Source organism: Phocoena phocoena, chromosome 5 (genome assembly GCF_963924675.1).
Source record: "Phocoena phocoena chromosome 5, mPhoPho1.1, whole genome shotgun sequence".
In the NCBI taxonomy this organism is placed as follows: domain Eukaryota; kingdom Metazoa; phylum Chordata; class Mammalia; order Artiodactyla; family Phocoenidae; genus Phocoena; species Phocoena phocoena.
In genome coordinates, this window is record NC_089223.1 from 65,052,468 (window position 1) to 65,196,646 (window position 144,179).

Consider the following 144,179-nt stretch of genomic DNA (forward strand, 5'->3'; position numbering starts at 1 on the left):
AATAGAGTATATGATCCAAATTTCACTACACAGTAGGAAGTAAATAGGAACTCTAGTGAAATTTTTCCAAATTCTTCACATCAAGGAAAACACTCCTGGTGCTTTTTTTTTTTTTTTTTTTAATTTTTTATTTATTTATTTATTTATTTTGCCGTACGCGGGCCTCTCACTGTTGTGGCCTCTCCCGTTGTGGAGCACAGGCTCCGGACGCGCAGGCCCAGCGGCCATGGCTCACGGGCCCAGCCGCTCCACGGCATGTGGGATCCTCCCGGACCGGGGCACGAACCCGTGTCCCCTGCATCGGCAGGCGGACTCTCAACTACTGCGCCACCAGGGAAACCCGGTGCTTTTTTTTTTAACGAAAGAAAACAATGTGAGCACATTTTAATAGTTTTATTTTCTATTTTTAATACTTTCCAGGTGACATAAGGGATTTCCCTTTTTTCTGGTTTTTAATTTTGACTTGATTCCCTGAGAAAAACATGCACATTGCAAAAAAATTCAACATGTAACAAATGTGATTAGGAAGGTAAAAGTAATTTTAATTCAACCTGTATTGATGACCATTGTTACACATTCTTCTAGACCTTCCTTGAAAATATGTACCCACAAAGACATATATAATCATATTTCATATATAATTTGGTGTACATTCTTTTAGACTTTTCCCTTAATATTATACAATATCTGTTTTATAGTATCAGAGATTATATCATATATATTATTTTGCAACTTGCATTTTTCATTTAAATAGCTTGAACAACTTTCCATGTCAGAACACACAGATCCTTTTGAATGGCTAAATGGTATCTCATTGTTTGTACCGTAATCCATCTATCAGGTCCTGTACATTGGGCCATATCTAGGTTTTGCTCTCTCTGTAATGCTGCGGTGAGCATGGACAGGGCCACCCCCTTGCAACACCCCTTGGTCCACGGTACAGGATGGAGTCCTTGTACTTTCTCTTGAATTTTCCATTCCCTTGCCATTACCCTGGCTCCCTGGAGCACCCTCTTGGTGGCTCTGGCACATGTCACTTGGCCTCCTGAACCTCAGTCCAGGGAGGATAAGTACTCTTGCCAACTTCTTCCCTTGGGGCTGTTGAGAGGACTCATGAGATCAGATCTGCTGAGCACTTTGTGTTCCCTCACTAACCTGCGATACATAATTATAAAATGTTTTCGGTTCCAACAGAGTTTTTGCATTCCTTTCAGGAAGAAGTGGGAGCCCATTTAAAATGTATGTGTTGGTATAAACGCATACAGCTTGTCCGTTGTATTCTAAGTGATGCCATGGAGAGCGGAGAGCTCACCCACACCGGGGTCAGACGCAGGTTACTTCCTGGGTCTGTTGGCTGAGAGGCAGGGGAAACAATTGGGCCCCTAGCAGAGGGGTTGCATATGGGCATGCTGTCCCTCACCCAAGATTGTAGAGGAAAACAAGTGCTTCCTGCTTTTCTGAGCTCTTTTCATGCTTTTCTACTCAATACTCAATTATCGAGCATCTACCCCAAGCCAGGAGAGAAGCAGGGAGAATCCAGCGATGAACGCAGAGTCCTTGCCTTCAGGAAGCTTGCAACCTAGTACCTAACTCAGATGGCAGCTGCAGCCTTTGAGATATAGAAGAGCTGGGTTCGAATTCCCAAATCCATGCCCCGCAGAAACCCATAGCCCTCCAGAGTGTGAGCAAACTACCAGCTGAGGGTCTACAGCCTTGACCCCCTCTCCCCGTGACCACTGCTTCCATGTGGACTACCTCTGTGCAGCAGGGACCTGGGGTGAATGTGAGACCCTCCTCTTGTCCCACAAGCCCCTCTTCTCCCTAAGCATTCGTAAGTTTAACAAACTTCACTAAACATTTCTGAGGTGTACGGTAGGAAAGACGCTTTTACATCACAGAGAGGCAAAGAACTTCAGATGAAAACAGCTAACACTTAAGGGGTGCTTACTCTATGCCAGGCTCTGATCGAAGCACTTTCCTCTGTTAACTTACGTAAACCTCCCAATAAGCCTAGGAGGTAGATACTATCATTGTCCCACTTTAAAGATGAGAAAAGTAAATGTAGCAGATACTGTGGGATCCTCCCTGTATCCCTTCAGCCTTCACCATTTCAGCCCTTGCCAGTCCAAGTTCCAGCTGCTACCATCGCTGTTCTGAGAGCTTTCTCTGTCCACATGTAGTATGTCAGGTGTGCTGGGAAATTATTGTCCCCTGAAAGCAGCCCTCAACCAATGACTGACAGGAGTCAGTATATAACTCCCCTGGCTCCCTGGCCCCTTGAGTGTGATAACTCAGAGGCATGTGTGCCACGGTGTCCCTGGAGGGCTTACACTCCAGCTCTTCACAGTGGAAACTTGCTAAGTAGCAAACATTTGTTGACCTTTTTCCCTTCCCCACCTCACTTTCCCGCTCCCCTATGCATATTTTCCAGAATCACCTCCAAATAAACTACTTGCACTCAAATGGCTATTTCAGGGTCTGCTCCTAGGGAAAGCTACACTAAGATGTTGAATTTGTATCCAAGGTCACACAAGTGCCTGGATTCGCACCCAGGGAGCCTGGCTTGGAGTCTCTGATCTTTCCCACTACATCACAAGGCCTCTCCACATCAGATGGAATGCAAGGCATATCCATTTAAGGGCATTTCTGACCAAAATGGTGGAGTAGGAGACCCCAGCCTCTGTTCCCCTACAAAGATCACCAGCTATACCAGGTATCCATGAACAAAAATAGCTTTGGGAGAGCTCAGGATTCCACTTAAGGAACTTCAGCAACATGGCAGAACAAAACACCTGAGAATAACTGCACAAAAAGGGAAAGAAGACCAGCTTCATCTTGCCTGCATCATCCCATCCCTCAGGCCCGCACTGTTCGGCTTCAGTAATGAAATTCCCAGCTAGAAAGAGTTCTCATCGCTGGGAAAGAGAGAGTGAGGTGAGCAACCAGCTTCCCTAGCCTTCCAGGAACCTGCACGAGGGCTCATTTCAGTTTCACCCCTTCCCCCAGAGGCGTAAAGCTCAGACGTATGGAAATAACCAGGAACAAGGAAGAAGAGCAGAGATTACGAGTATCAGCCACGCAGTGGAAGCAACCATGGCTCCAGTGGCCTGCGCCGCAAAGGACGCCAGCAGCTTTTGCCATGCACAGCCACTCTAGAACCCCTGCAGATCTGGCCGCTGAGGTCTTCCCACCACAGGATTTTGCACTCACAGATGTCAGCCCTTTGAGTCCCTCCCCACTTATCCCACTGTGGCTAGGCAAGTGTAAGACACCAGTCCAGACTCCTGCGGTTGCCTCCCACTGCTGTGTGCACACACAGAGCTAGTCCCTCCAGCACCTGCACACCCCCAGCCTGACCCCACCACTGACCTCCACCTCCAAGCACATGCCCCCGTGAGACCCTGAAGCCCCAGGCGTACACGCTGACAGCCAGCGCTCGCACAGCTGCTTGTGGGCCTGGATCAGGCCCTGACTTCTGTCACTGACCTGCACCCCTGGGTGCTCCTAAAACCAGCCCTGGTAGCTCTGCACCTGCCCAACTCCTGTCTATGGCCTCTGCTGCCATGCATGTGCCCAGGTAAGACCCTGCACCTACAGAAGGGCATGCTGATGGCCAGGGCCCCCAGAGCTACTAGTATGCCCACAGCTGGCCCTAGCTCTTACCACTATGTGTGTGTCTGCAACCAGCCCCTGCCATTACACAGGCTCCTGCAGCTGGCCTCCCCAGCTGAGTGTGTGCGCACCCAGCAGCTCTGCCCGCCACCACTGCCTGCCCTGGTCCCTAGCCACTGGACTTGGAAGCACCAGTGAGGATCCCAGCAACCTTCAGGTGGTGGAAAAGCCTGGAAGCACCCTCCAAGGGCCACACAAGGCAAACTTGTCCTTCAGAAATGAAAGAGAGGTAAAGATTCTCCCAGGCAAACACAAGCTGAGGGAACTCATCACAACTAGATCTGCTTTACAAGAAATGCTGAAAGAGTTCCTCAAGCTGAAGTGAAAGGGCACTAATTAGTAATATGAAAATATAAACCACACTGCTAGAAGTAAGTATATTGTCAAAAGCAGAATACTCTAATATGTAATATGTTGGTCGTCCTTCCGTAAAGAGGTGGGCTGAGTTTTACAAAGATGAAAAAAAGTAGAAGAGTAGACTGACTACCCATTGTAGAATAATGAAGACTCTTCCCTGATTTGTAGCCAATGCTAGACTGAACCAATTGCCAACACGAAGAAGCCCTGGTGGAAGATATTGAGGAGACCAGATGAAGAGCAATTCTAGGCCGAGACATCAATCTAAGACAGAGCGATCTGTGTGGAAATGCTTAGCCTCTAACCAGAAAGGAAGCTGAGTGAAGGCCCTTGTATCCTTACAATGCTTTTGCCTGCAAGTAACAGAATATCTGACCAACAAGTCAGGCTGAATTATAAAGGTGCTTCATTATCTCACATTTTAAGAAGTCTGGAGGTAGAGGTTCCAGGGCTGTTCAGTTGTTCAAAAAGATCATCAGGGACCCCAGCCTCTTTCCATCTGTAGCTCTGCCATCCTCCGTGTGTTAGGCTACATTTCTCCTCATGGTTACAAGATGGCTGCCTAAGTGCAAAGTATCACATCTTCATAATACACCAGCTTAAGCAGGAAGGAAGGAAGGTTGGTTGTGGGAAAGGGATTTTCTCTTTATGGATCTCTATCTTATCAGACAGGAAGACTTTCCAAGAAGTCCCCATAGATCTTCTTGTTCATCTCCTGTCTGGTCTGATGCCCACAGTTAATCACTGGTAAAGAGGAAGGAGATTGCCATGTCTAGCTTAGATCAGTGATGTTTATCCCCTGGGGCTATATGCATTGCCACTTGAACAAAACCGGAATCTGTTATCAAGGAGGAGGTAGTCATGACTTTCCATAACTTAGGAAACCAACAGGGCCTCCCATAGCCTAGGAAACATCACTGGAGGTCTATTCTAGTTAGGAGCACAGGAACACATTACCCCTCAGAGCTTTGCCTTCGCTCTGAGTCAAGAACTCCATTCAAGACAAACTCTTCAACATATTCAACAATCCACTTGTCACCTTCTTTTCTTCCTTCCCCTCATTGGAGATTTCTCATTTACAACCTGTGTTACTTTAGGCAAGTTACCTAACCTCTCTGAACCTTGATATTTTCATTGTAATAACTAGCTTCCAGGATTGTTCTAGGGATGAGGTGATATAACAAATGTGAAAGTACCTGTGCCTGGTACATGGCACATATGAAATGTGAAATTTAGTTGAATAGTCATGATAGCAGGGATTTGTATATGCTGAAGACCGGGCTGTAAATGCTCACGAGTAAGAACACAATGGAAAAGTTGTAGGAGGCTTTGTAGAGTCTGTACACTGAGCTGACAATCAGCCAACAGATATTTATTGTGTGAGTTCCCTTTGTCTACAATGCCGGTTAAAATCACCGGGCCTAGTACGAAGTATCTGCTTGTACTGGTTATTTGGAGCAGTTTGGTAAGGGAGATATAATTGTGGTCGCCTATAAAACAGGTTATCAGGGCTGGAAAGCAGCAGCAGGACCGAAGGGGCAGCGAAGGAGGAGGGGCTTTCTAGCCATCTGGGGTGGATACAGGTCCCTGACTCTTTCTCAGCAATAATTGGGACCTCGCCTTGAAGCTTATGCTCTTCAAATTCTCCATTCAGGGGACACTTCCCTGAGGGGACTTATGGGTGACCCTCACCTTATCCAGGTGAGCCCTGTCCATGAGACTGGCTGCATGCCTGGGGCCAGATGGCTCTCACCTGCTTTCCTATCTCAACCTCAGGCCTTACTGCTGAGAGGAGATTGGTGGCTAAATCCAACTGTGGGAAGGGGAAGGACAAGGGGATGTCTGCTGGTCCATATTTACTGCTGATCAAGGTCATATTTCAATTCTTACATACGCACCTCCATGTTCTGGCCCTTCCAAAACCAACAACCTCAAAACAACATACACCAGCACATAAACTAAACTCTCCAGTCTTGGTCATGTCGTCTAAGTAACCTGCAAAGGCTGCTGAGTCCTTGTCCAGCTCAGCGCCTTGTCTAGAAGCAGAACTGAATCGGCTTTGGAGGGTCTTGCTACCCGAAGTGAGGTCCCGGAGCCTCAGCATCCTCTGGGAGCTTGTTAGAGATGCAGAATCTCAGGTCCCTCCCCATCCACTGAATCTGAAGTTTAACAAGATCCTGGGTAATTGATGTGCACCTTAAAGTTGGAGAAGTTCCGGTCTCCCTAGCCAGCTACCTACTTTCCTTATCACTGATGCTAGATAGCTATAGGGCTTTGCAGCTGGGAATGTGACTCTACCGGTAAGCCAGGTTCTTCTAATGTTCTCTCACTCAGCCCCCTCCTTCACTCTGTTATCAGAATCCTATTGTCCATAAAGAACCACCAATACTATTTGAGTGTTTACCAGTTATAGACATGCATACACATGGTTTATTACATACTTAAGATCCCTCATTATATGTTATTTTGGAATCTGCCGTTTCCAGTCAGCAATAAAACACAGCTATCCGTGGCATTGTGCAGCCTTTTGTTATATCAGTTTTAACCCCTGCATGGAAGTCTACTTGTAGAGATGAACTGTGATGGATTGCATCAATTCTCAACTGTTGCACGTCAGGGTTGTTCGCATTTTTATTAAAAACAATGTTACAGTGAATATCACGGATACTAAATCTTTGCTACCAGCTCAGAGATAGACCTAGGGACACATGGGAACTTAATATGTGACAAAGTGGCACCACAAATGAAAAAGAAAAGGGAGGTTTGCTGGGTAGATGAGACGCTATTGGGAAAACTGAGAAGAAAAAATTACTAGTACCTCTCCTCTGACTGCACTCAAGGGTAAACTCCAGGTGATATCATGACCTAAACATGACATGTAAAATCACACAATAAGATAAAATCTTGTGTCCTGGGATTATAGATGGACCTTGTGTGTAAAACTGGAAAAAAGTATAAACCATGAGGTAAAAAATTAATATACTCAATTATATTCATTTTAAAACTTTCCGTTCAACAAAAGATACCATAAGCAAGGCACAGACAGACTGGGAGAAGATATCAGCAATGCCTGAAACTCACAAATGACTGATATCTAGATTCTAGAATGTTCCAGGGACTCCTGCAAATCGAGATGAAAGTAAGCGGTAGCATGGGGAAGGTAGATGAAGAGCAGCAACAGACAGTTAACAGCAAACAAACAAAAAAATCCGAAGACCAATAGGCATATGCAGAAATGCTCAAACTCAGGAGACACCAGAGAAGCACAAACTGAAGTGACAATGGGGTCTCCCTTCATAAGTATTAGACTAGAAAAATGAGAAGGCCGTTAATGGCAAGTGGTGGGAGAGATGAAGGGATAAGACCCTGCTCTACTGCCGGTGGGAGGATGGGCTGGTGCTGCTTTCCTCCAGAGTCATCCGCCGAGATAAAGTCAAATTAGGTATTCACATACCCGACAGCCCAGCGATTTCCCCCCTGGAGAGCAATCAAGCAGAATTTCTTACCCACGTCCGTAAAGAAAGATGCATAAGGTTTTCATCACAGTGCTGTGTGTGATGAGAAGAAATTGGAGGTAACGTGGGAGAGCGTCCCTGGAGAATCGAGTTTATGCAGATGTTAGAAGGAACAGATCCTGTTACATGTAGCTACAGGTTGGATCTTTCAAACACGGTGGTGCGTGAAAAAGCCAGAAACAGAAGAAGTTATGTACAAAGAGTGGTTAAGTAAGTGAAATATATATATATATGCCTACAAAACAATACACATTTTGCAAGGATCCGGGCAAACAAAAAGATGCACTTTACACACAACAGCCTATGTCAAAGGAAGGGGAATGAAAGAAAGGAGGGGGAATAGATCAAAGAAAACCAGAGAGAAGCCTTGAAGGACTGAGAGGCTATGAATTACTCCACCCTTTGCACCTGAGGAGGGGCAAAGTCTTTATTCATATTCATAATTATTTTAGAGAATGAATTCCTGGAAGTAAGATGACTTCACCTCATTTTGAAGTTCTCAGAAAGATGAAAAAGGAACAGGGTCCCCAGCGCCTGGAGAAGACTCTTGAGTAGGGGCTCCTCACTCACTACTTTGGAGCCTGGAGCTTGGGGCGATGTCCCCTTTCCTCCAGGGCAGCGGGGGAATTTCAGCCCCAGTCCCCTGGCTGGGCCAAGAGATAAGGGGTCATCGGGGTGAACTCAGCAGCTGCTCTGTGTCGTGGTTGCTGATAAACCCCAAGAGAATCAGACCATGTGTGTGCGGATTATCTCACTACAGCATCAGGCTAGCCTCGCACGTTGGCATCATAGGATCTTAGACTCCGAGTTGAAGGGCTTTATCCTTCCACCCATCGCTGGAGCCCCTTTGATAACCTTCTGCTCCTGCTTCGCCAGAGGTAAAGGGCTCAGCAGTGTGTGCGGCAATGCCCACCCCCTCTGTTCCCCGAGCCCGCAGACCCCTATGCTCCAGCCCTCTCTGCACACCCGGGAGTCCAGACCCCTCATCGTCCCGACAGATCCCTTCGGGTGTAGGTCAGCCTCCTTCCTCTCTGTCACCAAAAGTGGCCCCTGTGGAGGCAGCCTGTCTGGGATCTTACTGCCCCGACGGCCCTACCTAATCGAAGATCCGGACTGCAGCTCGTACCCACTGACCGGAGATGACGGGCTGTGGGCCTGGCCACTCTACCCGCTCTGCTCTAGGTCAGGGAACGGTGCACCGCTGCCCGGGCAGATGCAGCCCATGAGCCAAGAGCTGAGGAGCGTGTTCTTTTCTAAAGCTTGTACCAGATTAAAAAGAAAAAGAAGAATAGGCACCGGAGATTGTCCCTGGTCCACAAAGCCTCAACTACTTCCCGTCGGGCTCTTTACAGAAAACGTTTGTTGAGGGCATCCCTAGAATCCTCCCGTCCGGCGACAGCATCGGCATTGCCTGGAAGCTTTTTAGAAATGCAGAGTGTCTGGCGCATCCCAGGACTCCTGAATCAGAACACGCATTTTTGACAAGAGCCCCCTGTGATCTGTGAACACACAGAGGTTTGGGCAGCCTCAGCCCAAGCTTGGGTGCTTCCTGGGTTTGGTTGGTAAGAGGCAGGCTCTGGGGCTGGACTGCGCAGGTTCAAACCCTCCTTTACCACTCCCTTGCTGAGTGACTGGGGAAGTCCTTTCATCTTTATCAAATCCTGTTTCTGCCTCTCTGAAACGGGATCATCACAGTTACCACCCAAAAGGGGTTTTGTGAGGCTTGAATCAGAGAAACAAGCCCAGAGTAAGGTTTTAAGAAATATCAGATTTTATGTCTACTATGTTGTTCCTTTTTTTTTTGTTTTTTGGACGCGCAGGCTCAGCGGCCACGGCTCACGGGCCTAGCCGCTCTGCGGCATGTGGGATCCTCCCGGACCAGGGCATGAACCCGTATCCCCTGCATTGGCAGGCGGACTCTCAACCACTGCGCCACCAGGGAAGCCCCTACTATGTTGTTTCTAATGTCAGCCCGTTGGTGCTCTCTGCCTCAGAACAGGGAAACATACTTTGCCTAGATTACCCAGAGCCTGTGCTCTGACGGACTTTAGTGTTTCCTCAGAATCCCAGCTATGCAAATACTCTGAGTCAACTGGTGAGAAGGGCGAGGCAAGCCCGCACTCAGCCCCACCTTGTCAGGCTGTTTCTCTTCTGCCCAAGGAGAGGGAAATGATTGCTTTCTGCCTGTGGACAAATCCGTCCATGTGGGCCAGAGTTAGAGGCTCTTGTTCCCCTGAGAAACAGGCAGTGCCTGGGTCAAACTAAAACAAGGTTAAAATAAAAGAACACAACCTGCCCTCCCCGCAGAAGCTGCCACATGCAGGATGCCTGCCATGTGAGTTGGCCTCCCGCGGGCCTTCCTTAGGCCATAAAATGGTCGCATCGCTTTCTGATTTGTATGCAGTACAGGGCTTTTCCTGTACAGGGCTCGAGTGGAAACTACCTGCTGGCAGGTGGGAGCAGAAGAGAGAGGGGAAGGCGGGCAGCTCTTTAAACAACGAGGGGCTTGGAGAAGCTGTGCTTCCAAGATAGGGCACTGTTTCCGTTTAGATTTGCCAACTGTTGTTCTGAATGAAGCCCTCAGACAAAAGGAGAGCTCTGCGCTGGGGGGAGGGACGGAGTGTTTATTTTATACAACAGCAGGAGTCCCGCTTCCTGTTTGACTTTTTGAGGTCTGCTTCTTGGGATTAATGAAGCCCATCCAAATGGTTGCAAGGATACAGTCTCTAGAAAAGGCATTTGTCCCCAAGCACTGTTTACTTTAATAATACATACACAATTCACCCTGAGTCAACTTAGCACAGAGCAATTCCCTTGTGCCCTGTGGCCTTCTCAAGTGTCAATTAGGTGATTTTTAACTCCTTACCACTTTCCCCATGATGGAAATTTCACATAAATGTTATAGGAGATACATCCTTGACATACATATATAAATATATGTGTAGCAAATATACATAGAAATGATACAGTAAATATATATACATATCATGAAAAAATTTACCATGAAAAGCTAGCACAAAATTGGGAATATAGCCACTTAGTTTTAAGACCATTTGGCAAACTGGAAGGAGACTTGGCATGGTGGAGATACCACTATGAATTTCTAGCTTGGGCTCTTCCATTACCAAGTGGTTTGGCCTTACGTAATCCTGTTACCTCTCCATTGGCCTCAGTTCCCTCATCTTAAAATTAGAGTAGTGGGTTTCACAGGTGATGCATTGAGCTTCAAGACTCCCATTGGCTGAGGGGAGGGCTGCCACAGCAGGTGGGTGGGACAGTGATGGAGGGGGGGTGGTGTGTGTTGGGTAGATGGGGGTGGTTCAGCCTCCCTTCACCCACTCCCTTCAGCCAGAAAGGCTTCCCTTTTTTTCTGTTTTACACATTGGCATCGGGAGTAACTGAAGAAAAGGTCCTCCAGGCTAGGTGAAAGCTTAAAAATCACTTTAGATGATCACTGAAGTTGAGTGATCATATATAATTTATCACCCACACCAGGACATTCTGAGATTGGAAAAGATTAATAATTACAACAGAATTAAGTGGGAGCATCCCAGACAAACAGAGAGATGATCAGCTGACCACTGAGTCCTACGCCAGCAGAGGACCTTTGCTTCTCTATCCTAGAATTCTATGGCTTCACTGCTCTTCTCTTTCTCAGCACTGGGCAGAGTTCTGGAAGTGGCCCTAGGGACAGAGGCAATCAGGGACAGCCTCTGGGAATGAAGTCGTTAGGTGACAGCCTCAGGGACAGCAGCCATCAGGGACAGTTCCAGGGACAGCAGCCATCAGGAGAAAGCACCAGGATTACTTACTAGAGCATGCACTGGAAGAAATGCACGAGGCCACTTGCAAATAATAGATGACGCGTGTTCAGCCTGTTTCTTATTCAGAATCATGTGAGAATCACAAGTTTCGTGGCAAAAACATCAAGGAACCAACCAACAATTACCCAGTAAGTGCCCACAAAGAGCTCAGCCAGGGCAGGGGTGGGGTGAAGGCGGTGGGGTGTGTGAAAGGTTATGCAAACTGCCCAAATCACGCGTCTTCAGAGTGAAGGAAACAGTCCATGGAGGAGAAGGTCACAAGGCAGAAAGAAGGTTTCATTCTCTGGGCAGGTTGTCAGATGGAACACTGTGCCAAAGTGGAAGAACCTTGGTAGGATTTCTGCAGAGGAAGAAAATGCAGAGGGGTGGGCATCTCTGCCCCCATCTCCCGGACACGCACAGCACAGGGTCTGTAAGGACTCCCTGTCCCGTGGAGCTCAACTTGGGCATGGTTGGGGCACATTCTCCACTGGCTTCGCTACGACTCCCATCCCTTGCCCACGCCTCAGTGTTCGCTGCTGTGATGTTCGACCTAGCTGGTCTGCCCCAGTGACAGCTCTTGCATTGAACATGACCCTTCCCTTCCTTCTGCTCTAAGTGTCACTGATGGTAACGTTTAGAGCAGAATAACACAGTGAGGAGAAGGCTGATGATGTAATGAGTTATAACAAAGTATATAGAAGGTGCTCATTTACTTTTGATTATTTTTTTCTGGTTGCCTTTTAGTTGGCAAATAACGGTGAGGAATTTTTCAACTAGAAATAGCACATGGAGCATCGTAATCTGGACTTCCCCACTTGCTAGATGTGTGACATTGGGCAGATATTGTAACTTATCTGGATCTTGGTTTTCTCATCTGTCAAATGGGGATATACTGGGACTTCCCTGGTGGTGCAGTGGTTAAGAGTCCGCCTGCCAATGCAGGGGACACGGTCCGGGAAGATCCCACACGCCGTGGAGCAACTAAGCCCATGCGCCACAACTACCGAGCTTGCACACCACAACTACTGAAGCCCGCGAGCTCTAGGGCCCGTGCTCCGCAACAAGAGAAGCCACCGCAACGAGGAGTGGCCCCCGTTCCCCATGACTAGAGAAAGCCCGCGCGCAGCAACGGAGACCCAACACAGCCAAAAAAAAAAAAACAACAATGGGGATATACTACTTGCCACTTGCCCTGGCTTCTGTACAGGATTGGTGAATGTCCCCCAGGTATCACCATTACTCTGCTATCTCATGCTCCCCCATCCCATGCCCAGAAGGGTTCTGCAGTTCCTTGTGGATTATTTTCTCATGGAAAGAAACTTGGTTGCATTCAAACTCTGTCCTCCTTACACCTCACTCCTTGGTTCTCCTCTGCTTCCAGTCGTGAAACGCCTCTTTTTCCTTACTTTTTGCACAGAACAACTCACTTCCCTCATATGTGAATAACTCAGACCCTGCTGACTCTGGGGGTCAGAAGGACTTCACAGCACAGCCCTGAAAACTAAAAGTTAAGTGTTGGACTTCCGTTTCTGCGAACCACCTTGGCCATTTCTGCCAACTCAGCATCTGTTTCCCACTGTAATTCATGCCTCAAGCCCCTCACTCTTCTTGGCTTTCAGTAGCATGGAAAGATTTTCTGGGAATCGTCTTACGGAACAATTCATCTCCTCCAGCCCCTATCTCCAAACTTAAGTCTGGCTTCTCTTGCCGACTCCAAAGCTTGGAGCTCACTAATGTGCTTGGCTAAACAATATGTCACACTCTGTATGGTTTTAAATTAGAAAGTTTCTCTTCTTTCACGTAACTATGAAACAGTGTCCGATTTAGGAACTGGCTTGGAATCCGGGGGCTGGAAGGGTCCCATGTGCTGAGCGTGGGGAGACACTGTTGGCCAATGAAAAACATGTCCCCTAGAGCTACTGGCAAATGGAGAGGGGTCCAGCATTGGGAGGGGACAGGCAGGACCGAGAGGGCCAGGAGGCCCCTGCTCTGTGCCCTCTGACGCAGGCTGCTGGCTTCTCCAAAGAATAAACTTAAATCCTCAACCACCTTGAAGGTAGGGGACACCTCGGTGGAGACACCCAACTGAAGATGCCACGTCACCAGTGGCACTAAGCCCTTGGCCTTCTATTCTTTGATAAACTCTTTCCTAACATCAAAGGAGCTGGGGGTTGGGCACTCTCTCCTCGCTCCTAGCATCAGAGCCCCAAACCCAAACCTTTCCACATGCCCTGGTCTCCTGAGAAATGAGAGAAGCTCTTGGTGTGCTGCGGGCGGGGACACATTAGACTTTTCACTCATCTCCCATTGGCTAATGATGTCACTGCGAACTGTGTTTGAAAACTCTTTGCAAGCTGAAAAATGGGATATGAAGGACGAAAGGATTTAATTCGTCATTATTGCTCAGGTGGGATTGATCTTGGCTTGATGCTAGACCATAGGGCAGGAAGGGCCCAGGGAGCTCCTGGCGTTCTATCAGGTGTGAAGGGGAAAGAATGAAGCCAGTTATTATGGCTTCACTGTAACTAATCAAAATGAGAATACCCAGGGCAGTGGGGGACAGTCTATTGGTGCTACAGCTAGAGGCCTTATATAAATGCCAACAAGGCAAGGATGGGATTCGGCTGGCCTGGCCGAGGAGGCAGGGAGCAGGAACTGCAGCTCACATTTCCCCCTACAGCAGTGCCATCTCATTTCACTTTGCAGATATGTGAAGCGCTGGATGCCCACACCTGGAGCACAGAAGGGAAGCAGGTGCCACCTAATGGATGTAATACATTAAAGCTGGGATTCACGTGGGTGACTCCAGTTTCAGAGATGCCGCTGTCTGTTTTGTGCCCTCCTGCTTGTTTCATTCACTCCTTATTCCTATAGTATTTGCTGGGAGAGTTTTTATTTCCGGAATGACAAATGTAGTGTATTCAGGGGTAGGTAGTTACAAGAATGGCCTTCAGAGTCAGACGGATCAGGTTTGAGTCCCCAGTTGTGTTCATCTGAGCCAACGTATTTAGCTTCTTTGAGCCTCAGTTTCCTCATCTGTAAAATGGGGCTAATGAGAGTGCCCAGGGTATCTTTAGGGATTAATTGAATTACATATGTAAATGCTCAGCTCAGAGCTTGGCAAACAGAAGGTGCTCAATAAGTGCACCTTCATAATAGGTGCAATGCACCTATTATTATTATCATCATTATTATTTCTTGCTTACTTATGTATCTGGTCATGCTGAGTAATGAACTTGAACCAGGACTGACCTAGCAGGCCATGTAGGCTATAGTTGGCTGCACCATCGTATGTTTTCGTTTCTTCTCCTAGAAAACAAAGCACCCTTTGAAAAAAAGGAGGGCTTCCCTGGTGGCGCAGTGGTTGAGAGTCCGCCTGCCGATGCAGGGGACGCGGGTTCGTGCCCCGGTCCGGGAAGATCCCACATGCCGCGGAGCGGCTGGGCCCGTGAGCCATGGCTGCTGAGCCTGCGCGTCCGGAGCCTGCGCTCCGCAACGGGAGAGGCCACAGCAGTGAGAGGCCCGCGTACAGGAAAAAAAAAAAAAAAAGGAATTGCTTTTGTTTCCCATGGGAAGTAATTTCTACAACCCACGAGTAAATGCAGCCTAATGACTAGAATGTGACAGTAGCTATCAAGAATGAAATGTTCCATAAACAGCACTGCCTCCTAAAATTACTCAAATCTCAGGGTTCTGAATCTTCTCTTACCCACCCGTTCTCTGCTGCTGCTTCTCAACCTCCTTCCCACCCCCAAATCCCTGAGGTTCCAGATAAAACTCGAAGGACTAGCTGCGACTCTGCTTGTCCCAGGCGGCCTCGGGGATGGGGGAATCCAGTGGAGGGTCCTAGTGCCGGAAAAGGAGGTTTGCCAACGGGCAGAGCAGCAGACCACACCTCAGGCGTTTTCAGGGAAACATCTTTTCATCTCCAAACATCTGCACCTGTCTGCAACATATTTTCCCCAGGGTTTTACTCTAAGCTGACAAAAGATGCTGTGACATATCTTGCTATTATTGAACAAACATCAGTTAGGTTTCTACCTCGGAGCCATGTCAGTCTGAATAGGAAATACGCCAGCACTCTTATCGTCGCCGACAGACCCTGGAACTCACCTGCTGGTAGTGTCGGTAACACCACCCCCCACAGTGGAGGCTCTTCTCCCACTTCTTAGAAAGCATTGTTCTCAGGCAGGCAAAATAATTAAGGTGCTTTTGGAGTTTACGCTTACTTTTTCAGAGTAAGCAAGAATCCCATGATCAATGCAATGCACCCGTGCAGACACACAATAATGTCGATGAATTCAATACTTTTGGAAACACACCCAGGGCTTATTTTTCATTCTGCCCCCTCCATAATGGGAATTCCAACTCTAAAAGAGCATCAAATGTAATGCCTTCATTTCACGGATAAAGAAACTAAGGCTTGGAGTTTGTAAATTATTTTGTTGAGGCCACACAGACAATTAGTAGCAGAGCAGAGCCTGGAACCCTGAATTTAGGATTTCTGGGCCAGAGCTCCTTCTATCATGGCTCACTGACTAACACCATTCATTTAATTACTGGCCCCCAAAATTGATCTTGCCTCTGTATTTCTCTGTCTTCTAAATTAGAAACCATATACAGCTTAAGACATTATTTATTTGACCCCTGAAGTGTAAAAATATTTTCTGAATTAGTTAACTTTTTTTTAGTTGTGGTTTTTCTCAAGCACCTACATTTCTGGCTTTCCCTTAAAATGTGGACTATCTGACAGCACTGGCGTTGCTTTCTTGCAAGGCAACGCTTGGCTGGAGCTGGGTGGCCGTTGTCTGCTTCCAGTGGAACCTGCCCTCTCACCACAGTCTCCACCACTCCCTGCTGCCTCACACCCAGTCCGCTTCACCCCTTTACCCTCCTGGCTGGACGCATTTGAACATGACCCTGTGTTGACAACCTAGATAGATATCAGTTGCTCCTCAAGAGCTGCCTGAAATTGCCTTGAATCCCCAATTAGTGGCCTGAGAAATCGAAGTAATTGATTTCTGAGAAATTTCCCAGTAATTGTGTGAATGCTCATAGATTAATATTCTCATGGTCTTCTTTGCCTCTAGCAACTATGGTTTTGACTCATGACAACTTAAAAGGATCCAGAGTCCTCCTTGGTCTCCTCCTCTTACCCCAGGCAGTTCCATATTATGAGTGGACTGTAATGATGTGGTATTTATTTTTGAAGGGGAGGGTTATATAGTAAAGATTTTAATTGCATCCGCCACAGCAGATATAACTTGAAAATTTATCCTTCATGAATTTTTTCTGTTGGCCTCTCTTCCATGGAGAGTTCTGTCATTCTTTCTCCTCCCCTATTTCCCAGTGTCCTCAACCTGTTTAAAATCCCCCTCTCCCAAATAGCAGAGCAATTCAGCCTTCTCCCAGTCATGCTGTTGCAGACCCATCAAGGTGTTCACAGAGCAAAGGCTTCCTCTCTGTTAACACTGTCCACGTCTCTTAGAGAGAAGTCAGGATTCTAGACACCAAATGTTTTCAAGTTGTACTTCCAAGACCTCCCACCACTATGCATTGGTCTTGAGGAAATAAGTTCCTAGGCTTTTAGTCCTGGTATGAGTCAGCCTGATTCCCTGACTTTATTATTATTTTTAAAAATATTTATTTGGTTGCTCCAGGTCTTAGTTGCAGCACATGGGCTCCTTAGCTGTGGCTCGCAGGCTCCTTAGTTGTGGCATGCGAACTCTTAGTTGTGGCATGCATGCAGGATCTAGTTCCCTGACCAGGGATCGAACCCCAGCCCCCTGCATTGGGAGTGTGGAGTCTTAACCACTGTGCCACCAGGGAAGTCCCTGAGTCCCTTACTGTAGCCGCATATAAATTATTCAGTCCTAAATATCAAAATCCTAGCGATTTATCTGTTTACATGGCTGCCTCCCCTACTAGACTGCAAGCCTCCTGAAGTCAGGGACCGTATCTTATTTATCTTTAGATTTGCATTAGCTACACAGTGGGGAGGGTGGAGGGAAAAGCCTGCAAGCAGAGAACACAGAAGATGTATTCAATAAACAATAGATGAAAGAAAGAAGGAAGGAGGAAAGGAAGACTGGTCATCTGGTATGGTCATATGTGTCGTTCACTGAACAAGGGGCACCAACTGAATGGGGCAAATGGATGCTGAAAGCCAGGCCATGCTCTGCTCACCGAGCCAGAACTCCTGTGTCTGGCTGTGTCCTCTTCCACGTGCCTGTCTTGCTCCCATGTGTTGCGTTGCTCCAGGAGAGGTACTTCTAATTCTCACAAAGGTGCCACGTGGACTGGGGGCTAAATGGGAAAACACTTTGCCTAGAAATTATGTATTTTTGGACACCTCAATTTGTGTTGAATCCCAGGAAAATTCCCATAGCTTTATCAAGATTTGCCACAGTGGGCTCATAATGAGGCTGGGACCCCCAAGGAATAGGAGCTACCCACAGCGACAGGAACCCCCCAAATCTAAAAAAAGTGGAGCACTTGGGCTTGAAAATAAGTGAAATCCATGCCTTGCTCCCCCTCCCCGCCCCCTGCCCCGTGCAGCCGTGGCCCTGTACCGCGACTGTCATCGTCCAGAAGTGCAGGAACGCAGTTCCACGTCTTCACTGTCCGGGCCTTTCTGGGAGAAGCGCGCTCAGCTGGCAGCGGCTCAACCTCCCGCCCCAGGTTCCCGCGCTCAGCCCGTCACCTCCCATTACCCATGCTCTGGTTGGGGAAGAGCATCTGGCGAGGAAGTGTCTCCTGGCCCAAGGGGTGAATTTAGGTTGCACTTCCACGCTGAGCTAAGCAATATTTCAGCTGAGCTCGGGGAAGGCGGGCGCAGCGGCTGCGTGTGAACTGAGAGCGCAGCTGAGCCGGGAAGCTGCGGAGGTGGCGCCCCCAGGTTCTGGCGCTGCGCCCCCGCTGCTGACTCGGCTTGGCGGCCAGGAGCGGCGGGGTGGTTCCGCACGGTCCGTGCCTTCCGCTCCAGGATGCTGCTCGGTGCTCGAGGTACCAGGCGGAGCAGCTAAGCACCAGCGGCAGATCTGCGGAGATTAGCCGCTGGGTAAGTCAGCATCATCTCCCACTCTGGTTGAGACGCAAAGTCTTGATGCTTCTGTTAGAGGACTCATGTGCCTTTCCCTTCTCAGCAAGCCAGGGCCACGGCCGAGGACTTACAGAAAACATAACCACAGAAAAAGGTGCCTCAAAGCTATGCTCTTCTATGAAGTGGCTAGGAACTCGGGACCCGGGCTCTGACGGACCTGGGTTGGAAGGCTGGCTTCCCCACATGCTAGCTGGTTGTTTAATCACTCTGAGCCTCAGTTCTCCCTGCTGTAAAATGGGAATTATCTTCAATAATAGCCATTTAGAGGGCTCTTTGAAAACTGAGTGAGGAAGAGTGTTCAAAGCACTTAGCACAGTGCCCAGCAGGCTCGAAGTGCCACGTGGTGATGTATAATGTTGACTCTAAATCAGTGACAAATCTATAATCTCTTTCTCTAAAGCCTCAGCTACTCCAGGTATGGGCCGTGGACCAGTAACACGGGCATCATCACACAGAATCTTGGGCCTTACTCCAGACCTTCTGAATCAGAACCTGCATCTTAACAAGACAGTGAGATTATTTGTATGCACATTGAAATTTGAGAAGCACCGCTCTAGAACATTCCAAGGGCTTCAACCCATTCTAACCAATAATCAGTTGGGGTCTTATGAAACAATTACAGAACGTATTTCAAGGTGCTTTTAGGCACCCCAGCTCTCCCCTCTATGACTGTAATATTTTCTCCAGGGCCTCCCTCTAGCAGCAAATCATCTGTCTAGAGCTTTCTTTCCTCCCTCTCCATCTGGATGCCCTTAGAAGAAAGTGCAGAGAAGGGATCAGGTGGGGCAGATGGAAGGTAAGAGAAGGAGGAGAAACTCACAGCGTGGATGATCCACAGTCTGGGGTATCAGCCTCCCCGAAGCCTCCAGGTACCCCTTCTATCCCTTTGCAATTAATGGGAACCAACGGGGTGAAGTCCAGAGAGTCTGAGGCCCAGAATCAACCTGATTTGTTTCTGCATTGCATGGAGATTCAGCCTTAGGGGATCCTGGACCCTGAACCACTTTATAGGCCCCTTAGGATTCTAAAAACCTGGGCCAAGGCTGACACTGTTCATTCATTCAATATATTCACTGAGTGTCTACTAATGCTAGGTACTATTCTAGGTAAGACCCAGATTCCTGTCCCCCAGGTCAAGCTCTTGTTATGCTATTAGTTAAACCATGGTTCTAGGTAAAGTTAGGTGTGTGTTGCTAGTGGGATCCTTGTGAGGGGCCCCTCATTTCCCCAGTTGCTGGAAGTGTTGGTGGCTGAGAGATCTCAGCTCAATACCTCCCTGGGATGCCCTTCGCCACTGTCACGCTGCCACCCTGGGCAGCCCCAATGGGGAGGGGCCGGTGGATGTCTGGTAAGTGGAGAGGGAACACTTGGCCTTAATTCAGAATAATTCTGAAGGGCCTGAGTCACCAGTACGATTGATTAAGGCCAGCATTGTGACTGCGTGACAGAACCACACGCAACTGTACAATCTTGCTTCTGTCATCCCTCACGGGACTGAGCACAGTCCCTATCAAACAATTGCCAAGAAATCTCAGTGTCAGAATCTGTTTCCAGGGAATAGACCTAAGACAATGATTTTTCAAAGTACCCTTTATGCCTAAGGGCCTCTGGCTATGGCAGCAACCTACAGGTAACTAATTGGCTCAAGCTGATATATTTGCATTTTGGGAAAAACATTTTCTGGAAGCTTTTTCCAGAGCTCCTAGAGAGAAGAGGTTCTCAGATATGTTTACCCTTTTTAGAGTATAAAAACAATTTAAATCTATAATAAACATTCGAATACAATCTCACTGTAAAAGAGATGAACAGTGTAGAAAAATATACAGTGAAAGTTGAAAGACACTTTCCATCTGGGTCCTTTCTCCAATCCAGCTCTTTTCCTCAGAACTCGTCACTACTTTGATGTATCTTTCTAGATAGATTTTTTGCTATGCATTTGCACACATGTAAATGTATACAAACATTCTTCTTTTTTTTTAACATAAATGAGACCAAATTGTTTAAGGCGTTTGCTTTTTAAAGTCTTGAAGCTTGAAGATCTTCCCTTATTGCTAAATCTAGATCCACTTAATGCTTTTTAACGGCTGCATAATAGTCCCCAGCATGGATATCCCATTTAGCCACTCCCTGGTGTGGAGACTTTTAGTGCTCACCCCATCCAGTGTTTTTCTCCTCTGAATGTGTGAATGGATTATACTTGTTCCTCGTTATAGTTACCTGGAGCCACATGACTAACTCTGGTGGAGAGTGGAAGTGCCCTGTGTCACTGCTGAGCTGAAGTATTTAATTGCAGTTGTGCACCCTTTGGCACTCCATCCCCTGTGACAATGGAGAAGGCCTCCTGTTGAGATGGTGGAGTCACAAGAGCAAGGCAGCCTGGACTGCTGCATCTCAGCATGAAGGGAAGTGGCCCCAGGCACTGCCTGGATGCAGAGCAAACCTTGCAATGAGTAAGAACTTACCCTTGGCTACACTAACCCACTGATTTTTCTTTTTAACCACAGCATACGCTAACGTAGTCTGACTAACGTACTCCCCTACTGGGCATTTAGGTTGCCCCTAATTTTTCACTATTAAATAAAATGCTGCAATGAACATCCTTTCTATCCATCTCTGAGTACGAGGTGGGTATTTCTATAGAATAGGTGCCCAGAAGAGAAACTGCTGGTGTCTTAGTCTGTTTGGGTATGCTATAACAAAAATACCATAAACTGAGTGGTTGATAACAACAAACATTTATTTCTCATAGTTCTGGAGGCTGAAAGTCCAAGATCATGGTACCAGCAGATCTGGTCTCTGGTAAGGACTCACTGCCTCATAAAAATCTTTTTGTAATAACCTCACGTGGTGGAAGGGGCTATCTAGCTCTCTGGGGTCTCTTATTAAAAGGGTACTAATCCCATTCATGAGGATTTTGCCCTTATGACCTCCTAAAGGTCCCATCGCCTAATATTATCACCTTGGGGGTGAAGTTTCAACATATCAATTTTGGAGACAGAAACATCAGCCCATAGCAGATAGCCAAATGGTATTCACCTTTAATTTTGAGAAAAACATCAAACTGTCTTCCGTGGTCTTAACCAATTTACATATGCATCAACAGCATCTCCCCAATCAATGGACATTGTCGTTTCTTTTTCCTAATTTTACAGAGAAAAATGGTATTCTGCTATTGTTTTAATTTGTGGTTCCCTGATTACTGGAGGTTTAACAATGTTTCATATTCTCATTAGCCATTAGCATTCCTTCAGGATCTCGTCTATCCATATTTTTCCACTTACTTTCTAAGTTAAAAGATTTTTAAAAGATCTCTAGAATAGAATATCTTCAAGAAGGTCTTTGTAATTGAATTCTTTGTAATCAAAGATACCTCCCCCTCTTTTTTTCTTTTTTAAAGTGAATCAGTTACACATATACATATATCCACTTTATTTTTGTTTCTTTAGATTCTTTGCCCATGTAGGTCATTACAGAGTATTGAGTAGAGTTCCCTGTTCCCAGCAGGTTATTATTAGTTACCTATTTTATATATAGTGGTATGTACATGTCAGTCCCAATCTCCCAATTTATCCCTCCCCCTTATCTCTTGGTAACCATAAGTTTGTTTTCCACATCCGTGACTGTATTGACTTTTCATCCCGCCATTTCACTTGCATTATTGGGAATAAAAAATTCCAGTGTCCATCATGGAACTCCTTGCTGTATGAATTAGTCAGTCTTTCCTTGCAGAACCATTTCAACAGCTCTGGGAATGTTAGAGGGCAAAGCATATTGGGCCCATTAGCCATATTCCTTAAGCCTCAATCTTCTCAAAAGTAAATTGGGGATAATAATATGACCTCATAGGACTGTTGGGAGGCTTGAATATAAATCACATAAATAGTTATATCTGCCTCAGAGTAAGCGATGGATAAGTGTTGGCTGTTACCATTCTATTCAGAGCCATGCCCTGTTCCTTATTTATCAACAACCTGGGCGTCTGAGCAGCCATATCTGAGAAGGCAGAACCATAAACCACAGCCATCTGCCTTTGTTTTGAATATTTCAAAAACCGATGAAGCCTGAAACATAAATGAGGCATTAATCTTTGCGTGTGAGTCATGGACCACCATTCATTGTGTTTCACGCCCACCGTAGAGCACACACCTCTGCTCTCAGGTGTTACCTGAGATCCACAGAGATCTCAGCAATTCGAAGCTTTGAAGCCCATCCCACTGCACTCATCCACCTGCCCACCCTGTCTTCTCCTTGCTTCTCATTTATTTTAAATCCTGAATTCTCTTCTGTCTTTTATTTAGGCTGGCTCACCTGTTCTATTCTGCAAAGAAGCACAGATTCACAAAACTAACCTTTTTGTTAAGTCCTCATGGGTAGAAATAGAAAAAAACCCCCTTGTGCTCAGGCTATCAGGAAGGGATGAATGGGCAGCTGGTGGGCAGGGGTCAGGAAACTTGGGTTTTATTACTGGCTCTCTCACAGACTCAGATGGAGCTTAATTCTTCTGAGTCTCAGTTCTCTCCTCTAGAAACAAGGCAAGCAGGGTTGACAAAGGATACCCGCTCCCTCTCAGCCTCACCAGGCTGTTGGGAGAATGAATGAGATTATGTCTCACAGGCTACTGAAGTTTGCCGGAGAAGGACACTTTCTAAATACGGGGCAAGATTTTGTGTCACTCACAGGAAGAGGGAGGCTGAAGTTATCCGGGGCTGTCCCCATCACTGTCATTGCAGGGAAGCTTTAATAATGGAGGCAGATCTCGCTGGTCAGAAGGGCCAGGTCATGGGTGCGGGTTCTGTTTGAGGACATGTGCCAGCTTTAATAACCGCCTGGGGGCAGGGAGCAAAGCAGAAGCTAGAAATCCTTCCCTCAGCTTTAAGGATGCCCTCCTCCCATCACCCCCCACACACACCCCGGAGGTGGGACTCCTGAACAGGCTCGCTGGCAGGCACTCAGCAAATGCTCGTGCAATTGAATGGAAGTGAAAAGTGACAAAATTATGTTCCTCAGAAGAGCACTGGCCATGCTTTTGGCTGTGTCGCATGTCTGCTGACATCTGGAGTGATTATGGACTAAGGGGTGTCCCCTAATGTATTGGGCAGTGAGTTTGAGGGATGGTGGTGTGTGTGCTTTCTTGGCCCCTGCTTCATTGCTGTCCCTCCCGGGCAAGGCTGTGGAAGGAGAGGGGACTGTGGGCCCGGTGGTCTGGCATTTCTGGGAGACAGAATTGTGAAGAGTTGAAGGTGGTTAGGTTGGTGGCATCATTAGAATAATCTGTTTCACATAAGGAAGGAGTTGGTGGGAAGAGGGGCCCAAGTCCAGTAGTCAGAAGAGAGATGAAAATAGGATCCCTGGGGTAGAGAACCCAGGAAGATACACGCACTGCCTGCCTGCTCGCAGCCTCTTCATCCTTTTTTTCCCCGAAAGCTGGAGCCATTTGACCTTCACTGGCAGACCCAGCTTTACTCTAGAACTCCCACATCGAAACCTTCATGTCTTTGAAATTAAATAGAATTGGATTTAGATCCCATCTCTGTTTCTTGAATAAATATTTACATTCTCTAAGCCTCTATCCTCATCTGTCAAACGGGAGCAGTAATATCCACCCTCCAGCGTTGCAAGGTGGATGATGGCTATCACAAGTGAGATTCCACAAAGAAGGATTAACAGTGGCAGGGGGATAGGAGCTGGATTTTTTGAGATCTGGTCTTATATACAAGATCACTGTGTTATCTGAGGTGTCCGAGGACCCACCTGCCTTGGCACCCTGCCTGGTACTCCACAAAGACAGCAGTTCCATCTCCCATCCATCCTCCCTGCAGCCACCTCTGTTGAGCCCCATTTCTCTGTTTACTGAGCATCACCTGTCTGTCATTCATCCTCTAAAGAAATACAGGTGGTAGCTTACATTCCAGTGGGAGGAGAGAGGAAATAAATAAAATAAACACATAAAATACGTAGTATGTTAGATGGTAATAAGGTCTTTAAGGGTGGGGGAGGGGTGGAATAACACGAGGAATGCCGGGTGGGGTTGTAGATTTAGAGAAAATGTCCAGGAAAGGGAAGACCTCATGGAGAAAGGGGCATTTGAATAACGACTCTAACCTGAGAGTAACTCCTCTGATGCTACCTGCCTGCTCTAGGACTACCTACTTTCTGGGGCCACACGTCTGGACATGCCCTTCACTCTGCAGGAGAGCCTGGCCTTAAAGCCAGTATAAGACCAGGTGCCACATCAGAAAGGATCGTTTTGTTTGACAGGCCTTGGGCAGGAGGGGTAATGGAAGGGTAGAGGCACCCTGGTTCAAAGACCTGGACAACCGTGGAGACAAAGTAGAGCGAGGGCAGGCACCACTCAGTAACCAGGATCAGTGCTTTAGACCCTCACTTCTCAAAGTGTGGTTGGACCAGCAATGGCAGCATCACAGCTTGTTAGAAATGCTGAATTTCAGGCTCCAGCTCAGATCTACTGAAATAGACTATGTATTTTAACAAGATCTTCAGGTGATCCATATGCACGTGAAGGTTCATCTTTGCCAAATAGAGTGTCGTGTGTGTCTACCTGATTGGTATAGAGTTTATATGTTGAGGTTCCCTTGCTGCACTTCAGGAGAGTTGAACAGTTGATGGTGTAATGGTGGTATATGGGGCGAGAGAAGAAACCACTGGGGAAGGATAGAGTAGCTCCACAATCTTCAGAGAACAAAGTTCTTTCTAGAATTGTTCTGCATTTCCTTCCCTGGATTCCTTCCTCTGGGTAAGATGACTATCTCGGCTTTCAAGCCAGGTCCACACTCCAGGCACTGAGATGGTAGAATGAGATGAGAGGGGGGCACAGTCCACTCCTTTTTTTAAGGGCATGACTTTGGCTCACATCCCATTGGTGGTGATCTAGTCACATGGCCACACATAGCTGCAAAGAAGGCTGGGAAATGTAGTCCTTAGCTGGATGACTAGATTCCCAACTTCTATTACTTCTAAACCACAGAGGAAAGGAAGAATGGATTGTGTGATAACAAGCCATCTCTGTCACACCAAGGAAAGGAATCACTGGGGCAAGACATAGGCTAAAGAGTAGGCTAGAACAAGGACTGAAATATAGGTACTCAGGTAACTTGCATCAAGTTCCCATCAATCAGGGCGCTGTGAATGCCAACCAGAAGAGAGTTCCTACACCAGTTCTGAGTGCCTAAGAAGCTCTCGCCCAAACTATACTGTAGTATCACTGGCAAAGTTATATTGTGTAATGGCTAGCATACCTTCTGCATGATTCATGCCCTTGCCATACCAGTTGTTAAATAAATAATTATATATATATATATATATATATATATATTTTTTTTTTTTTTTTTTTTTTTTTTTTGCGGTACACTGGCCTCTCACTGTTGTGGCCTCTCCCGTTGCGGAGCACAGGCTCCGGACGCGCAGGCTCAGCGGCCATGGCTCACGGGCCCAGCCGCTCCGCGGCATGTGGGATTTTCCCGGATCGGGGCACGAACCCGCGTCCCCTGCATCGGCAGGCGGACTCTCAACCACTGCGCCACCAGGAAAGCCCCCCCAAGTTGTTAAATATTTTTAATATCACCTCTACTCTCATCTCTTGAGGTTCTGCAAGGCTGAAATGGGATTTTTGTCTCACTCTCACTACTTAACTCTCCTGAGACATTGAAGAGATGCAGTAGGTCAAAAATTATAATCCCTAGTATGCTTCGGGTCACTTTTTTCTTCTCCCCACATAGAATTTTGCTTTAACTTTTCATTTAACTTACAGGTCCAAAGATACAATTGTCACAGCCTATTTCCTCCCTTCCCTCCTCCAAGCTCCTGCTTTCTGCTCATTTGCTTTTAGAGAACTGCAGTATCTGAAGAGGGAGGAGCTGTATGGGTTGGGGAAGAAAACGATTGTCTGGCGGTCTCAAAAACCAGCATCCAAGTAAAAGGGAGATGGCTCTGGCATTTCTGGTGAGGATAGGATTTGTGTTTCTGAATTGAGTGTAACCGGGAGCTAAGGGGGAGGTAGGGATCGTTCGTATGTGTCTTCCACAACGTGGCTGCTACATTTAGCCACATGGCTCAGTGGCCTGGTCTTGTAGACTATGACGTGAATGTGCCCCCTGTGGTTGTACGAGATGCAGACCCTGTTCCACAGTGGATCTTTCTCGGCTTCAAGGTGTGGTCTGCTATTGTGTTTTTCAGTCCAGTTCCCTTGGCCTTGTAGATGAGGATTTTTGTGTAGATTCTTACAATAGATTAAATTCCAATTCTGATTTTGGGGGTTGTAAGATTTCAACTTTTCCTGCCTCTTTGTATATATTTTACTTGAGTTTAGGAAAGACTGTGCCATCTTACCAAGAAATGTATCCCTCCCCCTCCCCCCTCCCCCCCTAAAAAAAATCAGATTGGATGAAGCCATGGTTTTCACTACTTTTATATGGGAAGGAGATCAGGGATATCGTGTAAGGTTATATAGGTCATGCACTGCACAAAGTGTATCTGTGTGCCCTGTTTCTGGGGGCAATAATGAAGGAGTTTGTGGCAGTCATTGGCATCATAAAATTTTCTGGGTGAGGGACTGAGGTTTGTCTTTGTTTTAAAGAGATATATCTTTTGTTGTGGTAAAATATACCTAATAATTTTTTATCACTGACCAATTTTAAGCATACAATTCACTGGTATTTCATACACTTATAATGTTGTATAACCTTTGCCACTATCTACGCCCGAAACTTTTTCATCACCTCCAATATAAACTCTGTATCCACTAAACAGTAACTGCCCATCATCACCTTCCCCACTAGCTCCTGGTAACCTCTATTCTACTTTCTGTCTCTATGATTTTGTCTATTCTAGGTACCTTGTATAAGTGGAATCATGCAGTATTCGTCCTTCTGTATCTGGCTTATTTCACTAAGCATAGTGGCCCACCCGTATGGTAACGTATATTAAAATTTCATTCCTTTTCATGGCTGACTAGTATTCCATTGTGTGCATATACAGTTCACACATTTGTTTATCCACTCATCTGTTGATAGACACTTGGGTTGTTTCCACCTTTTGGCTATTATGAATGAAGCTGCTATGGACATGCGGGTACAAATATCTGTTTGAGTGTCTGCTTTCAATTCTCTTGTATACATTCCTAGGAGTAAAATTGCTAATCATATGGTAATTCTCCATGTAACTTTTTGAGGAGTCTCCAAACTGGTTCCCATAGCAGGTGCACCATTTTACTTTCCCCACCAGCAATGCACAAAGGTTCCCACTTCTCCACATGCTCACCAACATTTTTTTATTATTATTATAGCCAATCTAGTAGATGTGAAGTAGTACCTCGTGGTAGGACCGAAGTTTTGATTAGACTGTTGTCAAAATCTTAGGACCAGTGCAACTATTTTTAACAGACTGGGGAAATCCTCATGGCTCCAGGCTCCTGGGTAAAGCACAGGCTTAAGAGATAGAATGTCTACAAGCAAGTTTTAAAATGTCTGGTGAGGGGCATGATTTTGCCTGCATGGGGGATGCTGGGGACATAGTGTCCTGAGCTACCTATCCTAGATGCATTTTATGGGCTACCCACAGTAGCAACCTAAGAACTCTGCAATCATGTGATGAAATGGACAATGCCCCATCCTATTGCTCAATTTCAGAATTGTGTGCCACCACCAGGGTTAAAAAAAAAGAGATTTCCTTATCTGGGGTCTCCAAGTACATATCAGGGAAGGATTATGCAGATTATAAGAGATTACAAGACCTAAGATGCTAAAATAAGAACAAAAAAGCATGTAATTATTCAAGTGTGTTAGTTGGGATATAGGTTTGGCTGCTCTAAAAAAAGCCCAAATAACAGACACCAGGAATTGGCCTGCGAATCATTTGAACAAACATGCCCTTGAACTGCAGCTCTGAGAAGGAGATTCAGTATCCAGGTGAATAGGGAATGGAACCAATGACTGTCCTCATACCTGGTCCTTTTGGAAAACACAGTCTGGACAGGGGTCCGCACATTTGAAGATGAAACCTAAAAAAAAGTAGGGCACATAGGCCTATAAAAATAATACTGAAGAAGAAAATAAAAGATTATGCTAAAGGCTCAGAGGGATAGCAGATCTTCGAAAATGATTTATGAGAATCAGAGGAACATTTTAAAAACTCATTGAGGATCTTCAATGGGATGCAAAGAAACTCTACAAAACGAGAGCAGAAATGCATGTGAAAAAAACAGACTAAGATAAAAAGTGACAACTGAAATACTAAATAGGCACAACTTATGGAAAATAATGGTAAAGCAACTTTTTTTTGGTTTCTTACTGTCATTTTCCCTTGTTTTATTTTGTAGCATGAAAGATTTGAAGCATATATAAAAGTAGATAGAACAATGTTATAAACTCCCATGCTCCCATCACCCAGTTTTAACAATTTCCAGATCACAACCAGTTCATCTAAACCTTCACCCTCCTACCTTCCATGGCAGTTCTTTTAGACTCTATCTCTCCTGCATCCTCCTATTCTAGAAAATGTATCAGGAATCGGCCCACTTCTCACCAAATTCTCTACCACCACCCCAGTCCAAACCAGCCTCACCTGTTGCCTAGATAATCTTTGTTTCCAACTAATCTTTGTTTCCATTTTTGTTTTCAACTTTTTTATTATGAAATAAAAGACAGGCACAGAAAACTGCACAAAACAAATATAGAGATTAGGAATTATTATAAGGCAGACACCCTTGTAACCACCACTTAGAATAAGAAATTGAACTTTGTCAGTGACCCCATCTGTGCTCCATCCACCCACAAGCCCTTGTCTCCCTCTGGATTAGTTTGCCAGGGCTGCCACAGAATGAGTGGCTTAAACAACACAAATGTGTCCCCTCACAGTTCTGGAGGCTAGAAGTCCAAGACCAAGGTGCTGGCAAAGTTGGTTCCCTCTAATGCCTCTCTTCCTGGCTTGCAGACAGCTGCCTTCTTGCTGTGCCCTCACATGATCATTCCCCTGTGCATGTGGGTGTCTGTGCCCGAATTTCCTCTTCTTATAAGGACATATTAGATTAGGGTCCACCCTAAAGACCTTAAAGACCTTATTTAACCTTAATTACCTCTTTAAAGGCTCTTTTTCCAAATGCAGTCACATTCTGAGGTACAGGGTGTTAGGACTTCAACATATGCATTTGGTGGGGGAGGAAGATGGCACAATTCAGCCCATAATACCCTCCAGCTCTAATCACTCTCCTGATTTTTATAATAATCACTTCCTGATGTTTCTTACGGTCTCATCAACCAAGACACCAGAGTTCAGCCTTCCCGATTTTCTAAAACTTGAATTGTCACTAAGTCTTTTTTAATCTACAAGCTTCCTCTCTACTATTTTCTTTTCCTTATAATTTACCTGTTAAAGAACCTGGGCTGTGTGGCCTGCCGAGTGTCCCAGAGTGTGGATTGGGTTGATTGTATACTCATGGTGTAGCTCAGCGTCTTCTTCTCTCCTCTAAGTTTCCTAAAAACTGGCAGCTGGATCTGGAGACTTGAACAGACTTGGGTTTGATCCCTTTAGTAAGGCTATGAAAAGTGGTGTGACAGAGAAGCTTTCTTGAAGTACAATATACATACAGCAGATTTCAACCATTTAAAGTACACAGTTCAATGAGTGTTGGCCAATGTATACAGTATACAACATCACATGTGGATATCCAGCACCACAGTATATATGGTACCCCAAGTATATAAATATATACAGCTCCATGATCAAGTTATAGAATATTCCTATCACCAAAAAGACTCTCCTTAGGCCTCTTTGCAATCAATAACCACTTTCCTCACTCTTGGCCCCTAAAAGTGACTGATCTGTTTTATTTCACTAGTGTTTTCCTCTTGTAGAATTTCATATAAATACCATCATAATTGTAGTCTTTTCTGTCTGGCTTCTTTCACTTAGCAGAATGTGTTAAGATTCAGCCATGTTATTGTGTGTATCAGTAGTTTATTTATTTTTATTGCTGAGCTGTACTTTGTTGTATGGGTATATCAATTTATTTTCTATTCATCTGATGATTGACATTTAGATTGCTAACAGTTTGAGCTATTAGGAATAAAGCTACTATAATAATTTGCATACAAATCTCTCTCTGACACGTGCTTTCATTTTCTCTTGAGTAAATACCTGGAAGAGGAACTACTGGGTCATTTGGTAGGTATATATTTTATTTTATAAGAAAAGGCCAATTTACTTCATAAGGTGGTTGTACATTCTGAGCAGCATGGCTGAGAGTTCCCACTGCTTGCCATCCTTGCTAACATTCAGTATTGTAGTCTTTTTAATTTTAGTTATTATTGTGGATATGTAATGCTATCACATTATGATTTTAAGTCTCACGACTCTAATTATTAATGAAGTTGAGCATTTTTATGTGTTTATTTGTTTTTCATATACACATATATGTGTATGTGTCTAAATCTTCTTTAGTGATGTGTCCAAGTTTTCATCCATCTAAAGCATTTTTATTTATTTATTTTTAATTGTGGTATAGTTGATTTACAATATCATATAAGTTTCAGGTATACAACACAGTGATTCACAATTTTTAAAGGTTATACTCCATTTATAGTTATTTTCCATTTTAGTTGTCTTATTGAGTTATAAGAGTTCTTTATATATTTTAGATACTAGTCCTTTATCATATATATATTTTACAAACAATTTCCCTCTGTCTAGGGCTCACATTTCCATTTTATTAAAGTATCTTTGGAATAGCAAATGTTTATAACTAATCAATTTTTTTCTTTTATGTTTTGTATTTTTCATCTCCCATATAAGAATTCTTTGCCTAACCTAGGCAAAACCTGATGATTTTCTAGTTCTGTCATTCCATCTATATTTATTAGCAGGGATGCTTCTATAAAAAAGAACTTTTCCTCTTCAGCTGTTTGCTTACCTTAAATTATAGTTTACATAGGAAAGATAGTACAAATGCTTGAGTCTTTCATTCCATCAGTTTCCAGAATATTCACTCTGCTTTCAGATCAATGTATTTTGAACAATCACAAACTTCTATAACAAACACAAGGCAAAAAATCTGTGAGGAATTACAGCAAAATGCTAAAGTTGCTTTCTTTTGATACTGGAAATTTTGAGAGAGGTTTTTCTTTTTCCCTACTTCCTGGAAAGACACATGCCAAGCTGTTAACTATAGTTATATGTGGCTGGTGCGACTGTACATTATTTGCTTTTCTTCCTATTTTTCTGCGTTTTCTAAATTTCTACATTATTTAATCATATTATTAACAAAATGGGAAAAATATACCTATTTCATATACAGTATACATCTGTCTGTCTATCTGTCAATCAAGTCCTTGGAACTTCCTGTCCTCAAGTTTCTCTATTCATAATAGGAAATCTATATTGTTGGCATGAAGTATTTCCTCTGACTGGTTTCACTGTCACAAAAAGTCATATTGGTAAATTGTGGGGTTTTGCCATTTTAAGGCAAAACTGTAATGTTCAGTGTACACACAGAGTAGAGGTACCAGGAAAGAAACTCTTTTGTCTGGACTCATCCAGGACTCGAGCTCCAGTATCACTGGATGGACAGAGTGAGTGTCAAAGCCAGTTGCAGCCTGTATGAGTCTGCTAGGGCTGCCATAACAGAGTACCACAGACTGGGGAACTGAAAAAATAGAAATTTATTTTCTCACTTTGCTGGAGGCTAGAAGTCCATGATCAAGTTGTTGGCAGGTTGATTTCTTCTGAGTCTTCTCTCCTAGGTGTGTAGCTGGCTGTCTTCTACCTGTATCTTCACATTGCCTTCCCTCTGTACTCGGCTGTGTCCAAATCTCTTCTTCTTATAAGGACACCAGAACTATTGGGTTAGGGTCCACCTAATGACCTCACTTAACCCTCTTTAAAGACCCTATCTCCAAATTCAGTCACATTCTGAGGTACTAGGGAGTTAGGACTTCAACATATGAATTTGGGGGGCATGGAACACGATTCAGCCCATAACATTGCTCATCGCCTATTGTGGTCCCCCTTTTTTTTTCCCTTGGGGAAATGATGGTTCTCTAGTAGAAAGCAGCTCTTTACTACTGAAGCACCTCTGCCCAACTCACCTAAGCTCCCTCAGAAAGTGTTTAAGTAAAATGGGTTAAAAGTTCCAAGCCCATGTTTCCAGATCATAGCTAGTTTTCATGCTGGAGAGCGGATGAGAATATCTCCATCTATGCTGTGATGATCACTGCCTGCCAGCCTGCTGGTCCTGCTGAAATCTCCCATAATTCCCTGCAGCCATAACCCCAGAGTCAGCTCTGACTCTTTGCAGGGTCCCGATTCTATGGCTTTCTTGCAGCTGTACTTTCAATGTAAGACCCCACTCAGGTCCTCGTTCTCAGAAGAATATTAATGCTGCTTTCCAATCATCCTTACCTTTTTTAACCCTCCCTGTTTTCTCTCTGTGGTAAGGCCTGCAGAGGCTAAACAGGTAGATGTTCAATTCACAATGAGTTGCTCACGTGGTTACTTTTAAATTCCACTTTTGAATGATAGAGGAGTTCCACTGTCACCCCAGGCTGAGTGTTATCAGTGTTAATTTGCATACAAGAAAACCTGAAGCAATTGTGAGAGAAAATAGGCAAATGAGAACAGGTTTGTTTACAGCAATGGCAGGCATGTCTCACATTTACTTTTCCAGGAAAGGCCAGAATGCAGTTTTTGCTTCTGTGTGTAGGTGGTAATCTATGCACAGCTCTTTACATTGCAATCAGGCTGAAGGTTATACATTTGGGGAGCCTTCTTTAAGAAAGAGAATGCAAAAATATATTACTTTTGCAAACTTTACAAAAACATGTGAGCTTATGCATAAATTGCTAGCCTGTGTCCCACCCCCACCCCATACTCACAGCCTCTTGGGGCCTTGGAAGAGGCCTGTGCAAACCAGAGACCCCAAAACTTACCCCAGAGCTTATGTTTTATTAACTTCCTAGTAAATATACTTCTAATTATAATGACCCACTTAGACATTCACTTGTTTGTTGTTTTTCTCTCTCAGCCACGGCTGGAACCACAGTACTGTGTTCATCACATGTACCTCACGTTCTTAGCACAGTGCTTGTTTATATCAGACAGTCAACAAATATTTGTGAAATGAAATTGATTACTGGAAGGTAAGAAGGAAGGATGAATGAATATGGTGATGGACTCAAATGCAATCATGCTCATACAGCATGGAGAGAGCTGAGCAAGGTCAAGGTGGTTAACAGATATCCTTGGGCATTCCATTCCAAGGGAGCACAGGTCATCTTGCCCGGGGATTGGCTCCTCCCCAACCTCCCTCCAAGGGCCTTCCATGACAGCTGAGACCTTTCCTCTACCAAGAGTGTTATTGGAGATGGCCTCCAGTGCTCTGCAAGTCCTTGGCCCAAGGCCTGCAGCTATGGGGTTTTCAACTAGGTCAGGGGTTGGGTGACATTTAGAGAAAACTTCAAGGCTTATTCTTTCCTGTAGACTTGCCTGCAGAAGACATGCTAACCAGTGACCTTTTCCTGAGGACACTCTTAGAGTTGTCACTGGGAGAAGGCCTACAGAATTGTGGCTAAAAACCTACCTCCGCTGTGAGCTTAAAATACCTCCTGACATTCCCTCGACAGAAGGCTCCCAGACAGGAGCAATCTGTAAGAGCAGTCATCTCTCAGCAGTGACCTCTGGATAAATTTACGATGAGAACACAACATCCCTTTTTAAAAGCAGGGTCATCTGCAGACCCCATCTAGAGAACAGGGTGATGTCTTTGTATGCACCACACAGCTTTTGGTTCTTTGTGGGAGCTCCCAATACATTGCTGAAATGCTAATAATACATTTTCATTTCTTTGTTTCTGCCTCAGGCAACTTTGCTTTGATGCTTTCAGGATTTGAGCATGTGAGCTAGGGTTAAGACCTTAATTATGACATGATATTAGGCATATTTAGAAAAACCAGAGTTGTAAGTGGAAGGAATGTAATAACAGGGATTTAGAGATTAAACCAATTTAGGAGAGAGAATACAAACAAAAGTAATAGAAATCAAACTTGACATGGATCTTGATGGAATACTGCAGTGCAAAAATACAAGAATACAGGAAAGGGCTCATCCATGTTCTAACAGGGTCTGACTGGAATAACCCAGAGGTTAGAGCTGGGCTTTTGCAGTCTCAGTCCCTGAATTTGAACCCCACCTCTGGCTCTTACTAGTTGTGTGCTCTTGGGCTTATCTGAGTCTCTTTTCCACATCTGCAAAAAGGGACTAATAAGAGTACCCACCTCCTAGGGTAGGTGAGGTTTCAATGCAATAATATGTATACATTGTTTAACAGCTTTTGGCCCTCAGCACTCTGCAAAGGGTAGGGACTAACCGTCACTGGGAGATGACAACACACTTAGAATCATGGGTCAAGTCTATCAGTGAAAAAGCTATAGGCTTTGAACAGAAGGGTTCTGAATCTGACTTCAATTCATACTTCGGGCAGAGGGAGAAATGGGAATGCAAAGAGTTAGATGTGTTTTTTAGATGCAGAGAAAAAAAGCATTAGGTAACTGGTGAATCCAGAAGACAGCATAGAAACCAGATTTGGGATGGTTAGTAATGAGGAAAAAGAAAAAGGAAGGAAGGAAGGTAGGAGGGGAGGGGAGGAAGGGAAGGAAGAAAGGAAGGGAGGGAAGGAGGGGAGGGAAGGGAAGGGAATGGAAGGAGAGGAGTAAACTTGGAAAATATCTCTTTATAACAGCATGATGAGGCAAGGGTCACCCACTGGCAAGGAGCATAATAGTGATGAATAGGAAGGTTCTGGGTGGAAGAAGATGTGTGCCCAGGAAGAGCCTGGTCCAGCCCTCCAAGGTTCTGTGGACACTGGTTTGTCTGTTGATTAGCTGGGAATACTCCTTCCCACCCAGCGACCTGCAAGGAGACACACATGCATCCATGCCCCCCAAAGATAGGTCTGCCAAACTTGGTTTGGCAGATTTTGAAGCAGCCCTGTAACCTAGCTCCAGCTCTTCACAGCCACTTTCAGTGATCCTGTCTGCACAGGGACCCAGAGGGAAACACACCTAGCTGTGCCCTCAGAGGTAGGCCTGCTGTGAGACTGCTGATCTTGACATGGCCCCATACTGGCTCTAGCTCCTCACAGCCTTGCTCGGGCAGCAGTCTTGCCTGCCTGGAGACTCAGAGGGAGTCATGCCTCTCTGTGCTCCTGGTCCAACTGAGGATCTTGAAACAGCCCTGTAACTTGGTTCCAGCCCCTCTTAGCCATGGCCCAGGAGTGGTCTTGCCTACTTGGCAAGGGGCGCGTCTGTCTGTGCCTCTGGAGGCAGGCCTGAAGACCTCTACTCCAGCTGTGGATCATGAAGCATCCCCATGATTCTGTTCCAGCCCCTCTCAGCTGTAGTCCAGGGCTGATTCTACCTGCCCAGCAACCTACCCAGTGACTTTTCTGGTGTTCTTCAGGGGACCCAACAAGAGCCATACCCACTTGTACACCTGGTAACAGGCCTACTCTCTACAGACTTGAAGATGACTTTTGTCCCAGTGCCAGCCCTCCTGGCCAAGGTCCTAGAAGCCATCCCATCCATCCAGATGCCAGACAGAATCCACACCTGCCTGAGCTCCTGGTAACAGATCCGCAAACTTCAGACCTCACTACAGACCTGGCAGCAGCCATGGGACTTAGCTTCAACCCTGCTCGACTGCAAGCCCAAAGGCAATCCCTCAGCCTGGAGATCCAACAATAGAAGGTCTTTACCTGTGAAACCAGTCTATAAAGACTAGAAGAGGTGTTTGTTCCTTCAAAGGCACAGACACCAATGCAAGGCTACATGAATTATAGAGAATCTGGCAAGCCTGACACTACCAAAGGAACTAATAAAGCTATAGTAATCAACCCCAAAGGAATAGAGATCTACGAATCACTTGACAAAGAATTCAAGATAATCATATTAAAGAAGCTCAATGAGATGAAAGAAAACATGGATAGATAACTAAACAAAATCAGGAAAACAATGCATGAACAAAATGAGAAGTTTAATTAAGAAATAAAAACTGTAAAACAGAATGAAATAGAAATCTTGGAGCTGAAGACAGAACTGAAAAATTCAATAGAGAACTTCAAAAGCAGACTCAATCATGCAGAAGAAAGAATCAGCAAACTCAAAAACAGGTCATTTGAAATTAATCAGCTAGAGGAACACAATAGTCTGAATGTATACCTCTCAAATTCATATGTTGAATCCTAATGCCCAATGTAATAGTATTATGAGGTGGGGCTTTTGGAAGTGATTAGGTCATGAGGGTGGAGCCCTCTTGAACAGGATTAAAGTTCTTATAAAAGAGATCTCAACATACTCCTTAGCACCTTCTATCATGTGAAGACACAGTGAGAAGTCTGAAACCCAGAAGACAGCCCTCATTCAATCATGCTGGAACCCTGATCTCAGACTTTCTGCCTCCAGAACTGTGAGAAATAAATTTCTGTTGTTACTAAGCCACCCTGTCTGTGGTATTTTGTTATAGCAGACCTAACAGACTAAGAAAGGAGCAACAAAAGGAATGAAAAAAAGATGGATAAAGCATTCAAAACCTATAGGACACCATCAAGCAAACAAATATACACATTATGTGAGTTGAGAAGGAGAAGAGACAGAAAAGGGAGCAGAAAGTTTATTTAAAGGAATAATAGATGAAAACTTCCCAGCTCTTATGAGGTATATAATCATCCAGATACAAAAAGCTCAAAGGACCCCAAGTAAGAGCAACCTAAAGAAGATTACCCTAGTACAATATAATCAAACTGTCAAAAGTCAAAGACAAAGAGAGAATTTTGAAAGCAGCAAAAGAAAGAGACTTGCTCTTAATAAGGGAACTCCCATGAAGTTATTAGCATATTTCTCAGCAGAAATCTTGCAGATCAGGAGGGAGTGGTATGATATATTCAAAGTGCTGAAAGAAAAAATATCTGACAACGAAGAATATTATATGCAGCAAAGCTGTCCTTCAAAGATTGAAGAATAGATAAAGACATTCCCAAAATAGAAGCTGAGGAAGTCCATCACCGCTAGACCTTCCCTACAAGAAATGCTAATGGGGGTTTTCCAAGTTGAAATGAAAGACTGCTAAACAAACATATGAAAACATTAAAGTATAAAAATCACCAGTAGCAGTAAATATAAAGTCAAATTTAGAATACTCTAAAATTGTAATGGTGGCATATAAATCACTTCTAAGTCTAATATAAGTTAAAAGACAAGTGTATTAAAAATAATTATAGCTACAATAATGTGTTAATAGGTACACAATATAAAAAGATGTAAAATGTGCCATCAATAGCATAAAATGTGGCAGGGAGAGAATTAAAAGTATAGTTTTCGTATGAGATTGCATTTAAGTTGTTGTCAGCTTAAAATGACTACATGACTTATGTAAACCTTATAGTAACCACAAAGCAAAAACCTATAGAAGATACAAAAAAAGATATAGAGAAAGGAATCAAAACATAGCACTACAAAAAATTAACAAATCACAAAAAGATAGCAAAGAGAAAGAAAGGAGTAAAGGAACTACAAAACAATCAGAAAACAATTAGCAAAATGATCATAGTAAGATCTTACCTATCAATAATTACTTTAAATGTAAATGGATCAAATTCTGTAATCAAAAGACAAAAAGAGGCTAAATGGATTTTAAATAAAAAGACATTGATCCAAGAAATTGAAGACAAAAACAAATAGGAAGAGATTCTGTGTTCATGATTGTAAGAATTAATATTGTTAAAATGTCCATACTACCCAAAACAAGATACAGATTAAATGTAATACCTATAAAAATTCCAATGACATTTTCCACCGAAATAGGAAAAATACCTAAAATTCCTAAGGATCTACAAAAGACCCCAAATAGCCAAGCAAACTTGAGAAAGAAGAAAAAACTGGAGGCATCACATGTCCTGATTTTAAAATATATTACAATATATATAAAAGCTATAGAAATCAAACACTATGGTACTGAAATAACAACAGACACATAGATCAATGGAACAGAATAGAGAGCCTAGAAAAAAGTCACACATATATCATCAATTAATCTTCAACAAAGGCACCAAGAATATGCAATGGGGAAAGGATAGTCTCTTTAATAAATGTATTAGGAAAACTGGATATCCACGTGTAAAAGAATGAAATTGGACGCTTACCTTACCTCACTCACAAAACTTAACTGAAAATTGATTAAAGACTTGAATATAAGACTTGAAACCATAAAACTCTTGAAAGAAAACATAAGAGAAAGCTCCTTGACACTGGTCTTAGCAAGGATTTTTTTGAATATGACATTAAAAGCAGAAGCAACAAAAGCAAAATTGAGCAAGTGAGACTACATCAAACTAAAAAGTTTCTGTACTGCAAAGAAAACGATCTACAGAGTGAAAAAGCAACATAACAAATGGGAGAAAGTATTTGCAAATCATATACATGATAAGGAGTTAATATCCAAAATATATCGGGAACTCATACAACTCAATAGCCATAAAAACAACCTCACTAAAAAATGGGCAAAGGATCTAAATATACATTTTTCCAAAGAAGACATACAAATGGCCAACAGGTATATGAAAAGGTGCTCAACATCACTAATCATCAGGGAAATGCAAATTGAAACCACAATGAGATATCACTTCAACCTGTTAGGTTAGCTTTTATCAAAAAGGCAAGAGATGAATGTTTACCAGGGAGGTGGAGAAAAGGGAATATTTGTACACTCTTAATGGGAATGTAAACTGGTAGAACCATTATGGAAAATAGTACGGAGTTTCCTCAAAAAATTAAAAATAGACATACCATATCATCCAGCAATTCCACTTCTGGGTATATATTCAAAACAATGAAAACAGTATATGAAAGAGATATCTGTGTTCCCATGTTCATTGCAGTAATATTCATAATAGCCAAGATATGGAAATAATCTGTGTCCATCAATGGATGAATGGATAAAAAAATGTATATACATACAATGGAGTATTATTCAGCCATAAAAAAGATGGAAATCCTGGCTTTTGCCACAACATGGGCGAACCTGAGGACATTATGCTAAGTGAAATAAGCCAGGCGCATAAAGACAAATACTTTACAATCTCATCTATATGTGGAATCTAAAAAAGTTTTGCTCAGAACCAGAGAGTAGAGCAATAGTTGCCAGAGGTTGGGGGGTTGGAGAAATGGGGAGATACTGGTAAAAGAATACAAACTTCCAGTTATAAGATGAATACGTTCTGGGGATCTAACGTATAACATGATGACTATGGTTAATGATACAGTAATGTAGACTTAAAGCTGGCTAAGAGAGTAGATATTAAGTGCTATCACTACACACACACACGCAGACACAAACACACACAAATGGGGACAAAAATTATTTTCTTTACTAATGTTCATTTAAAAAAAATTTTGAAAAAAGTAATTCCCACTCCTTTTTTACTACATTGGTTTGTTTGGTTTTATTCATAGTGGGAATCATGATAAAATCTAAAATGTTCTTGTTTCTTTGTGTATTTGCTTTTGACTGCCCCCCCCACCATGCAACTATAATCTTCATGGAGCATGGCACGTGACTACCTGGTTCACTGCTGTATTCTCATAGCTGAAACAATACCTGGCACACAGTAGGCTCTCAAAACATATATGATAGATGCATGAGTAAATGAATGAATGATTTAACAAGACTTAACCATTTAGATGAGCCCTCTAGGCCAGAAGTCACATCTCCTAATGTACTTTTTTGATACACAAGTTTCTTCCCTGTTAAAATGGGAATAGGTCTCACAAACTGCCCTGTGGATTTTGTTGAGCACAACACAGGCAGACTGGGGATGGTGGTGAGTTTTGAATGATCAGTTGAAGTAAAGAAGCAATAACCAGCCTGGCAAATATCTCCAGGAGCAGAGGTTCGGGATTAGTGTTTTGGGAAGAAAAGGCCAGCTATGAATTTGAGCGTCTAGGGGTGGGGCATTTGACGCAGCACGGGAGGCGCCCGGTGTGATTCGTGGTGCGTATGTGTGTATAGATGAAAAGATTCAGTAGATCCGAAGTAGGTAGAATCTATCCTCATGGTGAATGCCAATAGGGAGGGGAAGCTGCTCCTCATGTTATCATCAAGAAGGAGTGTCTGTGTATGGTATTAAATGTGTCCTTTACACACCATCCATTAATCGGTGTTTCATCTGGTCCAGACTCTGCTTTCCTTCTGGGCTCCAATTTCATTATGCAGAAGTTGCTAAGCAGATCCATAACACTTGACCTTTGCACTTACAATAGTAAGGCTTACTTTATGAGCCTAGGCTCGATCTGGAAACAGCAAAGAATCATTGTAAACACAAATACCATATGGCCTGTTTTCTTGGAATGAAGTAGATGAATAAGTGCATGCAAGTGGGGATTCAGGTCTTTCAGAGAGCAAAGCAAAGACTTATTGATGGGAACCACCTGTTCAGAAAGAAGCAGGGAGAGAAAGATGTAGTATGGCTGACTGGCCCCTGACCTCTGCCCTCGACTCTGCCACCGTCTCATTCTAGTTACAAGGCCAGAAACCTGGGGTCAAGCACCTTACTGTGTGGCCAGAGAGTCCACCAAAGGCAGAAAACACTGGCTGTGGGTACAGGGCCATTGAATTCAGTCAAAGCGTGATTCATTTCCAAGAGAATATTTTTGTTTTGATTTTTCAATCAAAATTATCTTTGGCCTTTTTGTATGTTTAAGTATCAGGAGAGCAGGAAGTTGTATGCCAGCAGTCTTCTGAAAGTCCAGACTTACTCGTTACAAGCTGATTTTCTGACAACAGTTTTAAACCTTGGCTGTATATGTCACATTTTCCCAAAAGGACCCAAAAGGAGGAAATATATGCAGTTAGACTGAATATATTATTTGAGACAGGATGACTTGGATTTAAATTTAAGATCTGTAATTACATTGCACTGAAACAAGAAGAAAGATATTTTCTTCCATGGATTGTGGTTATTTTAATATTACTAAGAAAAGACAAATATTTAGTTGCCCATTTCTCCTTTTCTTTTGATTTTGGTGAAGTGAGCGGCCCTCAAAGTGAGATGAACACTAGGAATTAGAATCTAAAGTGACGGCAGCAAAGGTCAAAGTGAAAAGATATTGTTGAGTTGAGGATGACACAGACCAGCACGCTATAGTCATCATTGTTTTCTCTGTGGCCTTACACAACAACTTCCCCATCTCAAATGAAAAGATTCAATTCACTTAAGATCAAACTGATGGAAAATAGTATCGCTCTATTGATTTACTCAATATTAAGCACACTGGAAAGAAATCACTGTAATCTGGAAATTGTAACAGTGCAAAGAAACAGAATGGAAGTTAGGGTGCAATTTGGAAGGAAGATGTGGTAATCATGTAAACAGAGGCCCAAGTGGAATACTGAGGAAGAAAACGCAGGGTGATTTTTTTTTTTTTTTTTTTTTTTTGCGGTACGCAGGCCTCTCACTGTTGTGGCCTCTCCCGTTGCGGAGCACAGGCTCCGGATGCACAGGCTCAGCGGCCATGGCTCACGGGTCCAGCCGCTCCGCGGCATGTGGGATCTTCCCGGACCGGGGCACGAACCCGTGTCCCCTGCATCAGCAGGCGGACTCTCAACCACTGCGCCACCAGGGAAGCCCCGCAGGGTGATTTTGAAGTGATGTTTGAGTGCACTCACCCAGCGCTTGAGAAAGTAAAATGCCCAGCTCATTGCATTTACTACCCAAGCAATCTGCACTGCAAGAGAGGTGAAGGGCAAGCAGAGCACTGGGACTGCTCACAAAATGTTCTAGATTGGAGAAGGTTTGGCTGCTTTGGCCGGTGGATTTGCTTTGCATCACAAAGAAACGCCAAGGAACAGGAAGGAGACAGTCTTCGATGGACAGAGATACATCAGATTTGGGGACAGGACATTCCCCAAGACCATTTCTCAAGCCCCTCCTACTGTCAAACACTTTCCGCACATCCAATGTTTACAATAACCTTGCAGGATATATATTCTTGTTCCCATTTTGCATATAAGATCACACAGTTAGCAAGTGGCACAGGCAGGATTCAAACTCAGGTCTCTGGCTCCAGAGCTCATACCCTTCCCAGGAGATCTGACCTGCACTCTGGGGGCCTGATCCAGAAGCAAGGTGCTCCCAGCTCACCACCCTTAACATTTAATCGGTGTGATGTTCCTTGCAGGAGAAGTAGTTGCCGGACATGTGTAAAATGTGGCATAAATATTATATAATTTCCTAAACGAAATCCTGGATTAAATTCAGACTTACTATCTAAGCAATCAGTAGGTAAGGAATCTGGCTACTGAAAGAAAAGAAAACCAAGAAAAGGAAGAAATTATATTGAGGTTGAGACATTCACAGCAACTCATACTAAACAGGTGCTTGCTAATAATAACTTTGTTCCTGTGAGTTATAAAAGTATAGGTTCTGAAAATATAAGATAAAACGTATCCATTTAGAAGTTCTGAGCCTTAATGATCACAAAAGAACCATTGTCATGAAGCCAGAGAGTCTACTATTAATACTTAATAGTCTTACTTTTGTGTTGGGCTTTGCTGTAAGCTTCATAAGGAATCAAGGGGTGGGAGGCCAGAGTTGGGAGGGAGAAATGGTCCCTGATTGGGAATAGAATAAAAAGAAAAAAAGCTTCATGTATATTTAATTTCATGGAATCTAAGATGATATCAAGTGTGAGATTCAATATTATTTTGCATACCACAAAGAAAGAAAAATTGCTGACAAGTATAATCAGGAGACACCATGCATTATAAGATATTCTGATTTCAAAATGTTAAAATGCAAAAAAGTGTGTCTTAGAGTCAAGTAAATATCGTACATAACAGAGAGACAGAACTCAATGTCCTCCTTCAAGGCCAAGAGTCAGAACAAGTATTTTTTTTAATTTTAATTTTTATTTATTTTTTATTGAAGTATAATAGTTGATTTACAATATTGTGTTAGTTTCAGGTGTACAGCAAAGTGATTCAGATATATATGTGTATATATTCTTTTTCAGATTCTTTTCCATCATAGGTTATCACAAGGTATTGAGTACGTTCCCTGTGCTGTACAGTAGGTCCTTGTTTATCTATTTTATATATAGTAGTGTGTATCTGTTAATCCTAAATTCCAATTTATCCCAACAAATATTTAGAGAACAGTATCTGAATTCAAACTTAGTCAAGCTCTAATTTTTACGTGTCAACACCAGATTCGTTTGGACAAAATTCTTAAGTATTAGAAAAATATGGACCCTATTCTTCCCATGAAAATATTTTCAACTGTTTGGCAAGACAGGAAGATGTTTCAAACACAAGTTTGTTCAAAGTTTGTATTTGTGAGTTCCTGTAAGATTTTGTAAAGAAAATTAAAGCCAGTTTGTAGGTTTTTTTGATCTAGTTTCTCTCTTTCTTTTCCTTCATAGTCAACTCATAATTTAAACGAAAAATTCTCCATCCATTAAAAAAAAACTGTTTTTACCACTTCAGAACACGTCTTTCTATAGGTCATTCTTGTTCACCACCATCATTCTAATCTTTCATCATAGAGCTGAGAGTCTGAAAATGTCAACATTATATGTCAAGAACTTCAAAGGCATAGATTTCTACAGTTTGACACTGGAGCTCTGAGACATCGAAACGGGCTTTGTAAAGAAATATGCTGTATTATAACCCTTGTGCTGTGGGCATCTGTGACTCAGGAGGCTTGAATTGCCTTCTGGGAATCAAGCACACTCTTCACTCAGACCTCCTCTCTGAAACCTAGGAAATACTCTCCTAATAAAGAATCTGCCCTTTACATTTACCAGCATTTCAACAAGAAAATGTTAGAAAGGAGTTTAGTTAAGCTAAGGAAAAGGAAAAGAGATGGTCATTACTTTTTCAGCAGAAGACGTGGTTAATGAAGTTCTCCATTATAGAAATTGCTCAAAACCTTGTGAGATGTACTTCCCAAAGGAAAGATGTTTCCTTTAGGGGTTCTCAGGGGTCTGTCTCACCTGGATCCCTTAGTGAGATTTGCCTGCCTTCCTGAGTGGCAGGGCCGCCTGGCTGGTGTGAATTGGTGTTTTCTCCCACCATCATTGGATGTCTCAAGACAGTGATTCTCAGCATAATTTTTGCTCACTGTACGGCAGTTGCTGGACGATGTTCCCCAGAAAGATGTCCTCTTTTGTGTATTCACAGATTATTCACTCAGCAAATTATCAAGCACCAACTATTTGCCAGACACCCTTTAAGCACTGGGATTACACGGTATGGACAAATGCAAAGTCTTCACCTTCGTGGAGCTTATTCTAGTGAGAAAAGACAGAAAATAAGCAAAAAAACAAGTAAAGTTGCAAATGTGGCAAATGACAGTAAGTGCTAAGGAGAAAAAGGAAAGGAGAGTAAAAGGACTAAGAGAGCAGCTTGTTATTGAAGTTCTTTAGTAATAAGAGGACTTTTGAGCAGAAACCTACAGGAAGTAATGTCATGTGGGGGAAGAACATTCCAGACAGTATAGCAAGTGCAAAGTCCCTGCTGTCACCTTAGGAATTAGACAGAAGGCAGAGAGGGAAAATGGGAGTAGAAGTATAGGGTTTGGACTGAGTATTAATTAAAGGTGTTTTTTTTTTTTTTTTTTTGGCTGCGTTGGGTCTTTGTTGCCTCACGCAGGCATTGTTGCAGCGAGTGGGGGGTTACTCTTCGTTGCAGTGTGCAGGCTTCTTATTGCAATGGCTTCTCTTGTTATGGAGCACGGGCTCTAGGCGCGTGGGCTTCAGTAGTTGTGGTGTGTGGGCTCAGTAGTTGTGGCTCGTGGGCTCTAGAGTGCAGGTTCAGTAGTTGTGGTGCACGGGCTTAGTTGCTCCACGGCATGTGGGATCTTCTCAGACCAGGGCTCAAACCTGTGTCCCCTGCATTGACAGGTGGATTCCTAACCACTATGCCACCAGGGAGGTCCTAATTAAAGCTTTTAAATATAATTTAAACGTATTAAAATTTTTTACAAGGGAAAATGAATTTATATATATGTCCTAAGTTTTGAAAGCTGAACTTATTTAATAAAATAAGCCTTGATTTTTTTAAGCCCACTACTTTGGAGTAATATTAATACAGCAGGGTTTCCCTGGTGGTGCAGTGGTTAAGAATCTGCCTGCCAATGCAGGGGACACGGGTGGGTTTGAGCCCTGGTCCGAGAAGATCCCACATGCCATGGAGCAACTACGCCCATGCACCACAACTACCAAGCCTGCGCTCTAGAGCCCGCGAGCCACAAGAGAAGCCAACACAATGAGAAGACAGCGCACCGCAACAAAGAGTAGCCCCCGCTCGCCACAACTAGAGAAAGCCCGCGCGCAGCAACGAAGACCCAACACAGCCAAAAATAAAATAAAAAATAATAAAATAAAATAAATTTAAAAATATATTAATATAGCAAACAAATATGTACTATTGAAGAATACATAAAATATAGAGCTTGTTACTTCTAGTCTACACAGATCTCTAACATGTAAACATGAATGGAATATTAGAAATTTCACCTGCATCATCATCTCTTTGATATAGTCATGATGATTGTTGTATTTTTACTAACATATGTTTATAGAAGGAGTTGGCAAACTACAGCCTGTGGGTCAAATCTGGTCTGCCACCTGCCTTTGTATGGCCTGCTAGCTACGAATAGTTTTTACATTTGTAAATGGTTTGGGGGAAGACATCAGAGGAAGAATAATATTTCATGACATATGGAAATGATATGAAATGTAAATTTCAGTGTCTTAAATAAAGTTTTATTGAAACGCTGCCACAGCCATTCATTTACCTATTGTCTGTACTTGCTTTGGCCCTACAAAGGCAGAGTTGAGTAGTTGTGGCAGAGACTATACACACGCAAAAGCTAAAATATTTACTGTTCAGTCCTTTACAGAAGAAGTTTGCTGACCTTGGCTTACAGCATTCTTACTTTCACACAATACAGATGTAGATGCCTTGGGTTTTGAAGGCAGCTTTACTGGGATAGAATTACATATGATAAAACGCATCTATTTTAGATGTACAATTGGATGAGTTTCGACAAATGCGGCAGTCATGTAACTACCACCAAAATAGATACAGAACATTTTCATTACTCCAAATATTGCCTCGTGGCCCTTTGAGGTCAATCTCCTTCCCAACCCATTGAGTCCTGGCAACCACTGATCTGCTTTATGTTACCAGAATTTTGATTTGCCTAGAATATTATATAAATAGAATCATAGAGCATATAGTCTTTTGTGCTTTTTAAACTTAGCATAATGCAATATTAAACCATGTATCATTCCTTTTTATTGCTAAATACCATTTCTATGGTATGGATATGCCACAAGTTATTTATTCATTCATGTGTTGATGGACACTTGGCTTATTTCTGGTTTGGTGATCTTATTAATAAAGCTGAAAAGAACATTCACACGTAAGTATTTGTATGGATTTATGTTTTCATTTCTCTTGGGCTAATACATAGAAATGGAATTGCTAGGTCATATGGTAATCACCTAGTTTTTAAGAAGTTGCCAACTTTTTTCAACATGGCTGTATTGTTTTGTATTCCCAGCAACAATAAATGAGAGTTACATTTGCTCTACACCCTTGCTAACAGTTGGTATTGTCAGTCTTTTTAATGTTAGTCATTCTGGTAGGTATATTGCGGTACGCCTTTTGGTTTTAAGTTGTATTTCCCTAATGGTTAACGATGTTGAGCGTCTTTTCGTGTATTTGTTTGCCATCCATATATTTTTTTTGATGAAATCTCAGTTCAAATCAGTTGCCAGTTTTTTACTTGGTAGCTTATCTTCTGTTTGTTGAGTTGAAATAATTTTTTTAAATATATTCTGAAATACAAGCCTTTTAGCAGACATGGTTTTGAAAATATAGTCTCCAAAAATATTCATTTTATTAATGGTGTCTTTTAAAGAGTAACATCTTTAATGGCATAAAATTTAGAACTTTTTTCTTTTATGCTTCCTGCTCTTTGAGTCCTATTTTAAAAATTGTTTGCCTAACCCCAGATCACCAAGCCTTTCTCTTATTCTTTCTTCCAGAATGTTATAGTGTTATATTTTACATTTAGATCTATGATCCATTTTGAGATAATTTTTGTATACAATGTTAGATAATAAATGAGATTCTATTTTGCAGAGGGGGTGGAATATGGATAGCCAATTGTTCTTAGACCATATTTTGAAAAGATTGTCTTTTCCCCTTGAATTTTCTTGACACCTTTGTAAACAAATCAATTAGCCATATAGGTTTGGGTACATTTCTGTACTCTATACTATATCTTTATTTATCTATATTTATGCCAATACCAGACTGTCTTTATTACTGTAGCTTTATAATAGGTATTGAATCAAGTAGTGTAAGTATTCTAGTGTAAGAACTTGTTTCATTTTTTTCTGTAAAATTGTTTTGGGTATTATAGGATATTTGCATTTCCACATACACTTTAGAATTGGCTTGTCAATTTCTATTGAGAAAGCCTGTTGAGCTTTGGGTTAGGACGCACTGAACCTATAGGCTAACTTGGACAGATTTGACATCTTAACAAATTTTATTCTTGTGACTATTACTCTAGTATATCTCTCCTTTGATTTTCAGGTTATAGGTCTTACACGTATTTTGTGAAATTTATCTGTAAGAATTTCATAGTTCTGATGCTGTTCTAAATAGTATTGGTTTTAAATTACAGTGTATAATCACTCATTGCTAGCGTCTAGAAATACAATTGAAATCTGTATATTGATTTTTATCTTGCAACCTTACTATAAACTTACTTATTAGTTCTAATAGGGTTTTTAAAAGTAGATTTCTTAGAATTTTCTATCTAGAAGATTGTATATATGCAAATAAAGACAGCTTGTTTTTTCTTTCCAACCTCTGTGTCTTTTATTTGTAGTACTTGCATGATGGCCCTGGCTAGGGCCTACATAGTACAACGTTGAACAGAAGTGGTGAAAGCAGACATTTTCACCCTGCTCTCAGTCCCAAAAAGGAGTGGGACTGGCTTAATGTACAGGAGCACAGAAAAACTTAGGAAAATAAAGAATGTCATTTGGTCTTGGTCTGTGTACTCTCTTGGCTCTACCTTCCTATATATTGGCATCACCATCAGGCATATTTTCTTCACATAAAGTCCCCCAGCACTTCCAGGCACACATCTCACAGTTTCAACCTAGTGCAGTGGTTCTCAACTGTGGGTAATTTTGTTCCCCTCTCCCCCCGGAGGCATTTGTCTCCCCCAGGAGACATTTTGGGTTATCACGACTGGAGATGGGGGAGTTGCTATTAGCAACCAGCGAGTTCGGGCCAGGGATGCTGTTAAACATCTTAGAAGGGATCGGACAACACCCCCCCACCCCGCCCAGAATTATCTGGACTAATATGTCAATAGAGTCATAGCTGAGAAATGGTGTAGTGGAAAGGGCTTCTCCTAGCCAACAATTTTAATCCAGCTCTCAACACTGATTCTCATTGGACCAACTTGTATCACATGCTCATCTCTGAACCAGTCACCATGGCCGAAGCATTAGATACACCAACTGGCCGGGTTTGGGCTGTGTGTTAACTGCTAGGGCTGGGGCTAAAGTGTCACACCTATCCAGACCACAGGAACTATGAACATGGCAGGGAATACCTTACCAAAATTTAAATGAATGTCTGACATCAAAGGAAGGGAAAAGAGATGATGCGAAGGCAAGAAAAACAGGTGTTCAAGAGATTACACTGGGAGACTGTTAAGAACCAGAGTCAGGTGGATAGAGGCTGATGTCCTAACGGGGACTTGGAGGAGGATGGAGCAGACCAGGCCTCTAGTCCACACCCAAAAGGGGGGCCTGGGACACTCTGCCACTCAGGGGCCCATGGGGGCATACCAGCCACTGGATGAATTCCGTCCCAACCTCACAGGCAAAAGCTGAAACGAGGAGGGAATGAGGGTAACTGACTCTGCAAATTATATCAGACACGACACTGTCACAGAAAGAGGTGGCCTGTGGAGGGCTTCAGTGACTCCAGGTGGAAGGAAACAGAGATGGAGAAAGGTGATACTGCAGAAATCTCAAAGGCATTTAAGCATTTCTTGCTCAGATTGTAGTGGAGGGAGTGTTTTCACTAATGAATCAGATTAATAACAGTTCTTGTTCAGATAACTTCAAAAGCTGGTGATATGTGGTGATTATGTTTCAAACTTCTTTTCTTTTTTCCCCCTCTAGAAAGAAAGCAGGCAGTGCTACACTTCCCGACAGGCTCAATGTAAGCATAAAACTTAAATGATCTCTTCGTGGAAGGCTATACTTTTCTCTCATTCAGTATTTTCCAACAAAAGGCATTCTTTGGGGGGAAAGCTCTGATCAAAGGTCCATAAGGTAAGAATATTACCTCCATTCCATGTTTCTCCCTGTAAAAAGTTAATAAACCTTCAGAAAACTATAAAGAAGTGTTACTACAGGGTGAGTTTTGACAGGGCGAGAGAAAGTCATGGACATATACACACTAACAAACGTAGTAAGGTAGATAGCTAGGGGGAAGCAGCCGCAAGGCACAGGGATATTAGCTCGGGGCTTTGGGACAGCCTGGAGGGGTGGGATGGGGAGAGTGGGAGGGAGGGAGACGCAAGAGGGAAGACATATGGGAACATATGTATATGTATAGCTGATTCACTTTGTTATAAAGCAGAAACTAACACACCATTGTAAAGCAATTATACCCCAATAAAGATGTTTAAAAAAAAAAAAAAAGAAGTGTTACTACAAAAAAAGGGGGGAAAAAGGGTAATGAAATTCTTGGATGTGGGAGAAGGAAGTATTTTTTTCTTTTTTGTCATTAAGACTTAGACAACTCTACAACTTTGAGATCCGTCTGGATGGAAAATATTACAGAAATGTGAGGTTAACACCAATTCATAATGAATATTTCTGACTTGAAAGGCACCGAAGGACAAACATATTTGTGTAATGAAGATTTTGATCTTAATACTAATAAAATGGGCTTTTACCACTATTCATTTTCTTTCTGGTTTCCAAGGGAATTGGGTTTTTGAATAAGGGAGCAGTTTGGAATCAATTTACAAGGTGCATGCGAGGACACAGCAAGGTGGGGACGGCCCAAGATTACTATTGCACAAAAGAAACCTCAAAAACAATTTTCCACTTGCCTTTCTCTGCAATAGAAAATCAGAGGTTCTGGGAACAACTGAAGGGTTGAAACAGGGTAAGTGGATTAGCATAGCTCCCTGCTGATTTATACAAGTTTATATAGAAAAGTTTTTGAAAGTATTCATTAGCAAAACTCAGAAACCTGGAAGTATCACTGTCTGTGCACAACTCTGGGTTCTGTTGGGCTTTGTTTACCCACATTTTAAATTCTACAATTCCCAAGAAGTTCATTCTTAATTTTCAAACCACACCTACCCCTTCCACCAGCCAGGTTTTGAAAAAGGAGTCAGGAATGCATTGTCAGCCGAAGGGACTTTAAGAGAGAAAATCAGATCGTTGTTCTTATTTTTAGTTCTTTGCTTGTTCCTAGGATGTATTTGCTCTTTTCCTTGACCTCTCCCTAGCCCCTCCTCCCAGTCAGAGGTATTTTGGTTTTCTCTTAAAAATTGAAAATCAGTGTTAAAAAAAAAAAAAACCAATATGCGTAAAATAGATAACTAATGACAACCTGCTGTATAGAAAAAAAATACAATTCAAAAAACCAGCCAACAAACAAAAGTCTAGTTTCTTGGTGAAGAAGCAGGCAGGACCCTAGTGTTCATAGCCCTTGGTAGTAGGAGTCAGTAGCTTGACTCCCAAGATACAAGCAGGGGATGCTGTCATTTCTGCCCACTGTCTTCACATCACAGTGGGTTCAAGGTGAGTAAGCCTAAAGGAGAGAGGGAGTGATACTGCTGGTTTAGCTGCTCTCTTGGTGTCTTGAAAAAGAGGCTTCTTGTAGCAAGGGACAAAAACCCACTCCTGATTGAGCAGAAGGGCAATTTACTGGTGCTATTGCACCCGGTCTCAGGGACAAATGCATTCAAAGAACTCAACCCTGTTGAGACTCTCTTGCATCTCTGTTTCAGCTGCTCCTCCTATGATTGGCTCATTTTCTCAAACCATGCTTCTCCCACTCTGGCACGTTGCCTGCCCAAACTTCCAGGGCCCATGTCTTCTTTGTCACCAGAGACACTTATTTAAAATAAGTAAGCACTGCCTTACTTATTTTAGATAATCCCAGCAAGGGTCCCCTGCTCTGCCCCATTTGGGTTTCATGCTCTCGTTCTGTAGCCAGAGGAGCAGAGTACATGAGAGGCAACTCACAGTAGGACCCCCAGGGTTGGAGGGGAGGAAGAACTGCTTCCCCAAACCCATTACTTGAAGAAAAGAAGACATTCTGGGGCTCCCCTGGTGGCGCAGTGGTTGAGAGTCCGCCTGCTGATGCAGGGGACACAGGTTCGTGTCCCAGTCCGGGAGGATCCCACATGCCGTGGAACGGCTGGGCCCGTGAGCCATGGCCGCTGGGCCTGCACGTCCGGAGCCTGTGCTCCGCAACGGGAGAGGCCACAACAGTGAGAGGCCCGGGTACTGCAAAAAAAAAAAAAAAAGAAGACGTTCTGAATCCGAGCAGACAATTAACATACTACATTTTACGGATTGTAAGATACTTTTTTCCCCCCATATTTTAACATCTCTGAAATCATGATCAATGTCATGTCATCTTTAATTGGCAGTGTTTCTTCTTTTTCGGCATTACATAAAATAGTGGTTCATCTTATAATGGATGGCATCTAGAGTCAATGAAATATGGGATGGCTGAAGGCATGTGAATGTCAGAAGGAGAGTAGTAATAATAGCAGACAAAAGCAACAGTAGACGTGACTGCCTGGATCAAGGGAGAAAAATGCCAGGGATCAAAACCTCAATACTAAGGGAGGGATGTGGAGGTTAGCGCTGTGAACACTGTCATGTTTTTGTAGACGATGAACCTCAGCTTCTGTCACTGACTCAGACGAGTTGCCTGAGGGAAATTGCTCAACTCCTGGAGCCTTTGTTTCCAGCTTAGGAGCTGACAGTCCAGAAGCTTGTCTACTCCTCCGGAATGCTGTAAGAGTTAAAGAGTTGACAGCCCACTGAGTGTGGGTCTCTTACCTACCCTTCTGTCATATTCAGGACAGTTACTGGGGCCACAGAGATTGTTTCAACTCCCACTGGTGCCCAAGGAAGCCCTCGTCAGGAGCTAAGTATTCCACGCATCCAACAGGATCTGTGCTATTCATGAGTCACTTCATAACACTTTATCTTCTTACATTAGTTATAATTGCCCAGAAAACAGCAAAGGGGCACTGTGGAAGCAAAACCCAAATGACTTTTCAGAGCCCCTGCTGTGCCGTCTTAGTCTGGTTTTTTTTTTTTTTTTTTTTTTCGGTACCCGGGCCTCTCACTGTTGTGGTCTCTCCCGTTGCAGAGCGCAGGCTCCGGACGCGCAGGCTCAGTGGCCATGGCTCACGGGCCCAGCCTCTCCGCGGCATGTGGGATCTTCCCGGACCGGGGCACGAATCCGTGTACCCTGCATCAGCAGGCGGATTCTCAACCACTGCGCCACCAGGGAAGCCCCCATTAGTCTGTTTTTAAGATTTATCTCCACTCCAAATTAACTAGAAAGAAGAGGGCGAGGAGGAGGGGAAACAAACGCTAATAGCTACATCATGTTACAGCAAATTAAGCTCCCTTTCCACAATGGCGAAATACATTGGGCGCATATTAACCAGGGAGTTTACTGCAGTGACTATTCTGAGGGTTGTTTTTGTTTTTGTCTCTGAAAGTGTTTCCAGATCCAATGTCTCTGCAGTCATTTTTCAGACAAATTCAAGTTTGGCTGAAACAAGTTGACTGAGCACATTCTCATTAATTCCAAAAGCCCCATTGTTCCAACATGCCAGGGAAAATCAAATGGTACTAATGAAAGTGGAGGGGGGTAATTTGGGGGATTAAGGCACATGTGCTCCCCAAAACACACTTTAAGGCACTGGGGTAGCATTTTTTTTTTTTTTAACATCTTTATTGGGGTATAATTGCTTTACAATAGTGTGTTAGTTTCTGCTTTATAACAAAGTGAATCAGCTATACATATACATATGCTCCCATGTGTCTTCCCTCTTGCGTCTCCCTCCCTCCCACTCTCCCCATCCCACCCCTCCAGGCTGTCCCAAAGCCCCGAGCTAATATCCCTGTGCCTTGCGGCTGCTTCCCCCTAGCTATCTACCTTACTACGTTTGTTAGTGTGTATATGTCCATGACTCTCTCTCGCCCTGTCAAAACTCACCGTTCCCCCTCCCCATATCCTCAAGTCCGTTCTCCAGTAGGTCTGCGCCTCTATTCCTGTCTTATCCCTAGGTTCTTCATGACATTTTTTTCCTTAAATTCCATATATATGTGTTAGCATACGGTATTTGTCTTTTTCTTTCTGACTTACTTCACTCTGTATGACAGACTCTAGGTCTATCCATCTCATTACAAATAACTCAATTTCATTTCTTTTTAAGGCTGAGTAATATTCCATTGTGTATATGTGCCACATCTTCTTTATCCATTCGTCCGATGATGGGCGCTTAGGTTCTTTCCATCTCCGGGCTATTGTAAATAGAGCTGCAATGAACATTTTGGTACATGACTCTTTTTGAATTTTGGTTTTCTCAGGGTATATGCCCAGTAGTGGGATTGCTGGGTCATATGGTAATTCTATTTGTAGTTTTTTAAGGAACCTCCATACTGTTCTCCATAGTGGCTGAATGGGGTAGCATATTGAGAGAGAATGTAAGACCGATTAACAGCAATTTAGTGGTTATTCTGGAATTCCACCCCCCAGGCTCCCACCAGCCCAGTGCCGTGAATTCTAAGGGAGCAGGTATCACCACACTGGCTTTCCACCTCACGGGGGGAATGTGGGGAGAAAGGGCAGCAATGCATAGGGTACATCTGTCTTGTAGACAAAGCCCTGAAAGAAAAAGAGACACAGCATCCTTCATGCAAGGTGGATTGTGAGCAACCAGACTGGAAAGCTGCTCTTATCAGAGCCTGGTGTTCCAGGGCGTCATTCAACTGAGTGATTGACATGCTCTGAACGCCAACATTGTAGTGAGTGACCTTCGTTCAATGACACATGACTCATCTAAAGGACAAGAGATTCTGCTCTCTACATGCATCCGTCAGCACGGCGTGCCCACTCTCCCATTTCCTGGCATCCCAGACATCATGGTCTGTAGGACATTTGTTCATTTATGTCATCATTTATTCAACAAGTGTGTTTTGAGTGTGCCTAGCACGTGCTCGGCCCTGTTTGAAGCCCTGGGGATACAGCAGTAAACAAAGCAAATTTAAAACAAGACAAAAATCAACTCCCTGTCTATATGAAGCTTACATTCTAGTGGATATCAGGGGCTTGGCCTCTCCAGCATCCCTTCTTATGGTGCCAGCACTTTGGCATTCCTTTGGGGAACCATTCTCAGGCTCTGTGATGGAGATGAGGCTGATGAAGCCTTGGTTGCAGAGGCAGGTGTGAACTCAAGGCCCTCACAATTAGGGCACAGCCCCTTGAGACCTGCTGTTTCAGCTGGTGGGGCAGGGAGTAATTAGCTGGTGAGACATCAGTCTAGAACTGTAACTGGCCACCTCTGCCACCACACAGGGACAGGCTGCCTGGGACTGAAGCAGACAGAGGAAAGCTGAGCTGAGCGGTGGAGAGAGGTTGAGAGAACTCCTAGAATGTTTTCCATGCCCAGTACCCAACGATTTCCATTTCTTGTTAGGCCAGTTGAGTTGGGTTTCTGTTATTTGCAACCAGAAGATGCCTGACAAAGAGCATCTTGGGTGCCAGTAAAGTCGTAAATTAGGAGTTGGTTTTCCGTGGCTTTCTCTCTCCCTCATTCCTGCATACCCTCTTCCAGAGAAACCCAGCACATTTATGCCGGGGCAGTCCTGGAACATCCCAAGAACGTATTCCATTCCTTTAACCCATTGGACCAAGGTGCACATTTCCCCTACTCTTTGGCACTCAGGTCCCCTCTCCTTTCGTGGGGAGATAACATAGTGCAGGGGGAGCTATCAGGCTTCCAAGACCAATAGTACTGGTTTTGAAACCTATCTCTGCACTGTTCCAGCTGTGTGGCCTTGGGTAAGTCACATTCCCCAGCTCCATTTTCACCATCTGTGAAATGGGAATTCAAGCCCCATCCTCACGGCATCGCACATAGGAGGAGCAATACAAAAAAATGAATCTCCTTTTCTTTCCACTCTCATTTCTATCTCATCAAAACACTTACCCTATTGGATGTGTCATGACAAATTGATCAGGGTATTGAGGGCACATGAGTGAAAAAAACTTGGTAGCAGAGGGGGCAGGGGTCCCTAAGCGAGGGAGGACTGGCTACAAATCTTTGCAAGAGTTTACATTTGGTCCAGCTTTCTGCCAAGCTCCTAGGCCAGCCTTTAACCCCCAGCCCTGTAAGTTAGTACATGAAAGGTTTATAATGACAGCAAAGTGAAGTGTGTTTCTTTCCAGAGGTATTTATATTTTAAACTGGAAGAGTCTCTTAATGTAAACAGATGACTCTTAATTACAGGTATTGAATGGGGCTGAAGGGAGATAGTCTGAAAGAATGGAGGAGTGGGTCTACCACATCAGCACCCATCTACACTCTCAGTGGGTGAAGCCAGGCCTCGGGGGGTGCGGGGGACGGGGGGTGGTAGATCCCGGCACGGCGGTCTCTGAATTCACCTTCCTCACCGCAGTCAGCCTGTGAGAGCTTCCAATGCTCTCTAGGCTTCTCTTGATGCTTGAGTGCGGTAACGACCTAGGTTCTGTCCATTAGACGCAGCGTCTGGGGTTCTCTGACACAAAAATCAAGGAGAGTGAAGGGTTCTTCCTGGGGTAGAGCAGATGGCTGTAACGACCTGTCCACCGGGGCGGTAGTTCCAGAGGTGCTGATGGGGACGCCAACGCGCCTACCCATAGGGTGAGGGATCTAAGGGATGGTAACGGGTGTTCTTTGCCTGGTGCCCCAACTCCCCGGTGACTCTGTGAATTAGGAACTCTCATTTCAGTAAATCAATTTCTGTATAAATCAGCTAGAGCAAGTTGCTGTTGCTTGAAAATCAGAATCTTAGCTGATACCCCCCTGTCCACAAAAGACATCCAGTCCTGACTCCTCACATTTTCTGAACCTCACATCTTGTTTCTAGACGAAGAATCCCCATATATATCATATACCACTTCCAAATTTACCCAAGATCATTGCTTTCCTGAATGTCAAATCTTCAGTGTCACAAAATCATCGATGGTCCCTCCGGTGTCCTGGTCCCTCAGTAGTCGATAGTGACTATGAATCTAATTCTTGACTCCGTTTTCATTTGCATCGTGTACGCATTCTGTCCCTCAGTAAGTCTAGTTAGGCACGTTCGTGCATGGTATGCTTGCTACACCAGGGCAGCAGGAGTGTTGTACTGTCCAGCCTCCAAGGGGCCGGGTTCCCATGCGGAGATTCTTCCTCTTTCATAGTTCCCCAAACCATCACGGATTCTTCCTCTCCGGAAGCGTGTCCTCCTTGTCCCTGAATTATCAGCGACACACTCCTTGCCTTGGGCCGTATTCCTTCACCAGCCTTTTTGGCGTGCCTTCCTCTGATGCGCTTTGAATCCCATCACGTCTCTGGTCAGACACCCATGGTGGTTCACCACAGTGTTGCAGATCCAATTAGGCCCTTAGATAATGTGGCCTCATAGGCCCCTGGCAAGCACCTCTCTCACCTCTGTGCTGCTTCTTACTAAGCCCCACACCTGACTTGTGTGCCCTTCCTTACGCAGGCAGCCTGCGCTGTTGGCTCCAACCCCAGGTTCCCCTGAAATGTAACAGGCCATTCCCCACCTGGAATGCTTCTCTCACCTTTACTCAGACTGCAAAACACTCCTGGGAGATATTTTCACATGAGTGCCATCGGGCTCCAGACGTTCTAGAGATTCCAGCATCCCTGGGCATGTGTACTATTTCCCTTCACAATTTTTGTTGGTTGTGTGCTTGACACAGTTGGGCTTTTTTAGTTTATATTTTGGTGTGTGTGTGTGTGATTTGGAAACTTTGAGACTATAAGTTTCTCAAAGGCATGGACTGTGTCTCATTTCTCATTCTCCTTGCATGTAGTTAGAATAATAATAATGGTATTAATATTTTTATTTTGCTTAATTGTCTACAAAGTGCTGCCACGAATATTAAAAATGCCTGCCAGGGCTTCCCTGGTGGCGCGGTGGTTGAGAGTCCGCCTGCCGATGCAGGGGACACGGGTTCGTGCCCCGGTCCGGGAGGATCCCACATGCCGCGGAGTGGCTGGGCCCATGAGCCATGGCCGCTGAGCCTGCGCGTCCGGAGCCTGTGCTCCGCAATGGGAGAGGCCACAACAGTGAGAGACCCGCGTACCGCAAAAAAAAAAAAAAAAAAAAAAAAAATGCCTGCCAGCGACATTTTGAGGTGGGAATAGAAGAAGCGTGGCAGTTAAGACATTAGGCTCTGGATCAGGCAGACCAAATTAAATCCTGACTCTGCCACGTAATTGCGGCCTGCGTCTCAATTTATTAATCTCTGAACAGGGGATAACAGTGGTTCTGAGTTCATATGGCTGCTGTAAGAATGTTGTAAGTGAGTCCAGGTATGAAAAGTGCCTGGCACATAGAACAGGCCCGATTAAATGTACTGTTGATGCTTGAACAACACGAGTTTGAACTGTGCTGGTTCACTTATAGGTAGATGTTTTCAATAAATACATACAGTACTACAAGATCCACGTTGGTTGAATCCTCCTTGGTTGTGGAATCACAGATACGGGGGGCCAACTTGGGACTTGAGCATCTGAGAATTTGGGTATATGCTGGGGACTCCTGGGGCCAATCCCCTGAGGATAAGGAGGGGGTGACTGTATTGTTACTGGTGCTAGTGTTTAATCCAGTAACCACCTTCATTTTACAAAGGAGGGAAATGTGGCTCAGAGAGGTCAAGTTATTTGCTTAAGGACTTGAGAATACTAAGGGGCAAAACAGGATATAGAACAGGCTCTAAGATTCCACAGCTGTGCCCTACACAGTATACCGTAGGGCCCCTGACAATTCAAAGCATCACACTCTACTCAGTGGGAGAACAGGATGGACGTTGCCGGTGTGTGTGCCAGAAACCAAAACACCAAAAGCACTGGGGTCTTAAAAAGCTGCTATGTAAAGACGCCAACGTAGATTACTCTGAGAAGGTTTGGATTTACCCCTATTCACTTATACCTTTAAAAAGTTAAAGTGTCCCCTCCTGAGAGAGCAGAAATGCTGAGGAAATATAATATCTCAGGTGCTGGCTGCCAACCACTGCAGAGAACTGGAGGGGGACCACTGGGCCCAAGACTCCTTTCTTGGGCACTAAATTAGAGACTTTTTTTTTTTTTTTTTTTGCAGTACGCGGGCCTCTCACTGCTGTGGCCTCTCCCGTTGCAGAGCACAGGCTCCGGACGCGCAGGCTCAGCGGCTATGGCTCACGGGCCCAGCCGCTCCGCGGCATGTGGGACCTTCCCGGACCGGGACACGAACCCGCGTCCCCTGCATCGGCAGGCGGACTCTCAACCACCGCGCCAACAGGGAAGCCCTAAATTAGAGACTTTTAAAATTCCATTTTTCCTCATTGGTGAGGAGTGGGAGGGCCAAGTCCCCAGAGCAAGGTTCCTCAGGGAACCCACCCCCTGGGTCAATCAATATGTCACTTTTCTGTTATCACAATATAGAGTAAGGAATGAAATGCCCACCTAGAAAAGAAAAACAGTCACATCTTGGATCAAAAGAAAGAAAATTGTCCACCAGGACATTCTAATTGAGAGACTAATGCTGCAGGATTGTGATGAGGGCATGGGCTTGTTACACCATGTGCCGTGTGACCCCGGACCACCCAGCCAGCCCCGGGGGTTCAGGTTCCTTCTCTGTGTAATGAGGGTAACACCACCCATCACGGGATTATTGTGGGGATTAAATGACATAATGCATGCAGAGCACTGGGCATTGTGTCTGTTTTGCAGTAGTGTTGAGGATGGATTTTTAAAATTCTGGGATCTGCTCAGGGTCAGCCTTAGATCAGTCCATCCAGTGACTTCCACGGAGCCCAGCAAACCTTTGCTTTGGGGGGGGGGGGGGGCGTGTATCCAGGAGGGAGTAGAGTGTCTGCTCGGCCGCTGACGGCTCTGGTGCCTCCCCGTCGGAGCACCTTACCAGCTTCTCAACACCCACACCCTGAAGAGCGTAGCTAGTTGTAATTTTACTCTCCTTTTAGAATTTGATGTCATTCTCATACCTTAAAGTACATACATCTTGAGCGTACAGCTCAATGAATATTTAACGTAGGTACCCCTGTGTTATGATGACCCAGATCAAGTGAAAGAACATTTCTATGACCCTTGAAGGTTTCTCCCTGCCCACTGCAGACCGTACCCCTCCAGCCGCAGCCATAACATCTCTTCTGGCTTCTATCCCCTGAGATTTGGTCTGCTTATTCTCTATGAATTTGTTTTTAAAAGAGAAAGAGAAAAAGCTCGTCCTGCTTTTAAGTCACCTGCCACCATCCCCAAGAACAATTCCATTTTAACCTAAGGTTCTTCTGAGATTGGATAAAGAAGTGGGAAGGGAAAAAACCAGATTGGTGAGGAAGCCAGGGTCAAGAAAGGCCAGGCCTTGGGATAGGGTACCTGTAACCTGAGGACAAGTCCTGGAACCAGAGGGAAAACAATTGATGTAACAGAGGAGGTATTTACAGACTGGAAGGTTAATCAATGCCTCTGAGGAGTCCTGAATGCTCAGGTACTCTGTCACTGACTGCACAGAGACACTCAAAGGCCAACCAAACTGACGCCAGGGACACAGATTAAAGAAAGGCTTCCAGGCAGAAAGTCAGTTTTGCCAGTTGCCTGCCGAATGAGCACCTGCTGTCGTCAGGCCTGAAGACAAGCCTTGGGGTGGCAGGCGTGGACTCCTGGGAGGCCGAGGTGAAAGAGGAGGGAGGGGGAAAACGATTCCCATTCCAGACGGTGTGCCTGCTCACGTTCGAACAGCTCCACGCAAACCTTGAGCCTCTAGATAATCTTTCCCCTAGCTTTAAACTGTGAGGGGATTACATTAACTCTTCCTGATTCCTCTGTTGACACCTGGCTTAGCTGTGCTGATGGAAGGGAAAGGCAGCCAGCCTCTTAGCCTAGGTGGCAGGTGGGGAGAGTGTGGCCAGGGACCACACTGAGCTGGGCTGGGACAATGCAGTGTTAGGGTCACCCCAGGCAGCTCAGGGAGCCATCGTGAGAGTCTGTCAGGAAACAGGGCTCCCCTAAACAGCTCAAAATCCACTGAAACTCTTTGTTTGGAAGCTCTTTAAACAGGTTAAAATTTATATTTCCAACTTTTTAAAGAGTGCTGACACGTGGCACATTTACACTGTTTGTACCAACAGACAAAAGTTCAAACCGTTTCCAAGTGCTCTTTTCATACGTAAGTTTCTTTAGAAAGACTTTCCTACATGTTAAAATGTTACCTTTACCTTGAGGGGACAGAGGAAGTGTGTTTATTTTTTCACAAATCTCTATTTGTCATCAGAGTAAAGGTCTGAAATATGAAACACTTTGTGCTTATAAAAGAAAAATGTGGAACTCATCTTTAAGTTTGACAAGGCTATTCAGAACTTTTCCATAAGATAACCTGTGAATCTCTGGGTGTTTCAAAATAGTGTCATCCATCTCAATGGAAAGGTTTGCTGATACTACTGTCTAGGATAACATGGTAACCAGGCATGTGTGAACAGCAGCCGCTCTCCCTGGCTGAAGAAGGTGGAAGAAAGAGGGCACCATGGCCAACCCTCTGCCTTGGAGACCTGCTCTCCGCCTGCAGGGTGTCTTCCATGCTATGTGTGACAAGTAACCATTTGACATTCAGACTGAGGGTGCCAGTGACAATCCACATAATACATTTTTTGCTTTGTTTTTGGATGAAAAATAAACGTATAGATAGAGAAGCTTGAGATGTCCCAGTGGCTCACACTTCACTTTGGAACTTGTGTTGCCCTTGAGTTAGCTGGACTTTGCATCCACCTACTTTATCACTCTAGTTGTGAGACTTGGGGTGCATTGGGTAGCCTTGCTGTGCATAACTTTTCTTCAAACTCGAGATAATGGCAGTACTGACCTCATAAGCTTGTTATGAGGGTCACGTGAGATGTTGCATGAAATCACTTAGCATGGTGCCTGGTATGATGAGAACTGACTATACTAAGGCTTACACGTCAGGTTCCCCGAATCAAGGAGCCCGATTTAACCAGATCTTGCCCAAAAGAGTCTGCCTGGGATAATCTATTATTCCTCCCCAATCCATTCCCACTCTCTATCTCTGGTCTGACTTTGGAAATGGTAAATACACTTCACTGGGTCTCAGATCTTGGATCCAATTCATTGATGGTGGTTTCTTAGAGCACTGGGTTGAAATGGACTGTGACGTTGAATCTAAGTTCAAAGGGGGAAGAAGTGCCGTGATTGATTATGAATGTTTGCCTTGGGCACAGGAGGAGGTGGTAGCAAGTCTCCCAGACACTACTGATCCTTATCTCATTTCTGAGCACCTTCAGGACCTGGAGAGTGCAAGCGCACTGGAGAGTGCCTTGATCATTCTTACATCGTCAGCCCTTAATCATAGTTTCTACAATACACTGGGGGTTAGACAAGATTTGTTGAATAAAGGAAACACATAAACAAATAGCTCTATCTTGTCACTACCATCACCTCCATTAGCTTGAAGAAAATTATTGTTTTCTAAAAAAAGTCTGATCATAGCGCGCTACACAGAGGGCTTCAGGGTTGGACCAGCAGGTCTGACCAGATACCTCAAGTTGAAGAAGGGAATGTTGAAGGAGGGCGGGGGAGAAAGGTGACCCTGAAGAGAGCATGGGAGGAGGAGGTGGGGATAGCTAATGGTAGGACTTGTGGGACACAAACTGAAGTCTGGCAAACTATGAGTCACATTGTAACCAAAGTGACTGTACTTAATTCTCTGAATTAACTGAAGGAGTATGTGCTTTTAAACCAATCTTTCCTTTCAAAAAAAATGTTGGGCAACACAGATACAAAAGTATTTGTGTGACTGTTAAAGTCTTAAGAATTTTAAGGGTAGCTGTTCAGTGTTCATTGTTGCTGCCTGTAAACGTGTGATTCTATGCGGGATGAAAGCAGCTAGTTTGTGAGAAAAACTTACCTTGTTTGGTGTGGCTAAAAAGACAGCCATGAAATTTCAGGATTTGTAGAAATATGGATGGAAACGATCTTGAAGGTCAGATCAAGGAGTCAAAACCTCCAGTTTTGAAGATTAGATTTCCCTTTGCTTTTTGGACACAATTTTAATTTTTCTACTCCATCCCATCACCCCACCACCAATGTGCCATGTAGATGATCTTGTCTTTTTCAAATTGAAGTGAATTGACGTTAATTGAGCTTTAGAAGTTGAAACATTGCTCATGCCCTCTTGAGCTAAGCCACGATTCCCTGAGTGTTATAAAACTTGAACTAGGAGGGCTTCCCTGGTGGCGCAGTGGTTGAGAGTCCGCCTGCCGATGCAGGGGACACGGGTTCGTGCCCCGGTCTGCGAAGATCCCACATGCCGCGGAGCGGCTGGGCCCGTGAGCCATGGCCGCTGAGCCCGCGCGTCCGGAGCCTGTGCTCCGCAACGGGAGAGGCCACAACAGTGAGAGGCCCGCGCACCGCGATGAAGAGTGGCCCCCGCTTGCCACAACTAGAGAAAGCCCTCGCACAGAAACGAAGACCCAACACAGCCATAAATAAATTAATTAATTAATAAACTCTTACTCCCAACATCTTCTTAAAAAAAAAAAACAAAAACCTTGAACTAGGAATGACTGTAAGTGGTGTGTATACATATAAAACAAGTATGCTTAAATACCTATACATTATAGTTAATGTATAATCACAATTTAATGTCTGTCATTAACTGTTGAGTGCTCAGTACTCACTGTAAACAAGCAACAGAAAACACCCACTCAAGTTGTTAAGTATGCCTTTGACCCCCTGACACATTTATGCCAGGCTCAGTAAATTAAATCCTTCAGTGTTCTCCTCTAGAGAAGAGAGATTTTCTTGCCAGTTACTTTATAATAAACATTTGTCAATCCTTGACTGATGTTGGATATGAAGTTACAGATTAGCTGTGTATTAAATAGTGCCTGCTGTGTGTTAAGAAGGGAGCGGTACCAAGGAAGCCCCCGTGCGCCCTCGCGAGAGCTCAGTAAACATCGCTCCTCTTCCATGATCAACCTCTGAGCCATTTAAAAAGTCAGACAAAAGTATAAGGCAGCCGGGAAACAAAGTCATGTTTTTTCACTGACAAAGCTGATATCGGAGAATGTGGATTACATACGCAAGCAGTCGGGTTCTTGATCCAGAATGAGGCAAATCAGCCTACCTAGTCGTAGACGGGCCTGGATGACCACAGATGTGGCCCCTCTAAAACTTTCTCAAGCATGGAGGAGCACGGAAGCATGTGTGCCCTGCAGAAGAGACGGGAGCTGGGCCCCAAGCATCACCTCCCAAACGGACCAATCAGATGAAGTCATTCCTTGCACGTCTTTTCCAGTGTAGCCCTTGTGGCTGTGAGGTTGTGACAAGAGGACAGTGCCCAGATCCAGATTCAGCAGAAGGACAGAAGAAGGTCATCAAGATACTGAGTGAAATCAGAACGTGCAGGAAACATATCATTCATTTGCATAGAGGTTCCATGAGGGCGGGGATTTTTTTTTCTACAAATTTTTTTCTGCAGCAACTTGTTCACTGCTCTGTTCCCAATACTTAGGAAAATTACTTGCCACAGATAAGGTTTTCAAAAAACATTAATGGAATGAACAAAAAGGGAAGAGTAAGTGAGTAGACAGGCAACCCTAGTGTAACATACGTGGAGCTCCTTCTTCATGGAAGGAAACGTTGTTCATCCCCCATGTGCCTATGAGGTATTAAAATATTAATAATAATAGCCATCCTACGAAAATTAGTTTTCATTTGACAACTTTGACAATTACATGATATCACAGAGCTATTTGTGGGTAAGAAAAAACAATGGTGTTAATTGTTAATATTTACTGAACATATATATAGGCGGGCCAAATAAGTGTGTTTGGGTGTTTTCTGTGAGATGGAACAGAAAAACCCGAACGAACTTTTGGCCAACCCAATATTAGGCGCAGGGCACTTTTCTAAGCTCTTTACAAGTTTAACCCGTCTAAACTTCGTACCAATCCTTTGAGGTGGGTACCGTTATTGGCCTAGGTTACATGTGCCAAAGACCGGAGCCAAGTGTAACAAATTCAAATGCTGGCATTTTAGCTCCTAAGCTGATGGTCACAGTGTTGTATCTTACAGGTGACCCTTGAAGAACGCAGGTTGGAACGACGTGGACCCTCTTAAAAGCGGATTTTTTTCAATAAATACATACTCTAGTACTACATGATCCATGGTTGGCTACATCTGCTGGTGCAGAGCAAGCACGGATACAGAGGGGTGACCGTAAAGTTATACGTGGATTTTCAACTGGGGGGATCGGCGATGCCCCTAACCCCCGTGTTGTTCAAAGGTCAACTGAACTTTTGAACTACACCTCTCTCTCTTTCTGTCTCTCCTCTCTCTCTCTGTGTTCTGGCCAAGTTATCTCCACCTCTGTGTGATTTCATATCCACATCTATACAATGGTAATACTAATACTTAGTTGACACGGGAGGGCTAAATAAGATAACGAGCGTTAAGCACTGAGCCCAATGCCTGGTACATAGGAAATGGCTGATGAGCCGTAGTCACTGTGCTCATTTTTAACAATGACATTGCCCCTGTTGCTCTAGTGCCAGCCCTCACACACATCTATAGACGGGCTCCTCCTGGGCTGGGTACCCACCCAGCTCCGGTCAGCTGCAGCAGGGATGATGGGCCCTATGCAAGGGAACCGTGGACTCAGTGGGTTCTGAGCTCTGCTTTCTCCTAAGTAGAAGGTCTAGACTCCCATCCATGGTGAACTCTGACTGCTGGTGGGCCTCACTTTCTGTCTATTGGCCGGGCAGGCCAATGCCTGCCCAGGGTCTGTTTTCAGGAATGTCATAACGGTACACGCAATGTTTGCTGTGATGGAGAAAAGGATGCAACAAACCTACAGGCTGTGTGTGTGGGTGCAGAAGGCGGCTGTATGAAATAGGCTCCTCTGGGGGTGTGGGACAGCCCACTGACAGGCACACACTGAGAGAAGTACTCAGCCCACTGACCAGTACTTCTCTTCCCTGACCAAGTGCGGAACCCATTGAGACATAAGACAAAGGAGCAAAGCAGCCTGGAAAACTTTATAACCTTTATTGAGAAAACTGACATTGGAGAATGTAGTTCACATAGGCAGGCTTCTTGATACTGAATTCCAGAATTAGGCAAACCCACCTACTCAGTCAAAGCAAACGCTGGTACAGTGACTCCCTGCAGGGATCAAGGTTATTCAAGTTAAGAGAGATGATGTGTGTAAGGGTTCAGATCCGTGCCTCAACTTATGTGAGCTATTGTTGTTATTATTAAGAAATTTGATTTGCCAGATGAAAATGAGGGAGCTCGGTGTTGAACCTAACATACAACCTGCCATTATTTTCTGGGCTGTGAACTAGTTTCTCCACCTGTGACATGAAAGCCTTGAATCCCTTGAAACTTAATTTCCATTAACCCTGGAGGAAGTGAAATAAAAGGGCAGATTATTATGGTGAAGAAAGCTTAGACCCCTTCCTTAATGTGCTAACACACCCATGCACTTTTCCCTCTGAATCTCTTCAAGAAGCAGAAGTTCCAGAAAATGTAACGAAAGCCTTTGGAGACATGTGATCCCAAAGAACCCACTCACTGTTGGTGATCATTAAGGTGAGTTTCAGTCTGTTTTGTAACAAGTCTTTGAGGTAGCATTTTTATTCCTTCTCTCTTTCCTTTCTCCTTCCCTACCTCCGTCCTTCCCTTCCTTTCTCCCTCCCTCCCTTCTTTTCTTCCTTTCTTCCTTCTTTAGCTACGGAGCTATAAGCAGGACTAGATGGCTTAGTGCCAGAAAGGCGCCAAGGTCAACCAGCACTGATTCCCCTAAGGGAAAATGTAAAACTGCTAATAACTTGTTTGCAAAGGTAGCAGAGGTGGAAAGTGTATGCCTGTCATCCCCTGCAAGCTGCTGCTTGCTCTCCTGTGAGCTGAGTGTTCTCAGGGCGCCAGAATACTTTGTGCACCTGCAGGCTGTCCGTCGGCCGAGTTCACCAGTTTTCATCCTCAGTTAGGACGTCTTTGGAAAGAAACCGCAAGCCCACGTCTCATCTCCTGCACAGGATGGTTGGGACTTGTCAGCTCTTGAGTATTTTCTCTTGATCTGGAGACCACATGGCCCGACAGGACAGAGCCTGCCTGGGGGAGATGTCACAGGCAGGTAGGTAGCAGGACGGGGAACACGGGACATCAGGACCCCTGATTATGCTGCATGAGGAATGACATCCCACCCACGGTCGTTTTATGTTTTCTATTCGCTTCATACTTCTTAGGTCTATCAAAGATGATCGTGCTCCCTTATTCATTTATATGTTGTCTGCTTTCCCCACAAGGACATGAGGTGCCATGAGGACAGGGGCCTCGTCTGTCGTGTTCCCCTCTGCAACATCCATGTCTAGGGCTGGCCCTGACTGACAATAATCAGGAAACAAATCTTTGCTGAACGAACGATGGAAGAAATGAATCCTGTCCTAGGCGCTCATTTTACAAAGGGGGAAACGGAGTCACAAAGGGACACAGTGACTTGAGTGTAGTCACACGGGGGAGGCTGAGCCTGGCCTGGCGCCCAGTTCTACTGACTCTCAGCACCATTCTCGGGCCTCACCTCCTTCAGGGCTTCAACCCAAAGGCACCTTCTCAGGAGGCCTTCCCCGGCCACCCTGTGGAGAGAAAACTCCACCCCCTCCACCAGCCAATCTCCACACACCCTTCCCGGCTGTTTCCTTCCTGAGCACTTACCATGACTACCATGTGCTCTATGTTTTTATCTGCCTCGTTACTTGCCGTTCCCTGTAGAATGTAGGCTGCATCGGGGCAGGCATTTCGTCTGTGTCTTCCACTGCTGTACTCCAGCAGCAGCAGCAACAATGGCAGTAGCTCACCTTTACTGAGCACTGGCCCAGGGTCAGACACTTTACACGGATCATCTCGCTTAAAAGCCTTAGCAACGCCGTGAAATAGCTACTGTTAGTATGCCTATTTTACAGACGGGAAAACTGAACTTAGGTAAGCTAAGTGACCTGCCCCAACTAGTAACTGACAGAGATGGAATAAGAAGCCAGTGCTCTAACTACTATGCATATACTCCCTCCCAAGGGTGCCCTAGTGGGAGCGGGTGATCTGGGGCCTGCAGAGTGGGGTGAGGGGGGGTTAGGGGGTCCAACACCCGCCTTGTGCTTTCACAGGCAACTGCTCTCTTCCTGTGACTCGGCTGTACTCAGAGGAATCAAATAAAGCTGAAAGTCAGGGCAATTGGCAGAGCCCCGGGGAGAAAACAGCGCACACGTAGGGTCCCTGAAGCTCCCCACTGGCCCTTTCAGCGGGCACTTCACCTGGTCACGTGACAGCATCCGCCTCTAATCAGGAAGACAAGGAAGCAGCCTGTCCTTAACTCCCTCCGCCTCACTCCCTCACTTTCTCGGGAGCCCCGCCTCCTGACCTACAGCCCCTTTGCACATGTTCCCAGAACAGTGGGAAGATCCCAGCCTGTCAGGGCTTTTTCTTTGCTTTGATTAACAGCTTGTCTTCTGCCCTCAGAGTGAAGTGTGCACGACGCAGACGTCAAGGCTGGGGCAGACAGTGAAGGGGAGCCAGAAGGTGCCGTCTCACTGGTCCCCCAGCATGCCCCACACTGCTCATGTTTCTACCTCCTCAGCACTCATTTCAAGGGGCTTTCCACTTTTTCTTCGGATTCTTAGATCCAAGGACCCTATTGTGGATCCTCACAGGGACAGTTTAAGAGCAGGGGAGAAATCGGGTTTATTGAGCACCTACTATGTAACAGACACATGCTGAAGGGTCTACAGAAAGGGTATCGTTTAATCATCATGTAATCCCGTTTTGTAGATGGGAAAATGGAGACTTGGCAAACTTGGCCAAAGGTACTAGGAACACAAGTTTAGTTTTAAAGTTCTGTCTCTACTAGCCCCTCATTTGAGTTGCATCCGACTTGTGGAAACTGGGTCCTAACGTGTCCCTAATGGCTGAGGGCCATAGTCTTGCCTATTCAATACTCAGCAGCAAATGCTTATTATCTACTCTGTGTTGGGGATTGTGCTGGATGTTGGGGATACATCAATGAACACAACAGACCAAAATGCCTGCTCTCATGCAGCCTGTGTTCTACAAGGAGGGACATACAGTGAACAAGATAAAACACAAAGAGTGATGATAAGCGCTCATGGGTTAGGGGAAGAGTAAAACAGAGCCAGGAGAAGAGGGTGGAGTGTTGGCTGGTGGAGGGGGTGGAGTTTTCTCTCCACAGGGCAGCCGGGGAAGGCCTCCCGAGAAACTGCCTTTGGGTTGAAGCCCTGAAGGAGGTGAGGCCCGAGAATGGTGCTGAGAGTCAGTAGAACTGGGCACCAGGCCAGGCTCAGCCTCCCCCGTGTGACTACACTCAAGTCACTGTGTCCCTTTGTGACTCCGTTTCCTCCTTTGTAAAATGAGCGCCTAGGACAGGATTCATTTCTTCAATCGTTCGTTCAGCAAAGATTTGTTTCCTGATGATTCTGAGCCAGGCACTGTCCTCAGCATAAACACTGTAGAGGTGAACACAACAAATGTAGCCTCTGTCTCTGTGGGACCTCATGTTCTTGTGGGGAAGACAGACAATAAGTAAATAAATGAATAAACAAGATCCTCTTTGATAGATCTAAGAGCTGTGAAGTTCATTAAATGCACAGATGACTCTGGGTGGAAGATAATTCTTTGCATGGGATAGTCAGGGATTCTAATGTCCTGTATTTGGGTTCCCATATTTACCCGCTGTGATGTCTCTCCCTGTGGACCAGGACCAGGAAGGGGCTGCCAAGCTAGACCTGCGCCAGTCTCTGCACTGCACCAGCAGTGCAGAGAACCACGGGAACGTGGAGGCATCGCAGGGAGCAGAGCTTTCCCTCTTCCTGGGGTCTTGAGGACCTCCCTGGTCCTTTCACACCTCAATGACATTTATAATCTGCAAAGTCAGAAGGAGGGAAGCAGTTGTTATCGAATTTCACCCCACAAGTGCCATCTGTCAGTTGCCATGTTTCAGCCTTACATTTTCAGATTCTTTCCAGGTATTTGTTTCTTGGCATTTGTCTCTACTCCCTGCCATCAGAAAGCTGTACTTCTGATTTTTCTTCTCATGACAGTTACAATATTCCCTCCCTGCTGAATCTCATGCCTCTGAATTTTCTGCCTGGTGTCCTACCCTTGTTATATCAGCTGGGTTGTTATTCTCTTTGCAACGCCGGTGGCTCCCACTGCAGGCCTGGCTGCCACTTCATTAGCAAGCTGCTTACACCCCTTGCAGCTCATTAATAAAGATAGTAAATGAGAAAAGGCCCAGCCCCAGCTGGGGCTAGTAAATGAGGGCCCCAGCCCCTCACACCCCTGCAGACACCTCCCTGGCGAGTAATTGCTATTTATTGTGCTGTTCTGTTTATCGTCTTTTAGCCAATTGTGACTCTGTTATTGTCTAAACTAACTTTAACAGATTTTTCAAGGGGATTTCTCATGAGGCAGATGTTTGCTCTGAGGCTTAGTAACTCCAGGAGCTAGGGAAGCTCACTCTGTTGGTAGAATCGTGTCCAGGTTGGACAAGGTAAAAACTCTCCCAGATGCTTCTTGACCCTGTGGATGCCATAGCCCTGAGCCTGCCTTTATAGTGGCTTCCTGGCTAATGCCACGTCCGGCCATCACAGGAACTCGCTGCTCCTATTTTCAACTCCCCTTGATTAAGATCTTTATGCCTTCTAGGTATTATTTTTTAAAAAATCAATATGAACTAATGAGAACAAGCTTTCATTTCCCCTTGCCTTTAATGTATTTGATCTTTTTAGCAATGCACTTCTATTTAATTCTGTCCAACACAAAATGTCTCCTGGGGGCCTATACAATGTGTCAGACATTATTTAGACATAGAAATACAAAGATACTAAGATGCTTCTGCTTCTGGTAGGATGCATAAGCTCCTAGCAGACCAATTCTCTCACAGATAACAACTATCAACTCTGGATAAAATTTTAAAAAAAAACAAAAAACCAAACAAACAAAGAAAAACCCCAACTACTTGAAGGAACTGGAGAGTGAACAAGAGTAGGAAGCTTCTAGAAAGGAATTGACACTTGGAAGAAGGAAACAACACTGGGTGAGTTTCCTATTTTACTGGCTTTTAGACTTAATGTGCCATGAGGGGTGGAATGGTTAAAATTCTATTTAAAAAAATTTACTGGTGAGTGAGAGGGGGATCATGAAAAGGAAAAGAATCAGAGAGAGAGGATGCAAATTCTGTGCATAAACTCTGCCTGAATCTCTGTCTGACCCTTGAACAGTGCATGTGTCATGTAGATTGCAGACAGACGAAGGATGAAAGAACTGAACTGAGATTTGAGTTGCTGCCCAAAAGACAGAGTTTGCATGTTGAATGCAGCTAATTAAAGTATCTGCTAAAACAAAGTAAATACTCTTTAGAGGAATATAGCATAATCCAGAGTCACCACAATATAACATTCACAATGTCCAGGATATGACCCAACAAAATTACTTGACATATGAAGAAACAGGAAAATGTGAAACATTCTCAAGAGAAAAGGACAACCAATGGAGACTGACCCCAAAGGGACCTAAAGATAATGAAGTGTGTTAAATAAATTAATAGACTACAATACAAACTCTGCATTAAGTATAGTCCTAAAGTGATAGACTCAGCACAGAGATGCTGAGATTGAGGATAATCTCAAACTGAAAAAACATTTGATGGGTTTTAAAAATCAAAGCAGGGCTTCCCTGGTGGCGCAGTGGTTGAGAGTCCGCCTGCCGATGCAGGGGACGCGGGTTCGTGCCCCGGTCTGGGAGGATCCCACGTGCCGCGGAGCGGCTGGGCCCGTGAGCCATGGCCGCTGAGCCTGCGCGTCCGGAGCCTGTCCTCCGCAACGGGAGAGGCCACGACAGTGAGAGGCCCGCGTAACGCATAAAAAAAAAAAAAAAAAAAAAAAAAAATCAAAGCAATTTTGAAAATCTCCTGTGGTCCAAAACATGGAAACATCAGATTTGTGATTTTATTACATTTACATTTTCTGCAGACTCTAGTGGGAAACCTTTGAATAGGTCATTCCAACTGTGTTTGCACTGCTAGAAGCACTTTACATTTCCCTGTTGGGTGGAATAGATTTCTGTGAGCAATTCAAACTAACAACAGTACTTAGAGATTAAAATAAATTTTCAATAAGAAAAAAAAAGGAACAGGAAGAGTTAGTGTTTGAGCTGGAGTTGGAGTCATAGGACTTGAAAGATGAATAAGAGTTAAGGAAAACAGAGAGGGCGAGAGAACTAGGGGGAAATACACATGGGGAGTGAGGGAGGGTATTTTAGAGGAAATAGACGGTGCCTTGGGAAAATCACAATAGTTGAAGTCCTCTTACCCTATTATTAATTGGTTCATCAAAAATATTGGTGAAAGTGAAGAGTTATGGAAAATTACTTTTACATGCCTTAAGCATTTTATTTGAATTTAAAACATATAAATGGGTGTTATTTCACCAACCTTTTGATTTTAGCTCCAGACCTTGTCTTGTGATTAGTGTTCCATGTTGAATTTATTTTTTTTTAATTAATTAATTAATTTATTTATCTTTGGCTGTATTGGGTCCTCATTGCTGCATGCGGGCTTTCTATAGTTGTGGCGAGCGGGGGTTACTCTTCCTTGCAGTGCACAGGCTTCTCATTGCAGTGACTTCTCTTGTTGCAGAGCATGGGCTCTAGGCACATGGGCTTAAGTAGTTGTGGCTCTCGGGCTCAGTGGTTGTGGCTCGCAGGCTCTAGAGTGCAGGCTCAGTAGTTGTGGCGCACGGGCTTAGTTGCTCCACAGCATGTGGGATCTTCTCAGACAAGGACTAGAACCCGTGTCCCCCGCATCGGCAGGCGGATTCTTAACCACTGTGCCACCTGGGAAGTCCCTGTTGAATTTCTTATATAAATGGGTCCATATTGCATTGCACACTCTTTCCAGTTTTGACTTTTTTAAGTGAAGTGAGGACCAAGGACAGAAACCTTAAACAGAAACTATACTTTTGTAATATCCTCCCACCCAGTCTTTACAGTTGCCTTGTTCACACCTCATCCAACAGCACTTTAGGGCAACTCATCTTAGTCTTTCCAAAGCATTCAGCCTAGTTTTCATAGAAATATTGTTTTCTCTCTGATATGTTGTCTTATTGTGTAATTATTTATATATATATAAATTTATTACATAATGGCAATGACAAGTACAGAGACAGTGGACTCTTGGTAAACAGACAACTGGACTTGTGAGAACAGAAGTGTATGAACCCACGAGAGAGCTACCAACCTTCTCTAGTGTCACTGAATGGAGAATTTTGGTCAACAGGGTGAAGAGCAGATGTCCTAATTTTGTATGAATGCTGCATAGCCCAAATACTTCTCCGATATTGTTGATTATTCTAACATTATGAATTACAGCTAGTAGAAACAGATGTGTTGGTAGGGAAGACATATTAAAGAAGTCCGATCTAACAGTACACCACAATCAAGCCACACAGATGGATTCTTATCTAAAATTCTGTCAAAAACTGGTCATTTCTGGGTCATCTCTGTGCTCGCCAACTTCCTCCTTCAGAAATATCTCCATCAACTGTGGTTCTGCTCCCTGATTTCCTGTTCTCAGAGAATAACATTGGGTTGCTATTGTAAGTATGAGTTCAGGAAATTTAGTAAACATCGAATGACCTGAGTTAAGCAATTCCTAAAAAGTAGTTTAGAAAAGTCATTTAAACTCAGTTGAAATGTTTCATTAAAAATTTGGATTGGCAATCACATGTCAACAGCCTTCCGAAGCCACCTACATTAAGAAGCTGAGCTGAAAAAAGCCTTTGGTTCATGTTTTCTTGAATGTGTCCTAATTTAGAAGTCAGAGGCATTTATTGGTTAGGACAGGGAATCAAAATGGAATAAATGTCATCTTCAGGCTAATGGCTCCAATAAAAGATAATAAGTGAAATAAGACAATATTCGTCGCAAAAATAAATCCCAAAAGATGGCTGTGGTAAAAGAAGGATTTATTTACGTGTATATTTTAGCTGAGCAGTTTAAACTGATTTGGGTAATCAAGTGAAAAATCAGTAAGAACTAAGGAAGAGCTAATGAACTCTTTCTAAATGGAGAAAGCTTGTAAATTACCCACATGGATTTGGTCTTTTATTTTGATATGATATTGTGCTCGTCTGAGTTTTGCTACTGTAGTAATTTGTATTATAGATTTAAATAATGATTCATAAACACTCTCACTTTTCTAACTTCTGAGTTTGGGTCACAACAAATATTTATTGAACACCTGCTCTAAGCCATATGCTGGACGAGGTACTGATCATGTGTTTATGAAGATGATTTTATTTGACACATAATTCCTTTGTAACCATCTGATCATTTAAGAAGAGTTTTATAGTACTCTCTGAATGTCTTGGACTTCTAGAGTAAATATATTGTTTGATCACATATGGGGCCTAATTCTTAACACAGATATTCCGATTATAATAGAATTGCCTTGTCAGAATCCATTTCCTAGTTGTCATGTCATGCAGAGGGAATAACAAACATCTCTATTTAGGCTCTATTTGAGAACAAGGAGGGACCGATTCTTGTGCATCTTCTCACTAATCTTGAAGATATCGTTTCAAAATATAGGTCAGTATTTTTACAGTATTACCTTATCCAATATTTGGACCATTGTTTTTGCATTACATATCTGTTTAAAGTTCTCAATTTGGGGCTTCCCTGGTGGCGCAGTGGTTGAGAGTCCACCTGCTGACGCAGGGGACACGGGTTCACGCCCCGGTCCGCGAAGATCTCACATGCCGCGGAGCGGCTGGGCCCGTGAGCCATGGCCGCTGAGCCTGCGCGTCGGGAGCCTGTGCTCCACAACGGGAGAGGCCACAACAGTGAGAGGCCTGCGTACCGCAAAAAAAAAAGTTCTCAATTTGTTAGTGAACATCAGTCCTTTTCTTACTATATGTATCAACATTCAATACGCATAACCATTCCTTGCTTCTCTCTCTTTTTTTTTTTTAACAGCAGCTTTATTCATAATTGCCAAACCTGGAAGCAACCAAGATATCTTTCAGTAGGTAAGTGGATAAATAAACTGGTATATCCAGAAAATGAAATATTATTCATTGCTAAAACAAAACAAACAAACAAAAAATACAAGAGCAATCGAGCCATGAAAAGACACAGAGGAAACTTAAATACATATTATTAACTGAAATAAGTCAGTCTGAAAAGGCTCATACTGTATGATTCCAACTATATGATAATCTGGAAAAGGCAAAACTATGGAGACAGTAGAAGATTGGTAGTTTCCAGGGGTTGGGGGGAGGGAGGGATGAATAGGCAGAGCATAGAGGATTTTTAGGGCAGTGAAACAATTCTGCATGATATTACAATGGTGGATACACGTCATTATCCATTTGTCAAAACCCACACAATGCACAACACCGAGGGTGAACCCTAATGTAGCTCTGGCCTTTGGGTGACAAATGATGTGCAAATGTAGATCCCTTGTTTCTTGAAAGACTCATCCTTTCTTTTCTTTAGTTCCACACTCTCTTGTTGCTGTTGTTTAATAGTGTTATTGAGGTATATTTTGTATGTCATAAAGATCATCTATTTTAAGTGTCCAGTTCAATGCTTTTTAGTAACTTTACCAAGTGATATAACCATCATCATAAATCAGTTTAGAGCATTTTCATTCCCCTAACAAGATCCCCTTTTTCACCCCCAGTCTCATCTTTCTTGGTTTTCCTCCCTGACTACTTACTCCCTCACTCCTTTGCAGGTTCATTCTCCCCTACTGAGTCATCAAAATATTTCCATTCTCAAGGTACCGCTTGGGCCCTCTCCTCTTCTCCTTCTGTAGAACTCTTCCCTTAGGATCTCATTACGATCGTGGCTTCAGTTACCACCTAGATGCAGATAGCTTGTGCTGCTCCAAATCTGTATATCCAAAGGATCTACTAGAGACCTACATTATACAGGTTGAAAAGGTACTTTGACTCCACATATCCAAATGCAAACTCATGGATTTTGTCCCACTTCTGGTTCTCAGTCTTAGTAAGCAGAGCCATTATCAATTAAATCTCCAAGGTAAAAACTCTTGGGGTCATCCTTGACAAGCTCCCCCCTTCTTGCTATCCTTATATTTAACATATCATCAGGTCTCTTCAGTTTTCTATCTTAAACATCTCCTAAATACACCCCCTTATCCTCGTCACTTCTGCCATGAGCCTCGTGCAGGATTCCTCTCACCTGGAATATGCAATAACAGCCTCTAACTTGTGTCCCTATCTTCTCTCTTCCCCTCTAATCAGTTCTCCATGTTGTAGCCAAAGTGAATTTTTTTTTTTAGAGAAAGCAAAAATCTGACCCAATAGCTCTCTATTACTCTTAGATTAATATAAATGAATTAACACAGCTCATTGCATGTCACTACGCCTGCCCCTTGCTCCCCAGCTCTACAGCCCATCATTAATTTTCTTAAAAGTACACGTGTTCCGGGCTTCCCTGGTGGTGCAGTGGTTCAGAGTCCGCCTGCCGATGCAGGGAACACGGGTTCGTGTCCTGGTCCGGGAAGATCCCACATGCCACGGAGTGGCTGGGCCCGTGAGCCGTGGCCGCTGAGCCTGCGCGTCCAGAGCCTGTGCTCCGCAACGGGAGAGGCCACAACGGTGAGAGGCCCGCGTTCCGCAAAAAAAAAAAAAGTACATGTGTTCCTACATGATACAGGGCTACCATATGTTTTCCTCTCTCTGCTTAAACCTCCTCCATCACTCACTTCCGCTCACCAGGTTAAACTCCTACCAATCCTTCAGATCCCAGCTTAGTCCACACTTTCTCATGGAGACCTTCCCCACCCATCATCGGTCTAGATCAAGTTATCATCTTCATAGTTGTTTGAAGCCACCAACCTCATCTTCCAGAAAACAAAGCTGAAAAGAAAGAAACACAAACTGCTCTTAGCCGAACCAGCCAGCTCCACACTCTACTAGATCTGAGACTTTCTTGCCTCCAAATTTTCTTCTTCCCTCTTTAACCAAAAGTATGGACTGCCTTGGCTCTCTCTACCTTCCTGTCTCTTCATGATTATTTTCCTCTTTTTTATACTTTCAACTAGTAGAGATTCCTATTTAGAATACGGAGACTTTGGGAGAAGGTTTTCATATCCATTCGCTAATTGCCATTTCTGTCATGAACTCTAATCTGTCCCAAGAATTAGGCAGAGAGGTTCAGCCTCTGTTTGCAGCTTCACAAAGATTTGCACCAGACAGTAAATCCCATCAAAAATAAACTCAGGCTCAGAAATCTGACCATGAGTCAATCTTTATTCACCACGACTGTTTACCAACAGTTTCACGTGCCTTTGCAGATACTTCATAAACAGATTTCAAGGCAGTGTTTATGCAGAGGATTAGAGAAAGGGCAAAAGTCTCAAGAGAGAGACCTTACCAGAGCACATATCTCTCCAAGCATTAAATTGTCAACAATGTGAAACCTTCACTCCACCCTAGAGCCCAGCTTCCCAGCCAACGTTAGACACCCACGTGTGTTGGCAAAGATAAAGTCAACAACAAAAGCACACATGTCACATCTCCTGCAGAATGACATGACCACCACTGCTTGGGCGTGGCAGCCCAAGCCTGCTGGAAATGCTCACAGTCAGCACACTAGAGAGCCCATCTCTTGCTCTGTGGCTGATGACAGGGTACAGAACGTTGCTTCTGAAAGCAGTGATAGCAAAGCCAGCAAGAGTCCCAACTGTTTGTTAAATGCCTAACGATTAACAGAAGCCCCAGCCTCAGCCTTCAGGCTGCCACTCAGGGGAGTCTATTTAGTAAACAGTCAACCACCGATATCTTGAGCAGGTTGAACAGATGGCTCCAGGGTTCAGGCCAAATATGTTTCCCTCAATTTCACACGGCTTTGGGTAATGATGGCCATAAAAATCAAGAGAAGCATAAACATAAACACTTTTCTCCCCCCTCCCTCCCCCATGAACCCACAGGGGCTCCAATCTCTAGGTGATGAAATCTGACAAAGATATCAGATTAGAGGGAGAGGGAGAGCCCGAGTGGAGTGGATTTGAAGTCATTAAAAAACTGTCTGTGTGATTGAAGACTGAGGAGAAGGATACGAAATCTGCATAAGTGTCTCTGCGTAGAGCACATAAAGGAATGGATACGCTGAAAGAGCATTAGGAAGCTCAGCCAATAGCTCAGAAACCTGCAGGCAGAAACCACTGGTTCTAAAGTAGAAGCACCTTGTGATTAAGTTGTAAATGGGACATTTGGCCTACCCATTGTAGAATTTCTCCATTACAGCCCAGATTCCAAACGCAGTAAGCAAGAAAATATTGTGAGCTATGAACATGGCGGGTTTGCTATAATTATGAATACCACCTGTTGGAGACACACTCGGGATGCCTACTCACCAGTTCTAGCCCTGCCACTGAGCACCTGTTACACTCTCTTTGCACTCGTAAAATGGGTATATAAAGCCTGACTTTGTATATTTCATAGAGTTGTTGCTAAGATACATGGAACATGTCTTCTGGGTCAGAGGGTATTGTAAATTCATGCTCTTAGGCCCTGATCGACTCCAAATAAATGTTAGATCAAGTTTTAAAAGAGAAAAATAAAACAGATACAACCCTCATTCCAAAACAAGGTAAACTTCTGCATGAATCAGAAGCACAAAGCAGGAAGCAGAGCAGAAGGTCTGCTCCCACCACCTGGATTATATATGGAGTTGAAATATATATGGAGCTAGTATAAAGCTCCATGCCTAGGGAAGAGGGAGGAAGCAGAACCAGCTGCCTGCTGCTGCCTGCTAGAGCGGGTGAGTGCATGGACGCTATCTTCAACCTCCAGAGGACAGGCACCCTGAGTCTCCAACAGAATGCAGAGTTTCTAATCAAGAATCTAAGGGGTCTGATTGAGACATCCACAAAATACAGAGAAAGAAACAAAATAAAACAAAACCCTTCTGCTCAAGATGCACTTATAAATCAAAATTCTAAAACACAGAAGGAAAAAGAAATCTAAGGAAGCTAGCTAACAACATAAGAATCAAAAGATCAATTTAGCCCTGAAAATTAGTTGACTGTTCTTTCACTGGTACCTATTATTCAATGGAAAATGACTCTGTAAGCATATTTAAAGACATCTGAGAAACAGAGAAAGGAATGGCGTCCATAAAAAAGAACCAAAAGTCATGAGACAGAAAGAAATAATAACAACAATAATAATAATACAACGACAATAATAAAAATATACAGAATGCATGAATTAATAGAAATCCCCCAAAGGACTTTCGGTCTCAGTTCTGACATGAACAGAGCTTGGAAGTCATCACTCCTGTCCTTATAACAACAAAAAGCTGAACAGACTGAAAATCAGCAACTTTTCATGAACTGATCAGAGAACTAGAGAGGTGAATTCAGAGAGTCACAGCAGCGATCTGATTATCTGTAGTAGAAGATACTGGAGCCATAACCTGGTAGCAGTATTCAAATAGCAATTCTGATGAATTACTGGGAAACTGATTATAGACTAGCATGAGGGTGAGGAACTCCTGGAGATCTAGTCTCAGGAATCAGTTTCATGGATTTTTCCTCCAGGAGCCCCACCATATTCTTATAGTCATGATCTGAGAAATATCTCTTTGTGGCTTGAGCAGAAGGAAGGAAAGAGTAAACCTTATGAAATACACGCAGAGCTTTTTTCCACAACAAATGCCTATTTTCCAGGGATAAGAATGTGTCAGAGCCTTATCCCAGTTGGGGAAAGGACATCTTTCCTATTTCATCCCCTTCTAGCCCTCTTGTTTCACCTAAGAGAGGGAAAAAGGCTGAGAAACAGTTGTGAAGGTCTCAGCTCAGGGACATAGCCCACTAAAAGAGAGTTTGATTAAATAAGATTATAGAACACTTTGTCTCTCCCTCACCTTCCCACCACATCCACAAGGCTCCAATATAATAACAGTGGATTACAGTTGAAAGAGCTGTTAGACAAAGACTCTCTATGAGAAGAACTTCTTAGAGAAACCAAGAAAGAAACCAAAAACAAGGAGACTAGAGTAATTTGAAAACTCTGAACTCTGTAGCTACAGAAAACATTAAACAGAGCCCAACTTTTAGCCAGATTAATATACAACTTCACACCAAAGTCTTACTTACCTTAGTTCCTACTACCAGATACATCATGTATATCTTTCAACAAAACATTGCAAGACACAGTAAAAGGTAAGAAAAATCAAAGTCTAAAGAGACAGTGCAATCATCAGAATTGATAGGCTAAGAGAGGAGATAAAATTAAATCATATAAACAGCTCAATTAAAACCAAAGAAGGAAGGAAAAGAGGGGGGAAAAAAACAAGAAAGAACAATGCAACAAATAGAAAAGAGTTAGAAACATGGTTGGTATTAATGTAACTATATCAATAATCACTTTAAATGTGAATGGTCTAGATACACTAATTAAAAGATAGGGATTATCAGAAGGGGTTAAAAAAAACCAAAATTCAACTATATGCTGTCTATAGGAAAGTCCAGGGGGAAAAATGTAATGAAAAATCCAAAGGATGAAATAAACACCAGTTTGTTCACCATCAAAAAGGGTATTTATAAGATAAAGTTAAAGAGTGGCATGCAATGTAGAGATTTTTAAAAGATTAAAAGTGCAGTTGTGACACATGAAATCTTTTTTTTTAAATATATTTATTTATTTATTTTTGGCTGCGTTGGGTCTTTGTTGCTGTGCGTGGGCTTTTCTCTAGTTGCGGTTCACGGGGACTACTCTTCGTTGTGGTGCGTGGGCTTCTCATTGCAGTGGTTTCTCTTGTTGCAGAGCACAGGCTCTAGGCGCGCAGGCTTCAGTAGTTGTGGCACATGGGCTCAGTAGTTGTGGCTTGAGGGCTCTAGAGCACAGGCTCAGTAGTTGTGGCGCACGGGCTTAGTTGCTCCGCGGCATGTGGATCTTCCTGGACCAGGGCTCGAAGCCGTGTCCCCTGCATTGGCAGGCGGATTCTTAACCACTGCACCACCAGGGAAGCCCGACACATGAAATCTTGATTGGGAGGCTCCAACAAATTTTGAATAAGAGTTTCAGAGGAGCTAGAGGAAACATGGAGGCACAATATTTAAAGAGGTGTAGGGTGAGAATTTCTCATGACTGAATAAAGCGACATGGGCAATCAGGAACACCAAGACATAACAGGATAGGTGAAAACAAATCTGTACCTATAAACACTGAAGAGAAACTGCAAAACATACAAAGGTAATCTTAAAAGCTACCGGAAAGACATTATTCTTCTCATTAGCAGCAAAGATGTCAGGAGGCAAGATGACAACAGCTTTAATGTGCTAGGGATTGTATCTGTAAGTTAGAATTAGGTTTAGCTACAAGTAATAGAAAAAATAGAAAAACAGCAGCAACTTAAATGGGGAAGTTTAGTTCCCTCTTATGTCAAAGTTCAGAAGACAATATTCAAGACCACTGTGATGGTTCCCCTCCCTGCTCCTTGAAGATCCAGGCTCCTTCCTTCTTTCAGATCTGTGGTCCCCTGGAGGTATCCCTTGTCCCACAGCCCATTTCAGCCGTCAGATCCATGTTCCAAGCAGCTGGACGGGGGAAGAGATAAAAAGGAAGAAAAGGGCACCCTTGAGTTGTTTGTTGAGGAGGGTTCAGAGGGGGCTTTACAACACTTCCATCTACAGCGATTGGCTAGACCTTAGGGACGTGGTAACACCTGGAGAGGATGGACAATGTGGCCTTCATTTTGTTCTGCCCAGTTAAAAATTCCATTTCTATGGAAGAAGCCTATGATAGATACTGGGGGACAAATAGCAATTCCTGCCTTACTGTGTATAAAATCAGTTTGAGGTTTTTTGGTTTTTTAAAAAGATATTTTAATTCCAAGAATCATGACTATAGCATTATTTAAAACAGCCAAAGCTAACCAAAAAAAGTCACTGAGAACTGGTAAGATTTGGGAAACTATGGGTAACTGAGCGTCTATAACACAGTTGCTCATGCTAGGGGTTCATGCGTGGATTTTAGGGGATCTGTCAACCTTCTACAATTATACGCAGACTTGGAAGTTTTTGTGCAGATTTCTGGGAGATGCTTCAGAGCTTCTGATAGCCTCTCAGAGATGTCTCTGACCCCCACCCCCCAGAGGAGCTAAAATTAACTTTTAAAAATGAGTTTAGGTTAAATCTTAAGAATTCTACTTAAATGTTTACACACTGTTGAAGATTAAGAGCAAAGTAGTCCAACCAAATCCTGTAATATAAAAGCCGCACTTAATTAAATGGTGCAGCAGGTGTTTATAATGGGAAAATTTGCCCTCTAGCCTTTTGGATTGCACCACTCACCCAGTATAGAAACTCCTGTATTATTAGTTATCGTTTTATATCTTGCTGACTAAGTAAATCACATCCCCTTTAAGGCAGGACTTTGTTCTTTATGTCTCTTTGCATGATGTCAAGGGCAACTCCTTGACGGTAGTAAGCATCCTACTGATTGCCAGATATCCGTTTATTCATTCCCTAGTAATTACCTATCTGGCTTGGCCCTATCCATTTCCTGCTCCCTAGAGGAGAGTCCATTGGTGATATAAAGATATAAAGCTATTATTATCCTCTCAATTTTTAACTTCTTCTGCTTCCTAATCTTTCTCTGAAATTAGGTTGCATAGATATGGTATCCTCCTCTCCCTAGAAAGGATAACGAGCTTAAGCTTTAGATTATGTTAGTTTTAGATTATGTTAATTACCCAAGTGTCGATAACAAGCCTGCAGCACAGGTTGATAGCCAAATTTCTTAGTTCTCCCTCCTGGTCTTATCCACATAACCACACACTTTTTGCAGCCGATGAAGGGCAAGACTTATCACTCCTGCCGTTTCAATACCATGCCTAGTCTCTACACCCAAGCAAGCTTCCCCAAGCCTTCTTCTACCATCGTGTTCTAGGCTGAGGAATAAGAAGTAGATTTGATCGACAATATACAACCAGAGAACTTTAGACTTTCAAGGGCTCAACGAGAATCATTAGAGCAATCACTCAGAGTAGACACTACATCAGATCTATTTGGGGCGAATGAGGCAATAATAACAATACTTGCTAACATTTATTGAACTGCTTTTATTATTGCTGCTTTTAAAGAGCATCTACTGTGTGTCAGCCCTAGGTACTTTCACAGTTGAGGAAACCAAAGCAAAGCAAAGTAACTTGTCCAATGTCACACAACCGGTAAGTGAAGGAGACCGATTTCAAATCCAGCCTCTAGACTCTTGCATTCTCAATCACTGCTTCTCGATGAACCCAGGACAGGCACCAAAAAGCCAAGTGACTTAAGTTTTTTAGATTTTCAGTATGATGTAGTAGTTAAAAGCACACACTCTAGAGTCCGGTAAAGCTGTGTTTTAATTTGAGGTCCACTAGTACTAACTCAGGTTAATTATTTAAACCCAGTTCAATGAATCATTTAAACCCTCTAAGCTGTCTCTCACCGAAAAAGTCTCCATCCTAGTATCTGTCTTGGAGGACTGCTGTGTGGATTAAGTGTAAGTTGCTTCACACAAAGCACGTACTCAAGACACACATGCATAAATAGACACAGGGATGTAGATGGGAGACTTGAGACTCCATCCGAGTTATTTGATTCCTATTCAATCACATTTTGCCATTAAAGAAAATATGGCTAGAGAGAGTTGTTGAATCAAAAGACCTGAGTGATGAAGGGAGACAGGGAGCAGGAAAAAATTGGATTCTAGAATCCAATTTTGGCATAGGGGACTTCCATTTAATACCCTCACACCGTCCATGAGAACGGGCTGAGCTGTAAGCAGCCTTCCAAATGCAGACATTGGAAATGTTCAGATCTAATTCTGAAATGGCTCAGTGCAGGGAGAGGAAATTGACCCACACAGGTGAAGTCCTGTTGCATACGAAGGAGAGGAAGAAGGAAAGTGTAAACTGCAAGTGGTCTAACAAACAAGGAAGGAGGAAGACTGTTCAGCAATCATGACTGTTGGCTAGTTTATTAGGAAGACAAACTCAACCTCAGACAAAGAGTATTAGGAGTGGAAAATTAAATGAACCTTTGCACGTTAGGTCTCATTAATGACGCTTAAGACAAAGTTAAGGCTCAGGTGTTAAACTTACATGCGGAATCTAAAAAAATACAACAAACTAGTGAATATAACAAAAAAAAAGCAGACTAACAGATATAGAGAACAAACTAGTGGTTATCAGTAGGAGGGTGGCATGCAATCTAGGGATGGGAGATGAGAGGTACAAACTATTGGGTGTACAGTAGGCTACAAGGATGTGTTGTACAACGTAGAGAATATAGCCAATATTTTGTAATAACTGTAAATGGAGTGTAACCTTTCAAAATTGTATATTAAAAAATACCACAGCTGATGACAGCATCTATAGTAAAAATAAAATAAAAATGAAAAAAAAGACTCAGGTGTTAAAGTAATATTGCTAATAATAAATGTATTGATTACATAATGCATAATAATCAAAGGAGGGTTTTCCAGATAAGGCCTCATAGTTTCAAAGGTGTCAAAAATTTGCAAGAACTTATAGAATACAACAAATACAAAATCACTCCAGAGGTCTTTTTTCACCATTATAGGGAAAGAAAATAAGGTTGGTAGTGGAAAATTACGTTGGGTGTTTTTAAATTGTCATTCCAGCTTCTTCCCTGGAGGCTAGAAAGGTTCATGCATTCATCCACTAGGCTTGGATTGTTAAAGGATCACTGCAAAACAGCAAGGAGTAATTGGAATTGTGGAACCTTTTGCATTTGCATTAATCACCTAAGGCAACACATTTTAAAATCCCTTAAAAATATTAAAAATACATAACATTTTTAAACCAGCATTCATGGAGAGGCTAAAGTGCATCTTCCAGTCAGTAATAAGTGAAATAAACAAATACAGCCGCTAAACTGAAATCTTTAGTTCCATTCTGGTCAAATTAAAGTGTAACAAACAGAATTTTATGACCTCTGCTCCCAAATCATACCAGAACTTTAGAAAAACCATCACTTTCACCATAAAGCAGTTTGTGAGATGAGAGAAGACAGCGGAAGAGTTGGAGCATCTAAGACTTTGCTATGATATCTTAAATACTGAAAAACTTACAATTAACTTAGTAAGTATATGTTAATTACTCAATCAGAATTTTTAAGAGAACAATCTCTAAGGTACATTTATGGATATATGTGTCTCAGGATATAGGGTCAGGAAGAATTTGGGGACACAGCTGAAAGGAGAGAGCTAACTTAAGTATGTACGTTTTTGGAGAGGGGCCGCTAGAAAGAGGAAGAAAAAGGAAGAGCCTCATGTCATGCTGCATTCTCATGGCCAATGGGCCCCTGTGACCAATCATGATCGCTCCCACCCTTTATGAAGGCCAAATGGTTCTAGTTACAAATAGATATGCATATATGTGTCTATATATGTGAATACATTTCTAGACACATATATGCTACTTATTGAACACCAGTTATGTGCTAGATACTGTTTCAAGTATTTTAAATACATGATCTCATTTAATTCACAAAACAAACCTAGAAGAAATAGGTATTGTCCCCATTTCATTAAGCAAGAAACTGAGGCTTCTATAGGTTATCTAACTCACTCAAGGTGACCCAGCTAATAGCTGGACTCCAAAGCCTTTGCTTGAAACACCACATCATCATGCTGTTATCCAAACACCAAATGCTCTCCGATAAGAGAGACCCCAGCCAAGTGATTGGGACCCTGGTTCACCGTGATCCCTGGGTAGCCTAATTGACTTTGGGCATCTCTAAAGTACCCCAGGATGCTTCTCCAGATTTCCCCATCTTCCCTCCTTCTGGTTCGTCTTCTACCTAAACTGCTAAAGGAAGCCAGACAAAACAAGGTAAGACAAAAAAAACAGGCTTTATTAACTCCATTAAAACATGGCCTCTCAATGCAGTGGGTGCCTCCAAGAGATTTTACGTCAATAATTTCAACTTCCAATGACCCTCTTTCTTAAACCTACATCCCTGTTCAATTGTGGCCATCGTCGTGGCAGGAGCAGATTTCCACTGGCTCTCCTCTCCAAGTTATCAGAGGACCTGTTTTGAGGTTCATATTCCTAAGACTCTTAGGTGCATCCAGTTCTGACTCATAAAACACAATGAGGAATTTACAATGCTAATTTCTGCCATTGGCATAAAATTAGCCACTTAATTCCATGTAGGCAGAGGGTATTTTTACCTAATTAATTCTTTATTAAACTACTCATGTCACAGCAGGAGGGTGTGCTCATGTTATTGTACCTCAGAAACTTAATGAGATGGTGAGCTGGGTATCTTCCCTCTGCCCCCGTCCCTGCACTGGGCCCTGGCAGGCTCTCCCCCATGGACTGCATCTGTTAGGCTACCTTGCTCTCCGGTTGGGTTTGGTCAATGGGCAGGATAGCTGCAGTTGGAGTGTCTAGTCCCCCATCTCCCCCTGTGTCTGGGTTCACGTGGGTTTCTGTGTCCCTCTAAGAAGTCACAGCTGCTGTCACATGGCTCTCCCCATGCAGCTCTCTTTCTGGTTCCCTTTAAATCTAGGGCTGATGGCTCCCTGCGGGTGCTAGCCCTGGGATACTGCACCATATCTTGTGTTGTCTCTCTAAACCCTGCCCCCATCTTTCTTTTTTTTTTACTCCTTAAAAAGTCTTTTATTTTTGCATTATAAAAATGGAATAATACCATTAGAAGTTTAGCAAAAAAGAGAAAAATACCCATAACCTAAACACAACTCTTATAATTTTTGTTTTTCCGTTAATAGTCAACATATTTAACAGTCATAAACATGACATATGAATAATTGTTTTTCCTGCTTCTTCACTTAACCTGCCATTGTTCATATTTTCCCATATTTCTTGAGAGTTTATGACTTTTTAAATAGTGTTATAGTTGATTTAAAATATTATTTTAGTTTCAGGTGTACAACATAGTGATTCAAAATTTTTATAGATTATACTCCATCTGTAGTTATTATAAAATATTGGCTGTATTCCCTGTGCTGTCCAATACATCCTCGTAGTTTATTTTATACATAGTAGTTTGTACCTCGTAACCCCCTACCCCTATCTCACCCTGCCCCCATCTTTGTAAAATGCTCCCTTTATAAAACTCTCCTAAATACCCGTTTGGCATGAGCCCTCTCTTCCTGTTTCCTGTACTCTAATAAATACAGATGGCATTCACGTGACTCAAGGTTTTCCGTGCATGAGGCTGACTGTCTGTTTCATCACGTGACAGTGTTAGAGGCTGAGTCCTACCTGTGCACTGCATTGCCTGTGGTTTCATCACAACCAAGCTTTCCCCTCTTGTGGGAAGAAAACACCCTGGTAAGTGCATCAGGTTGCCATGCAGATGAAATGATGCCTAAATGTCTTCAGACTGAGGTTGATCTGGGGGTCAGATTGGCCCACAGAAGCCACCTGAGCCCCCAGCATAACTCTGTTTAAAAGCCAAAATGAGGAGGAGAAGCGTAAAATAGGAGGTTGAGATTAACATAAACACATTACTATACATAAAATAGATCATCAGCAAGGACCTATTGTATAGCACAGAGAACTCTCCTCAATATTCTGTAATAACCTATATGGGAAAAGAATCTGAAAAAGAATGGAATATGTATATGTCTAACTGAACCATTTTGCTGTACACCTGAAACTAACACAACATTGTAAGTCAACCATACCCCAATATAAAATAAAAATTAAATTTAAAAAAAGCTAAAATGGGGACTTCCCTGGTGGCACAGTGGTTGAGAGTCCGCCTGCTGATGCAGGGGACACGGGTTCGTGCCCCGGTCCGGGAAGATCCCACACGCTGCGGAGCGGCTGGGCCCGTGAGCCATGGCCGCTGAGCCTGCGCGTCCGGAGCCTGTGCTCCACAACGGGAGAGGCCACAACAGTGAGAGGCCCGCGTACCGCAAAAAAAAATAAATAAATAAATAAATAAAAGCTAAAATGAAACAAACAAAAATGTAAACTCAGCACTGAAGAAGTAAAGATGATCTTGCCATCAAGTTTCTTGGAGGAAACCAGAACATTACCCTGGAGATCATCCAGATTCTCTGGTTTCCCGAATTGTTTTCTTGATCCCTTGCATACCCTAAAGTTGGGAGCACTTCTTAATATTTATTATTAATCTGTCTGAGGGTGAGATTAAGTCATTTCAAAACCTTCAATTCAGGTGGGAGGTCAAACAAACCACGTATTTGCCTTCGAGGAGCAGAGCCATGGATACTTTGGGCAGAACCTAAGCCCAGAGTGAGGTTTGCTCTGCTCGGTATGACAGGCCAACAAGGCCTCCTGCCCTTTCCTGGGACACAGGAGGACACATCATAGAAAGAAGTAAAGCAAGAGCTTTGGCTTTGCTGGTTTTATTTTTTATTTTTTTACATGAAGAGGAAGAAGGCTATAAAGTAGGAAAAGTTGGCCTAAAAGTCAAGGAGCCTGAGCTCCTGTCTTGTACAAGACTTTTGGCAAACCACGTAGCACCCACGTGCCTCCATTTCCATGGAGAATGAGATGACTGAATGGCCCTACTGTGTGCCAGCACAAAGGAGATGGTGAGAATTGAAAATGGTACATCCTACTGCCTGCAGCGGCTACACTGTGAGGCTGGGCTCAGCCAGGTTGCCTGGGTTTCGCTACTGGACTCACTCCTCAGGGAGTTTGCCCTGGCATCAATTTTCTTTTTCTTCTTCTTTTTTTTTTTTTTTGCCATGCCCCTTGGCATGTGGGATCCTAGTTCCCCGACCAGGGATTGAACCTGTGCCCCCTGCATCGGAAGTGCGGAGTCTTAACCGCTGGACCACCAGGGGAGTCCCTAGCATCAATTTTCTAATCTGAAAACTGTATCATATCAGTACCCTCCTCAGAGGGTTGGTGTGAGGATTCAGTGAGTGAATATGTGTAAAATGAATAGAACTAGGCCTGAGACATGGAAAATGTAGCTGATATTACTAAAGACAAGGGGGGTGGGGGTGTGGAGAGGGACTCCTCACGTTACTTCTGTTTCCGTCAGGTGTAAGAACTGTGGAAACCCAGCCTTGCTTTGAAGAGTGACTCTCATCTTAGCCCAACACTGAGTTGCCTGTGCGGCCCATTTAACAACAGCTCTGTCACAGGACGGTTTTGGGAGAAGGAATCCATACTCCGTTGTTTTCTTCCCTCTTTATCTGAAATGGACAGTTTGCAGTATGTGACAATACCACCAGCATCTGTTTCTGAACATTTCCACTCACAAGAACCAAAAAACTCTCATAAAGAAAAGACTTTTCTTTCCGCTGTACCGGCGTCTTTCTGAAACAGCTTTCTGCTGGGAGATTAATTATAGAAGCCACAGTATTTCCTGAAAATGGTCAAACATTTGAAAGAAATTCTAAGACACTGCTTGATAAATGGCTTGACTTTCTATTGCCTAACAATCCAAAAGAAAAATGTGTGTTTGAAACAGAACAGGATGTAATGGAAATCTAAGTAGATGGAATGTAAAATGGATTTTATTAACTGTTTACAGTGGCTATGTAAATTGGTTTCATCTCTGCTTGAAAAGGTTCTCTGTCAGGGTTTCTGGGCCTTTCCTGGTGCTTCTCTGTTTGATTTGTGGTGTAAAGGTGAGTGGCTCCAAATGTGAGGGTTGTTAGCTAGATCTCCAGGTAAGCCTCACCAGGTACTGCAGACTTGGCCTGCGAGTGGGACTGTATCCTTCAGAGAGAACGTCTTCCATTTAAAGAAAGCAAAACACAAAGAAAGAACAGCGCCTTCGCATCCTGGTGAATATCTCCTGTCACCATCACTCCTGGCAGTTTGTCTCTATTGTAACAGGTCCAGATGGTACAGTTCAGTGGTGAGGTCATCTTTTAAGGCATAATATGTAATTGATTCTACAACTTGCTTACCTAAATAGGACCTTTCTATTGTCCCGTTTGTGAAAAGTCCGTCCCAATCCACCCATATGTTTGGAGAGGGTTTCAATTTACTTTTTTTTTTAATGTTGATTTGAACCCATCTCAAAATGTACAATCACCTCTCCATTCTTTGTGGGATTTGTCAAGTAGTTTGTGAATTATTGAGACCCCTGGCTTCTGTGCTCTCGGCCTGCCTTGTGATGCAGTCACTGAACATGGGGAGAGCCTCTGGGGTCATGCTGTGTTATGCTACCAGCAGACTGGTTACCTACAAAATGAGGGCACCCCCAAAACATCGTTCTAAAAACTTTTCTGAAAATTGATCTTTCAAAAGAAGTACTAGGACTGTCATCGCAGTGGGAAAAGTATCAGAAAGTTGCTCTGCTTCTCTACACTTAATTATGGTTTAGTACTGCTTTTATTTTTAATTATATATCAGGGTGGCAGCACCATGATCTTCTTGGTGATTAGGCCTTCCGAAATCTTTCCAGTCCTGATATGACTCCGGGCTGAGGTACTCATGAAAGGACCTCACATGTGCCACCGCTGCTTCTGTGTTGTAGGGTGCCATGAGATGGGACCATGAGTCCTCCTGCCTTTCTGTTCTCAGATTCCAGCACAATCCAGGCACAGCACAAGTACGTGGTGAAGACCCTTATAATTATACTCACTGTCTCTGCTATTAACAGTCCCGCTGAGGGTTGCTGTTAAGGCAGCTCCGTTTCAGTGATGAAGCCGACGGAAGCTCATGGTGCTGGATAGCTCCGTCCCTATAGCCGGTGGAGGAGAGAAATTGGTTTGAAGCAATTAGCTTATGCCAGGCACTGTGCTGGGTGCTTTCCATATGCTAACCCTTTCTTCTGTTTTTTAATTTAAAAAAAAATTGAAGTATACTTATTTACAGTGATGTGTTAATTTCTGCTATACAGCAAAGTGATTCAGTTATACATACATTCTTTTTCATATTCTTTTCCATTCTGGTGTATCACAGACTATTGAATATAGTTCTCTGTGCTATACAGCAGGACCTTGTTGTTTATCCATGCTGTATATACTAGTTTGCATCTGCTAACCCCAAACCCCCAATCCATGTTAGCTCTTTCTTTAATCCTCATATCAAAGTCTGAAGTTGGTTTTAGCTCCATTTTACACACAAGAAACCTGAAACTTAGAGTTAAGCAACTTGACCAAAGTCCTGCTACAGTAAGTGAAATAGTGGAGCATCGGACCAAGGTTGGCCTGACCCCCAAACTCGTGCTCTTTTCATTACACGTATTGCCAGATCACCTAACGTTCAATGGACGGATTGCTGGGTTGAAAAACCTAAGATAGATGCATGTCGAAAATAAGTTAATTAAGGACCTACGCTCATGGTCGCAGGTGGGAGTGGGGTACAGGACATTTCCTGCCTCTTTTAGGTCTTTGGGGAACAATTCCTGGGTCTGAATAGATCTTAGAAAACTCTTAGCCCTTCCTTAGAATTTTGAGGGGAGCTGGATTTGGGATGGAGTCAAGCGTGAAGCTAAAGCTGTTAGATAGGTCTTCGATGTTATTCCCCCTTTTCTGAGCTGTGAAGGTGGGTGTGGGTGAGGAAGTAGTCAGCGTCTAAAGAATGGTGCCGTGATGCTGGCAAAGGAAAGAAGGAAAACGTTCCTGGTCCTCTTTTCTTCTACCTCAGACACTGGTTCAGTTCAAGACAATTTTCAGGAAATTCTGGAATTTCCACAATTAATCAACTTGTGGCAACAGCAGAGAAGCAAACTCCGAAGGTCATGGGCAGGGAAAGGGCTGGGTGGTGAAGTAGGCTCGCTTTCCTGCCTGAGGGATATCTGTACAGACGTCCCGACTTACGATGGCTCAACTTGACAAATTTTCAACTTTACGATGGTGCGAAAGTGATACACGTTCAATAAAGACTGTACTTCGGAATTTTGAGTTTTGCTCTTTTCCCGAGCTAGTGATGTTGGTAAGACACTCTCTCGAAACGCTGGGCAGCAGTAGCCACCGCAGCTCCCAGTCAGTAATGCGATCGTGAAGGTGAACAACTACAGGTGGCCTTTCAACATTCTTCCAGCCAGAAATTTCTATAATTGTGTGGTTCCTTTGGATAATTCCCCATTCCAGCTTTTTCTTTTTTAGTCTAGCTTTTCATTGGCTCCATTTATAATAGAAAAGAGAAAGTTATTCTCCAGTTGCATAAGGCCAAGTCCAGGTCGTAGAGAATAATGAAATGGAAAATCTCACAGACTCCAACGTTAGACAATGAAAGTAGAAATTCACAGTCCTCTGGTCATGAAATGAAATGGGAAACTGTGTATTTTACTTTCTCTGTGGCACATGGGCTTCTGAAGAGCGAGGAGAGCTAGGAGGATGGGTTATCTTAGGCAATGCTCCTATATCTGCTTTACCTGGCTAACTTGATCTTTGTTTTCTATGATATTTGGATACACAGAGAATTGTAAAATATAACATCAAAATAGTGTGAGTTGAGTGTTAGGTGTGATAAGTCATGAAAAGGAGATGGTTTATGTGCGCACAGACAAGAAATTGAAGAACTCGGGCATAAAGTAATAATGAGATGTGTCAACTAAGAGACATAGGAAAGAAAGGAGAATGAGATTTGAAACATAGAGAGTCCATGTGACAGAGAGTTAATTATCTTGACATGTAATCTTCCAGGAGGCTAACAGTTAGTTCACTTGCTAAAAGTCATCTAGGAGTGAGTCGCAGAGATATTTTTAAACATGCCATTTTCATAATCCAGCCATGCCTGTATCTGATCATCAAACCCTTAAGGACCAACTGGTAGAGCAAAATATAAAATGCTCTGTTCAGCTCTGTGCTTTAGACTTTGGGAGGTTATTAGCAATAATAAGCCCTTTACCACCATTCAAATGAGTTCCTGAAACTTGCTGCTAGTATTTTGAGAGACTGCAGCACCTCTAAGTGAATTGCCCAATACTTTATTTTGTCTTGCTATTTTTATCTGATTAGATTGAATGGTTTTAGAAAGTGGTCTGGGCAGAGGGGTTGAGGAATATTGGAGGAATAAAAATAACGAGCAAGACCTAGGTAGGAGTCTTGTCCCAGAACTCCCTCTGAGAGACTTTATCTTGGTCGACTGTATCTTGGTTTAGAAAAATTAATAGTTATTGATACATGGTTTTAGGCACTAGACATGAATTAGCTCATTAATCTCTGCAACTACCCTATGAAATAGGCTTTGTCATTATTAGTCCTGTTTTACAGATAAGGAAACTGAGGATCAGAGAAGCTAAGTAACTTGCCCAAGGTCACACAGGATGTAAATCAGAGAGGTCAAATTTGTACCCAGTTTTTCCTCCCTGCAGAGTGCGTGCTCTCAATTTCCTTGCTATGTGACATCTCTGAGCTTGTCAGCAATTACCATGTGTAGACAATGAACCAGACACTGTGCTGGACCCTGAGCCATGGCCAAGAGTATAGTGGGAATCAAACAGCCATGGCCCCTGTCCTCATGGCACTTACCATCCAGAAGTAAAGCCAGACATTAAACAAAGCATTTAAAATTCCTAAAACATTTCAAGTGCTCAAAGAGCTCTGTAGAAGAAAGGGGCATTAGTTTCCTCAATAGAATGAGGAAATCAAATTACATAATTCCCCTTCAAACTTGATCATTCCATTCTCTTCAGGAATTTGCATCCCCCAACAGAATGGAAGCCAACAGTACAAATCACCAAACCTACAAAAATGCTGTTCAGCCCATAGAGCTTGCGCTGATCTATAAAAGCCCCATGTTCTCCAATTACAACCTCCTTCCTTCTCTCTTAGCCCTTCTCTGAGTGTCCTACTAGGTTTGTTCTAATCCATAACATTTACAGAGTGCCGTAGAGTTGACCAACACATTCCCAAATGTCATCTCGTTGGGTCTTCCCAACAGTCTTGAGAGGTGGACGCTTGTCCCTCCATTTTGTAAGTGATAATAATACTTACTGAGCACTCTGTCATGTGCCAGACCCTGAGCTCAGCACCTCACACGCTTTACTCCATCAATTCCTCATAACAACTTTATGGAGTAAATATAGTGACACACATTAAGGAAATCAAGGCTTTGAGAAGTATTTTGTCTAAAGTCTAGCAGCTGGGAAGTGGAGAAGCAGACATCATCTGCTTCATAGTCTGAGCTCATGGGAACTTCCTGGGAGGTAAGACTAGCCCAAGGTCATGCAGCCAGTGAAGGGTAATGTTAGGACTTGAACTTGAGTCCTTGGTTCTTTCCTCCATAACCCAGAAACCTCCTATGCCTAGGTCTGCTTCTGGTGTTTGGGCACATAGGCTAGTGGAAAGATAGTTTTGAAAATAACTCAAGTGTAGATAAATTGAGGAATATGTTCTATTTCATTTAAAAATGACATATGGCTATTATCAACTTGTTTTTTCTGGGAACAAAGAAAGTTTGCATTTATAAGGCAGAATCATTAACAGAAGCATTTCCCGTGTATGACTGGAGTTGATCCCTGCTGTAGCCTTATTCTGTTTTTTGACATGTTTGTTATTGTGATAGTAAAAGTCAACAAATGCAGAAGCATGGAATGCAGACACACCAAAATTAACTTCTAATGTAGTCAGCTAAAAGGAACTGACCTCTGAGCCACTATAATTGTCAAATGTAGATATTGCCCAAATAAGTAAGCTTTGAAAGCTTTAATGTCCTTAGATGTCTCACTGGATTTTTCTATGACCCAGTCTAATTCCTCTAAAGTTCTTATGCATAAAGAACCTTTGGAGTCTTTGATTAAATACATTTGATAAATGAATAATATTATTTACATCAAACAGTTTAATATATAAATGCTGTGTAGTGCTATTCAAGGAATATGGCTGCCCACATTTTATTTTATTTTTTTATATTTATTTTATTAATTTATTTGGCTGCATCGGGTCTTAGTTGCAGCACACGGTGTCGTCATTGCGGCATACAGGATCGAGTCCCCTGACCCCCTGCATTGGAAACATGGAGACTAAGCCCCTGGACCACCAGGGAAGTCCCTATGGCTGCCCACATTTTGAAATTCAACTATGAATGAGGAAATGTGGCTAATTTTCAGCAACGTTAACTTTTTTAAAACTGAAATTTAAGTTATCAGGAAAAGTCTAGTAAATCAACTATACTTTAATTACAAAAAAGAAAAAAATTGCTTGGTATAAAAAATTATCTATTCTCAGAAATAAAAGTATAGGCAAAAAAAAAAAAAACAGAGAGAAACTAAAACATAAGGGTTTGGGCACAGATAGAAACATTTAAAAATCAGATTAAAGGTAGGGGATAATTACAGACCAGGTTTTTGAACAGCAATTTACTTCCCTGTCACTAGATGGGGCTCACTAGTTGAGGTTATTTCCCTTCCATATTTGCATTTTGTGTCAGACAACATAAAGAATTCAACTGGGATTTGGGCTCAGCATTTTAAAGGATAAATTATTGGAAGGTATTCAGTGGGAATCCTAATAAGATTGACTTTTTTTGTTGACCACAATAGTCTTATTGAGCAAAGCTAGCTTTATCCCAATTTAACATGAAATAGGTCACTATTAGAAAAGACAGCTTTATTGTGTTTGTATTTGGGATTAACGGATAAAATAAATAGTTCTTTTCTTCCCACAGGGGTTGATGAGCCAGCTTTGTTCTAAATGACTGAAGACTTCTGTTCTTTTCAACAAACACAGCCCTCCAATTAGGAGCTGCAAATAAGATTATATGCCCTGAATAAGTCTGAAAAGGTCCTTTTATAATTAGAAAGTTTGTGTGTGGGAAGTGGAAGCAGCATTAAGTGCTCACTGTGGCTTTATTAAGAGAGTGACACGAAGATTTCTCAAATCCTCATCTGAGTACTCTTAAAATGATAAAATAAAAATTATAGAAAACGGGACATATATTCCATTGCTTTTTTTTTTTTCCTGAAAGCTTTCACATTTAAGCTGCAGAAACAAGTTCGTGTTTTTATTTTATCAGGCATATTTTGGAAACAGAGTGTCATTTAATAGTGCAAAGATTGTTAAAATACAAGTGAAAGTAATTTCGATTAAGAGATGAAGTTAAAAATAGCTTTGTCAATATAGGGCATTCTGAAATGGTTTCACTGAAACCATTTCTTGATTGTTACTCTGTTACTACCGTGACATAGTTTTTTGTTAAATACTGCTGAATTTGACATATTTAGCTCCCTGCAGATACACAATAGATACTGTATTCATCTAACCTTCCAGAGCAACCAGATTTTAGCATGTAAATGCATATTTCCTGGATGAATAAATGCCCTCTCCACAAAGCGCTCAAGGACCCAGTCGGATGCATCCCTCACAGCCTCACAAAATAAGATGCAGTCACGCAAAGCTGCCTAGGGCGGGGTGGGGGCGCACTGCTTCCTCTGAATTAAGAGGGGGAAGGCAAGGAGAGGTCGAGCTGAGAGCACCTAGGTATGAGGGGAGAGCAGCAGATCCAGACACAGCTAACAGAACCACATCCAATCTCCAGCTCAGCCTCTTCCACAAATATATTTTGAGTGCTTCCAATACCAGACAATGTCCTGGGATTATGGATACAGCAGTGGACAGGGCAAAGATCCCTGCCTTTATGGAACTGATGTTCTAGTCACTTCTTAACTGGGTGACTCTGTTGTACCATTCTTTGCCACTCATTTATCTGTAAAATGGGTACAATAATACCTACTTCACAGGGCTAGTAGACTGGAAACAATAAAACTAGAGGGCCCAGAAAGGCACTGACACCTAGGGTGAACTCAAGAAGTGTTTCATGAATGAATGAATATATAGTCGGGGACTAACTCTCTATACCTGGTTGAGCACTGTTGGAGGAAATGTAAAATGGCGTAGCCATCGTGGAAAATAGTATGGATGTTCCTCAAAAAGTGAAAAATAGAACTACAGTATGATCCAACCATCCCACATCTAGGTATTCATCCAGAAGAAACTGGGATCTCGAAGAGACATTTACACTCAGTGTTCACTGCAGCATTGTTCACCATAGCCAAGACGTGGAACCAACCTAAAAGTTCATCAACAGACGAATAGATACAGAAGATGTGGTATATTCATACAATGGAATATTATTCAGCTTTAACAAAGAAGGAAAGCCTGTCATGCTACAACATGGATACAACTTGAGGACATGATGCTAAGTAAAATAGGCCAGTCAGAGAGAGACAAATACTGCATGATTCAACTTATATGAGATAACCAAAGTAGTCAAACTCACAAAACTCACAGTAGCGGAAAGTAGAATGGTGCTTGCCAAGGACTAGGAGGGAGAAACGAAGAGTTGCTATTCAATGAGTATCGTGTTTCAGTCATGTAAAATGAAAAAGTTCTAGAGATGTAGACAATGTACAGATAGTTAAAAAATACTGTACTGTACCTTTAAAGATCTGTTAAAAGTGTAAATTTCATGTTGTGTTTTTCTATCATGAGAAAAAACAAACAAACAAACAGTGCCTAACTACTTAAATCAGAGCCTCTGGGGGGTGGGACGTGGACATCCCTTTGCTGTTTTTAATGATGTTGTTGTTGGTTTTCCTCATTCAGCTGTGCACATTAGAGTTACATGCTACAGGAAAATATAAAGCTACAATATCTTTTTTTTTAATAAATTTTTTCATGTATTTTTGGCTGCATTGGGTCTTCTTTGCTGCGTGTGGGCTTTCTCTAGTCGCGGCGAGCAGGGGCTGCTCTTCGTTGCAGTGTGTGGGCTTCTCATTGCAGCGGCTTCTCTTGTTGCGGAGCACGGGTTCTAGGCGCGCGGGCTTCAGTAGCTGTGGCTCGCGGGCTCTAGAGCACGGGCTCAGTAGTTGTGGTACGCAGGCTTAGCTGCTCCATGGCATGTGGGATCTTCCCGGACCAGGGCTCGAACCCACGTCCCCTGCATTGGCAGGCGGATTCTTAACCACCGCGCCACCAGGGCAGTCCTACATTATCTCCTTAAGTCTCTATCCTCTCACCCATATTTGTGCCTTAATAATAACTATAATAGTTAATAATACCTATTTTGATCAATGGCACCATCATCCTTCAAGTTACCTGACCTGAGAACCTGGGTGTCACCCTAAACTCACCCCCTTCATCAGGTCATCAAAGACTGTTAATTCTACATCTTAAAGACCTATCCATCCATCTCTCTTCTGTCTCTGTCTCTGTCTCTCTCTCTTTGCCTTTCCATTACCACATCTTTAGAATGGTTTTTGTCTTTTCTAAAATTAAAATCTGATTTTGTTGTTTTCATCTTTAAAAAATTTCAACAAACGGCCTTAGCCTTCAGAATAAAGTTTCAACCTCATCCAGTATGCGCCTTTAGCCTATGCTACCCACTAAAATAGAAGGGCAAGGGCCAATGAAATGAGGTAAGCTCTACATAGTATATTTTGGATACTTATCGTTAACATTTCTTTCTGAGCACCAATCAAATTGGAGTTCGAGTTTTGAGTGGGCATTGGTCTTCCAAATGATGCCATCGATTGGGACGTGGGGATGTATGTTATGTCCAACTCTCCAGGATCTCACCGCGACTGCTACTCCAGCCTCATCTTCACACGCAAACAATGCTCCATTGTTTGCATCCTACTCTCAGCTCCTCAAATGTGCCATCTCTCTCTGGCCTTTGAACACGGTCACAGGTTGTTCCCACTCTCTGGAACAGCTTACGAGTTGCATTCGTTTAGAGGTGAGGACAGGGGCAGCCACAGCAGTAAATAATATAACAAGTGTGGCAGGTGGTGCCCAAGGGCTTTTGAGCCTATGTACTTTCACTTCCAAAGCTGGCATTTGAAGCCAAGCTGGCTAGCTTATACGTTTATAAGGACCCACTCATTCCCTCATCTTTGCAGGTTAACCCAGAGGGAGGCCACGGCCCAAAGCCACAGAATTTTAATTGCAGTTTAGAATTATAAATGTAAGCCAAAGTTTGCAAAATCTGCAAAACGAAGAAATCACTATGAATTTTGCAGCGATGCCAGGAATGGTTGTGAGTAGGCCCACACAAACATACACACTAGTTATGTAAGAAAGCTTTTTTTGCCCATCCCCGACCGCTGAAACCAAAGCCAATGTGCACTTTTTGCCTACTGCCCACTGAAATCGAAAGAGGAGGGGTCGAATCAGAAGAGGTAAGCTTTACGTAGCATATTTTATACCTCTGTAATAAATACTTCTTGTGAAGTACTACTAATCAAATTGGGATTTGGGTTTGGGGTAGACCGCTATTCTAAATGTTGCAATTGATTTGCTTTTGAAACTATTTGACTACCAGGGAATATTATCGTCTTTGGATTTGACCTGCCAGATTTGACTCCCAAGAAACAATGAACATCCATTTAGAGGGTCCTTAGCTACTAATGAGCAAAAGGGTGATGGACTGCACGCTCTGTAATTATATCCCACAATTGCTCCTACACTTAAAACAAAGTCTGATGTTTTTTGCGTGCATCACTGAAAACCAATTATTTATACATGGTGCGATTCTGACTCACAAAACATGAACACTTGTTTTATACTTTTCGAGGAGGGATAAATGCAATGAATAGAAGATAGTGCGTTCTCTGAAATGATCGGTTACCAAAAATATTTCTTTTTAATCCAAGAAAGTCTGTTAAATAGGAACGTTTGCATTATTTAGTTTGTTTACTTGCTTGGAGTGATTCTGGTTAAAATTTACAAGTCCAATTATTTGACTGTGACACCGGAATTACGTCCAAAGAATTAGAGAAACATTTGCCCATTAGTAATTAAAGTTTCTGGGGTGAAAAGAATTTAAAAGATTATTTAAGAGATGATAAATATATTACCATGATTTTCTGTTGAGTAACTGTCCCCTTACTTCTTTGGAACAGGAATGGTATTAACTCTTCTTCATTTCTACTCAAGTAGGACTGGAAGGAAAGGGTTAGTTGTAGTTTAGTGAACACCGACTACAAGCCAGACACTGTCCTGGGAACTGAGAACACACTGACAAATCAGAAAAACCCCTCCCTCAAGAAACTTACATTTTAGAGGGCTTCAGTTTTAAGTATCACAGATAGGAAATTATCTGCCGCGCAATATGCTCTCCATCACTGCTGAGGGGAGCCGAGGCAATCCGAGCCCTTGCATTAAGTGTAGCAAGGATCAGGGCTTCCCTGGTGGCGCAGTGGTTGAGAGTCCGCCTGCCGATGCGGGGAACGCGGGTTCGTGCCCCAGTCCGGGAGGATCCCGCATGCCGCGGAGCGGCTGCGCCCGTGAGCCATGGCCGCTGAGCCTGCGCGTCCGGTGCCTGTGCTCTGCAATGGGAGAGGCCACAGCAGTGAGAGGCCCGCGTACCGCAAAAAAAAAAAAAAAAAAAAAAAAGTGTAGCAAGGATCATGAATATTTCAGAGGCTACAGAAATGTCTGCAGGCTCATAAACTTTTGGAACTTATATGAGGGAAGATTAAACTTGCTTTTAGCAGATAGATGAAGCCAAGCTCGCTCACTTCTTCTGCCCTCCCTTCCCACGTGAGAGACAGGGACGTATATAGGCTCCAGGCATGGGCTCTGGAGTTAGGCCCTCAGCAGTCTTGCTGTTTATCAGCCTATGACTTTAAGCAACGGATATAACGACGCCTGCCTCAATTTACACTTCTGTAAAATGGAAGTAACAGTTGTATTCACCTTATAGGACTGTTATGAAGATTGGGTGAATTAATGCTTCCAGTAGGGCTTGGCCCATGAAAAGACTTAATAAATGCTACCTATTACTCTCAGGATCTCATCTACTCTCTCTTAACCCAAATCCCTCTATATCTTTAGAATTCTCCTCCAAATCCATTTCCAATAGGTCATTTTAAGATTAACTCGAGATGTTTCCTTGGGGTTGACTTGACAAGGAGAGGGAGTAGGGGGCAAAATTGTCCTCACTGTCTGCCATCAAGTTGAAATTACCTCATTTAGTGCCTCTTTTTTTTTTCTCTGTACACCGCAAGCCTTTGAAGAATTCCATCTTAAAATGCAGATTCCCCCGGGAGAGGCCTCTTCCAGTCTCAAGGAAAACAGAGGTGGCAAGTGTACGGGCTCTGTGCCGAGGGGAAGCCAGCGCTTTGCAGCTGCATTTATAAACACTGCATTTGGAAGGAAAAAATTCTGGCCCGATGCCGCCTTTTTCCCTGATGCTCTGAGAACTGTTGCAGGTCCTTTCCCAAAGCTACATCTGTGAGCAGCGGAGCCAGCAGGAACAATTCTCAATGCACAAGTGTCTGGGATGCCAGGCAGATGAAGAGCTCAGGGGAGCAGACAGAAGAGCAGCCAATCCCTCCCTCTATCAACAGGAACTTCAAGGAAGCAGATATTAAAGCCTAGGGTTTAGACAGACCACGTGTATTTTTTCACTCTGTCTCAGATTGCTGAGGTAAGGAGAATGCCGCATATTGAAATGAATACAGAATCAGGTGGTACTTCTCTTCCACTACTGATCTTCTGAGCTCTGCTGCTGTGGTGGGGTAAAGTTGTGATCTCTGGAAGGAGAGATGAAACGGAGAAGGTGATGGTCTGTCTGACTAGACCAGGGCTGTCCAGTGGAAATCTAGTATGAGGCACAAATATGAACAGGTCATTCTAAACTTCCTAGGAACCACATCTAAGAAAAGGAAAAAGAAAGAAGAGAAATTAATTTTGATAATGGCTTTCATTGAAGCCAGTATATCTAGGACATCATCATTTCACTGAGTAATCAATTAAAAATATGAGTAAGATCTTTTCCATGCTTTTCTTCATACTAAGTCTTTGAACTCCAGTGTGTGTATTTTGTACCTACAGCACATTGCAATTTGGACCACACACATTTCAAGCATTCAAGAGCCACACGTGCCTAGTGACTACCATTTTGGACAGAGCAGGACTCGGTACTTCTTTGAAAATGAGATAAAGCAGAAAACTTCCAGACTGCCAAACCAAGAAATGTCTTCCATCTGAGTGGCTGGGACAATCTGAGATTCATCTTTCTAAGTGAGAGGTTTTTCATCCCCAAATTGAACTCTCACTTGCTCTCTTTTCTGGCAGCAGGAGGCAGCAGCCACTCTATCCCACTCTATCTCATTCAGGTTCGACAGAGAAATTAAAACCTTTACAAGCAAAAGCTAAGAGAATTCAGCACCACCAAACCACCTTTACAACAAATGGTAAAGGAACTTCTCTAGGCAGGAAACACAAGAGAAGGAAAAGACCTACAATAACAAACCCAAAACAATTAAGAAAATGGTAATAGGAACATACATATCGATAATTACCTTAAATGTAAATGGATTAAATGTTCCAACCAAGAGACATAGACTGGCTGAATGGATACAAAAACAAGACCTGTATATATGCTGTCTACAAGAGGCCCACTTCAGACCTAGGGACACATACAGACTGAAAGTGAAGGGATGGAAAAAGATATTCCATGCTAATGGAACTCAAAAGAAAGCTGGAGTAGCCAGGACATGGAAGCAACCTAAGTGTCCATCGACAGATGAATGGATAAAGAAGATGTGGCACATATATACAATGGAATATTACTCAGCCATAAAAAGAAACGAAATTGAGTTATTTGTAGTGAGGTGGATGGACCTAGAGTCTGTCATACAGAGTGAAGCAAGTCAGAAAGAGAAAAACAAATACCATATATATGGAATCTAAAAAAAAAATGGTTCTGAAGAACCTAGGGGCAGGACAGGAATAAAGACGCAGATGTAGAGAATGGACTTGAGGACACGGGGAGGGGGAAGGGTAAGCTGGGACAAAGTGAGAGAGTGGCATGGACATATATACACTACCAAATATAAGGTAGATAGCTAGTGGGAAGCAGCGGCCTAGCACAGGGAGATCAGCTCGGTGCTCTGTGACCACCTAGAGGGGTGGGATAGGGAGGGTGGGGGGGAGATGCAAGAGGGAGGAGATACGGGGATATATGTATACGTATAGCTGATTCACTTTGTTATACAGCAGAAACTAACAAAACAGTGTAAAGCAATTTTACTCCAATAAAGTTGTTTAAAAAAAAAAAGCCTCCTCTGGATATTCACAGCTACTTTTAAGGGTTTCTAGTTCTTCCTGACAAAAGGTCAGGCTGAGCAAATGTCAAGAGATGGAAATTCCAGATCCACTTTGGAACAATGCAGCAAATTTGGAGAATGGATTACTTCATCAACCCCTTGTAAGGGAAGGGGCGGGAGTAGATGAGGCCTTCACTCAGCCTCCCATGATTTCCTCCCCTCCCAGATGCTCCCACCCAGTGCTCAGGAACCCACAATCCATGAGAAAAGCTTCTCTCCAACACTCTTTCCTCATCCCAGAATCACCCCTCTGAGGCCGTCTCCTGAGGACTCTGCCTCTCTCTGCAGCTCACAGAGATGTTTCTCATTACCAGGAGAACCTACTGATCTCTGCCCAAATGTCTCCACCTTAAGGAAATCTCTTAGTGATCCACAACTGCAGCAGCTGTATGTGAGATTTGTGTATATTCCTTGAGCTCCTTGCAGTTTTCTGTCATTCATGGTACTTTTCTTAATTTATAACTATTATCGATCTGGATAATTACAAGATTAGTATCTGCTCCCCCATATGTTTCACGTTGGCAGAAATGGATCTGGTTTGCCCACTTTTAATGGAGAAAATATGGAGTGTTGGCCTCTCCAGCACCTAATGACCTATGAGGTCGTTAAGAATTTAATACTGCCCCAAGCTTAAAAAACTCAGCCCCAGCCCTCAACCAAATCTTCAAGCACTGTTTTACCTCTCCTAGTTCCATTTTGTGTTTAAATATAGACAATTCTTCTCTGGATCCTGTTTACAAGCTCTTCCTGAAAGCACCCCTCCCAGGCTGCATGGCCCCTTTGGACAGTGTTCCCTTCTTCTCATCCAGTGCCCAAGCCTCCCACCCCCCACAGCCTGCCTTCTAACTCCTCACCTGATATTTCAGAGACCAGCAGAATTTTTCCTCTGTCCTCCAGCTAGAACAAAGAAGTCCCTGGGTTTCTGTTGCCATATCCTTGAAGGAAAGGAAGTCGATACCCTGAAATCCCTACATTTTATTGTGAACAACAACTGCAAAATCACATCAAGATGCTTAAGGGAAAATATTGGAGAATCAAAAAGACAGACCATAAAGAAACTGGATGTCAAGGTGACTGCAAGCTCACATATTTCATAAGTTAGCCTGGGGTTCATTTTCCACTATTTCTGCCCTCGGCTATGACTTGTTTCAAGATCCTGCCAAATGAATTAGGAATTTAGAAAGCTCTGTGCAGGCTTCCTATTTTCCACAGATGACAATAAGCTAAAGGTTCTCCAGAGACACTTTGGTGCATGGAATATTATTGAGAGAGAGCAATTCAGCCTAGTGCCAGCAAGGAGCTCTCGTGCGGAAAGACTGAGTGCCCGAGACAGTGGCTTTGGTTGGTTCCTCTGGCTTTAGTGAGCATCACGATTTACTGAAAAGAATTCTCTCAGCAGCTTAAGGGCTCTCTGATTGCATGTAGGTCCATGTCTGTGAATCCCAGGACAAGGGAGGATGAAACCTTTTGTTCTCTAAGCTAGAATACATGGTAGAATGAGTTAAGAAGAGCAGGACCTGTTCTTGGAGAGAATGAAAAATTCTTCCTTGTGGTTTGCAGAGAGTTCAGAAAAAAAAAATAAGAAAAATACCTGCACAAAACTGGGAAAGCAGCCAATCCTTGTAGAGCATTATTACATCAGTTTTCTGAGTCAGAGAAGAAACATTTTGACCATTGCACAGATGGGGAAACTGAGTCGAAAACCTGCTAGGAGACTAAGAGTAGCAAAGTCTTGAATACATATTTCCCCTCTTCATCCACTGTTTAATATTATCTTCTCTCTCAATGTTATTTTAAAATATAAGGTCATAATTTATTATCTTAGAACGACTGTAAAGCACTGATTTTACAAACGCTAAGTGCTATATTATTATTGTATTTTGCAAGTGACTTGAAAATTATCTAAACCTACTAAGTTTAAAGTTATCTTAATGAAGAAAGTTTGCTGAAGGGTGTAGCAATCATGTGTTTTTCTACAGAATATAATATTAGTTTTACAAATGTAGAGACAATAATGTAGTATAGGAAAACATAATTACTTGAAACCAGGGGATCTTTCATTGACTGGAGATTTTTTCATCAAGTTGTCCTAGAGAACAGGCATCGAAGGAGAGAAAGAGAATGTGTACAAAGAAAATACTCTTTTTAAAATAAATAAATAAATAAATTTATTTATTTATTTATGGCTGGGTTGGGTCTTCGTTGCTGCGCACGGGCTTTCTCTAGTTGTGGTGAGCAGGGGCTGCTCTCCGTTGCTATGCACGGGCTTCTCATTGTGGTGGCTTGTTGCGCAGCAAGGGCTCTAGGTGCATGGGCTTCAGTAGTTGTGGCATGTGGGCTCAGTAGTTGTGGCTCGCGGGCTCTAGAGCGCAGGCTCAGTACTTGTGGTGCACGGGCTTAGTTGCTCCGTGGCATGTGGGATCTTCCCGGACCAGGGCTCGGACCGTGTCCCTTGCATTGGCAGGCAGATTCTTGACCACTGTGCCACCAGGGAAGCCCGAAAATACTCCTTCACGCAGCAAAAAGGACAGCTTTATAAGAAAGAACTGTACACACACACACACACACACACACACACACACACACACACACATCCCTTCTTGTTTTCCTCCAGGTCTTAATAAAAACCCCACAACAGCTTCTGCAAACAGTAGACCATTACAGAGAACAAACAGATGCCCCGAGCACTCTGACTCCATCAATCAAACCCTGGAACTAAGAGAACAATTGAGCCATTTTCTTTTTATTACAACAATCTATAAAATTGGGGAGAATAAAAGAGAACAAAACACATGCATAACACTACCAGCCCAACATGACTATTTCCCTTCCAGTTTTTCTTAATATGCATGTTTTTTTCTAAAATCCCTGAGACGCAGTTATTTTCTTTGAATTCTATCAAGTATTTCAAAAGAAAAGTTTCAATATCGTCACATTCTTGCTCCTGTGGTGGTCATTTTATATTTACTTTGGGAGTTATTTCAGAAGTTTATCTCCTGGACAAAATTTTTGCTTTACAAATTGTACTCAAGTTAAAAAGAACCTATTAATAGTGTCCTCAACTCCCACCCAGAGCCCACTGCTTGGTCCAAATGCAAATTTATGTGACAACATATATTTCATAATAATTTCCTTTTCTCACTCTCAAATTACTTTAACAATAAGGCCCATCATTTGTATTAACCAACTGAAATTTATTATCATTACTTCAGGGCAAAGCATCTTCCCAGCAACACTAATAGATACAGGGTAGTACATGATTGAGAGTTTGCAGCACTGGATCATGCTGTCTGGTGTTTAAATAATGCCAGGGTTCAAGTGATAAATTCCACTACAGAACTGGTCATTTTAAACAAAGTAACTTAATTTCCAGCAGGTGATGTGCATAATCACTCAGACTCTCTCAGGTACTATTACTGATTGAGCGATTAGGGGATTAATCCTACATTTCCAGGAATACGTTCTTAGAGTCGAATTTGGTGCTTTGATCTCACAGGTGGATTTTTAAAAAATATTTGTCAGTTGGATTTTTTTGCCATCTAAAATATATTTCTATTCTAGTGGAGTTTCCCATCAGAGTAATAGTCATGGACAGGGGGAAAGAAGATTTTTGAATTTGTCCTTGAAAAAAGAAGAAAGTATAGCAACCCAACTTAAAAAAATACAACCAAAATCCAATTCGGTTCTTGCCAGCAAACTAAATTCTCTGTTATCAACGTGCAGGTCACATCTGGGATTTTCTTGAAAAATCAAGAGAGAATTACTTTTCCGATGACTCAGCATAGTCTTTCTCAATAAACAGCAAAGAAGGCAGATGGGCAACTCATGTATTCCAAGCATGTTTGGAAGGTAGACTAATTTTCACAACTGAAAATTCTGGAAAGAAGCAATATACAGTTTTAGTCCTCTAACTTTAAAAAGTGTTGGAAACTTCTAGTGGTTTGTTATGGTCTTCACTTTTCTAAGAAATCTGCATGCATTATCTCTCAGCTGCTGCTTTAACCTTTTATGGTTATCTTTGAGGTCCATAATACTCCTTTGACCTTCCTAAACTTTTTTTTTTTTTTTTTTGCTGTACGCGGGCCTCTCACTGTTGTGGCCTCTCCGGTTGCGGAGCACAGGCTCCGGACGCGCAGGTTCAGAGGCCATGGCTCTCGGGCCCAGCCGCTCCGCGGCATGTGGGATGTTCCTGGACCGGGGCACGAACACGTGTCCCCTGCATCGGCAGGCAGACTCTCAACCACTGCGCCACCAGGGGAGCCCCTGACCTTCCTAAATTTTGAGTCTTTTATTTCACACGCCAAATTCAAATTTCATAGCATCCTTCTCATCCACCCGCTCGTCCACCCCTGGTTCCCTCTATTCCTCCACGTACTAACTCACTCAGTTGTCCTTAACTCATAGCACATTAGGGACGGCAGATGTAACATAATGTAAGACACAGAGCTTGGCCTCAAGGAACTTAGAATCAATCCTTAAATGAAATTTATATGCCAGGAACTACATATTGCTGGAGAGGCAGATTCTCCATGATGAGTCACTTGCTGCGGTACATAATTTTAAGTAAATTTAGAAATTAAGTAGGAAAAAAAGTTATGAAAAAGAGAGCAGAGAATTGGAGAGACTCACTGATCTGACAAATACATACTGCATTGTTTATTTACTACTGTAGAATAATCACTGGAATAGACATGGTTAATTATATTATTATTTAGTTAATTCATAATGATGAAATCCTGGTTCTGGTTGGCCCGAGATTAAATCTGTTCATAACATATTGGTTTATTAGTTCTATTGAAGAAACCCTTCAAAGCCTGGAGAATATAAGGAGGATGAAGGGAGTGGAAGTGGGGTAGATGTAGAATTTATCATTTATGATCCATGTGTGAAATATTTTAACTTTTGAAATCTTTTGTTCAGATGCTCAACTGAACTTCCAATGACTGTCTTGGTCATAATACTCTTAGGCAGTGAATGAAAAACAAAAGCCATGAGAAGAAATTGGTTTGTATTTTCTCTGGGCCAAACCCAGTAGACCCAAGGAAATCAGGCTTATGAGGAAATTTAAAGCAGCCTGGGGGGCACAGAAATACTCTTGAGGCTTTCCTTGGACTTTTAGAGTTTTCATTTTGTTTGATTTTGGGTTTTTTTTAATGGGAACAGACATTTGGAAGAAACACCTAAGGGTGAGTATCATAAGCAAATTCTTCTGTTTTTAGTTTCGTGCTAGGAAGTAATAAGAATGTCAGGATGGCCAGGATGAAATGTGAAACTTTTCTTGAAATTTGAGATGATCATGTAGATTTTCTATTTTCCTCTAAACAATTTTTGAAGTTATTTTGTAGAGCTAGGGCAGAGGACCTTGGCTGCCCTTATGAATTATTCTGATGGGGTGGACAAAGGAGGTAGTTTTCGTGAAGTGTTAATTGGAGGAAGAGTCTGGCATCCATGTTACATTTCACCCCAAAGTTCCCTAATGAGTTTTTTTTTTTTTTTTTTTTTGGAGTATAATTGCTTTACAATGTTGTGTTAGTTTCTGCTGTACAATGAAGTGAAACAGCTATATGTATACCTATATCTCCTCCCTCTTGGACTTCCCTCCCACCCCACCCCCTTCCCACCCATCTAGGTTGTCACAGAGCACCGAGCTGAGCTCCCTGTGCTATACAGCAGGTTCCCACTAGCTATCTATTTTACACATGGTAGTGTATTTATGTCAAACCTAATCTCCCAATTCGTCCCATCCTCCCTTTCCCCACCATGTCCACATGTCCGTTCTCTACATCTCTATTCCTGCCCTGCAAATAGGTTCATCTGTACCATTTTTCAAGATTCCACATATATGTGTTAATATACAATACTTGTTTTTCTCTCTGGATTACTTCACTCTGTATGACAAACTCTAGGTCTATCCACATCTCTACAAATGACCCAATTTCGTTCCTTTTTATGGCTGAGTAATACTCCATTGTATATATGTACCACACTTCCATGAGCTGGTCACACGGTAACTTGGAAATGACAAAGTGGGTCTCAAGGAGCCCTGTCAGAGTCTGGGCCTTGCGCTTCACCCACCTTTAATGTGCTCTCTCTTTATTTCTCTCTGCTCTCCTTCTCTATGGCTTTTGCTGTTGTGGTCACTGATCATAGCATATTTAGTTACAGGTGTCATTCTTTGTCAGTAAATTCATTATTTCACAGTTTGCAAATTTACAACATTGATAAAGTAGAAACATTCATTTTTTATAATACAAAACTTCAGATTTCATCTGTGTTCAGATTGGATTGTACCCTGCCACTAACATGCTGTAAAAAAAAAGTGGGGGGGGAATCAGGAAAGGAGACATACTTTTCACTGTTTACCCTTTTGTTCTGTTTGAAAACTTTACCATAAATATGTATTACCTATTTTTAAAATTCTGTAAGATAATTAATTACTGGGTTGGCCAAAAAGTACCTTTGTATTTTACGTTTTTTTTAAAAAAAGACACATTTTTCATTTTCACCAAGAACTTTATTGAACAATGTATTCACCCTTTTGTTCCACGACCTTCTGCTATTTTTCAGGCAACTTCATAATTCCATCTTCCCAAAACTTTTTATCTTTTTGAGCCAAGAACTGTTCCAGGTGCCTTTTACAGTCTTCCAGGGAATTGAAATTTTTTCCATTGAGAGAATTTTGTAAAGACCTAAATAAATGGAAATCCGAAGGTGCCATGTCTGGTGAATACAGTGGATAAATCAGAACTTTCCAGCCAAGCTGTAACGGTTTTTGCCTGGTCATCAAAGAAACATGCGGTCTTACATTATCCTGATGGAAGATTATGAGTTTTCTGTTGACTAATTCTGGATGCTTTTCGTCGAGTACTGCTTTCAGTTGGTCTAATTGGGAGCAGTACTTGTTGGAATTATTTGTTTGGTTTTCCGGAAGGAGCTCATAATAGAGAACTCCCTTCCAATCCCACCATATACACATCATCACTTTCTTTTTTTTTTTTTTTTTTAATTTTTATTTATTTATTTATTTATTTTGCGGTACGCGGGCCTCTTACTGCCGTGGCCTCTCCGCTGCGGAGCACAGGCTCCGGACGTGCAGGCTCAGCGGCCACGGCTCACGGGCCCAGCCGCTCCGCGGCATGTGGGATCTTCCCGGACTGGGGCACGAACTCGTGTCCGCTGCATCGGCAGGCGGACTCTCAACCACTGTGCCACCGGGGAAGCCCCACATCATCACTTTCTTTGGATGAAGACCGGCCTTTGGTGTGGTTGGTGGTGGTTCATTTCACTTGCCCCACGATCTCTTCCATTCCACATTATTGTACCGTACCCACTTTTCATCTCCCATCACAATTTGTTTTAAAAACGGAACATTTTCATTACCTTTAAGTAGAGGATCACATGTGGAAATACGGTCAAAAGGGCTTTTTTCGCTTAACTTATGTGGAACCCAAACTTCAAAGCAATTAACATACCCAAGCCGATGCAAATGATTTTCAATGCTTGATTTGGATATTTTGAGTATGTCTGCTATCTCCCGCGTGGTATAACATTGATTGTTCTCAGTTAATGTCTTGATTTGATCGCTATCGACTTCAACTGGTCTACCCGACCATGGAGCATCACACAGCGAGAAATCTCCAGCACGAAACTTCGCAAACCACTTTTGACACATTCGATCAGTCACAACAGTTTCTCCATACACTGCACAAATCTTTTTTGCATGTTTCAGTTGCGTTTTTACCTTTCTTGAAATAGTAAAGTTTAATAGGCCTAAAATGTTGCTTTTTTCTTCCATCTTCAATATTAAAATTGCTACACAAAAATTCACCAATTTTGATGTCTTTTTTTAAATGCATGCTGATATGACAGCTGTCACATACAATCTAACAAAATTGTTTTGAATGAAGCTAAACACAAATAAGTGCTACTAGAGCCATCTTACGGAAAAAAACGAACTAATCTTTTGGCCCACTCAATAGTTAATTAATTAGTTAAAAATCACCTCTGAGATGCTTTTCAGCAAAGTTCTTTGAGATGCCTCGATAAAAGGGCACCTGAGGGCTTCCCTGGTGGTGCAGTGGTTGAGAGTCTGCCTGCCGATGCAGGGGACACGGGCTCGTGCCCCAGTCTGGGAAGATCCCACATGCCACAGAGTGGCTGGGCCCGTGAGCCACGGCCGCTGAGCCTGCACGTCCGGAGCCTGTGCTCCGCAACGGAAGAGGCCACAACAGTGAGAGGCCTGCATACTGCCAAAAAAAAAAAAGGGCACCTGAGGTGCACTGCTGCTCTCATTCAGACTTAGAGCAATCAAGGGGAAAAAAGGAAAAGATGAAATATTCAGGAGAAGGAAGATTTTGTTTACATAAATTTAAATTTGTCCTAAACAAAGACCAAAGCAAGCACTGAAATTTGCTGGAACAATTGTCTCTGCAAAATGGAGCAGCTTTTTATCGCCTCTCCATCCGCAGTTAACGAGCTAGAAAACAAAGTTAATGACAACTACAGTTCAGCAAGTCACAGAGGAAGGAGAAGGTTCCTATCCTTTCAGTCTCCTGGTGCAGCCTTCAGTAGACTATAACTTTTTAGTGTCTTCTATTCACTTACAAACCCCGAGGCTAAGGCTGCGGACAGCTTCCCTGGGAACATAATCAGCCTCTCCTGGGCAGAAGGGAAGCTATGGCATAGAGGGCAGCTTCAGAAGAATGGGATGAACGGAATGATGGATCTGAGTCTGCCATAGGGACATAAACGTAGTCACTCAAGGACCAGGGAGGTGAGGCACGGGGAATCAGTATTAGTGCAGTCCCAGTGTGGAGCTAGTGAAAAACAGAATATCACATGACCTTGACTAGGGCACTATATGCAGGAAAGAGGTGTATGAATTTCCAGTTGGCCCAGCCTCATGACCTGCCTGAGTTCCTTTTCCAGTAACTCCACGGTAACAAAACATTATTACCCGTTCTTACTATCCTGAAGTTTTGGCCTCTCTCTGGCCCTTACCACTGTTGACCGTATTCCTCTTAAAACTCCCTTCCACGTCACGGAGACTTCTTAGAGGGCAAGGCTATGTCTAATAATAGTAATAATATTAATAATTACTACCAATTATGAAACATCTTCCACGCACTTGGTACTTTGTATAAGCCTCTTACAACTACCTTTTGATACCTCATAGGTATAATTATTCCTAGGAAAATAAGGTTTAGAGGGGTGAAGGGACTTAATTTATACTCCTGATGTCATATCACTAGTGTCCCTGACCCTGTTACTTCCTAACCATGGGACATTATTCTGCGAGTTACCTACAGAATATTTACCATGCTATAGCCCTGTGGCAGTTACAGGGAAGTGGACATGTTAGAAAGAGTAGGAGTTTTAGAAACAGGCAGACTCTTGATCCTGATACATGAAAGATGCTCAGTAATTGATAGTTACCACTGCTATCATCAGTGTCATTGTCATTATCATCACCATCATCAGACTTGAGCTTTCTTCTCCAGGATCTCGCGCTCATTCCAGTATATTACACTTCCTTGTAACTGCCATGGTATCCATAGCATGGCAGGAAATCTTTAAACATTCCTAAACTATTTGCTGATGGATTAACTGATGGTTATTTGTCTTTCCAGATATAGTAACACTGACAAAAGGACAAATCAGCAAAGTAACAAATTCGGTTTTGTAATTCTACAATTGGCATTCTAGTCTACAAATCAGGCTATAAGGCCATTTCCCAAGCTTTAGCATGCTAGGACCTGCAGGACCCCAGCACAGAAGAAAGAGCCTTCAGGCTCCCCTTCAACCGCTGTCTCCAACTACAAGTCCAGGTAACAGAGTCACTAGACAGCTTCAACGAAGGAAATCAGAACAGTCTTTAAGAAGCAAGAAAACTCCAAGGCGGTAAGTGTAATCCCAGCTAGATGCTTTGTTAGACTGAAAGGAACGCGGCCTTGTATGTTTTAATCTTTTGACCTTGTTAATGGAAGGCATGGAATAAAATTGTTTACCCGAGTTTTACTACAGCAGAGCTAGAGGAAATCTGCTAACGTCGGAAGTTAGCATAAATGTCTTAAAAACTTCATCTTCTGAAGCCAGTCATAACACTGTCACTCAAAGAAAATGAGAAAAGAAAGTTCCAAATGCTAAAAGAGATTTCTATCTTCCCATCATTTCAACAGCAACTGCTATAAAGTATGTTCTAAAACAAACACAGAGCACTAAAATTTCCACTGTTTAAGCTAGAAGTCAAACATCTGTCTCACTGCTTTCTAGTTTCACCTTGGTTTCTGAGGGTCTCCACTAGAACTGCAGAAATATGGAGCTTTTCCCCCTCACATGCATTTCAAAGGATTAGTTCTGAGATTTTTTTAAAATCGTTTTTAGTCAATCATGGCTTCTCTTTCAGCCTAAAAAGACACGCAAAGAAGGACCATCCATAGAGTAGAATCAGCATCCCGATTCCAAAGGATGTGAGGAGAGAGTGTCGAATAGTGGTGGTAAGTGGAACATATCTGGGTTTGAACCCTGTCTCTGCAGCTTACTTTCCAAGTGACTTTGGTATGCTACTTAACCTTATTGAATCTAAGTTTCTTATTTATGAAAAATATCAACACGACCTGGGTCTAAGGATTGTTATGAAGATTCAAAAGAGAGCTTATAAAGTTTTTGCCTGGCATCTAATAAGGAATAGAGATCATTATGCCATTATTGTCCTCTTACACATGGATGGAGGAAAATTAATAACTACCACTCATTGAGCACTTATTATGGATCTTGTATACACCAGCATCTAATTCTTAAAACCGCGTTGCAAGAGCAGTCTTATTGCCCCCATTTTACAGATGAGCCACACAGCGACCATGCAGTAGAGTTAAGGTTCAAATCCAGGTTTGTTTCCCTGTAAAGCCCGGGTTCTTTCTGCTAGTCTTCACTGTCTCCTCAAACCCAAGAAACAGATTCAACTAGTCGCCTGAACACTGGTCATTTTCAATAGGGAATTTCCTCTTCAAGGAAATTTTGATAGTTGCCAACCTCTTTGAAGGCAACTTTTGCCATGTTATCATAAATGATCGTGAGTCAGGAACCTTATCAAGTCCATGCTTCATTGTCTCAGCAACGGGACCCACAAGCCTTAGACATGCCTGGGTCATTCTATACATCTGATCTTGGGTGACAGATGGCTGTGAAACCCTCTGACTCTGAGAAACTATCATCTGTCAGTTCTAGCAAAAAGTATGATTCATAAGTACCTTAGTCTGTTTGGGATGCTGTCAAAATATACCACGGACTGGATGGCTTGAACAACAGACATTGATTTCTCACTGTTCTAGAGCCTGGAAAGTTCAAAATCTAGGTGCCAGCAGATTCAGTGTCTGGTGTCTGGCCTCTAGTTCATAGACAGAGGCCTTCTTCTCCCTCTTCTCCCTTCCGTCCTCACAGGATGGGAGGTGGGAGGGAGCTCTTTGGGGTCTCTTTTATAGGAGCACTAATCCCATTCATGAGGGCTCTACCCTCAAGACCTAACCACCAAAGTTCCCACCTCCAAATATCATCACTTTGGAGGCTAGGATTCAACATATGAATTTTGAGGGGACACAAACCTTCAGGCCATACAACTAAGTCAATATTTGCAAGAATAAAATCAGCACGTCATCCCCTGTGGAGTCATTTATTATTCCCCCTGGACATCTCCTTCCTGTTGCTTTGGTTTCTGGTGTAAGCGCTCAGCATCGGGTGTGTTCTATGAGTGATGGAGAACACACCATAGTTTCACATCAACCCTACTACCCATCCGTAACTCCTGCAGGCAGCCTGGTATTTTGCTCTTGTACTGCATTCTGGGAAGAGGACAGGTGGTTGGTAAAAGACTCACTGGGGATAATTATGTATAATTTACCCCAACTGCCATCTCCTGGCTCAGCAATTCTGAAATCATCTTTATATGTAAGGTTAGAAGGGTGAACATATCACTTAAACTTTATAAGCCAAATCATTGCCTGTGTAAAATGGACTGAGATTATGTTGAGTTCTTTCCAGCTCTACAATACTATAACTAAATTATGCTACATGATCACCCATCCCATTGGTCTTCCTGAAAGTAGAAGACGGTCTTAGAATACCTGATGATGAATTATATCTATAGTCAGGGGATATTGATACAGATTAATTTTAAAAGCCTTTATGAGCTCTTTTAGGTAGAATAATTACAGTCATTTAGAGTAAAAAGAATCTAACCCTAAACAAAACTAAATGATGTATGTATCATTCTGTTATTACAAATATTGGTGATAATGTAAAAATGGGCTCTCTTATAAAGATTCTTATTTCATAAAAATAATAAATTCTTAACACATAAAGACATGTGATAAGTAACATATGAAAGAAAAAAAAAACACTTAAGTGCACCAGTAGGGCAAAATTATTGTTTTAAACAATTTCATGTCTGTATAATTTACATGATTCCAAGGGTAATGAAAAATACCCTTAATAAAACAAATCTTACTTTAAATGCACTCAGAAATGTTTTGTTTTTCTAACTAAAACAGATTATCTTAAAGTTACTTATTAACCATTTCTCAAGAAAGGGCTTATGTAAAACATTCACTAAAATAGATTTGCAGGTCCACTTTGTGAGGCAGGGGATTGGAGTAAGCATACTTAATCTACCATTTTGATGGAATCCAAAGGATTTTAGTTAAAAGCTGAAATATTTTGAACCCAAGTATTTAAGTTTCAAACCAAGCTTTAAGCACTGCAAGAAATGTAAGTCGAATTTGATTCAAGTCAACCTAAGATCATTAGCCGAAAAAGTATTTATGTTCTTAAAAATATATATTAGATGAGATTTTGGTAAGCATTTTGGTGTGTGTGCATACCAAAACATGCACTTCTTTCCTGTGAATTCTGCCAAACCAACTGACCACTCATTTTGAGACATTTAAAAAACATGACTGTTGCTACATTCATTTAATGAAGATTTTGTATTGGATACCTATCTGTACCGAATGCAAACTCCAAAATAACTCAAAGTAAAGCGTCAGAAGACACAAATGATAACCGAGCTGTCAAAGAATCAGAGAAAATTTTGTAAGGGATGAGTAAAACCTCAGTGTGCTATTGAAATTAAGTCCTCAAAGAGCTAAAATACTGACCCCTTCCCTGGGGTCACAGAGATGAACACATCAAGCAATTGCAGAGTAGGTCCTTTTCGATGGCAGGGATTGGGTCTCACTTGTCTGTAGCTTACCAGCACCCTGCATGCAGCCCAGCACATCAAAGATGCCCAGATAAATTTGCCTTCTTTCAAGATCATAAGCCATTGCTAGACACTTATATTTGAGATATGTGTGAAGTCACTTCTTACTAGCCCCATTATCAATAGGATACAGGGTATTTGGGGTTTTTAAATCCAAAATTATCAGGTCTGTCTAACTGATGAAAGTTTGCTGGTGCCAGGGGATGGCTTTGAAGGATTTTGCCCTGTGTTCCATTCTCTCCCCGTCAATATACATACATCCAATTCTTTAGCATGGGCAATTGATATTTTCTTAACCTATTGATATGGGGTCTGTAAAAGAACCTCAAAACTCCCCCACTCCAATCTCACTGCCACTTTGCCACTCCTTATGCTCTCACTGATGGCTGGGCTGAGCACTCTTTCTTAGGGGCATCTTTTGTTAGATGACTGGTAGTCCCTGCAAACTGAATGTTCCATGAGCAAATGACCCCAGGATCTTGCTGTGATAGCCAACAGGACAAACTAGACTAGTCAAGGGAATCACAGGTCTCCTGTTACAAAGGCAAACTCATCTTTTTTTTTTTTTTTTTAACGTCTTTATTGGAGTATAACTGCTTTACAATGGCGTGTTAGTTTCTGCTTTATAACAAAGTGAATCAGTTATACATATACATATGTTCCCATATCTCTTCCCTCTTGTGTCTCCCTCCCTCCTACCCCTCTAGGTGGTCACAAAGCACTGAGCTGATCTCCCTGTGCTATGTGGCTGCTTCCCACTAGCTATCTACTTCACATTTGGTAGTGTATATATGTCCATGCTACTCTCTCACTTCATCCCAGCTTACCCTTCCCCTCCCCATATCCTCAAGTACATTCTCTAGTAGGTCTGTGACTTTATTCTTGTCTTGCCCCTAGGTTCTTCATGAACATTTTTTTTCTTAGATTCCATATATATGTGTTAGCGTACGGTATTTGTTTTTCTCTTTCTGACTTAACTTCACTCTGTATGACAGACTCTAGGTTCATCAACCTCACTACAAATAACTCAATTTCGTTTCTTTTTATGGCTGAGTAATATTGCATTGTATATATGTGCCACCTCTTCTTTATCTATTCATCTGTTGATGGACACTTAGGTTGCTTCCATGTCCTGGCTATTGTAAATAGAGCTGCAGTGAACATTTTGGTACATGACTCTTTTTGAATTATGATTTTCTCAGGGTATATGCCCAGTAGTGGGATTGCTGGGTCATATGGTAGTTCTACTGTTAGTTTTTTAAGAAACCTCCATACTGTTCTCCATAGTGGTTGTATCAATTCACATTCCCAGCAGCAATGCAAGAGTGTTCCCTTTTCTCCACACCCTCTCCAGCATTTATGGTTGGTAGATTTTTTGATGATGGCCATTCTGACTGGTGTGAGATGATATCTCATTGTAGTTTTGATTTGCATTTCTCTAACGACTAGTGATGTTGAGCATTCATTCGTGTGTTTGTTGGCAGTCTGTATATCTTCTTTGGAGAAATGTCTATTTAGGTCCGCTGCCCATTTTTGGATTGGGTTGTTTGTTTTTTTGATATTGAGCTGCATGAGCTGCTTGTAAATTTTGGAGATTAATCCTTTGTCAGTTGCTTCATTTGCAAATATTTTCTCGCATTCTGAGGGTTGTCTTTTCGTCTTGGGCGATCTCACCTTTAATGATCAAATGAAAATGCAAATTTAGGGAAAACAAATCAGGTTATTTGGAGGACAATATGCACTCTGAGGATATTCATGTCATTGTGGTTTCCTGAGGAAAGGGCCTCTGTTTTGCTTGCAAGCAAAATGTCATTTCTAATTATTCAAACCAACATCTCACAGGAACTTTTATGAAAATTGAGGTAGATCCAGAAGAATGGGCAGGAACTGGGGTTTTTATTTTGGAAAATGGGTGAGGTCTGCAACCTTTGGTCGCCCTGATAAAGAGAATTCTTGAGTGGCTGAATCCAGCTCTCTTGGTAACAGAACCTGGTTGAATAGCTTTGGACAGGAATACTTCTTCTGCCATCTTGTCTTCTATTAAAGCAATTGAGTAAGCCTTTTCCTAAGTAAAAGTCCATTTGTGGCACCCACTGCAATGTGAAATATGAAGATGAGAAGCATTTTTTTGAAATTACCTAATGAGATGGTCTTTGAAAAATTGGTGCATATTTTATTGTAATGATTATTATTATTGTGAATCTTATTATTGACTAAGATCTCCCAATGGGGTATATCAAGTATCTATTGCCACAATAATGTTCCATAACAAACAACTCATTGCATATAAAAATACACTTTTATTTAACTCATGAGTAGGCATGTTGGCCAATTTGGGCTGGGCTCGGCTGGGTGGTTCTTCTGGTCTTCTCTGGGCTCCTTCAAAGGTGTGGTGGTTGGCTGGCTGTCAGCAGGTCCAGGATGGCCTTGGCTGGGAGACTAGGGCAATTCCACTCTTCTCCATGTGATTTTCATCCTCCAACAGACTAGCCTGGACATGTTCTCATGGTGACAGCAAAGGGTAAGAGTAAGTGCGAGCTCAATTTCATGAGTTCTTTTCCTGCATTTCATTTGCTAATATCTTATTGGCCAAATCAAGTCACGTGACTGAGTGCAGGGTCAGAATGGGAACACACAACAAGTTTCTCAGGAAAGAATGTAGACACAGAGGAGTGAAGAACTGGGACACAATCAAACTGCTACATGGCACATGCTATTATTGTTTATCTGGGAATATTCACCTCTGTTACTTTATTTTTGCAGAATTTAAAAGGAATTTTGACTGTATCAGAACAATTTAAAGAAGTGCTTCTCAAACTTTTTTGATTGCAACCTACTATAAGGAATAGACTGGACACACAATGTGACTCATTTTATATAAATTTTCACTAAATATTACTTCCTCTTATTATGAACATTTCTTTCTATTTTACTATTTAATTTTTCAAACTGTTGGTTGTCCATGAAATTAATTTCAGCTTTCTCTAATGAGTCAAAACCAATAGTTTGAAAAATACTGATTTATAGAGCTTTAGCCTTCCCTGATCCTTTTCTTGTTTTCATGAACATCTCATGAATGTATCGAAGAAACACCAAGTAGAATTTCTGAATTGGGAGTGTTAGAGTACAATGACAAATGATCTATAGAACTCAGAAGTGTGGGCATGCCATTTTCAGCAACATGGATGGACCTAGTTAGAGATTATCATACTAAGTGAAGTAAGTCTGACAGAGAAAGACAAATATCATATGAAGTTGCTTATATGTGGAACCTTAAAAAATGATACAAATGAACTTATTTACAAAACAGAAATAGTCTCACAGACATAGGAAACAAACTTATGGTTACCAAAGGGGAAAGGAGGGGGAGGGATTAATTAGAAGTTTGGGATTAAAATATACACACTACTATACACGAAATAGATAACCAACAAGGACCTACTATATAGCACAGGAAACTATATGCAATATCTTGCGATAATCTATAATGGAAAAGAGTCTAAAAAGGAACCTATATATATATACACATATATATGTATGTATGTATATATATATATATATATATATATATATATATAAAACTGAATCACTTTGCTGTACAACTGAAACTAACACAACATTGTAAATCAACTATATTTCAATAAAAAAATTTTTAAATAAAATAATAACATTAAAAAAAAAGTGTGGGCATGAGTGGTCTGGGACCCGGCTTCCCCTGGCCATCCCCAGAGCCGAGTGGCCTCTAGCATCTTGAAGCTGAGCCATGGCAGAAGGAAAGAGAGGAGAGTATTAATATTCAATGAAACAGTTGGCTAAGTTCTTTAATATAGCAATATTTTCACAAGGACACTGAAGCTTAGAGAAAATAAGCTAGCCAAGGTCATGCAATGTTTGCCAGAGCAGGGATTTAAAGATCTCAGGTGCTTCCATCAAAGCCCCCAATTCCATGGCATAGTAGGAAAAGAGAAGTATGCGTGAAATTATTCACACTGACGTGTGGCATAAACATACATTTAATAAGAATCCACTCAGAGTAAGACATTGCTTTGTAGCATATCGTGAAAGATATGTAAGGGGGTATCTTAGATGAAACAAAGATTCTTATTAGAAAATATATGAGTACAGTGGTTGGAAAACTACAACTTAAAAAGTTGCAGCTTTTACTTTATAAGTGTGTTTATAGGGGAAGGAGGTCCCAGGTGAAGACTTGAGTTTACTTTTGAGGTCGGTTATTGCTTTTGTTCATCTATTTGTTTGTTTTTTTCTGGAACAACCATCACTTTGGGGACTATTAATTATGCAAATCTAAGGTATATGCCACTCATTGTTCGTGGGAAAAGCCCCAACGCAGGGAAGTAACCTGAATTTCAAAATGTAGTGTTCTGTTTAGTCAGGTAAATGTGGAAGATGTCTTAAAGAGAGTTGCATCTCTGCAGACAATTTGTCCCTTAAAGAGTAGTTATTCTTCTAAATATGACTTCACACTGCTCAGTACCTCTTTAGTATTATGTATCTTTAGAGAAGTTTTTATATGTTTCTTTTCTAAGTCATTGTGTACAGGGCATCAGAAAAAGAAATGGACTAGGCTCAGTGTAGTCTAAACTAAAAAGGACTGATAAAGTCCTATTTTAGAGACTAAAATGTCCAGATGTTGGACAGTGTACTAATGTCAGACTAGTATTGGGGTGTCTTGGAAGTGGGAGGTCATAAGGTAAGGCCCTATTTCCCTGGATTTTTCTGAAAGAAAAAAAAAATTCCTCCTTCCAAGGACTATGGAAGGCAGTCCTTCCTGGAAAGGAGAATAGGGACTGGGGAGATGGGGCCTGGCCTGGGAAGAGGAGAGTGAAAATTCCACTCTCCAGGACTATAAATTTTAGCTTGGATTCCAAACCTCATCCATGAGTACAGGACCCCAGGTACCGGAAAGTAAACTAGCCGTTGTCACATGGCAACAGGCTTGAGAGATGCAGAGAAGTAGGTGACCCAGAAGCCCTGAGGATGGGTCTGGCACCGGGTGGTAGTTGTAAGCAGATCTCTGTGTTATGATACTCTCTCTCACATACCTTCTGTGCTTTAGAAAACTGAGGACAAGGGATAAAATAAGGACAGGAAGAAAAGTGTCTCAGACAAAGACCAAAAATGGTAGTGACAGTGGTGGTCCAGTGAAGGACAACTTCCCAAAGCAGAGCGAGGAACTCATGAGGGTCATCAGCAGTAGAGGTGTGATGGTCAATGAGGAAGCCAGAACAGAAAAGTGCGGGATGTAAAAGATCTGAACCTAGGAGTCCATCAGACAGCCCCCTGAATGGGAAGGTCTCAGGTACACTTGGGAGACATTTTGAAGGAGGCTAATTCCAGGTGGAGAGTCTGGCCAGGCTTAAGGCATAATTTGGATCCTATTTCTGGGAATGTGATGGTACACTGGATATCCTGAGGAATCCCAGTACAGAACTCCTTAAAATTCTGGATGAAATATCCATAATATAATTTAAAATGCTTAGCTGAGTTAAAAAAAATGAAAGAAATACTCATAGGATAAAATAGTAAAAAGTTATGAATCCAAAGCAGTAACTGGGCATTAAAGTTAAATCTGGTCTTCAGGAAATCTGCCAATACATGGCTGTGAAGAATTTTTTAACAGGATATAAGCATGTGCTGGGGACAGGAGACAATGCCTGGGGTTTACACAAGCTAGGAAGGCAAATTGAGATCCTTGCATAGAGCCAGTCCTACAAAACGCAACAGCCCCAGTGAAGACAAACTAGAAAAAGAAATTTAATATCACAGCAAGAACCCAGTAGAAACTCTTGCCTCTGTCAGCTTTGACTCTGAGTAAAAAGGAAAATAAATGCTTCTCTGAGAATTACTAACCACAAGGTGACCATCATATAGGTTTAGTGTCAAAATTCATCTTACTTGAGTGGCCTGAAAAACCCAGCCTGAGAACTGAATTTAAATGATTACAGGTTAGTAATGACCCAAGATGCCTAAAGAAGCAATCACAAATCTCTGAGGAAATTATTAATTCCAATGGGTATTAATCAAAGTCTCAAAAAATTTCTACAGAAACCTTTCAATGACCATAAGCTCACAGTAAAAAAAAAAAAAAAAAAAAATTGCAGACACAACGAGGAAACAAACCACTATGAGTAGGAGCAGCAGGAACAATAATTAATAATATCAGGGCTTCCCTGGTGGCACAGTGGTTGAGAGTCCGCCTGCCGATGCAGGGCACACGGGTTCGTGCCCCGGTCCGGGAAGATCCCACATGCCGCGGAGCGGCTGGGCCCGTGAGCCATGGCCGCTGAGCCTGCGCGTCCGGAGCCTGTGCTCCACAGCGGGAGAGGCCACAGCAGTGAGAGGCCCGCGTACCGCAAAAAAAAAAAAAAAAAAAAAAAAAAATCATCGTCATAATAATATCAGAACCACATGAATTGGAAAAACTAGATATAGAGTTTAAATTAAATGTATTTAATTACATTCAAAGAAATTAAAGGGATGTTAAAAAATATGACCAAGGAACCAGAAGATATTTTTTGAGAGACTTGGAATATTTGATATTAAGGAATTACAATGGGTTTTTAGGAAGGTAAGAGAATGGTATTGTTTGTTTTAAAAGGAGAATCCTTGTCTATTAGAGATACATATTTAACTCTTACAGATAAAATGATGTGATGTCTGGGATTTGCTTCACTGCTATCTGGAGTGGGAGAGGAAGTAGGCAGAGATACAGGGGAAACAAGATTAGCCATGAATTGTTCATTGTTGTTGCTGGATAGTGAATAAATCAGGATTTACTATACTATTCTCTTTCCTTTGGTATGTTTGAAGATTTTCACATTATAAAGATTTTTTTTAATGAGCAGGGAAGTATAAATAAAAGCCAAATAGAACTTCTAAAAATAAATAAAGTATACTAAATAAAATCAGAGATTTAGTGGACATAGTATATATCATATTAGAAACCATTGACAAGAGAATTAGTGAACCAGAAAACAGATCTGAAGGCATTGCCAAGAATGCAGTAGAGACACTATATCATGGACTGACTATATGATGGTCTGAGATACCTAGAAGGTAGACTCAGGAGGCTAAAAATACATGGAATAAGATATCAGAGGGAAGTAATACAGACAATGGGGAAGAGGTAAAATTAAAGAGATATTAGCCAAGAATTCTCTATAATTGATGAAAGACACAAAGGATCAGATTCAGGAAGCCCAAATCACAAGCAAAGAAACCCAAACCAGATCCATGCTGGTGAAAATTCAGATCACAATAACAAAGAAAAGATCCTTTAAGAGAGAAAAGGTGTATTATACAGAAAGGAGAGGTAGATAAAAAATTGACTTCTCAACGGCAGCATTGAGACTCAGAAGACAACAGAGAAATATTTTCAAAAAATGAAATGGGACTATTTCTCTCATCTTACACAAAAGTGAATTCTAGTTGGATCAAGCACCTAAATGTGAATTTTTTAAACTTTAAAAAGAAAATAAGCAAGACTGTCTTAAGACCTTTGAAGCAGGGAAGACTTTCTTAAACAAGACAAAAAGCACTTACTAAAAAGAAAACTGTCATTTGATTAAATTAATATTAAAAGCTCTTTATTCAAAAGACTACAAAGAAAGTTTAAACATAAGATAAAACTAGGACAAAATACTTACCATATATATAACCAACAAATGATTAGTATCCAGAATGTACATATCAATATTTTTAAACTCCTGGGCTTTCCTGGTGGCGCAGTGGTTGAGAATCTGCCTGCCAATGCAGGGGACAGAGGTTCGAGCCCTGGTCTGGGAAGATCCCACATGCTGCGGAGCAACTAGGCCCGTGAGCCACAACTACTGAGTCTGCGCATCTGGAGCCTGTGCTCCGCAACAAGAGAGGCCGCAATAGTGAGAGGCCTGCGCACCACGATGAAGAGTGGCCCCCGCTTGCCACAACTGGAGAAAGCCCTCGCACAGAAACGAAGACCCAACACAGCCATAAATAAATAAATAAATAAATAATAAAATAAAATAAAACTCCTAAAATTTCATAAGAAAATGATAACTCAATAGAAAAGCAGATAATATATGTGGAATCTAGAAAAATGGTACAGATGAACATATTTGCAGGGCAGGAATAGAGACGCAGATGTAGAGAACAGACATGTGGACATGGTGGGTGGGGGAAGGGTAGGGTGGGACAAATTGGGAGATTAGGATTGACATATATACACTACCATGTGTAAAATAGGTAGCTAGTGGGAACATGCTATAAAGCACAGGAAGCTTGGCTCAGTGCTCTATGATGACCTAGATGGGTAGGATGGAGTGGGGGACAGGAAGGGAGGTCCAAGAGGGAGGGGATATAGGTATACATATAGCTGATTCACTTCATTGTACAGCAGAAACTAACACAACATTGTAAAGCAATTACACTCCGATTTAAAAAAAACTATAAAAAAACTGAAAAGCAGATATAAGTTATAAAAAGATATTTTACAGAAAAGAAAACTTAAACAACAAATAAACACACACTAAAAATGCCCATACTGTTGAGTGAATAAACAAGTCACAGAGGTATTCATTCATTCCATCTAATTCCATTTATATAAACTCAAAAATACACAAAACTAAAAAGATATTCTTTAGAGGTACATTTTTCTCTGGTAATAACTATAAAGACAACAAGAGAATAATAAATATAAAATTCAGGACAGTGGTTATCTCCAGGGAAAGGATGAGGGATGTGATTAGCGAGGATTACAGAGGAGAATTCAAAGATACTGAAATATTCTCTCTCGAACTGTGTGATGAGTGTGGGGTGTTTGTTTTATAGGTATTTGTATTATACTTGAGAGTGAGAGAGAGAGAGCTCTAACACATAATATGATCTAACATGTAATATGTATATAGATGTGTTAGATCATATTATGTGTTAGAGCTCTCTAAAATATCTATATCTATCGGTTTATCTTTCTATCACATTTATGTATAGAATAAATACACATGCATTATTTATCATATCTTGTTTTTTTTTTTCCTGGCCGCACGGTGTGGCATGTGGGATCTTAGTTCCCTCACCAGGGATCAAACCCTTGCCCCCTGCATTGGAAGGGCAGACTCTTAACCACTGGACCACCCAGGAATTCCCTATTTGAATTGATTGCAAAATAGATCCAATTTTTCACCCTTCTACCTTTTTCAGAGGAGAAACTGATAGAGAAACTCTCCTTCTTTTCACAGACTATGTAAAAAGCTTTTCTTTTTTTTAATGATAGTATTTTTTTTTTTGAAGTATAGTTGATTTACAAAAACCTTTTCTTAAAACAAGGAAATTCCATGCAGACAGTTCTCTGAACAGGACTGCTGACTTCCAAGTCTCGTCTGATTGCTCACTTCCATGTAAATTATTTTCGTTAGACATGTAGTTTTATAAAAATTGATGTGTTTTCCACGTTTCCCTTTTCCTGTAAAGGCCAAGGATCTTAAAATAACACAACTGAGCTCTGAGCTGAAACCTAAACATGGCAAAACATGTAAATCCTCAGGCTATACCTGACAGAAAGCTAATTACACAACTCAGGGTTGGGGAGGGGGTGGTGTGTGTTCCTATCCCAGAAAAAAGCTCTAGCTACCTGCCTCACTCAAAAGTGATTGGAAAGGGAGGGTTTATTCTGAATGGGGATGAAAAATTCTGCTAAACAGGACGCATTTCCAGAGCAATCTTTTCTTCCCCTTATGCAGGACACAATGTATTTCAGGTATAGTATGTCGAATGCCAATTTAAAACTAAACTTTTAATTTTGGAAGTTTTAGGTTTACAGAAAAATCATGAGTATAGTACATGGTTCCCATGCACTCCATCCCCCCGATGCACACACACTCACAGTTCCCTCTATTAATTATATCTTACACTTTTGTGGTATGTCAATCACAATTAATGAACTAATATAAATGTCTTATTATTAACTAATTCATGTCTTATTCAGATTTCCTCAGTTTCCTCCTAATGTTCTTTTTCTGTTCAAGGATCCCATCCAGGACCCCATGTAACATTGTCATCATGTCTCCTCAGGCTCCTCTTGGTTGTCACAGTTTCTCAAACTTTCCTTCTTTTTGATGATCTTGAACGTTTCGAGGATTAATGGTCAGATACTTTGTAGAATGTCCCTCAGTTGGGATTTGCCTGATATTTTGTTCGTGATTTGACTAGGGTTATGTTCTTTTGGAAGGAAAACCAGAGAGGTGAAATGCCATTCTTATAAAGTTTCCTTTTTTTTAATCCCACTTCTTGTTTTTTTAAGGTAGGTATGAGCATATCAGAGTGAAAATGTAGAGAAAAATAACTTGCAAAGGAATAAATAAAAATATTACCAGAAGTCATCTCAGGATACTGAAGTTACTGGATATCTGTATTTTTTACTTTTTGCTTATCTGCCTTTTCTAAATGTTCTGCAATAGACATGCTTTTAAACTAGAAAAGAAATGTAATGTCTATCTTTAGAGCTCTCTATACCTGTTTGAAAAGGTACTTAGCTTCCTCAAATGTACAAGCTCTTCCCAGGGTTGGTAGAAATAGGCAGTAGGTGCTACTTCCTGGACAGAGTCACAATAAGCCTCCACTCCCTATTGCAGTCACTTCTCGATCAATACCCACACTTGAAAGAAAGCCAGGGAGGGAGAGACCTTAAACATGGAGGAGGAGTGAAATGTGGAGATCACCTTCCTCTCCACAAATACAACAGAAATACATCAACATGTGGAAAAACTCCTACAGAACACCTACTAAACGTTGGCAGAAGACCTCAGACTTCCCAAAAGACGCCCTCAGGTGACCAGAGGCAGGGCCAAATCCAAAGCTGAACCCCGGGAGCTGTTCGAACAAAGAAGAGAAAGGGAAATCTCTCCCAGCAGCCTCAGGAACAGCAGATTAAACTTCCACAATCAACTTGATGTACCCTGCATCTCTGGAATACCTGAATAGACAACGAATCATCCCAAAACTGAGGCAGTGGACTCTGGGAGCAACTGTAGACTTGAGGTTTGCTTTCTGCCTCAAATTTGTTTCTGGTTTCATGTTTACCTTAGTTTAGTATTTAGAGTTCATCATCATTGGTAGATTTGTTTATTGATTTGGTTACTCTCTTCCTTCTTATTTCTTTATATATAGATATATATATATTTTTTCCTTTTTCTCTTTTTGTGAGTGTGTATGTGTATGCGTCTTTGTGTGATTTTGTCTGTGTACCTTTGCTTTTACCAGTCCTACGGTTCTGTCTGTCCTTTTTTTTTTTTAAGTATAGTTTTTAGCACATATTATCAAGAGTCGATTAGTGTTTTGGTTTGGTTGCTCTCTTCTTTCTTTCTTTTTCTCTATTACTTTTTAATTTTTAAATTTTCAATAATTCTTTAAATTTTAATTATTTATTTATTTTTCTCTTTCTTTCTTTCTTTTTTTCTCCCTTTTCTTCTGAGCTATGTGGCTGACAGGGTCTTGGTGCTCTGGCCGGGTGTCAGGCCTGTGCCTCTGAGGTGGGAGAGCTGAGTTCAGAACATTGGTCCACCAGAGACCTGCTGGCTCCACATAATATCAAATGGCGAAAGCTCTCCCAGAGATCTCCATCTCAACGCTAAGACCCAGCTCCACTCAACGAGCAGCAAGCTACAGTGCTGGACACCCTACGCCAAACAACTAGCCAGACAGGAACACAACCCCACCCATTAGCAGAGAGGTGGCCTAAAATCTTAATAAGGTCACATACACCCTAAAACAAAGCACCGGACATGGTCCTGCCCACCAGAAAGACAAGATCCAGCCTCATCCACCAGAACACAGGCACCAGCCCCCTCCACCAGGAAGCCTACACAACCAACTGAACCAACCTTAACCACTGGGGGCAGACACCAAAAACAACAGGAATTATGAAACTGCAGCCAGCAGAAAGGAGACCCCAAACACGGTAAGTTAAGCAAAATGAGAAGACAGAGAAAAACACAGCAGATGAAGGAGCAAGATAAAAACCCACCAGACCAAACAAATGAAGAGGAAATAGGCAGTCTACTTGAAAAAGAATTCAGAATAATGATAGTAAAGATGATCCAAAATCTTGGAAATAGAATGGAGAAAATACAAGAAACGTTTAACAAGAACCTAGAAGAACTAACGACCAAACAAACAATGATGAACAGCACAATAAATGAAATTAAAAATTCTCTAGAAGGAATCAATAGCAGAATAACTGAGGCAGAAGAATGGATAAGTGACCTGGAGGATAAAATAGTGGAAATAACTACCACAGAGCAGAATAAAGAAAAAAGAATGAAAAGAATTGAGGACAGTCTAAAAGACCTCTGGGACAACATTAAATGCACCAACATTCGAATTATAGGGGTCCCAGAAGAAGAGAAAAAGAAAGGGACTGAGAAAATATTTGAAGAGACTATAGTTGAAAACTTCCCTAATATGGGAAAGGAAATAGTCAATCAAGTCCAGGAAGTGCAGGATAAGTGCAGGATAAGTACAGGATAAGTCCAAGGAGAAACATGCCAAGACACATATTAATCAAACTATCAAAAATTAAATACAAAGAAAAAATATTACAAGCAACAAGGGAAAAACAACAAATAACATACAAAGGAATCCCCATAAGGTTAACAGCTGATCTTTCAGAAAGAGATCAGAAACTCTGCAAGCCAGAAGGGTGTGGCAGACATATTTAAAGTGATGAAAGGGACAAACGTACAACCAAGATTATTCTACCCAGGAAGCATCTCATTCAGATTCGACAGAGAAATGGGAACCTTTAGAGACAAGTAAAAGCTAAGAGGATTCAGCACCACTAAATCAGCTTCACAACAACTGCTAAAGGAACTTCTCTAGGCAGGAAACACACGGGAAGGAAAAGACCTACAATAACAAACCCAAAACAATTAAGAAAATGCTAATAGGAACATACATATCGATAATTACCTTAAATGTAAATGGATTAAATGCTCCAACCAAGAGACATAGACTGGATGAATGGATAAAAAAAACAAGACCCGTATATATGCTGTGTACAAGAGACCCACTTCAGACCTAGGGACACATACAGGCTGAAAGTGAGGGGATGGAAAAAGACTTTCCATGCAAATTGAAATCAAAAGAAAGCTGGAGTAGCAATTCTCATATCAGATAAAATAGACTTTAAAATAAAGACTATTACAAGAGACAAACAAGGACGCTACATAATGATCAAGGGATCAATCCAAGAAGATATAACAATTGTAAATATTTATGCACCCAACATAGGAGCACCTCAGTGCATAAGGTAAATGCTAACAGCCATAAAAGGGGAAATCAACAGTAGCACAGTCACAGCAGGGGACTTTAACACCCCACTTTCACCAATGGACAGATCATCCAAAATGAAAATAAATAAGGAAACACAAGCTTTAAATGATACATTAAACAAGATGGACTTAATTGATATTTTTAGGGCATTCCATCCAAATACAACAGAATACACTTTCTTCTCAAGTGCTCGTGGAACATTCTCCAGGATAGATCATATCTTGGGTCACAAATCAAGCCTTGGTAAATTTAAGAAAATTGAAATTGTATCTAGCATCCTTTCTGACCACAATATTATGAGACTAGATATCAATCACAGGGAAAAAAAATCTGTAAAAAATACCAACACATGGAGACTAAACAGTACACTACTAAATAACCAAGAGGTCACTGAAGAAATCAGAGAAGAAATCAAAAAATACCTAGAAATAAATGACAATGAAAACACGACGACCCAAAACTTATGGGATGCAGCAAAAGCAGTTCTAAGAGTGAAGTTTATAGCAATATAAACCTACCTCAAGAAACAAGACCCATCTCAAATAAACAACCTAACCTTACACCTAAAGCAATTAGAGAAAGAAGAGCAAAAAAACCCCAAAGTCAACAGAAGGAAAGAAATCATAAAGATCAGATCAGAAATAAATGAAAAAGAAATGAAGGAAACAATAACAAAGATCAATAATACCAAAAGCTGTTTATCTTCTTTAAGAAGATAAACAAAATTGATACACCATTAGCCAGACTCATCAATAGAAAAAGGGAGAAGATCAAATCTATAGAATTATAAATGAAAACAGAGAAGTAACAGCTGACACTGCAGAAATACAAAGGATCATGAGAGATTACTACAAGCAACTATATGCCAATAAAGTGGACAACCTGGAAGAAATGGACAAATTCTAAGAAAAGCACAACCTTCTGAGACTGAACCAGGAAGAAATAGAAAATATAACAGACCAATCACAAGCACTGAAATTGAAACTGTGATTAACAATCTTCCAACAAACAAAAGCCCAGGACCAGATGGCTTCACAGGCGATCAATCAAACATTTTGAGAAGAGCTAACACTTATCCTTCTCAAACTCTTCCAAAATATAGCAGAGGGAGGAACACTCCCAAACTCATTCTATGAAGCCACCATCACCCTGATACCAAAACCAGACAAAGATGTCACAAAGAAAGAAAACTACAGGCCAATATCACTGATGAACATAGATGCAAAAAAACCTCAACAAAATACTAGCAAACAGAATCCAACAGCACATTAAAAGGATCATACACCATGATCAAGTGGGGTTTATCCCAGGAATGCAAGGATTCTTCAATATACACAAATCAATCAATGTGATAAACCATATTAACAAAATGAAGGAGAAAAACCATATGATCATCTCAATAGATGCAGAAAAAGATTTTGACAAAATTCAATGCCAATTTATGATAAAAACCCTCCAGAAAGTAGTCATAGAGGGAACTTTCCTCAATATAATAAAGGCCATATATGACAAACCCACAGCCAAGATCGTTCTCAATGGTCAAAAACTGAAACCATTTCATCTAAGATCAGAAAGAAGACAAGGTTGCCCACTCTCACCGTTATTATTCAACACAGTTTTGAAAGTTTTAGCCACAGCAATCAGAAAATAAAAAGTAATAAAGGAATCCAAATCGGAAAAGAAGAAGTAACGTTGTCACTGTTTGCAGATGAAATGATCCTGTACATAGAGAATCCTAAAGATGCTACCAGAAAACTACTAGAGCTAAATAATGAATTTGGTAAAGTAGTAGAATACAAAAGTAATGCACAGAAATCTCTTGCATTCCTATGCACTAATGATGAAAAATCTGAAAGAGAAATTAAGGAAACACTCCCATTTGCCACTGCAACAAAGAGAATAAAATACCTAGGTATAAACCTACCTAAGGAGACAAAAGACCTGTATGCAGAAAACTATAAGACACTGATGAAAGAAATTAAGGATGATACAAAGAGATGGAGAGACATACCATGTTCTTGGATTGGAAGAATCAACATTGTGAAAATGACTATACTACCCAAAGCAATCTACAGATTCAATGCAATCCCTATCAAATTACCAGTGGCATTTTTTACAGAACTAGAACAAAAAATCTTAAAATTTATATGGAGACACAAAAGACTCCGAATAGCCAAAGCAGTCTTGAGGGAAAAGAATGGAGCTGGAGGAATCAGACTCCTTGACCTCAGACTATACTACAAAGCTACAGTAATCAAGACAGTATGGCTTGATTACTGGCACAAAAACAGAAAGATCAATGGAACAGGATAGAAAGCTCAGAGATAAACCCATGCATATATGGTCACCTTATTTTTGATAAAGGAGGCAAGAATATACGGAGAAAAGACAGCCTCTTCGGTAAGTTGTGCTGGGAAAACTGGACAGCTACCTGTAAAAGAATGAAATTAGAACACTCCCTAGCACCATACACAAAAATAAACTCAAAATGGCTTAAAGAGCTAAATGTAATGCCAGGCACTATAAAACTCTTAGAGGAAAACATAGGCAGAACACTCTATGACATAAATCACACCAAGATCCTTTTTGACCCACCTCCCAGAGAAATAGAAATAACAACAAAAATAAACAAATGGGACCTAATGAAACTTAAAAGCTTTTGCACACAAAGGAAACCATAAACAAGATGAAAGACAACCCTCAGAATGGGAGAAAATATTTGCAACTGAAGCAACTGACAAAGAGTTAATCTCCAAAATTTACAAGCAGCTCATGCAGCTCAATATCAAAAAACAAACAACCCAATCCAAAAATGGGCAGAAGACCTAAATAAACATTTCTTCAAAGAAGACATACAGATTGCCAACAAACACATGAAAGGACGCTAAACATCACGAATCATTAGAGAACTGCAAATCAAAACTATAATGAGGTATCACCTCACACCAGTCAGAATGGCCATCATCAAAAAATCTACAAACAATACTTGCTGGAGAGGGTGTGGAGAAAAGGGAACCCTCTTGCACTGTTGGTAGGAATGTAAATTGATACAGCCACTATGCAGAATAGTATGGAGGTTCCTTAAATAACTAAAAATAGAACTACCATATGACCCAGCAATCCCACTACTGGGCATATGCCCTGAGAAAACCATAATTCAAAAAGTCATGTACCACAATGTCCATTGCAGCTCTATTCACAATAGCCAGGACATGGAAGCAACCTAAGTGTCCACTGATAGATGAATGGATAAAGAAGATGTGGCACATATATACAATGGAATATTACTCAGCCATAAAATGAAAGGAAATTGAGTTATTTGCAGTGAGGTGGATGGACCTAGAGTCTGTCATACAGAGTGAAGCAAGTCAGAAAGAGAAAAACAAATACCAGATATATGGAATCTAAAAAAAAAATGGTTCTGAAGAACCTAGGGGAGGACAGGAATAAAGACGCAGACGTAGAGAATGGACTTGAGGACACGGGGAGGGGGAAGGGTAAGCTGGGACAAAGTGAGAGAGTGGCATGGACATATATACACTACCAAATGTAAAATAGATAGCTAGTGGAAAGCAGCCACATAGCACAGGGAGATCAGTTCAGTGCTTTGTGACCACCTAGAGGGGTGGGATAGGGAGGGTGAGGGTGAGATGCAAGAGGGAGGAGATATGGGGATATATGTATATATAAAGCTGACTCACTTTGTTATACAGCAGAAACTAACACACCATGGTAAAGCAATTATACACCAATAAAGATGTTAAAAAAGAAAGAAAGAAAGAAATCCAGGGAGGAAGTCAGAAAGGGAAGGAGTAAGAGAAGGATTAGTCCAAAAGAATCATTCTTACTTCAAGCATGGTGGCTCCAACAGAGAGCAGGTCTCTCTTCTCTCTCTTTCTCTGTCTGCCTGTCTCTATCTCTCTCTCTTCCACCTCATTTTCTTCATTCTTTCATTCAGTGATTCATTCAGGGCACTGGAAACTGACTCGGACATCAAAGGATGTCCCTATCCTCAAGGCACTCTCTTTCTAGTGGGGTAAGTGCATCTGGTGACAAATACTCTGCTGTGTGATAATTAATGTCATAAAAAAAAAATTAAACAGGTAAAGAGGTTAGATGGAAAGGAGAAAAGTGGCTTTGCTATTTTAGACAGGGCGATCAGGGAAGACCGCTCTGAGGAGGTGACCTTGAGCAGGGATTAGGGTTCCGGGCTGGGCTGAGGAAGTGGCAAATACAAAGGTCCTGACATGGGATTTGAAGTCGTAGAGGTGTGCTGGGGATGGGGGCAGTTCTAGGTCATGGAGAGCCTTGTAGACCTATGTATACAAAAAATTGGACTTCCCTGGCGGTCCAGTGGTTAAGACTCCGGTCTTCCACTGCAGGGGGCGCGAGTTCAATCTCTGGTCGGGGAGCTAAGGTCCCGCATGACACCTGGCGCAGCCAAAAAAAAAAAAAAAAAAAAAATTTGAAAAACAACAACAACCAAAAAACAAAACGTCATTCTGTTAGATGGGAAACCATTGTCGGGTTCTTGGTTAAACAGTAGCATGACCTGAACGAGGCACTTAGAACATCACGTTGGCTTCTGTTTGGAGATTTGATTTTGCGGGGGGGTTGGGGGGGCGGTGAGGTGCAGGGACATCTGGGTAAGGGACCTGGTGAGGCAAGGAAACCTGTTTGGAGACAATTGCATGAGTTATGGCAAAAGAAGACAATGAATTATACTAAGATGGTAGAAGTGGAGGTGAAAAGAAGTAGGCAGATTCTGTATATAGTCTGAAGGAAGAGACAAAGGGATATACTAATAAACTGGATATCAGATGTGAGAGTATTTCCAGGTTTCACACATACGAAACTCTTTTTTACCCTCCAAAATATCATTTCACCCAACATTTCAGCCTTTGAATTGGTTAAGATTTGAGAAATTCTCATACACACACTTTCTGTTTCAGAAAATAATGGAAAGAAAGGCTGTTTTCCATTTATTTTTCTTTTCAATTCTCTTCTCTCTCCCATTGCCCTTTCCCAAAGACATACACTCTAATACATTTATGTCTTTAAACATGCTTATATCCTTGTGAAATTCATAGTATTATTTTATTTATATTTGCACTTATAATTTACCAAGAGCTGTTGACTTAAAGATCTCATTTTTTTCTTATTTTTTTACTCGACACTGTTTTTAGGGTCTATTCATGTTGCTGTTTGTACATCTAGTGCATAGCTTTTGTTTACTGCGTAAACAATATCTATAACCCTACTGATTAATATCTAGGTTGCTTGCAACTTCCAAAAAATATAATATTACTTCTAGGAATATTCTTCTGCAGGTTACATTATGGACCTGTTTGTGGGTATCTCTGGGATAAAATAACTCTCACTTCCTATTCACATCCTTTACTGTTTTGGTTTTAGGAGTTCCTCCGATTTGGATACTAATTCCTGTCAATTTCAGACATTGCGTTTATATCCATTCTGTCACCCATATGTTCATTTCATCTGTAGTTTGCTTATTGGAACTAAAATCTTTGATTTAAATGAGATCAAATGATCTGCTATCTTTTTAAAATCCTTAAAGTGTGTAGAATTCAGAAGAATCTCAAGAGAAGACTTAGTAGGAGTGTGACACACAAAAAAGAGCATATTTAACACTGGCAAACTGCATTTCTGTTGAATGGGGCATGATGTAAAAAACGTCAGGGTTGTAAGTTTCACCTACTTATGGAGTCATGTTCTATCCCTACTCAACTCCCTCTGACACATAATAGGTAATTAATAAATCATAGAATACAACTGCAATTATATCACTATTCTGCTCATGTTCTATGAAGAGAGGAAAAAACAAGAAAGATCACACACAATCCCATCACCAGAGATAATGACTATTAAACTTTCAACGATGCTACTTTTAATTTTTTTCTCTATAAATACAAAGTAGACATAGAAGATTTTGAAAGCAAAATTTGATGATAAAATACACATTTTTAAAATCTGCCCTTTGTTCTTGCTTTCTTAGTTTTTAAACACTCAATACATCATAGGCATTATTCTATGTCAACAAATTTGCCTACATCATCATTCTTACTGGCTAATGACTGCAGATATTCTATTGTTTGCATAAACTATAATTAAACCAATTTCCCATTTTTGAACTTTCAAGTTAGTTCTAGTATATATGTATTACATATGCACTACATTTTATATGTGTTAAATTATTATATATGCAGCTATGTCTATCACATAATTTTGTAATAATAATGCTCTAAGAGGAATATCTTTGACCACACATCTCTGCACCCTTGATTGAAATTTTCTCTCACTCTCTATTTCTCCACAGGAACTGCCCCCATTCCTATACTTTTTACTCTAAATCCTTGGAATCAAATCAGCAAAAATTAGAAGCATATCAAATTATCCACACGAAATATTAAAGGGTTTGGGGATTTATTTATTTGATTGTTCATGTGTTTGCTTGTTTATTTATTCATTTATTCTGCAAGATTTGTCAAAAAACAAAATTCATTACATTTTAAGCCTAGATTTTGCATTACGTTTTCAGAGTCAAACAAGAAGTTTTCTCAGGTGAGTTTTCAAAAAGCCACGTTACTTTTGGATGTAGTGATATATTCTAGATAATTAAGTATAATGAACCATGCACCGTGAGAAAACTCCAGATCAAAAAAGAAACAGATCTGGCAAAGAAGAAGAAATGTCTGCCGATTGCTGAAAACGGGGTTTGATAAGTGAGACCTGCCAATTTCCCTCTTTTGTGAGTAGCAGAAAATCCCACTGTGTATTGAAGATTTCCCTTTAGGCTAGGTGGGAAGGGATGGTGCCCCTAGTGATTAGCAAACATGTATTTCCACTTTGGGGCACCTGTGATTAATTGTCTTTTTTGTCTCAGGAATAGCTTTTCTGGCTCCTCCCCAGAAATGTATCATCCTCTCAGAGATACCTCAATATAAATAATAGAATAATTGTAAAAATGAACAAATGTATGTGCCCCTCTGCATTTGAGTGGTTGCCATGGCAATGAGCGAACCACCAGTGCAAATTTCCTACGAGCCTCCGTGAAGGACCCGACTCTGCATCTCTTAACCAGAGGCTGCCTCTGCAGCTGAGCCTGGGAGGCCCCGTTTGTGTGAAGTTAGAGGACACTCAAACCTCTCAGAGGAGAGCTGCCCACCTTCTAAATCACAGATCTCTCAGAGTCTCTCTCTGTGATCCCACTTCAACTGTTCGCTCATCTGTTCCCTAATGGAGTCAGCAGAGACATGATTCACACCAGTCCTAAGTGTTCATTAGGAATACTGGTACTAATGAACTCAGATAATTTGTTTGAAACATGCACTTAAAAATCACTCATCTTTCTGTTTCCAGGTTAGTGAGCTCTTTTCCCTTTAAGTGACAAAGGAGGCTCTCTATGCAATTGTTATATATATTTGGGGGCCGGTTTAATAGTCTGTCTTTATATTTTTGTATCTTTCTCTTTCTTTTCCCCTTTTTCCAATTTTTCTTCCTAAGGGTTTGCTTCCATGTCAGCAGTCACCGTCCAGAATGTATTAAGGAAATCATTGCTATCAGGATTCGTAACTGGGATACAGCATGCAAAAACCAGTAGAAGGGCTTCCCTGGTGGCGCAGTGGTTGAGAGCCCGCCTGCCGATGCAAGGGCCACGGGTTCGTGCCCCGGTCCGGGAAGATCCCACATGCCGCGGAGCGGCTGGGCCCGTAACCGTAAGCCATGGCCACTGAGCCTGTGCGTCCGGAGCCTGTGCTCCACAACGCGAGAGGCCACAACAGTGAGAGGCCCGCGTCCCGCAAACAAAACAAAACGAAACAAAACCAACAGAAGTAAAAGCTTGGGGATGGGGAGAGGAAGAAGATGAATGCCAAACACACTGGATGTTTGTGTCGTGTTGATAACCATGGAGGGGGGATCCGTGCTTACTAGGACTCCCAGCCAAATTTACCTCTGGCCAACTCAGAACACTTCTTCCCCAACTCCATCTCATCCCTCAGGCTTTTAATGGTAAACTTCCTCATGTCTGGAAGACCTTTTACTGGTTCTAGAAAAGCACTGGGTCCTTGCACTGTACAGTTGCCAGCACCAAGGGGAGGGAGAGGGCTCATCCCTCAAGCCTTTGAGGATCTTGGACCCCTTTGAATCTGATGACAGCTAAAGACTTTGTCCCCAGAAAAGTGGGCATACACACACACACAAGCACAATTTCACTAACACTTTGCTACAATTCCAGAGGATTCATGAATCCCCTGTGAAGCAGCATAGGATAAGAATCACGGAGCAAAATGTACTAGTCAGGAGGAAGGGGTACCATCCCAGATCCTGGCATCTGATTTTCTGTCCTAACATCCCTTCCTCCAAGAGCGCTGATTAAATGCTTCTCTGATGCCTAATCTCTGGCTAGATACTTTGAACTGGAAAACAAAAGGAAAAGAAGATACAATCTTTGCTCTGGAGGATTCTGCAGATTAATGAGAGGGATGGGGGAGGCAAATATCTGAACAAACAAAAAGAAGATAACACAGAAGGATAAAGGGGGGAAAGGCAAGTCACACACACATACGGACACACGGACACGTACTCACATACCTGTGCACGTACACACACTACAGGAAGGAAGAGACATATGGCCTGGAATTAGTCACAGAAGGCTTCCTAGAAGAAACAATTCTTGGATAAAAATCCAAATTACAGGTTGCACCATAACACAATGGGTGGAAATCAGAAACTTTCAAAGAAATTGGACTCTCTGAGGTCAATAGTATAATGGGTATACTTGCTTCCATATTAAAGCAGTTGTTAATTTTTCCCACATCTGGAAATGGCAAGGAGAAAGGATGAACAGTTTACAGGAAATGAGGATCTTTTCTGTCTGCCTTAAAGTGGTGTGGCTCTGCATCTTCTCTCACCATGTTTAAAACAGTTGTGGAAAACCAACAGTGCCAAGAAGCTATTTCCTTGTCACCCGGGGCAGAGTTACTGAAACCAGAGTTACTGAAGGCTCTGTTATGGGAAGGGTTCGTAGAAGTATTTCTTAGGCAGAGGGAAAAATAACAAAAGGGTTTTTTCCAACTTAAAATATTTATATGAACAGGAATACTGCACCCTATCAATCAAATCCTACACGAGGCTGCAAATCTGGGCAACCTTCCTCAGGGCCAGGCCTCGGCCGAGCGAGCTGAGCTAGGAGAGGTCGAGTTTATGTACTTGCTTATTCATATGGAACAGTCCTGAGAACAAGGGCCTTGCATATGAAGTACATGCCATCGGCTTTCCAAAACATTAGGAGAGGATGTATACTTTAGATAGCATGTTCTGGTTTCTATCATTTTTTTTGAAAAATTTTAATACAACTGTCTGAGCTGACCAAATGATTTAGACAAATCTAATCATGGCTGTAAAAAGAAATCATTGCATTTTGGAGTTTCACTCTAAGTTTGCATATCTAAAGTTCAGAAAATGACATTTAAGAAAGATGAAGTTTTCATAGACACAGAGGCAAGCACACACCCAATTTAAAGTTCTCTGAGGTGACAACTTGCTCCCAAATTGTGTAGATAAGAGCACTCTTAATAGTTACAGGAATAGCCTAAAATATCACATGGAAGCCAAGTGGGAAAGCTAACAATATTATTAGAACTTGAAAATTTCTATTTTTTAATCTCATGTTTAAATTGGTGACATTATTGCCGGGCAAGGACATTATAAATTGGAAGTCACTCCTTCGTATTGCACGAATGTGCCTATTTGGTTTTGCATTTAATTAAAACAATTTGGAATAATTTGCTGATTATTTGGAAAAAGGAAGTGTGAAACGGTCAGAAATCTTTTCTGTTGGTCCCCAAGAGCCAACATCTATCCCTATAGCTCATAAGCTCGCTGATGACGACCCAACCGCCAGATCAGGTAGCCCTCTGTGACCTCTTCCTACCCAAACCCTCTGTGGCAGCTAGCGTGACTACTCCTCTCTTGAAGCTACGTATCAGAGTCTGTAAAACAACACCCTATACTGTCTCCTGCTTTTGCGTCTGGTCTTTATCCTTCCTCCATCCCCTGGGCTCTTCCTCCTATATCCACCCATCCCTTCCCGGGTGTGAGTCTTCACCCAAGTTTCCATTCTTGACCATTTTCTCTTCCTGTTCTACAGACTTTCCCAAGTTGACTTTCATCTTTCTATGATCTCAACCATCTCTCTAGGCCAGTGATTCCGAAACTCTGCTCCAGCCCAGCTTTCTGTCCTGAGTATCAAGCCCAAACTTCCATTTTTCACCTGAGACATTTTCACTTGAAGGTCCCAGAGGTCACTCTAAATTCAGCACACCTAGAATCAACTCATTAACTTCACCCTCAAACTCGCTAATCCCCGTTTCCTTCCTTGGTTAATATCACTCTCGTCCACTCACTCATTCAACAAATACTTATTGAGCACTTACTATGTGCCAGGCACTGTTCTAAGAGATGGGGACACATCAGTGTATAAAGCCGAGATCCCTGCTTTCATGGAGCTGACATTCTAGTGAAGCATCCCACATAACACAAGCCAGAAGCCTTGGACTCTGTCCCTGACTTTCCCTCTCCACTGCGAAGGTCCTAAAAATGTTATTTTCTCTCTACCTCATGTCTTACGGCAGGTCCATAACTGCCTCCTGGCTCTTCCTACTTTAATCCATTCTCGACATTATTATCAACATGATCTTTCTAAATTGTCAAGTGGCTTCAGTGGCTTTTCATGGCTGACAGGATAAATTCAAAGATAGACCTTGTACTGAGGTAGCCTACTTCCTTCTTCCCACCTACGTCCTTCTTCCCACCTACTTCCTTCTTCCCACCTACATCCTTCTTCCCACCTACATCCTTCTTCCCACCTACTTCCTTCTTCCCACCTACATCCTTCTTCTACCTACTTCCTTCTTCCTATTGCTCATACCCTACTCACTGGGCACCCTGTGTGCTTCTCTCCAAATACCTCAACTCCTTCCCCACCTCTGTCTCTCCCACAGAGCAGGGACAACGTCCCCACCATCATTTTCTTTCCTGGTTCAGAAATAATCACAGCAGTAGTTACTGTGTATTAAGTGCTCAGTTAATTGTCAGAGACTGCACTTTACATTCACTTCACATATACTTAAATCCATACAACAGTCCTGTGAAGTAGGTGCTGTGATTATCAACTTTGTTTTACAGAAGAGGAAACTGATACTCAAAGATATTGAATAAGTTGCCCACATTACACAGCTATAAGCTATTCCAAAGCCCCTGCTCTCTGCACGAAGATGAACTCCCCTCAACCCCGTACTTTGCACATGTTAGGGTCTCATTGAATTCTGATTGAATTTTTGCTCTCTTATATCTGCATCTTTTGTTGGAAGCTGTCAATAACACCTTAGGAAGTGGATAAGGAATAAATTACAGTCAAAATGAGTTTAATTAACAGAGGTATCTTGGCACTCTCTCCTCGAATCTCAGAATTACAGTCCTTTCAAGGTTGGTGTAAAGTTTTCTTTTCTTCTCTGCTTTAGAGCATGCCTTGGAAGGTTGTGACAGTCAGAAGTGAGAGAGGATGTATAGGTAAAAGGGTGGAGGGCTTCCTGAAGGGAGAAGATGATGTTCCCATCTGATGCCCCAAGAAAAAAATGGACCCCTGCCTCATGGCCCACGCTAATTTTCTCCCCTTATCTTGGCTTATTTCCTCAATCCAGTCTGGCTAGCGTGATGATGATTATGGGCAAAAGTGACAAGGAAAAATTATGAGTTCTCCCTGTCCTAGCTCTGGAAGCCCAGGTCCCACTGATAACTCAGAGAGACCCTCTGGGAAAGCAGCCAGGTTGGGAGAATTATGGGCAGCTCTGGGTCAGAGATTTCCTGTGGTAATCTCAAATCCAAATATTTTGTCCTGTTTTTACTCACTGTAACCCAGGGTTTTAGTCAAACCTTATGGAGTTTCCCATGGTTCCACAAGCAAGTCAGAGGGTAAAGTGTAACCCTCTCCCACTTCCCTATCTCAGGGCTGATGGCAGCACCTGACAGAAATGCCCCGAGGGGAGGGGCTTTGAGTCCACAACCAAAGCTGATGTGCCCATTGGACTGTGTAGACCCACACAGCTGGGACCGAGATGAAAGGCTGCGGGCCAGAGAGCTGTGCCTGTGACACAGTCCTTGGACACTGCAAGGATTGGGATGAAGGGACCAGTGGCTGTTTCTCCATCTTGTTCTAAGTTAATCACTACAAATTAAGACAGAGCTAAGAGAAGGGTCTCCCTCACTGTCCCATGTGACCTAGGCTGTGTGAGGGTATCTCATCCAGAAAGATCTCCACTGCTTCTACAGGCTGGAGATGAGGCTGTAGCCAGCACAGAGGCACAAGAACTCAGGATGTGGCTTCATCCCTGCCTGTGGTCAAGTAGGAGGGGGACGAACAGTCAGCTCAGCCCTTGGAACCGGGGATGGGAGGCTCAGCCACGAGGTGGGGGGCTTTGGTGTGAGCTCTGATCTGTGGCACACCTGAGCCACTGCAGAAACTGAAATTTGCATAAGTGACCTTATCAGCAGCTCTGAGGTACAGGCCTCCTCTTTCTAAAAAGTCAGCCCCCAACACTGAAGGAATAAAACACCCATCTTCCCCTCATGTCACTTGGCCTCCCCGAACTCACTTTTACCCTTGCCAAGCCCACTCCTCATGTTTGAAGAAGGCAGGGGGGCCTTTTGGTTTGAGGAGAGCACACAGCAAATGTCAGGGGGAGGGGAGTGTGGAAGAGGGACCCTGAGAGCGAGTGCTGGGTGCTGCCAGCACCTTGATGCCCTCTTAGAGCAGCTGGTCCAGGTCTTCCCTGATTACAGACAGGCCCCAGTTGGGGCACGTGGGTTCCGTCCAGGCTCACTGGACCCCACCCTCTACCACACAGATATCTCCTCTACCTCACGGAGAAGAAGAGCAAGGGGATGCAGGAGAGGTGGTAGGTAGCACTGAATGACCCCCGAAGAGGAGGCAATGGGGGACCTGGGATACTAACATCTCTGCATCAGGCTCTAGGATGCAGGCAGGACCAGGTGATGCTTTAGAGGGAAGAGAAGTCCTTACATGTGGAATTTACAAGTGATCTCATTGCATTCTTATTTCAGTCCCACCATTTCCTAGCTGAGGGAATTGAGGCTTTTAGAAGTTGAGCTTTGATTGACAGGTCATTGCGACTCTCTTGGCCCCAGTATCTTCCTCTGTCACTAAATAGGTCTCCAGTTTGTTCTAGCTTTTATATTCCACGAGGCTGGGACTTCCACGGGGACCATATCACGCCATCAACCGCTACACTTGTTTGCACAATCCTGCAAATGTTATCCCATGAGGCCACGCCATCTGCTTCTGCCCATGACAGATGGGCCCCACGGCAGGTGTCCCTGAACCTCTTCTCAAGGTGGGCCTGTTGAGAGGTCAAGAAGGTAACCACCGTGAGCGAAGTTACCAACTCACTCTGTGTCAATTTACCCAATTACAAGAACTCTCTCAGGCCTGGGGACTGAAATTCAAACTGGCTTTAATGAAGGGGACAAGCAGAGAAAGCAAGAGAGAAAGCCAGGTGACCGTGACAACAGGAGTCGTCACTGGCAACTGATGTCTGATTTTGATGAAACAGGCAGGCATGTATGGATAAAATAAATATCAAAGCTGGGAATACTTAGATCCTCAAGACTTGTTTGGGGCTGGGGGGGCGGGTGATGAGAGTGTTAACAGAACAGTGAAAACTTCAGCTATGCTTTTCTGATTGTCCTTCAGTCTCTAATGAGTTACATACAAGTACACGGTTTCAGGTACTCCTTGACTTTATTAAATAACTAGCTGGCTTTGGTTACCCTGGCATTCCTGGGAGCCTTGCCTTGTGCTAAGGTTGCCTTAGGCTCTGCAAGAATCACACTCAACATTACATTTTTTTGCTTCAATCTTTTATGGACACGATGACGCTGACTTTTAATATAGATCTTTTTAGGATGAGCCGGAGGGTGGCAGGATGACTTTCATGAGGACAAACCTGGTTACTATGTATGTATTTCACCGGGGCTTTTAAGATGTAGAAATTTGATTGTCTGCCTAGCGTGGGGACTTTTTTCATTGCACATCCAAGTTTGTTTATGAAATTCTCTCTGCACATTGCTGTCTGATAAGAACGGGGAGTGTTTATGTGACCTTGTGGGGATAGTGGTTTGGGGTTGAGGGTCTCTTTTCTCAAACACTCACCTGGTATAGTACATGCAGTGACTCCACGTAAAGAGAGTATCTTTTGGTGATGTACAGAAGAGGCTTAGCCAGTTCCATAAGCACAGGGGATTAGGCAGGTTGGTCCATTTCTTTCTCATTTAGGAGACCCAGACACCCCAAGCTCACCACACTTCAGGGCAGGTCAGCCTCACCCCCAAACCATGGTGGACCCCCATGGATGTGGGGATGCAGAAGGGCAGGTGTACTGTCCAAATGGGCAAACTCAAGAGAATCAATCAGACAAATTGTCATGATGGAAGCTGTAGGCAGTTTCCAGAGCCCACCAGGCAACTCACTGTGGGAAAGGAGGCACACTCGTAAACCCTGACACCTCTCTTTCTAATAAAGTATCA